Source organism: Corythoichthys intestinalis, chromosome 11, assembly GCF_030265065.1.
Source record: "Corythoichthys intestinalis isolate RoL2023-P3 chromosome 11, ASM3026506v1, whole genome shotgun sequence".
Taxonomy (NCBI): Eukaryota; Metazoa; Chordata; class Actinopteri; order Syngnathiformes; family Syngnathidae; genus Corythoichthys; species Corythoichthys intestinalis.
The window spans coordinates 29,109,370-29,233,027 of NC_080405.1; the positions used below are offsets into that span (position 1 = coordinate 29,109,370).

Sequence of the window (123,658 nt, forward strand, 5' to 3'; positions counted from 1 at the left end):
ACGTAGCCGTAACAGGTTAACACTATGTTTTGACGGACAATTGGGCGGTACCATTCAGGAGAGCGGAGTTGTGACGTCACGTGGGTAGGGTCTATAAATGGACTAGACGTCTGACGCCGACAATGGCAGCCAATGAGTTAACCACAACACAGACACCACATTTCTGTGCAATTAGCTGTATCTGCATGCATTGTAATGATTCTACAGTGTAACCTGTATGATTGTGATCTTCATTTTATTTACATGGAATGCTGTAGTATTGTACAAGTTTTTCCACCACAATCAATTTGCACTGGAACAATAGTTGAGTTGACAGCAAAAAAAATATATATACTTTTTTTATTTTTTACATATATTCTGCCCTCACTATGCTTCAGAGGCCACGCTGTCTTCACGGCTCCTCGATGGCAGCTTGGTGTTGGTTTGCACAAAGTGTTTCAGGCCTTTATAGCCTTGCGAGAAGAGATACTCCAAGTACCTGTCCCACACATTGGTGCCCTACAAAACACGATAGCCGTCCTATTATATGACCACATAGATACACAGTGGCAACCTACTAGAATTGCAATTCTATGTACCTTGATGGAATGGAGATCCAGGTCTCTCCTACTAGGCCAATGCTGATAATGAATAGGTAGCAGTTATCGGGAATTCCATATATGAAAGAAATGCAAACTGTTTAATTATTTAATCCATTTCATGAGCACTTAAATGCCACAGGCTTAAAAGTGTTACAAAAGAAACTAAAAAGTATATACTGTATATTATCAACTGCGTCTGGTTATGTGTTTGAAAACGTAATGGTAACATTTTATGGTCAATATGTGAACAAAACCCATCCCAGCTCTCTGCCATTACATTGAATTGTATTTTATTTTTATTTATTAGTTAAAACTTTCAATATTGTGCCTATTTGTAAGACTATGTATAAGTATCATGAATAAATGGCTTATAATAACCCATAAGTCATAAGGCAAAGTTTCTGTCTACGGTGGGGGCAGAATTTTCTTTTATCTCAGACCAAAAACAAATATTATGCATTACAGTAATTGGGAACAAGTTAAATAGGCGTCCGTTAACGTAACATAATTTAACTAAAGAGGTCCCCGAAATCACGCCCGATCAGATTTTCAAAATGTATTATATATTTCTAGAAGTGGACTTTTAAGAACTTCAGTTTTACTTCCACTATGTAATATTGATTTATTGACCTTTTAAGATCATTTGTTGTTACTGAAATAGTGGGGTTTCCGATATGTATATCTTTTTTAATAAATTGATTCATGCAAGATTGAATATTCAGACGTTATTTGTTTTCAACATTATTTTGTGTTTCAGAATTGACTCGTGTGTCCTACTAGAGCAGGCATGTCCAAAATGCGGCCCGGGGGCCAAATGCGGCTCGTGGTCAAATTTCATCCGGCCCCCAGCCTGTGTCATAAAATCAATAACCTAATAAATTGGTCAGCAGTACTGCTACCAGCATATGAAGTAGCTTACACACTAAATGCTGCTCCTCATTTACCCACTAAAAGGCAGCAGCACTCTAAGCAACATTACCCCACGTGACCCTTTACTCCCAATTTTCTAAAATGGCGACAATCAACAACAAAAAAAAAAAAAAGAAAGTTGACTGTGACGGCCGACGCTTCAAGGATAGGTGGAAATTGGACTATTTCTTCACTAAAATACGCAAAAACTGTCTGCCTCATTTGCAAAGAGACAGTCACTGTTTTTAAAAAGTTCGATGTGAGGCGATATTACTAAACAAGACAAGCTGACATGTACGACAAGATTACAGGGAAGATATGTAGCGAGAAACTGAAGCAATTTAAAGCTAGTTTAATTTTACAGCAGCAGTATTTCGCAAGAGCCCAAGAGATAAAAGAGAACGCCACAAAGGCTATTTGCAAGATTTTGTGGAAATTATTCATTTAAATAAATAAATAAATAAATAAAGCAAATGTGACACACAGAATGGCTCGCTAAAATTTGCATAAATATATTGTTCTACGTAAAGGATGTCAGCCAAGGTCGGCCCCCCACATTTTTACCACACCGATTCTGGCCCCCTTTGCAAAAAGTTTGGACACCCCTGTACTAGGGCGTTCTAATGTCATACAGTAGAAGGCAATACTGGAAAAACATAATTGCTAAGAAAGTTGTTCTCGTCATGCGCTGTAGTGAAGACAAAGCGCGTACCAGTAAAAAGAGAATTCAGTGCACTCTCAGGATATAGACTAAGTGCTCAAACGACTCGCCGGCTCACAGCGGGACATTGGCGCTGCGACAGAATCAAAAAAGACTTGTGTGTATTATTAAACATGATGAAAATCATGTCTCATGCTGCAGTTTTAATAAATAATATAACACTCACTTAGGTATTAATGTATGTTGTATGAAAGATACATTAATGCCACATGTGGCTTGTTCCTATTGAGTAGTGTGGCATTTCTCGGGGAAAGTAGTAAAAAAAAAAATCTAAAAAGGTCATTGAGAACCTCAGCGTGTCCCTGCAGGCAACAACCTTCCAGTGTTTGAGAAACTACAGTACTCATAATAGATAGGTGACTGTAGTCATATGACTAGTGAGAAAATCGGCTCTACTTCGAACTGTGTTTTGCGTGTTTATATTTAAAAATTAGCAATTTCAAGGAACTCACAAAAATGTCAAAGTTCCGTACTAGCAGTGAATTTTTGTTTTGGTGCCATTGATGGCGATAGGCGTTCAATTAAAAAAAAGCATGTGATTAAAACAGCCTAACGGTCAATTCCTCTCAAGAATAATTATTTGTGGCAGCATTTGATATTTTTCTGTGATTTAGCACGATATAAACAAACCTGAAGGAATGTAGCAACATGACTTTCAGAAAAATGAAAGTGCTCTCGCGATGTATGCGCTCTCTCACCTTGCGATGAAAGTCGACCGCGTAGCCCATGAAGGCCGGGTGATGGACGAGGTCAAAACTTTTGGCGCAATCAGGGACTTTGCTACTTCCAAACAACTTTTCATTCAGCTGCAGATTGACACTCAGGAACATCTTGCCATTCCATAGGTAGTTGACCATGTCAACTTGGTAGTGGTTGAAATCGATGACGGTCTGACGACTGCTGGGCAAAGACTGTCGAAGGAAGAGGAGGTTGTTTATTTACCACGTCTGTCTGTTGCGTTGATTTATTCCCACAACACGTATGGGCTGACTTCTTCATTTAAGAAGCCGTTGGCATTTTTCAGATAAAAAATAAGGCTGACTGACACGGACTTTCAAACTTCAAAGCCTTCGGTTGAGCTTGAATATAAACAACTTCTGTTCACCTGCCGTGGAATACAAAGGTCACATAACTTCGACAGAAAAGCAAATGAAATGTAGAACTGCAAGATATTTTGATAGACAACAACAAACATTTTGAGTGACTGTGTGTTTTGATAGACAACAAACATTGACTGTGTGTCTAATCGATTGAGTACATTAAAACACAAAACACTTTGCATTTTTAAAAAAATCATGATAATTTTTTGGGTCATATAGCCCAGCACCTACTACAGAGTTCTATTCTACTTTTTTCATCGGTCTGAAGATTATCATTTAAGAATGGAGTGTGTGTATAATCCTTTCTTCAATCCCAGCAAGTATATCAGCTTTGTTTAATTTAACAGTGAGTAAATTTGCTCGTTATATTATACTGTGAGGCGGGATTTTACAACTGTAAAACAGGTACCACTGCTCAACAAAGGTTGGAAAACAGTGTGTGCTGTACATTTAGTGTGATCAACTTGCATACCTTTATGATCTTCTCCTGACTTTTGTAAAATGCCAGGTTCACTTTGTATCTGCCCAAAACAAGAAAAAAAAAGGCCAAGTTAATAGCATATGGTGTAGAAAAGAGCAATTTGTTTTTAGCATTTTGATAATACTGTATTGAGCAATTACTTCTAATTTGTTTCCCTGTTTTTGCTCCGACAAAACTATTACACAACCTTGGCTGAAGTTAATTGGCAGGTAATTTCAGCTGTAAAAGCTTTCAAAAATTGCAAGCAACAACATAAAACGGAAGGCAGCGTCTGGATATTTCGCCTCCGAGTCACTCATTATCATAAATTATACATTAGTATATAAGTGCAAAGGGGCCATTCTGTCCCATCACCCAGTAGTAACGCGGCACTACATTAAGGCTGGCGGCTCGTACTTGTACATGATGTAGGCCAGGCGGTCCACACTGACGGGGTCAGTGGCGAGCAGCGCCGGGTAGAAAACGCCAGGCGGCGGAATCACAATGAGCGGGAGCCCATACTGCAGAAACATGTCACACACCTGGAAAACAGTCATGAATTACACTAATACATTTTCGCATAAGTACTCTCCATGACCTCCGAGGAACTGGCAGTCAATCAGGCTTTTAACACTGAATGCCTTGCGGTGGCTTTTTGTAAAAGTCATTTAAAATTGGTAAAAATGATGTGTTCTATTGCTGTGGCCAATTCTTTCCTAACAGTCGTAGTCAGTTTATCATTAAATGTTTTAGTTAAGGACCATAGGTTTAGGTGATATAGTGACTTATGACACCTCTTTTTGATAAAAGAAAGTTATGGTGATAGTATGTTTTTTATTGTCATATTGCTAAGCACTTCGATCAAAGAGTTAAAATGTAAATAAAGTGGAAGGCAATTAATCAATTATTTCGCTTTACCGTCTCGTAAAACTCCAGGACAAAGTTGAGCAGGAGCGTGTGGCAGCTTTCCACCTGCAGCCCTACGGTGGCCAGGTGACCCACAAATTGCACCAGCTGGAACACTGAATCCTTAAATCCTGACAGAGTAATGTGTCTGGAAATAGTTTGGAAAGTAGTAAAACAGTGACCAAAAGAGTTCAAAATCAAGGACCACAACATTTACATTGAGGTATGGCTGTTTATGCTGATGTCCATATCATCTTCCAGAGCGTAGACAGAGTGCCAGGTCAGCCATTTTCGCAGCATGTTGTTTAGACATTCCAACAGCCCACACTGAGGAGATTAAACCATCTTAAACCACATAAGATTTTGGTTCTGGCTGTACGAGCAAAAAACAAAGCGGTGAAGAACACTTACCTTGAAAAACAGGGAGGAAGTGAAGTAGAGTTGCTTAAGCGGCTCAAACAAAAGCGTTCCCATCTCTGAAGGGGAAGTAAGTGGATTATACTTACTGCATATGGAAAAGATGCACACAGTATGTAATAGATTATACCAAACGTACTGTGGCTTGGGACCACGTAAATGTTGCTCAGCAGGCCGAGAATCTGTGGTCGCATGAGGAACCCGTCCCAAACAGTGAGGAATTTGTAAAGAAATGCTTCAGAACTAGAAAACCCCTCCTGGAAGAAAAATTGTGACGACATTGAATAAACTATTTATTTTTTATTTTAAATGAAGATTTAAAGGAAGATAAGAAGCACAGTTGCTCACTTGGAGAAATTGGTTTGCCATCAGCAGCCTGCTTAAAAAGTGAAGCGCCTTGTCGGAATTCTGGCTCGTGCCTCCATCTTGGCAAAACAAAAAGTCTGAGAGAGGAATGTGAAAGGTTTTAAATTAAAAAGGGCACCGCATTTCACATTCACCACGTGTTCGTTCCCGAATTCCCCCCGAACTGCTTTGAAAGCTCATGCTGAAAGATGGCCACTAGAGTCAGAGTTCAGCTGAGGGTTAGCGCCGATTTGAGTCTCAGAGGCGTAAGACATGAATGACATCTACGTCTTACCTTCTTGGAGCACATAGCCCAACCAGAGGTTGAGGCGAAGGAGGGCCGACTCATCCTGCACACAGTCCAGGTAGTGCAGAGCCACACTGGTGGACAGCAGAGAGCCCATTTGAGCTGGCAGCTGGTGGTGGGGGTAAAAAAAAAAAAAAAAAGCTAATAGAATGTGTGACAAATCATGATTTGTGAAGTGAAAATGACAATTGTATACATAAAATAAGGATTTCGCTTAGTGCTTTATAAGCCTGGCAGGTTGCCAGGCTTATCCTGCCCCCACCCCGTCAGGATATAACAGTGCTGCAAAAGGAAGCGTAAATATTTTAAACACATTTTTAGCCGCGTGTATTTACACATTTGAAAGTGCACTGGCGACATCCTATGGTCGATACACAATTTTTTTTTTTTTTTTTTAATTAAAAAAAAAAAAAAAAAACTTTCCTAGCCCTCAACCATTGCACTGAATTACATTGCATTTTTGTTTGCTAAAACTATTTCAAAACCGTACCTTTTGTAAAATGATCTTTAAATATTGTTAATAAATGGCTCATAAATTTTTTCAAAATTTCAGTTAACATTTTAGATTTTTACTTATTTATTCCCCCCAAGTCCCAAAAAAACCATGGTGGCTTTTGAACCACCAGGCTTTTGAAGCTTTCTGGGGGATACCCTGCAAAATGAACACTAATGCTGCTGTAGTTAAATAATATACCCCAAATCGACAAAGGCTGTCGATTAGTCATCTTCTATTTGCATAAAGGCGGACAGATTAAAAATGAAAAAAATCACCCAGTCAACCTTCTTTAATGCTTTTTGCAGAGCTCCAATAATTTTTCAGTAGCCTGTAATCCTAATAACTCAAGCCCTGGGAGATTTTACACAATCACTTTTAATGTATGGCCAGCTGCTCCCTTCCCTCCCATTAAAGGCAATTTTGTCAGAGTAATAAGCAAAATGATAAAGAGAGGAAAAGAACAGTTAAGCACCACTGATGACGAATAGATTGATTGAATACAGTTGGACACACAGGTGATGGTCCTACTGACCGGTCAGGATCGCAAAATTGCCGACTGAATTTTTTTCCTTATGATAGTGCGAGAGCCATAAGAAATAATATACATTATTAGGACTTTATAAGCAGCTTTGGTTTGCAGATTTTTACAATTTATTCTTATTGGTTTTCTTCGTTTTTATCACTCGTATAAAAATAAACAACAAAGTAGAAAAGAGATTATGAGGGGATGGGAGGGGACACTAGTTAAATAGTTTGTGGAGTGGCGTTCGGCAGATTACAAAAATTGTGATACAGCGCCATCATGTGGGGTGGAAAATGTATTATACTTCTATAAAGTGGTCCCCAACCATTTTTGTTTCAATTTTGAAGGCTTCTAGGTCATAGCCTCGTCTGCTAGCTTGTTGCAATTACCTGTTGGTGGTTATTGTGCTGGCACGTAAAAATAACACAAAGGTAACAGTAAGTAGGATTTTAGTTAGCATGTTAGTAGACAAACGTAAACAGAACAATCGTGACAATGAATGAATGAAATATTTATTGTCATCATCATCGGTATCATAGAAAATCATTGACAATTACAAAATGTGTAGGGTCCCCTCCCCTCATATTCTCTTTTCTACTGGGGCGTGGCTCAGTGGTAGAGTAGTTGTCCCCCAACACAGAGGTTGTAGGTTCAATTCTCAGCCCTGATGAACTCTCCTAAGTGTCCTTGAGCAAGATACTGAACACCACGTTGCTCCTGGTGCTGCGTCACCAGTAGGTGGATGGTGAGATAGTGTAAAGTGCTTTAAGCGCCTTGAAAGGTGGAAAAGCGCTATATAAGTATAACACCACCATTTACCATATGATTTGCCCGTAGGAAGAAAGAACCGAAGAAGAAGACAAAGGCAGACGGGAGGAAGCATATGCTTATCAGTTTCCCGTCACCCCCATACAGCTAAAGACGCACAATCAGACGTGGTACAGTTACATACATCCCATGGCCACAAACTGTACAATAACACAATCAACAGTCTGGGTTTACAATAACTCGGCATCCAATCAAGCAGCTCCATTGCAGTTGTTGACACAGCAGTCTCGTGCAGTGATCTGAGTTTCAGGGCGTACAAGGTTATGGCTTTGTCATTGTCCCTGACATTCTAGCATCTATTTGTTGTGGGAACATTTTGTTGTGGCTATGTGTGTGGCAAAAGTGTTATGTCTTATCACAGCTGGTGTGAGTAGCGACTCAAAATGCTTTTCTTATAAGTCTCTTTAAAGGGTACATTCCTAAGGTGTACATGGTGGCAACAATTGCCGCACTCAAAGATCACTGTAACAGTTTCATCAGACATGAATGTATGAGGAAAATCAAAAATGTTGTACATATTTTATCATATTTTATAATGTCTCCACAACAAAAGACATGCTTATTATTCTTTTTAAACAGTATCTCTTCCATATACTCAGTAAGCTGGACATTTGAATCAGGAGCTCGGTAGAAGCCCATTTCATTTGTGCCATGTTATATCCGTGCAAATTAAAGTCAGAGCCTTTGTTATCTTTAGTAGATAATCCTTAATGTGTTCAAAATTCTTGTGCAGACTCATGCCGTTCATAAGTTTCAGTTTACCGTCCACATCCACAGAGTCCTTATACTGGTCCGCTGTGTAGTATTTATAGTTACCCAAAATGCTATTGTATAAGTTGTGGTCCGGAAGTGTGGTTTCAGATGTCATCATTAATTTTCGAGTGGGGTCAGCTTGTCGAGACTCCTAATAGCTTTAATCTTCATAGCTTGCATCTTGATAAGGATCCTGCAATCCGAGACCCAGGTGTTGGTTATTTTCCCAGCTTTCTTGAGTTGATGTGCTTTTCTTGCAATTTCGGCGAGTCAAGTTGTCATTCAAAAGAATCTTCGACCCTTTCAGGTTGCGGCTCTGGTTAAGCAGGGCAGTCTTGGTCTTGTGGTCTGCCAGCTTCATGAGCACCGTCGCCGGTCCTCTGCCTCCAGATGGGAGCAGAAAGCAGCGACGGATGTCCAGCGGTTCCATGTTTATGTTTATTCCATACTCTTTCAGCTTCGCGATTGCCAGTTGCGCCGCTGTATCACCTGGGCTAGGCGTCAGTTATAATCCCGAAATGATTAGCTCATTTGCGCGTCGGCACTGGTCGAGATCGTCAGCCAAAATTTCCAGCCTTTTGATGCGAACATCTCTCTCCTCGACCGCCTGCTTGAGTTTCTCGTTTTCAGCACGCATTAACTGGAGCTCTCTGACGATTTCTTGATTTCTCCTTCGATTTTCTTGACTCTGGCTTTCAATCAAGACAGTCAACGAGACCTTCAATTTCTGTATGGAGGATTTTATTTCATCCAAGTCTCCAGATTTCGAATTTTTTGGAGCCATACTGGGAGTCTAGCTTGCTGACCCTGAGTTGGCCCTGAGCGCTTATAAGTTGAGAAGTTGCTCGAGGGAGCTCGGAGGAGTGCGTCTGCACACAGCTTGAGCTGAATCAAGAATTACGTGACAATGACGTGCACGACTATCAAAGTGCTCCGTGAAATAAATCAACCATTAAAAGCGAATGATACAACCACTCAGGAAAAAAATGTATGATTACATATGGAAATGACGTTAAGAAGTTAAACTGGTATTTGCTGAAAATATATGACGACTCTGTAAAATTGTACAAATAGAAGATCAAAATTGCAACTGTGTGTCAAAAAATGAATGAGATTTCAAATTATTGACCAAATTTTTTTTTAAAAATTAAAAAGTCACACAACAGAAAATGAAAAAATAAATAAATAAATAAAATTGGGTAGGGGGCAGTTAACCAGTAGAACATTCTTTATGTGCAGCCTGGTATGAAATGCCTCGCGGACCAATACCGTGGTTTGGGACATATTGGATCTAACCAGGCATTTTAGATTTTTCATACCTACTGTACATCTATGGCAACGTCATAACTGGCCAGGACACATTTAAGTATGTTTGTGTCTCGCCATTTGTACCTCTATACGATGCATGTTCTCCAACAGCTCGGCAAAGGTCCGTAGCTGCGCCAGAGGGACTAATTTTGTGCTGGAGGAAGACTCAGTCTGAGACTCCTTATTAAGCGCACAACTCAGCTTTACCAGTTCCAAGCGGCAGTGTTTCTAGAAGAAAGCACAACAGAGGTTGGACAATTAAACATTTATTGGTAAGGATTTTAGGAAGTGTTTCAATAATGGATTACAATGGCATCTATGAAAAGAATTTTCTAAAATGTGGCTTTGTGAATGTAGAAGCAAAGACCAGTGCAATGTTAGTTATTAAGTTGAGGCATAGACTTCACTATCAGATGATGGTGAAGTCTATGGTTGAGGTTAAAAACCTTCATACCCTTTTCCTTGACTTGCTCTGATCTTTAACCGTGAGGGTCACACCGGCATTGGGGTCAAGTAAAACTCCATTCTTCTTCTGGACTAATGCTAATGCACATTTCCAGGGTGAGTTGTGATTCCTGAACCCACTCTATCATGACATACAACAAAAGGTCAGAAATCATTTTTGGGTTCAATCCATTTGAACACCGAGGACTGGCAGTGAATGATCATATAGAAACGTGTACTAACCCTCATTCTGGACGGAACAGAGAGTGTCACTAGTTCAGGACAAAATACTTTATAAAGAGACAGTAGGTGCAAAAGGAAGGGCTGTCTTCCCTGAGAAAACATCACATACAAATTCAACACATAATTAACATTTCTTATTACCTCTGCTAGTCGGTGAAACCTACGGAAGGTGGAGGTTATGTATTCAGTTGCATATGTCTGTCTTTATGTTTTCAAGGTAACTCAAAAACGGCTAAAATGAGTATTGTCAAACTTGCAGAATACGTTTGTAATATGAAATGGAAGAGTTGATTAAATTTTGGAGTCATGAGGTCAAACGTTACTTAGGTCAGAAAAGACATTACATGAGGAAAAAAGGTAGCGTGCCCAACTTAACCCCCTATGCTTTGAATTTGGCTGCTACTTCAAAAGTCTCTGTCAGAGTGCTCTTCTAGTGTATGTATATACACATGCCCACAATTTGACCACTTCTTTTTTGCTGCTTTGTACCTAAAATATTAGATAATAAATAACTTAATTATTAGTCCAATTGACAGCAATAGCAGTCCAATTCATTTAAATTGGGTGGACTGGCTCTTAGTGCTTATGTACAAGTGCTAAAAAAGGCGCTAGATGTGTAATCCACTTGAAATGGACCTCTAGTGCTGTCAATGGCAGCAAGTGAGTTAAGGAAAAATAAATAAGTGAATATTTACTATAAAAAGCTCAAACAATTATCAACTTACAAAATAGTTGGTGATTAATTTGATTATCAAATACTTTAGTTGGTGATTAGTCAATTCATTGTGACAGCCCTAATTTGGAGCTAATGCGACTTCAGCAACAACTGGACTATTGACAAACAAACAGTCACTGTTTTTAATCATTTTTATGCATTGTATTTCAGTTTTTTAAAAATATTCACAGAATATATATATTTTTAAAAGAACAAAAAATGATGACTGCACCTACCAGTTTGGTTTGCAGTTCGAGTAGCTTTCGGACCCGAAATACTTGAACTGCCAAACAATTTATGAGTGATAAGAAACAGTCAAGAACTCAATTCGAAATCAAATGTCGCGTTGACTTACCGTTTTGCTTTGTGGTCAGAAGATATAACAGGTGGCAGATGTAGGGACACTGAAAAAGTGTGACAGTGCAAAGTGAGTGAGGTTTGTGAGTGTTTCATTAACATACAAGTAGTTGTTGGATACATACCAGGTTTTCATCTCTCACATAGCTGAAAATGAAGCCATATATGGCTCTTAGTTTATCTTTTGCATCAATCATGTCAAAAACAGTGAGCACCCACTTAATGAAAAGAACCTGCAAATGGTATGGAATAGTGTTCAAATAAATTGAGGACAGAAATTACGTTTTTATATGGCATTATGTTGACTCACTTGTGTACTTGTAGGAATTTTAGAGACACCCAGCCAACCTACAGCTCGAACCACAGCCTCTTGAGGCACCACTGTAGCAGGGATCAGACACTTGAGCACTCTGGCACATAAGCTTGTTCCTTAACATGGGGGTGGAAATCAAGTGGATGAACAAATATGTCTTCAGTAGTGTACAAAAAATAACCAGGGTTTACCCCAGAAATATCAAGACAGCCTGGTGGTAGAGAAGCCCACCAGCCATGCTACTACAGTTAAATTATATTCATATTGCAACTTTTCTTCACCCATATTTTTTTGTTCCAATGCAAATTTACATATAAAACATAAAGCCCACGGTAATAATAATCATTTATAGATGGGCTGATTATTTCACTCATTGCAAAAATAATCAGTAATAAATAGACTCTCAAAATAATCGTTTGTGGTGGCCCTAGTGGGGTGCTTCCCGCATTGGTCTCTTCCAGTCACCCCAAATACAAAACTCCAGTTTACAAGGGAAATATCGAACCTACCCATACGAAGGCTCATGGCAAACTCCAGCATCACAGAGATGGCTTCAGGTGGAAGTCCTTTACTGTGCGCCACCGCCTCCACCACAACCAGGTTCCTCTCAACGACATCATTGCCAATCACTGGAGTACCTGCCTTAACTGAATAAACAACAGAAACGAAAATTAGATCTAACCACTTAAGTAATGTCTAAATACTTTTTATAATGGTGGGCAGGTGAAGACTTAAAAGAGTACAATACAAAGACCTCTGCTGTACAGTATGTAATTATTGTATTCTCGTTTATTACATAACTAATATGATTATTAGCCTTTATAGAGGAAATGATCAGGTTTTTAGCAGTACAGTATCTCTTCAGTGTGCAGTCGTTTATCTCACATAAACGCAAACTACATTAGAAGCTATGAAATTTTGTTTATTTTAGGATGTACACTAAGACACTCTTTATATGTTATGTTAAACGAGGGTCTGCAAGTGTGGTCCTCGAGAGCCGCTATTCAGCTTGTTTTCCATGTCTCCCTGAGGAGGATCGAATAATCAGGATCGTTATCAGGCTCCTGCAGAGCTTGGTGATGAGCTGATCATTTGATTCAAGTGTGTTAAAGAAGGGGGTCATGGAAAACAAGCTGGATGGCGGCTCTCGAGGATTGGACTTGCAGACCCCTGTGTTAAACTCGAACCAATGTTAGTCACCTTGCAGTAGCAAACTAGAAAACAAACAATATGGTGACGTCACCCGCCAACGTCGTGCTCGTGTTTGGTCAAGTTCCGTTCACACAGAACAATTCATGCAAAAATTTTAACAAAATCATGCAAATTGTGATATTTCCCGAAAACTAACATCACTGAGTGGAGAAAAAAAGTCCTACCGTCAGAGAAATACTTTACGGCCAGAACAAACGGGTCCTTGGCCTCTTTTTTCCGTCTCTCTTTTTCAGCGACTCTCAGACTTCTGTTAGAGCTCCGGTCAGACAAAGATTGGTCGCTTGAAGATGATTTGTTCAAATCCAACGAGTCCGACAAGTATGAGGCCGCTGCCATGTCAAAAAATCGTGTTGAGCCGTCGATTTCTTGCGTTCCGCATTTAAATTAAATTTCTTCGCGCGGCCGTTTGTCCTGCGCTTGCGCAGTTGGGTATATTTGCCGAGGTGCATTGTGGGTCATGTAGTGTGTTGCAATTCCCGGAAGTAGTGCTGCTGCGTGAGGCCAGAACAAAATGAAATATTTCAAGTTTTTATTTCTTGTAATTCGGATGATAATGCCCTGAAACGTCTTTTTTTTTTTTTTTAAACTAAAATATAACTCATCGGGAAAATTAAATCACTGATTTAAAAAATATATATATGTTGATAACGTTGCAAAATACGTTTAAAAGTGACCAAGAATTTTTAAAAAAGTGAGTCCAAAATCCCCCGCAATCAGAATTGCGCAAATTCAACAGCAGGTGAACCGGAATTGGCCGAACATCAACATCAACAACACTCATGGTAATACATGTTCCCATTCTTTTTTTTTCTTCTTTTTTTAATACTGATGCCTTTTTTTTTTCTTAATTCAAACCATACCAATTTAACTCCACTTTACATTTTCAAAGATTCAACTATTTGGGGGGGGGGGGGGGGGGGGGGGGTTTCAATGACAGACGTTTTCCACATTCTATTGGTGTTCCCAGATCTCTACAGTAACAAAAGATGCCAGTAAAATCAGTCAATGTGCATGTAAAATATTTGTATATTTAAGATAAGATACACTGAAACATTCACAGCATTAAAGTAAACATGATACAAACTGAGGTATTTTCCATTAATTTGTTTCGAAAAGATTGAATAGCAATGATTTTCAATTATAAAGTGACATGTAAAAAGTATTAAGTTGTTCTACTTTTTTTTTTTTTTTTTTTAAAGAACTGAAAGGCATAATAAGACTGGAGTGTCTTGGTGTGGATTAAACCTCAGTTGTTATAAAGATAATACATTAAATTCTTGATGAAGGGTATTGTTCTTTTCACCACCAAAGCACAACGGTACAGAGATAAAAGGTTTTCACAAGAGGTGACTGGACTATACAAATTGAATTGAATTGAATTGAATTGAATTGTACGGTACTGCTCTGGAGATAATTAATAGTTAAGATTGTAGTAGTAACAAAGAAATATTAAGACATAAGCAACTGAGAACAGACAAGCATCGATTTAACATTCCGGTTATGAAATAATAATTTGCATACTGTGCTTCTTGGACATCAACTTGATAGAATAATGCATTATTGAAAACAGCAACTCTGTGGTAGTGTAAACAAATTACATTAAGTGAACCGCTTAGTCCGGGGTTGTAAGTACTATTGACGATTATAATTATAAATAACAGAAATATTCTGTAAAGGTTACGTGTGTAGTTACTTAAAGTTCATTTCCTCAACTTAGATCATATTTTACGATAGTGTATTGCTATCACACCAGTATTTAAAAAATGTAACATGTTACAACAGAATCTTAAAGCACATTAAATAATAGTGAAGATAGAAAATATAAAAATTTTACTTTACAACAAAGTTTTAAAAAAATGAAATCATAACATGAAACCGTAGTAAAAACCTTCAAGCTATAACATAAAACATCACTTTAGTTCTTGTATTACAATTTATCACGATACACTATAAGATATATTGCGTCAAAACGTGAAATCATCACGTTTTAATCACCAGTCATCATCATCAGTTATGAGAAAAAGATCAGGTTAAAACATAACCATCACATCATGAAGTGAGACTTAACTTTGCTCTTTGTTGCAGGATAACTTATAACAAAATATGAAAATAATTGCATTATTCCATTTCCACTTTTTTCCGAAATGATAGCAACACTCCTGTAACATCGGTTTCCCAGATTAAGGCATTAATTCCAATGTGTCAGGAACAGAAAAGTTCATTTCCACAGTTCCACATTGTCCATATAGTCCTCCAAAGTCCCACTCTCATCCATTTCCCACCAGTCTGGAAGCAGCCCGTCAGAATTTGCACTATCGGCTTCTTTGTCCTCTTCCTGGGACAAAGTTACAAAATTATTTTCCATTAGAGTGGGGGCTTGAGTGGGTTTCTGCTGGCGTCCTTGCATTGCAGCTAGCCTCCCTCGGAGCCGCCGCCTCTCCTGCTGCCGCCTCTCTCTGGCCTGCCGCCGCTCCTGCTGACGTGCAAACTGGAAACGCTGCAGGAAGAGATCTCGCGCGTAATCATAGAGTTCCACATCCCAGCGGTTGAGCTGGCGGATACGCCGCTGCGTGTCGGCTGGGACTTCCACGCCTGACGCGCGCGTGCCGTTGAGTTGAGTGAAGGGAGTAATAAAAGCCAAGTGGAAGGTGCGTTCGAAAAGGTACTGGGTTTTACGCTGGTACTCAGTGAGGCCATAAAAGGCCATGCCGCGCAGGTTCCGCTTGGCGCTCTCCAGGAGCACGGCCCAGCGCTCGTCTTCGCTCATGGCCGACACGTTGTAGCAGCCCACGAGGCTCAGGTCGGCCAGCATGCGTGTTTGCCGATTGTTGGCCAGATTGTAAGGGCAGTCGGTGAACTCCTGCAGAGAGCAGCCCGACCAGTCGTCACCCGGGTAGCAGCTGGGAAGCTCGGATGACGTCGGAGAGCGGCCGTCGCACACATGCAGTGACGCTTTCCAGGTTGCACCTCGCTGTACGTGGCGCCACTCGCTCAGATATCGCGATACCGGATCTCTCAGGATAGTTATGTAGTAGTAGTTCCGACTGGAGTAGAAAGAAGGTGAAGTTCAGTAACCAGCGGGGGTTTTCCACAAACGATAATTTTCATTGTCGACTGCAGTAATTAACGATTATTTTGAACATTAGTTGGCTAATGCGCTATTCATGCTATGAACTGTTTTTATTACTGTGGGGTTAATATTTTAGCTATAAATGGCATTTGGAAACAACATGAATGAAATTTTACCTTTTTTTCTATTATTTCAAAAATAAATAAAACAAAAATATTTAGACAGTCTTTAGGTCACCAATGTCGACGATTGATCAACTAGCAAAAAAATTGTCGATTAATTTGATAATCACTTTGTCAATTAGTCGATTCATCATAGCAGCCCTACTATTCCATTTCAACTCTTTGGCTGCCATTAAGAGCGATCAACGTCCATGACGGAAGACAGGAAAGATTATGGAATGACAGGGCAGGATGTGTGTAACATTTGAACCCATTGGCTGCCATTGAAGACGATAGAAGTCCAATCAATTTCGACTTCATTCGCTGTCAACCTTCTAAGTAAAAATGGATAGGAAATCAATGCAGTTTTAAAATGGCTTACCTCTGCATGCTCTTAGGGGCTTCCCGCGAATCCATCTGTGACGGCACGCAGCGGGTCAGCTCGGTCCAGTCGGCGTGGAGTCCGCAGCTCCAACCGGTGGAGAACCGGGAGAAGAGCCACGTTTCCTTCTTGCCCGGCCTGAGGCAGGTGCACTTCTTCTGGCCGGCGTGGCACTCGCACGGCCTCTCCAGCTGGATATTCCGCACCAAGTGTCGCCCGAATGTGGTGCCACCAGTCTTCTGGATGTGCAGAAAAACGATGACATCATCTCCCTTGATGTTGAAGTCCACAACACGACTCAGGTCCGCCTTGGTGAAGTTAAAGCGCGGGATAAAGCGCATCAAAGCGCCATCTTCTGCGATGTACGGATCCCGTTTCTCTTGGACTTCACCGTCACTGTTTTGCGAACCCGTAGCCATATGAAACCAGGAGCCTAGCTGATGAAGCATCTGGCACTCAGTTCTGCTTGGACATACGTACTGGATCATGATGACGCTGAAGATCAACGCCATGAGCAGGACCACCAGAAGTCTGTGGTGGCTGCTGGACTTGTCATCCATTTTTGCAGAGACCAGCAGAATAACATCACTTGCCAGAACTATGTGACCTCCAAAATTGGATTTAATCTATTTAAAGGATATTGTTTCCACTACCTAGATTTTTAGATTTAATCTATTTTCCATTCGTCCTGATTTCGACGTTGCATCCATTTACACTTAACTTCTAAGCTGTTAAATGAGTACAAAGTGTTTCGTGGGGCTGGAAATATTTCGCAGTTATTTTAAAGAGAAGATGCTACACATTGAACCTATCAAGTTCTTCATAAAGACTCGTGCAAGCACGGCCGCCACAAAACAATAACAGGTAGCCGATAGCGTGCTGGGTTGCTAACACTTGCTAAATCGCTCAAATAAAACAAGACATAATGGCATTTCTCGTAGTATTGTACCCAAGAAAACATGCAAATACCACAGTATCATCGTAATTCATCTTGTGGCGTTTGTTAAATCCTATATGCCAAAAACGCCCGACTTTTTGTTAGCCGTTAATCAAAGGACTTCCACTGGCCAGACACCGATTCTTGACCTTTCTTCCCGGCAGCCTTTGCGCTGAGTTTGGCGAGAAAATGACGTCATCGCTGAGTGAACAAACATCTTGTAGGCTACAGGAAAGTGAATACAAGATGGCCTAACAAAAACGTCTGCGTGTTCAGACAAATTCATCTTCCGTACTTTGGGAAACGTTTCCGTGGGGACGTCTACAAATACAACGCCCGCACCCCTGCGACACCATCGGCCGAAATAGCTCAGTTGGGAGAGCGTTAGACTGAAGATCTAAAGGTCCCTGGTTCGATCCCGGGTTTCGGCATTTTGGTACAGCCAGATGTGCATATTAGTGACTTGTGTTTTTGTATTGCTTGTATTCCTTATTACATAATTACGTATTTAATTTTGCATTATGCAAATCTGAGAAATTTTTAACGAACTCCAAGCGCTGACAGATTGTTTTTAAGCTTCCCACTAAATTATTACCAAACAGAATCTCAATTTAAAGGTGTATGTATATGTACCAGTGCTTGTGTGCATAATTCTGCTAACTGTGACAAATGTATAACAGCGTACCCGTCTACGAAATCAATTTAAATGATGGAGCTGTATTTAAATCTGTCATTTAAATGAAATGATGACGTTGGTGTGTAGACGTCATTGCTGGAGGGAATGGCATCAAAGATCGTTTGTATTGAGGATGTGACGCTCCATTCCAAGAAGAGAAAATATAGGTCAAATTTTCACATACATTTATGTAGTTCGGCTTTATTGTAGTAACTTTGTACAGCGGTCTCTTCTGACCAAAATATGAGAAAAAAATAATTAATTCCTGCTTTTGATTAACAATTGAGCTTACTATACATTATTGTTTGTCGTGATGGTGGTATTTGGGGAGCTAAGTATTTTTCAAAGGTGATACTTGTAAGAAAGTTTGAAGAAGAATATTATTTTATAATCGTGAAACGTGCCTGTAGTATTAAATCGGCTAAATTCACTGGGAGGAAATTGCTCTATATATAGCAAAAGTGGAACTGGAAACTAGCAGAGAGTGAGAAGTCTGTCGTTTTACACTTTGCACGTTGTAGTTGTGTAATGACAGTTTTGAGTTGAGCTCACGTCGTCAGTTGGGTTCCGCCCTTGTTCGGAATCGGAAACTATCCAAATCTTCCGAAAGCGAACGGAGAGATGTGCACGATGTGTTGACGTTTTAAAGCCTGCATTTCGCTTTTCAACTCACCTTTTCCCCAACCCGGACATGGAGCTGGACCGGCGGCTGTTGATGGCTCACTGTGCCGCTCACGCCCTCTCCATGGCGGCGGGATTGCTGGTGGTCGTCCCCATGGCTCTCAATGGGTCGGCGTTTAAAGGCCGCTGTGCGCTTTTCTCCGGCGGTTACTGGACTAAAGAAGGACCGGGTGAGGGGGACGCCGGAGGCGTCGTGGCTCGTCTAGTGGTGCAGGAGTGGGGGCCGCCGGCGGCCTGCCAGTTCGCCACTTTCGTCGGCATTTTCACAGTGCTGTATGGAGCTGCACAGGGCTGGAGGTGCCTCTTCTACCTCCACGGTCGACATGACGAGTAAGTGTTTAACGTGTTGCAAAATAAGCTGACATGGTTTTAGATTTTTTTTTTCCCGTGGCTGTTTTTTGACCCAAAAATGCCATTTTTTTCTGTATTAATTATTTTTTAAATATTCTTAAATTGGTGGTATTTTATATATATTTGTCATATATCTTCTTCACCCAAAGCCAATTTAATATTTTAGTTCTTTGCATTGCTATATGCATTTTTGTGAGTGGTTGTCAACAACAGTCTGTCACAATTTCTCATATTGGAGCACTTTGGCAGCAGTGCAATATAGCACATGTCCCTATTATTGGTTTCATGTGTGTAGTTGTCTAAAGCAGTGTTTTTCAACATTTTTTGAGCAACGGCACACTTTAGTCATAAAAAATATCTCAAGGCACGCCACCAGCAAAAAAAAAAAAAAAAAGATTAATTTCTGTGGACTATAGTCACATTAAAAAGTCGTGTCTTGTTAGTTCGAATAATCGAGTAATCGGATAAAGAACATAAAAAAAATTGAAAATACCTGAGCTAAGCCTCAAACTGTATAAAAAATTAATAAATTAGAATCTAAGTGCAACAAAAGAACAATTGGCTATCTTACATAGCAAAAGTCCGCTAGCTAAATGATATCTTTTTTTTTTAGAATGCTCTTAACAAGTGATTCAAACACATATTCCACTAAAAAGGGCTAAATATACCTATTAAAACTTAGCTTATGTTGGTTAACAGGGAGCAGCTGGATTCAGCCATGTGAAATGAGTTATGTCAAATTCACTGTTGGCACTAGAAAGCAGTGTATCCACCCAAATCAATAAAACTAAATGCAAACACTTTCAAAACAAACCATTACAACGCCACTTTATTTAAACGAATACTCAAAGCAGCAGAATTTAGTTTGAATCTTTTTTTCTAATCAAATTACTCGAGTTAATCGATTAATCGTTGCAGCCCTTCTTTTTACTTACTCAGCGTGACACCTGAGCTTCTGTATTGGAGTTGGTATCAGTGCATGCCCTTTGAAAGTTAATCCTGCTATGTTCAGTTCTTCTTTACATTTTAGCACAAATCCCATTGAAAGATAGTTTGCTTATATTTTTACACAAGAAAACAACTGGTATTTGCTTCCTTTTAATCACATTGCAATGAATTTTGTCCATTTGTGATTTAGCCACGCTCCTATATAAAAACCTTTACCATCACTATCACAGTTATAATTTTGCTAGCTAGCCGCAGGTCGCTTGCCCCTATGCCACTCTTACCTCTTACGCATCACTAAACAAGGTAATTATCTATGTATTCACACCTACTGATATGGAAGAGTATTGCATGATTACCGACCAATGGACAGTACACTCAGCAACAGCATATTTGCGGATTCAATGAATGATGAATGAATTTCCAAAAACATTTTTAAAATCAATTAGGTGGAAGTGCATGATTTTCCACGGCATACCAGCTAATACGCCACGGCACAGTGGTTGAAAAACACTGTTCTAAAGCATGGCACAATAGGGAGTATTTTTGATACATTTTGTTGCTTTTGAGCAATTCTTTAAGTGCCAGCTATGTACCCACTTTGTTTCATTAAAATATCACTTTACAATAATTTTGCATTGCACAAAAATGGAAATTAAGATACAAAAAAACAAAAGCAAACAAAAAAAATAGATTTTACAAGAACAAAAAATAAGGTCAGATTTGGATTCACCAACCCAAAATTACACAATAATAAGTGTTTGCATCATTGCAACATTATTATTTTTTTGTCGACAATTGTTTTCAAATTAATTGACAACTACAGTGGGGTGCAAAAGTTTGGCCACCCCTGGTAATATTTAAGATTTTCCTCAATCACTGATTGTTTGGAACAAAAATTTCGGTTAAAATATTATATAACAGATGATGAACACAGTAATATTTGATAAGTGAAATGAAGTCAATAGATTAACAAAGTGCCTAATAATTATTTAAACAAAAATAGGCCAGTCCATAAATTTGGACACCATTGTGTTTTTATTGATCAGGAAATCTTTAGTACTAAGTTTTGGAACTCAAAATTTCCTGTCAACTGTCAAATGATCTGAAAGAAAAGATAATTCAACATTATAGTGTAGGGGAAGGATACAAAAAGCTGTCACACAAATTTCAGCTGTCAGTTTTCACTTTGAGGAACATAGTAAGGAAATGGAAGACCACAGACACAGTTTAAGTTAAGGTCCGGAATGGCAGGCCAAGTAAAATCTCGCATAAGCAGAGGCAAAAGATGGTGAGAAGAGTCTAATTGAACCTACAGACAGCCCATTTGGATAAACCAGCTTCATTTTTGAATAAGGTTCTGCGGACTGATGAAACAAAATTGAGTTATTGGGGTGTAACAAGGAGCAGTATGCATGGCATATGAAGAAGACACCATTCCAAGACAAACAATTCCTACCCACAGTAAAATTTGGTGGTGGCTCCATCATTTTATGGAGCCATGTGTCCAGCGCAAGCACTGGCAATCTTGTTAAAGTTGAAAGTCGCATTAATTCCAGTCAAAACTAACAGATTCTTGCAAACAATATTCCAGAGGCATTGACAAAGTATAAGTTGCGCAGGGGCTGGATATTTCAACTGCGGCCCTTGAGGACCGATTTGCCCACCTCTGCCCTAAACACTGCTCCAAATCTATTAAGGCATTTATGTAGAGGAACAAGTACACCATTCTGGAATGATCATCTCAGTCCCCAGACCTGAATATTATTGAAAATCTGTGGTCTGATTTGAAGCGGGCTGTCCATGCTTGGCAGCCATCAAACCTGACTGAGCTGGAGATGTTTTGTAAAGAAGAATTGTCAAAAATACCTTCAATCTGTATCCAGACTCTCATTGGAAACTATAGGAAGCGTTTAGAGGCTGTTATATCTGAAAATGGAGGCTCCACTAAATATTGATCATGTTTTTCTGTAGGGGTGCCTAAATTTATTCAATGGCCTGTTTTTGTTTAAATAGGTATTACGCACTTTCTGTTTATCCTATTATCTTCATTTCACTTCACAAATATTACTGTGTTCATCTGCTATATGATATGTTTAACTTTTTTTTTTCTCCAAACAATCAGTGATTTACAAAAAAAAATCTGATAAATTATCAAGGGTCAATGTTTGCGGACATTGTTGACCTAAAACCTGTCAAAATCCTCTCCATCAAACCTGACTGAGCAGGAGATGTTTGTAAAGAAGAATGGTCTAAAACACCTTCAACCTATATCCAGAACCTCATTGGAAGATATAGGAAGCGTTTAGAGGCTGTTATTTCTGAAAATGGAGGCTCTTCTAAATATTGATCATGTTTTTCTGTAGGGGTGACAAAATGTATGCACTGGCCTATTTTTGTTTAAATAGGTATTACGCACTTTCTGTTTATCCTATTAACTTCATTTCACTTCACAAATATTGCTGTGTTCATCTGCTATATATTTAACATTTTTTTCTCTCTAAACAATCAGTGATTTACAGAGAAAAATCAGATAAATTATCAGGGGTGCCCAAACTTTTGCAGACCACTGTATTTTGATAGTCGATTTCCGCTAAGTGTTTTCAGACATTGTTGACCTAAAACCTGTCAAAACTCTATTCTCTTTTGTTATTAATTTTTATGTAATTATGTTAACTTGAATTTTTAAAAAAGAGGGAGAAAAAAGCAGAATCTTTTGTACTTATCTTTTAAAGGCATCGTTTAATCACAAAAATAATTAATATCATATCAAAACAATTGCTTGTTGCTCCAAATTGTATGTTTTTTTTGTTTTTTTTTTGCATAGCACTTTGTTTTCGTCCTTCCTGACGGTGCTGCTGAGCGTGTGTATGCTCTTCCTGTCGGGCGGCGCCAGCGTCATCTTGTCTTTGGGTCTAGCCTCCTGGTGCGACACAGTGACCGACAACAATACACAATCATTCAGGTGATTCTAACACTTGCTGTTTCTTATCTATGTAAATGTCTTAATAGATTAACAAATGTTGTCTTTCTTTTTGTTGTTTTCCAGCTGTGCCGCGTCACAGTCAGTTCCGCTTTATTTGGATGTGGACACCTCATCCTTCTACACAGAACTTAGTCTGGCGCAGGTGAGCAGCCAAACACAAGTCATACTGGTGTGTTCATGGCCAGTTTACAACCACAAAAGCACTTCATTTTTAAAACCAGGGTGCTACAATTACAAATAAGAAAAAATAAATCAATTTTTTCTTGATACCCAAGCTTGCAGCAGATGGAATCCTCTGAACTTTGTTCTGGGCTGGTCTTGGCATAGCAGCTTTGTAGATGCCGGTTCTTATAAAATCTGTCATACCATCCATGATTAGCCTTGAATTGTTCTTCTGTGTTGATGAAAAGCATCAGACAGAATGTTCTTTGGCGATAAAACCCCCATAGTCCCTCGAGATCGTAAATAGCAATAAACTAGCATAGCATCTTCACCGAAGCAAACTGTGGCTTTTTTTTTTTTTTTTTTTTTCTCCCTCAAACCACCCGGCTGAGCCGTAAATGGTTCATCTGTAGTAGTACAAAGGCACTTGTAGTCATTGTCTATGTTTTGTTTTGTGTATTTTGGTTTGGTTCCTTTATGTCTTGTTTCTGTCTTCTGCCTCATGTTTCAACTATCCGTTTCTCGTCATCTTGTTTCCCAAAACTAGACATGTGCTGATTACCGGTTTTAAGGTATACCGTAGTATGAAAACGTCAAGGTTTCAAAACCGCAAAAATTTCCTGTTATACCGTCCCTAAGGTATTAGCTATTTTTTATGTCCCAAAATGCATGGAGAAATCCCTCACTTGTAAGGCTCAGCCATCCCCCACAGGTTGTTGCTCAGTGTCAGTGAGTCAGCTGTACTAAACGATGGCTGGAGGAAGTGAAACCCCTGAACTCCCCCCCCCCCCCCCCCCTTCCCAATCGAAGAAAACGAAATAGCTGGTATGGGAATACTTCGGCTACAGAAAAGTTACAGACGGCCGTGGCTTAGGGGAGGAGGGCCAACCGACATGTAAAACATGTTTGCTGAGAGTCTGTCTGTATAATGTAAACACGATACCGGTCATACACACGTGCTTTTTATGAAAAATAATTTACATGTAAGGCAGAGACTTGAATGGAACAACACTTCTTTATTCAGTGTGCTTCTCAGCATATATGTCACGGAGACATAACAGATTCCTTTTTATACTGTAATACCACACCCACAGGAAGTGCACACTATGGCAACAGCAGTGTGACATAGATATGTCACATCTTAATTATTTTTGTTCTGATGGTAATAATGTTGAGCTGTGGCTGTGGTGTTAGGGTCACCTAAAGGACTGCATTTATTCTTATTTTATTTAGAATTTTTTTTCTCCAATTTATTTTAACTTAATTTACTTACCCATGTTCCAATTTGCTAATATGTTTTGAAAAATAAAAATCCTGTCCAATGGGGAAAAAAGTTGTTTTTTTAAAACTAAAGTATCACATTTTAGAGCTGTAAGTGCAATACAGAGATATTTTGGTTTAAGGTTATCATACCATTAGAATACATATCGGCACATGCCTTTTCAGTCTTTGTCAGGTCCTCCTTGATGTCACGTTGCTCAAGTGTTTCCACTGCTGCGTCTTTGCCCTGTTTGGATACCTAGATTTTGTTTGCTATATTGTTTTTTGGCGTTAAGACGTTTTTTTGTAAAAGGAAAATTTTGTTAAAAAATACTTTGAATGTTCCACGTGACCCGTTTTGGCCCCGTTTACCTATGGATAGTGGGACATTGGTAGATAAAGACTGAACGTGCCCAAAATGGCAACATCATGTTACGGGACGCTAAGTAAATTTAATAAACAACTACAGTAAACATATTGCGAGTTTGCCTGTAAAAATCCATAAATTAGTCCCTTTGTATCTTAAACCCCAGGGTTTAAAAGAGAGAAAAAAATCGGGTTTTATAGTCTGAAAAGTACAATGCATCGAAATAAATATTCCTTACCCAGGTATTAATTGGAATTAGGTCATTTGGGGTCTAAATTCTGTCCCAGATTTTCTCATAGTGGCCTACTTTTAATTTGTTAATCCATAGATGACTTCTAGTGGATTAGCCCAGATTTGATTGCTTCTTGTCTCTATGCGCAGGCGTCTCTGTGGTTTGTGACGCTCTTGTGGTTGCTCCAATCCATGCTGGCCTTCATGCGCCTCTACCACTCGCACAACGCGCCGTGCCTCTTGCGGGAAAAGGAGCTTCTTCTGAGGGACGCTCTGTCTGAAGGCTCCGCATCCACCCCGCCATTTTCAGAAACTCCAACTATAATGGTCTAATCATTCAAACAAGATGTTTTTTTGTATTATCTTTTTTTTTCTTTTTAAACATGTAATTATCTTCTTTACAAAATGTACCTGATGATGACCACTTGTTGAAACCCAGTTTTTTTCAGTAAATAATAATTACTTTATTTGTTGTTATATCAATATTAAGATGTAGCTATGCATGTATTCACAGAATCCTTTGATGAGCATTGTAGCATCAAAATTAAGTCAAATGCGGATTTTATGTTGAAAAAAAATATTGGGGCACCCACCTCTTAGTAGTTAAGTATTGACCACAGTATGGTTTTATGGTTTGATACACAGTACTTTTGTTTATTTAAAGCTTTACAATGCATAAAACATTTGTAAGTGGTCATTATACTGTGTGTGATGCATTTATACAAACACAAGTGTGGGGGAAAAAAAACACCATCTTCTGAATAAGGTGGCACTGTGCTAACTGCTCAAATGTGGTTGCCACAAATTGGAATTATCTTTTGTATTCAGGTCATAATCAACATTTGTATTCAACAAAAAGTGTCACTGTGTGATTAGAAAAAAACATTTCTCCATGTGTGTTTAACCAAACTGACCGTGTCACCGCTAATGAAGATTTTCGAAAGATGATGCTCTCCGTGCAGACGCGACTGAGCCGGCAAGATGAGTTGATGGCGGCAATGACTTTGCTGAAGTTCAAGAAACAAATTATGCCAAGTCAAACTTGTTGTAATGACACACAGATAGCGGAATGAGAAATCTGAAGGCAAAAGATTCATGGACACTGTCACTTTTTGGATTTTGTTACTTGCGAAATGAAAACCAACGATTTGTGCTTTTTACCTCTTGTGTTCTGTAATATTCAATTCAATTAACTTTATTTATCCCTTGGGAGAGTTCCCTCATTCCTGTTTTTGCACCGTTTTATCTTTTTCAAAAGGAAATGTGTCATTGATCAACTAAATAAAAATAAAAGCATGGAGCTACACTTCAACAGTTTGTTTCTTTACAGCTTTGCTGTTAATAATGTATAAAAATAGTTTGGTTAGTTTGAAAGAAAAATGTTGCCAAGTCTGCCAAATGTAGCTCAAATTTCTCTGCTGATTTTTTGGTCAAAGGTTTACACTTTACAGGAACACATACTTCCATGTCAGATATATTATTAGTTTGCCATTCAAAAATAATCCACAGTTAGGAGTGTAAACACCATTTTATGTAAATGAGTTAATTGGAGTGATGATCACTGGTAGTTCTTTCTAACACTGCCTCCTAAAGTGTCTTTGCACTCCAACTGCATTTTCATGCTTCCAGTAGAATTTTACCATGAATTTCCTTTCTTCAAAAGTTAAGTCTGGCTGTCATCAATAATTCCATTGGGTTTAATCTGTAAAGAAAAAACAAATAATTGAGCTCTCAAGTGTGAATATTTTTTTGGAACACCCTATACTAGTGCTGGACAATATGTAGAATAAATCTACCATGATTTGGGCCATTTTATAATTATCTACTCGTACTTGTGAGTGGTTTAAACTTTTAAGACTATTAAGCATAATATTCATTTCAAATTGCTTTGAATGCAACACTTCTCAAAATATAATATTACGATGTTATTCTCGTGGGTCTATTTTTTTTTCCTTCCTACTTTGTGTGGCCCTAATACTCCTCATTACCGGTCCTTCTCAAAAAATTAGCATATTGTGATAAAGTTCATTATTTTCTGTGATGTACTGATAAACTTTCGACTTTCATATATTTTGGATTCATTACCGACAGCTGAAGTAGTTCAAGCCTTTCATTGTTTTAATATTGATGATTTTGGCAAAAAAAAAGTCAAGAAAAAACAAAAATCCCTATCTCAAAAAATTAGTATATCATTAAAAGGTACTAAGGACGCTACTAACCTAATCATCTGAATCAACAATTTAACTCAAAACCCCCGCGAAAGATTCCTGAGGCTAATAAAAACTCCCAGCCTGGTTCATTACTCAAAATATATGACTCAAATAGGCTGTTCCCAGAGTGGTGTATCAAGGCACCTCAGTGGGAGGTCTTTGGGAAGGAAAAAGTGTGGCGGGAAACACTGCACAACCAGAAGAGGTGACCGCACCCTGAGAAAGATTGTGGAGAAGGGCCGATTCCAGACCTTGGGGGACCTGGAGAAACAGTGGACTGAGTCTGGAGTAGAAACATCCAGAGCCACCGTGCACAGGCGTGTGCTGGAAATGGGCTACAGGTGCCGCATTCCCCAGGTCAAGACACTTTTGAACCTGAAACAGCGGCAGAAGCGCCTGACCTGGGCTACAGAGAAGCAGCACTGGACTGTTGCTCAGTGGTCCAAAGTACTTTTTTCAGATGAAAGCAAATTTTGCATGTCATTCGGAAATCAAGGTGCCAGAGTTTGGAGGAAGACTGGGGAGAAGGAAATGCCAAAATGCCTGAAGTCCAGTGTCAAGTACCCACAGTCAGTGATGGTCTGGGGCGCCATGTCAGCTGCTGGTGTTGGTCTACTGTGTTTTCTCAAGGGCAGGGTCAATGCAGCTATTAGGAGATTTTGGAGCACTTCATGCTTCCATCTGCTGAAAAGCTTTATGGAGATGAAGATTTCATTTTTCAGCACAACCTGGCACCTGCTCAAAGTGCCAAAACCACTGGTAAATGATTTACTGACCATGGCATTACTGTGCTCAAGTGGCCTACCAACTCTGTCTGACCTGAACCCCATAGAGAATCTGTGGGATATTGTGAAGAGAAAGTTGAGAGACACCAGACCCAACACTGTGGATGAGCTTAAGGCCGCTATCGAAGCATCCTGGGCCTCCATAACACCTCAGCAGTGCCAAAGGCTGATTGCCTCCATGCCACGCCGCATTGAAGCAGTCATTTCTGCAATAGGATTCCCGACCAAGTATTGAGTGCATAGCTGATATAATTAATTGAAGGTTGACTTTTTTTGCATTAACAAACACTTTTTTGTATTGGTCGGGTGAAATATGCTAATTTTTTGAGATACGGATTTTTGTTTTTTCTTGACTTTTGCCAAAATCATCAACAATAAAAGGCTTGAACTACTTCAGTTGTAATGAATCCAAAATATATGAAAGTCTAATGTTTATCAGTACATTACAGAAAATAATGAACTTTATCACAATATGCAAATTTTTTGAGAAGCACCAGTATGTGGTGCCTTATCAACACTTGTTTTTGTTACAGAGACATCTAGTGGCCGTTTCTCAATATTGCTGTTTGAAGTCCCAACTATTCAGTGTAGTGTAGTCAGCATACAAAGCCCATGCACAATAAATGACGATTTATCATATCACCAAGCACTACCCTATACTTGTAATTTAAAAACTATCTCTCGAAATACCCCAAACAATGGATAAAACATATGTGCTACAAAACAAGGCAAAATTGCATTTGTAGTAGAAGCTTGTTTGTTAAAATTAAACAAAAAGGACTGAACGATTAGAAAAAATGTCCCAAAATTGCATTTATTTAACAACAAAAACAAACCTTGTCATGCTGACTTCTGCCAAAGAAGAACAGCAGCAAACATAAGCTGTTCAATTAAATAAAATAAATACAACATGACCGCCGGTGTGGGAGCAAATTGCTAGTAACAGTAACAACCAGAAAGGCCCGAGCTAATGCTACGCAACACTTCAGTCAGACCACACATTTGACAGCAAATTCTTCATGTTATTTCATTTGCATTTTTTTAAGCACACCATCAGTCGCTACGTCTCCTGTACTTTTGACCGACTCCGAATCATTAGTATAATGGAACAAAATACAAAAATGTCAGTAGTTTTTCCACAAAGCTGCCTTCATTTCAGTCCTTCTGAGTACAATCAATGCCTTCACTGAAGTCAGGTCAGTATAAGAGAAAAAAAAATGAAAAAATGAAAGTCATAGGAATGGACGGATGTCAGTTGGGTTGAGAATGCTTTTGGATCATTCGGGCAATGTGAGAAAGAGAGAAAAAAAAAAAAAGGAAAAAAAAAACCAGCCAAAATGATATGGCACTAGATTTTTCAATTAGCTCATTGGCTGCCATCAACAGCAATAAATGTCCAATCCATTTTGACCGAGAGGGGCTGACAGCGAATGATCGCTGCCACCTTCCCAGGCAAAATGGATTAAACGTATATTGACATCAGTAGCAACCAGTGAGCTGGAAGCCTACAAAGTAGTGGTGATTGTCCACAAATCAACATTATGAGATTAAAATGCAAAATAACACTGGTGTACAGGTATTTCCAAAATTTTGAAACTATTTTACAAATTGAAAGTAAGAAAAAATATGTTGTTTTTTTTTCTTTTTCTTTTTCATAACGAAATTGGCCATCAAAAAGGGGGTAATGACCTCTATGTATATACTTGGTGTATACTAGAATGTGAGTTGGGAAAAAAAACATTACAATAATACATTTTTCTTTTGCAATTTCCCATCCCGGCTTCATTGTATTATGGCAGTTATTCAAAATTATTCAACCCCCGACTGCTGCGTAGTATTGTAGTATTACATTTATTTATTTATTTTAAAATCTTATTAATAACTATGCCAGGAGGTGAAATCCTCGGAAGCTGAAGGTTATGTATTGGGTTCCATACATCTGTTTTTCTCTGTCTTCAAGATAACTCAAGAACAAATAAAGAGATTATTATCAAACTTGCATGATATGTTTGTAATATGACACAGAAGAGATTATTAAAAGTTGTGGGCAATGAGGTCAAAGATCACGGATATCAGAAGAGGAATTCTGTGATAACTTGACGCATTAGCCTGCTTAACTCAGATTTGTAGGGTAGTTGAAAAGAGAAATAGTCAAAGGTCACAGACGTACGAAATATGGCAATTCTTTGAATTTGGCTGCTTTGGCGGAAGTCTACATTCCCAGAGTGTTCTGCTAGTTCATAATCAGATAAATTGAGACTTGTATTATTGACAAATGCATTTGTCTATTTTACACATCAGTTCTTATTTGATCCGTTTATGAATGAGATAAAAAAGCAAATAAATGTCAGACTTGCTACAACACTGTACAACAATGGAGTCTGAATAATTTTGAGCACAACTGTAGGGACGTGGACTGGAGTAAAAAGTTAAAAACACTTCACATACAACCAAATTACACTAAAAAGCGCATTAAACATATATCATGTAGGCCTTCAGGTAATCTTTTCATAGTTTTCACAGCAATTCAATTTGTTGATGGCAGTTTGGTTCCTAACACTTAAATATCACAACAGATGTAACGTTACATTTCGGACAAAAACTTCATCCGCTTTATGTCAGTTCAATGTGAAGCATTTCGGTATAAAACAAAAAGTATTGCACGGCTTCGGAGTGACTACTATAAATAACAACTAGGACCAAATAAGACCGTCAATAATGACACTAATAACCATAATAAAAATGGGTGCGACTCCCCCCTGCCCTCGACTCTGCTGGTTTACCACTGCTGCCAGCTGAAGTCATCGTTGGAGCCAAAGACGATGAAAAAGCCCAGAATGGTCCCGAAGATGACGATGTTACCCGTGGAGACGAGTGCACACGAACCCCAAGCAATCTGGAAACAAAACTGCGCTGTAAAGAGCACCACTTCAATTGTTTCGCACAATTTGGCCCACTTACGACTTGGGCTCGCGCAAAGACTATGGGCAGGCCGAAGGCCGAGATGACAATGCCAGTGGTGAGGAAGATGGCGAGCTCTCTGCAGGCATTGCTGGAGCTGTCGCTTTCGTCCACCACCCGCCGCGAGATGCAGTACGGGATGGGCGCGAGGATGTAGAAGAACAGGAGGAACAGCGGCCAGTACTTGCTGCACACACACCCAGCGGCATTGCATTAGGTCCCCCAAAAAGTTTAAATTCCACTTTTCCCGTTTTTAGTAATCGGCAGTAGAGAAGTCACCAACAATTATTTTGACAGCACGAATGCTATTTTTAGACCGTGACGTTGCATCGTAAAGCGGAAGTGGGACATTATAGACACGCCCTCGCATAAAAACCATTTTATTTCTGCTAGTTTTCTCCGGTAATCTTTCAAAAATAAACATGCCGATCAAACACTGCTACTGCAACTTGTAGAAACGACTCTAGACATTACGACTGTCCACATATGAAAGATGTTTTCCTCATACGTGTCCCGAAAACAAAGACTCAAAGGAAAAAATGTGAACAAGGGATCAGCTTGTGCGGACGTCTGAAAGACCAGTTTAACGCCAGCAAGGTGATTGGTTGAGGGTCATAGTCCTACAAATGACAATCCCAACCCATTGCCTGCCACAGCGTCCCCGGAAGAGGTAAGCAATTTTTGATATTTTTACTTATTTTTTAGCGTTGCGTTTTGCCGTGCTGCTTCTGTCTGACAATGAATGACCTGAAAAAAATTAAAGTGGTATCTGACTGCCACCGTTGTTACCTTTTCTGTTGTAAAGAAACAACTTTAGTAAGGGGTAAGTGTAAATAAATTATTAGAATTAAGATTTGTTATTAATAAAAAAGTTAAAAGTGTTCGTTCGCTGTCACTGAGTAGCAATTGCGATTGCTACACAAAACTAACAACATAAATTACCCCAGAGAATGGTCAGAGACGTAAGACAACCAGATGATATAATAGATAAGAAAGACGGGGGGCATATGGGGGTAAATGATAGCTTGTTGAAACAAGAATGTCATGGTCTTTTTCAGCCCTCGACACTCAAGCCATCTCTTTAACTGAACATTTGTATGTTCTTCCACATCTTTACTAGTTAATTTGGCACCAGGGACATCTTTTTCGGACAGAATTGTTAGGTTTAGCTCTGTAAAAATCTCCTTCGTACACTATTTCCATTCATTTACTATTGGGACAAACGGTAGCGTGTCCCCCCCTTAGCAACAGTTGCTAACGTTATGAATATTAATGAGCGGAAGTGACGTGTAGCTTGCGGTACATCATTAGTCGATTTATCAGTTCATATCGACGGCGACGCCTTAAAATATTCGCCAAGTCTTTTTTTTCCAGCTTTTTCAAGAATTTGTAATATTTACTCACAATTTTAACCATATTTGGAAAAAAAAATGCATTGACGGTAAATAAAATAATTTGGATATTATAGGTTTAACAGGCCAATTACTTAAGAGTACAATACCGTAGACTTAACTCATTTGCTGCCATTAAGGTGATAGACACTGAGTGATGGATTTCTATCCCCCGACTCTTAATTCCGAATTCATTTATTTTATTCATGGGGGTTAAAGTTTCTTAATGTCATGTAACAATAAAAACAGTTTCCTTACTCATACACAGGGAGGGCACATCCCAGCATGAGGAACATGAGACCAATTGCCCCTCCGAAGGACAACGTGATGAGAGCTAGAACACAAAAAGACATTGAAAAACACCAGAAACTAAACACATTTTAGTTAAACAGAGGACTCCCAAGGTGCTTGCTTGCATGGTTAAAATTAACTAAAAAACAAAAAATGTATTACAATAATTTTAATGATTCTAGTGGTAGCACTAAATATTGAGTGAATTTATTTATTTTTTTGGGCACTTAAAATGCAAATTGATGGTCTTGAAACAGGAAAGTTCTTGGTGCAGTGAAAAAAAAAATCAAAATGTTATATTTATTTTTTGGCACTTAAAATGCAAATTGATGGTCTTGAAACAGGAAAGTTCTTGAAGCAGTGAAAAAAAAAATCGACTAAATTTTATGTTATTAACTCTGTATACTACTATGCAATAATTTTAGTCTTTTCTCAATAGTTAATTTCTCTTTATGAGCTAATCCAGCAACTTAGTCCTGTGGAAATGTGAAATGTCAGTATTTACTGCAGTAAAGTGTACCTATTATTTTGTCCATAATGTCTCCCGGCTTAAGAGAGCCCCAAACTATACACCATGTGACGAATCAGCTGATTTCACATTTGACAATAAACCAAACAAAATTGCCAAGGACTTTTAATAAACAAAACGCGTCTATTTTTTTACCTCTACATATTACCATCACCTAATTAAATTTATGCTTTGGTTAGCCTTAGCCTATTAGCGATGGCTACAACGTTACAACAAAAAGGCGACCACGTCACTTGAGGTCCTCTTTTGTTTATAGAATTATTACAATATCCGAGTCCTTGATTGCAAAACAGACAACGTCAACCAACACTTTGTTGGTTTATTTTAATCTAACGCCTATTATTAGCTCAGTGGCTGCACTTCTGCGTTAGCGAGCTTTAAATGCGTGCGTGAGGCTTACACGCATTGCGTCAAACTAACGAGATGGACGCCGGTTTCTATTTCTACATCTGTTCTGTAGATTTAAAATCTAACAACAACAAAAAAAAAAACATTCAATGGCCGCACCTTTAATCCCAGCCATTTCCCCTGGACAAAGGGTCGTCACTCCAAAGCCGGGCCTGATGACAACAGCTCCCCCTTGCATCCGTTTAGGACTGCATCCGAACCTGAAACAGTAGAAGCGAACCGGTTGCTTTCAAAGACCCACACGAGTATCGGAATTATGACAAATTCGTCTAAAACAATTTATCATGATGTCACATATGTAATAACGGTCTTTGAAAAGGCATTAGAAATCACAATTATGTGTATAATATGATGTATCATATCTAATATTGATCTCTGGAGGGGATTTTAAAGTTTTGTTTAACTCCCATCTCGGGAAACATCGCTGCTTCAATTTGGATGGGTTTTTTTTGTTTGTTTGCTTTTTTTCTCCCTTATTTTTTTATTGAACACGTCACATCTGTTATACATGCAAACTTATGATCGTGGGAAGAATGCAACTGTGAACTAATCATATTATTAACGACACTACGGTGAATAAAACTTCATCCTAAACCGAGGACTCCTGTGCCTGATACTACATATATGAGGATAGATGTCTAGTGAGCGCTATGAGCCAACGGAGCCAGGCATCGTCTCTTGTCGCCCATTTTGCGTCGGGGCCACTCGATAAACAACAGCGTTCACTTTGACATCGCGGTAAAACTGCATAATGCTCAAGGCATGGCAAGGCAAGGAAAGGCAAATTTATTTACATAGCACAATTCAACACAAGGCAATTCAAAGTGCTTTACATCACATGAAGATCATAAAAATCACATTAAAATCAATAGAACGTAAAAAAAATAAAATAAAAAAAAAGACAATCGAAATAGGAAATAAAATTATACATAAAAATTGCATTTAATCACGAATAAAATAAAAATAGATAAATAAAAAACTAAAACAAAAACTACTACTACTGCAATGGAGATAAGAATAGAAAGCAAATAGAATGAAATATATAGACAGTTATGGATATGCAGTGTTAAACAAAAGCGTTTTTAGTCGTGATTTAAAGGAGCTAACAGTTTGAGCATACTTCAGATCTTCAGGTAACTTGTTCCAGAGGTGAGGAGCATAATAACTAAATGCTGCGTCACCCTGCTTGGTTCTTGTTCTTGGAACATACAGGAGACCGGTTCCAGTTGACCTTAGGGGTCTAGATGTTCATAGGAATCTATCAAATCAAGCATGTATTTTGGTCCAAGGCCATTAAGTGTTTTGTAGATGAGCAGTAGTATTTTATAGTCTATCCTTTGACTCACTGGAAGCCAGTGTAACGATTTCAAAACCGTTGTAGTGTGGTCCAGTTTCCTTGTATTTGTGAGGACTCTGGCTGCAGCACTCTGTACTAGCTGCAGCTTCCTGACTAATTTTTTTTTTTTAGCAAGACCTGGAAATATACCTGTAAATATCAACTAATTTTAAACGGCTTCGTTTTTAATACTCACTGCATAATTATAAACAATTGTTTTTCTCTAAAATTCAGCCAGGCAGATAGTCACGTCAATGCGTTTTGATATAAACCGTTTGTAAATCCGTCAAGAAACCAGCGAGTTTTAGTTTGTGTACTAAACTCCGCAGAAGCTCACCGATGCAATATGGCCGCGGGTCGCTTACGCCGCCGGCACCACATTTGATAACTAGCCTTATATTTATGATATCTATGACAGCAACGCGTTAGCAAAAAAAAATAGCATAATGCGATATATAATTTTAATATTTTAACGTTAAAGTAGACATTTTTAAATCCAGAAGTACAAATAGCACGAGTGAATATACAATTAAATATTTTGGTTAAAGTTTAACATTAAATGTGAATCGGAAGTACACATTTCCACTTCCACTCTCGTATTCCACACTCATCAAAAATGGCGAGCGGCGGTCTGTCCACGGCGTCGCTGTGGACCGAAGTCAACCGCTGCGGACAGAATGGAGACTACACAAGAGCCTTAAAAGCTCTAACAAAAAGTTTGTTTCCCTCCCGCAGCCTAAATCGGACATGAAGTCGGCTTGTGGGTTGAGTGTATGATAACTTGTGGCTGCAGTCAGCGGTGTTCCGTAGCTATGCTACATTTAACTCTCCTGGTTATGGGCCGTCTGTCAGCCTAATGTCAATTTTTCTTCTTCCTTGTTTTGTCAAAATATGTGATAACAGTACTACTACAGTAGGGTAGTTGCAATTTATGTTAAATTCTGAAACGTCGTAGTGTTATATTGCATCGCCTTCTCATAGTGTGACGTGTCTTTCATAACTGGGATCAGTTTACAGGTCTAATGTATTTTCACTTAAATCTTGTGGAGAGTGTGGGTGTCGCTTGTTTTTATGGAAGATATGTGAGCATTTGTTTATGTGAGAATTTGTTGCAGGTTTGCAAGGGTTGTGCTTTAATTTTCTTCTTTTGTCACAGTTTTGCAAGAAAACAGGGAGGATGTCACAGCCCTTCACTGTAAAATAGTGTGCCTTATCCAGAATGGCACCTTCAAGGAGGCTTTAAATGTCATGAACACGCATGCCAAGGTACTCGGCAGGTAAGACTATCACATTTGCACTAGCACTGGCAGATATAAATATTTTTTAGTCGAACTGCTAAAGATTTAAACTTCCCTTTCTTTTTCTAGTGAGCTTGTGTTTGAGAAAGCGTACTGTGAGTACCGTCTGAATAGAGTGGAGAGTTCTCTGAAGACCATCGAAAGCGCTCCACAGCAGACAGATAAGCTGAAAGAGCTCTACGGTCAAGTGGTGAGAATTTTTAGGGGGGTATGGTGGTAGTTATGGAAGCTTATTTGGATAAATTTGGACAGAAGGGCTGTCACAATCAGTTGAATCATAAAATTGATTGAGAACTATTTTGATAGTCTATTAATCTTTTAGAGACATCGTTGACACTAGGTTGTCCAAATCCTCTTTTTTTGAGACACTTAATCATAAATATTGTCTTTGTTTGAGATCTTATGTTGTGTTCACATATTTCATATCAATTCAAAATAATTTAAAAAAAGGACAAAAGTGAGGTTATTTTACTGTCATTGAAACAGGCACAAGCAGTGCATATTTAAAATGGTACTGTACTGCAGCGCAAGACGGTAAATTGATCATAAAAAAATGTAAAATCAAATTAAAATACTTTGAATATTATCTTTTTCATAAAAAAATCTTTAAAAAATACAATTATATATTATAGTATTGTTATTAAGATTAATATTTCTAATTTTCAATAAAAATATTAATAATAAATATTTATCAGATATTAATCAGATTTTTTTCATTTTCTTGTGATGTCCAAATTCTAATTTTTTAAATAAATATTTTCTTTTTATATATTTTATTGTTTACATCTGTAAAAAATAAAACAAAAAAGGGAATATTTATTCCAAAATAATTATTTTAAAATGTTTCAAATAACGAAACGGTGTAATCATCTTTTTTACTTAATTTAAAAAAATGTATAGTTTCATTTATTTGTTTTTAAATGTTTTTAATTGAAAAAAAAACTAGAAAAAGGGTGGTCTCTATTTATTTATTTATTAAAAAATGGGTGGGGAGGACAGTAAATATGATCTGATTTCTATATTCCTCAATGAAAGCAGATGATTTGCTTTGTAAGAATCCAAATGAGTTGTTTGCAAACGTCTGCTTTTGCTTTGCAAAACATTGATAACCCTGTTCAAGTTTATATCCCCAAATCAAACTGCTTCACAAATACTTATATATCCTACTGTGCCCTTATGCAGTTATACAGACTGGAGCGCTATGATGAGTGCAAGTCCATCTACACGGATCTGATCAGGAACTCTCAGGATGAATACGAGGAGGAGCGCAAGACCAACCTTGCGGCTGTCATGGCTGCCATGAGCCAATGGGAGAAAGCACCGTTGGTAAGCGTCTCGCCGATGAACAAAAAAACTCAGTCAACGGGAAGGTCAACATGCAGAGCGTGGTGTAGAAATGCAAAGCAAAGTCACTTTGCCTTTTTGCAGGAAGATTTAGGCCTTCCTGAGTCTACGTACGAGTTGTGCTACAACGCCGCCTGCATGCTGATCGGCCGGGGTCGGCTGAAAGCTGCACTTGATAAGCTTCAACAAGCTGAAGGTCAGGCTCGCTCTCATCCCAGGCCACCTTTAAAAAAAAAAAAAAAAAATTCTAAAACAGTGTTTCCTAACATTTTTAGATAATTCTCACCGCACACCACTGTCACTCAATATTTGACATGAAAATCAGTGAATGGTCTTTTTTTTTTTTTTTTTTTAATAATTCTAATTCTGTGAATATTCTCAGATTTCTGTAGAACTTAACGAAAGTAGGATGTAATGAATCAAAATCAGTTTGAAAAAACCTGCATTTGTAAAAAACCTGCATTTGTCTTGGAAAAATATAGTTACACATTTACATATTCATAGTACAACATTTCTCAGCCATAGACTTCAAAATCTATATTATGAAGTCTGTCTCAGCACATCCAATGCACATTTCCAGCAAAAATATAAAGTCGCTAGTATTGTAACAGTAACACGTGATTTATATATTAGCTGATGAGTCAACTGATTGCATTTTTTTTAAATGATTGACTGAAAAATAATGATACAATAATTTTGTTGCAGCCTTAATACACAGGTTAATATTACTTTCTGCCACCTTGTCGATTATGTTGTTCAAATTGGATAATTTCTCTTGGTACATCTTTCATTAAACACTGTCTTGATGGTTTGGAATCACTTTTTTAAAAATTATGTATTTTCTTGTGTTTCAGAGCTTTGCAGGTTGTCATTGGCTGATGATTCTGTAAGTTTGTCTCCCGTCTGCACAGTTTTCTCACTGTGCTCTCACCCAGTTCTTCCTGATGATGTCGTCTCCCGCAGGACATGACAGAGGAGGATATCGAGTCGGAGCTAGCCGTCATCCATTCTCAAATGGCGTACGTGATGCAGTTGCAAGGTCGGACGGACGAAGCGCTCCAGCTCTACAATCAGGTCATCAAGCTCAAGTAAGCTGAATCTTATTTCACGTATATCAGGCGTCTCAAACTCAATTTATTGTAGGTGGGTGTTGGAAATAGTCTGAGTATGTCTGAGCTGCATTAACACTTTCAGTGCCATTTATGCTATAGACGTCTAATCCATTTTGACTGGGAGAGGCTGGGAGTGAATATTTGCTACCAGCTTTTCCCATTCAAAACGGATTGGACGTCTATAGCCGGCAACGGTGGCGTAGGAGTTGAACTTGAAGTGAATGTTTCTAAGGTGAGAGTTTGTTCATGAAACTTTTATAAAATAACGTCTCCCATTGTCAGTGGCAGTCAATGAGTTAATGACTCCCCCAAAAGGGACAAATGTTGCTAATTCACTTTGGCTAACTTGTTGGTAAAAACACCAGAAAATATTATCTGAAGTTTGAGCTATGTTAGACCTTGAAATTTAAAAAGTGTGTGTGTGTGTGGGGGGGGGTGTCTCTATTAGTCATTCTTTTAAAACATATTTTTATTTATCTTAATTGATTTATAGTTATATTCTTACTTAGAAAATATATTTTGAAAAACATGTACCTATTCTTTTTATTTATTTTTATTCAGGAAAAATACACTCATGCCATACTAGTAGTACCATTTCATGTCAAACAGGAAAATAATGTCCCGCAGGACGCAAGTTTGGGACTTACCTAACATATATGGATAGAGTGAAACAATTCTGCGGTTTCATGCAGTTATTTACTCATATTCATCCATAAAATGCTCTGATTGTCTTGTTGTGTTTTTTGTGCTTGTTGTAGGCCGTCTGATGTGGGCCTGCTTGCTGTGACTGCCAACAATATCATTACAATAAACAAGGTGGGCTGACACTACTGTTATTGGGTATTTTTTGCACATTTTTTAAAAGAACTTTAGAACTAATGAACATGTTTTTTCCTCATGTATAGGACCAAAACGTGTTTGATTCAAAGAAGAAAGTGAAACTGACAAACGCTGAAGGGATCGAGTATAAGCTGGCCAAAAAGCAGATTCAGGCCATCGAGTTCAACAAGGCCCTGCTGGCTATGTACACTAACCAGGTGAGTTCAGAGCACACCCTGTCATACATTTGTGTATTTTATACACATTTCACGATTATTATTTGCTGTCAAACAGGCCGAACAGTGCAGAAAGCTGTCTTCTGCACTAAAGTCTCAGAACCCGGGTCACCCACGACCTGTCCTGATCCAGGTGGCCCAACTTTGCAGAGAGAAGCAACACGGAAAAGCGATTGAGCTGCTTCAGGTAGTCTTTCATGTCACGTGTGACACTCGTGTGCTCATTTGTGTGTGTCTGATTTTTTTTGTTTCTTTCCTTTTCAACTCCAGCACTTTTCAGACCAGCATCCAGAAAGTGCATCGGGTATCAAATTGACAATGGCACAACTCAATTTAATTCAAGGTAAAGGATTTTTTTACCATGTCATTTTGACCAATTGACTCAGGAAGGGTAAACTTTGGAGCGCCATTGTCCGCTAATCAGGTCTTCCAGTTGTAGTGTTAACACTAGAACCACCAAGGGTGGATCAGTTGAAACAAATCCCTTATGTATCCAGAGAAGGGTCATCTGACCCTAATCAGCATATCTTTGTGAGCATTGAGGTCCTCATTAATCATTCCCATTCACACTAGCAAAACCACAGGGTTTGATTGCTCCAATTATCATTTGAGTGTTTGTTGTGGAGGGCTGACTTGGCTTTGTTGGACAGTGGACCGCTCAGGCAGGCAATCGGGCGGACAACCTTTACATATTCCAAAAGCTGCAGTTTGCCTACAGCAGGGGTCCCCAACCTTTTTTGCACCACGGACCGGTATTATTTGGGTCTTTTTTTTCACGGACCGGTGTTCTGACAAATTTTGCAACCCATCAAAAATTGCAACTATGCGGTTCTGCGCATGCGCGTAACGTTGAAAATGGCCACGAATGCAGCGATTCAAAAGTAAACACGACAAACTTTCTTAAAAGAAAGGAATATTAACTTACTCATGGATGGACATGTAAAAAAGTTCTCAGACACATCCTGCCATGTTAACTGAACACAACAACTGCACACCGCGCTCTCACCGTTAACGACTTTGCCATGTTGTTAAGCATTAATTAAGAAGCCCGCTTCACAAAGATATGATGTTGGAAATTGTAGCAAGGTTTTCAGTGCTCTCGTAGCGACGTCAAGATATTCCGGAATGATGTTAATCCAGAACCTCGGTAGAGTTGTTGTCTCAAATGTACGTTTAAGGTTGGCGTTATTTACGATCTCTACAAGCTGATCCTCCTGTTGTACAGACTTGCACGAATCACCTTATTTATTCACAAACGGGTCACGAATCCACTCCTTCACAGTTCGTGGGTCTTTGAGGTTGTAGGCTATCTTCTGGCTCGTCAGGTGCCGTTTTCGCCGTATAAAATCTCTCCAAAGACGTCTGTTTTCCAGTCATCTTCGCTCGTATGGGCGCTAATTATTTCCGGGAACAAATGTGCTGCGCCTGCGGCTTAGTCATAAGTTATTATCGAGGACAAGCGCACATAGATATATTATATATACAAAACAAGATGTACTGTTAGCAGTCCAATCAATGGATTTCTATGACGACATTCTAATATCCTGTAGTATTATATCTTGAGTAGACAGGGATATTGGTGTGTTAAGCAAGGGCACAGGATTATTCGGCCAGAATGCGGTCATTAATAAATGATTATTTCTGTGCGGCCCTGTAGCAAGTGCGCCACGGACCGGTCCGCGGCCCGGCAGATGGGGACCCCTGGCCTACAGTACAAGGGATGGTGTAATAAAAAACAAAACAAAATATTTTTTTAATGTGGTGACATATGACACGTCACCCTTTTCCCGGGGCTAAGGTGTTTGAGGTTGTTGCCGAAGCAATTTTTCATTCCGCGCTTTATTTGCACCCACATGAGAGTGAACCAATTCCTTTGCAAGACCCACCAAGAAGTCCACCTGTCTCTTATATTCAAGATGCTAATTTTAGCTATCCAGAGTGAAACCCCCCCTTTACACCTAGGCAGTGACTCCACAGGAGTGTTAAGGTGGGTGGCCTGCTTGATTAGTTCTTTGAGTGGTTTATTGTTTGGCAAAGACCAGTAGTCAGTTTGGTATCGGGGTCATTTGACGCCTTTCTGGTCTAGCCAAAAAAAAAACAGGAGGCCAGTGTTAACTCATTGGCTGCCATTGATGGCGATACATGTCCAATCTGTTGAAGTGGAGGGTGGCAGCCAGTTCAAATGCCACCCTCCACTTCAATGTACTAGCAGGCATGAAAATCTCTCACCTTTCGGTGAAATTCGCCGTTTGAAGTCAAAAGGGCGACCTACGTGAATTGCGTAGATCCGAGGAGAAATTCTTTGTGGGGGAGGGGGGGGGTGTTCGGGAGATTTTATTTAATTATTATTATTATCATGTGATTAACTTAGTACGTAAACTCAGCACTTCAGAAATCGGTCCTTTAAAAAAGTGACACTTGGACAGTCAGCAAATCCTTCCAGATGCTTTGCTGACGAGAACCAATCATTGGCGCAAACTGCGTTCTATTTTTCCAATCGCGCGCACTCCTTACGTGTACATGGAGTGCTTGGAGAGCCTTTGGTTGCATTGCAAAGCTGCGAAAAAGCAGGCATTATCCACACCGGGGCAGACCAGAGCGCAGCATACACACTTGCCTGTATTTGCCAGCAGATTGAATTTGGTGAGTAATGGTTTCAATCGTTTTCATATTTTGCGATATAATAAAGTTACTGCCATTTGTTGCAGCTTGCGTTGAACACTGCCAGAGCTAGCCAGATCTCCCGTGAAAAAATAGCTCCCGTTAAATTCGCGTCAAGCTTGTGTATTTAGCGGTAATATAAACGAAGAAACACACTGTTGAGTCAAATTAAGCGGCATGCTGTCGGATGGAGGGGGGCACATCGCATCGCTCCTGTCGTCCGCCTGAGACGCGTTATTTTCGGCAGGGACTTGAGCTGATGGCCAGTGTCGGCACAACACCGGCCCGACGAGTGGCGGGAATGATTCCTGCTGCTTAAAGCTTTTCAGAAATACAGTGATCCCTCGTTTTTCGCGGTTAATGGGGACCAGAATCCGCCGTAATAAGTGAAAACCGCGAAGTAGCCCCCCCCCCCCCCCATTTTTTTTGTGCGTGTTCAATGTATTTATTCAGATTTTACATTGGAAAAAAGATACATATATTTATTAGACATGTTTTTTCACCCCCCCCCCCCCCCCAAAGTATCATTTATAAATGGTTTTTAAGCACTTCAAAATGTAAGAATTATGATAAGTTTTAAACATGTTACTGCCCCACTGAATTATTTTTAAACAAGAATAAAGTAGTAAGAAAATGCTTGGCTTTATTAAATGCTTCATAGTGAGTCTACTCAAACATTTTCAAGCTGCTCACTTTGTTAAACGATGATAGACGCATGCGCAAACTTATTCTATGATTGAATTTTTTTTTTAAATGAATTTTTTTTTTTTTTTTAATTGTTTTGTTTGAAGCAACTTATTTTTTGATTGGATAATAAAGACACCAATGTCTTAGCCAAAATGTGGCCCAAACGCAAAAAACATTACTTCAATGGAAAAAGTTGTTTCAATCAAGAAAAATAGTTTTCAAATGCTTTTTTTGTCTCAAATTTATTTATGCAATCAAAAACATTTTTTTTTTAAATTTAACTGACTTTTTTTGGGATTAAAAATATATATTTTGATTTGAAGCAACTTTTTGATCGAAGCAACTTTGTTTTTTGATTGAATAATAAAGACACAAATCTACCTCCATCATTATTGAGAGAGACGGAAATTAAGAAAGCTTTAAAAGTAAAAGCCACCGGGGAGTCTTGATTTTTTTTTTCTCTCTTTAGTAAGATTTCTATTTCATTATATAGACATGCCTCGTAAGGGAAAGGAGATTGAAGGATAAAAAAAAAAAAGGAGTTGGATAAGGCTGCTAAAGGCAGTGGATACCTCATTAGCTGGGTGAATAGCACACGTGGTAAGATTAAGTTTGCAAGGATATTCGGGTATAAAATACAATTATAAACACAATTACAATTTTATTTTTCTATAAGATTTTATGTCATTGCTTTATTAATTATTAAGTGCTAGAGTTGTTAAGTATGGATAATAATGAAATAATGGTTTTGAGAAAACTGTTCTGTTGGTGGCTCAGTGACCATCTGATGTGGTTTGTTCTCAGATGAACAAGTTGAGAAAGGAAGTTTTGATGCAGAGGTTGAAGGAAGAAAAGAGGCAGACTGACTCAGTCACAGCCAGAAAGTGTTGATGACAGTGTTGATTTCTATTGACTGTTGCCCCCTCCCAATAAAAGTATGTCACAGTCGCAGCCAATTATTATCTAAAGCTGGTTAAAATTGAAGTTATGTTGTTTTAAGGTGCATTAAATACTTGTTAATGTGCCCCTTTTGATCTACGAGCACCCGCCCCTCCACCAGTCTCTGCACGGCCCTGCTGAAACACAGTGTGGGTCGACAGAGCTCAATATTTTGTTGGGTTGTACAGTGTACCGGACATATTTCCTCCACACCCTTCTCACCTTTTTAACCCCTGACCCATTTTCATGCCTGTACTTGTCTTTATACTAGGGATACTCTTTTAAATTCACAGCAGAAGTATGACAATTGCCTCATGATTGCACATCTGTCAATTGCTAACAACTGATTTTGGGTGTTCAGGTCACGTCACAAAAGCCTGCGATGTCCTGAAGTCTATTGAAGAGTTCAAGCACAAAGCGGGCATGGTAAGATGGATGACGTCTTTTCTTTTGTACTCTGTCGTTATTGGCTGCCATTGACGGCGCTAGACGTCTAAACCAATTTGACCAGCCATCTATGTCAAAATGGATTTGTCAATGGCAGTGAAACATGATCTTAACGCCAGCCATTCCAGTTCAAATGAAATTTATGTCCATCACTGTCAATGCTAGTTAATGAGTAAACATTTTTAACAGTGACGTCTCAACTTAACTGGGCTTTTGACTCTAGGTGTCGGCTCTGGTGTCGATGTACTCACACGAAGAAGACATTGACGCTGCTATTGATGTTTTTCGGCAAGCTATTCAGAAGTACCAGTCGGAAAAGGTTTGTTTCTTTTCTATTTTCATCTGTCAGCTTTGGAAAAAGACACTTGATTGGTTTACTGCGTCCTTCATAGCCGGGATCAACGGCACACTTGGCTCTGGTACGAGAAGCTGCAAATTTCAAACTGAAGTATGGGCGGAAAAAAGAAGCTATAAGTGACTTGGAGCAACTGTGGAAGTGAGTTCACCTTGAGAACGGAAACACGGAAAATGACAGAAAATTAACTTTTTTTTTTTTTTTTTAACAGACAAAACCCAAAAGATATTCATACACTGGCGCAACTCATCTCCGCCTACTCTCTGGTTGATACGGACAAAGCCAAATCGTATCCTTCCATATCCAAATTTCACTTTGAGTTTAGCCAAACTGCCCTCCATTTTTTTCCTGAGCATCCCCCTCCAGCCTGAGTAAGCACCTCCCTTCAGCGGACACCATGTCCCTCAAGGTAGATGTGGATGAACTGGAGAACTCTCACGGTGCCACATACGTCAGGAAGAAAGCCGCCAAAGTCGCTGGAGAAAACTTACCCAAAGAAGACGGGTAACAAGATGCTAATTTTTGGCTTGATTTTGTCTGTGTGCAAATACATGTGTTAATTGATGGGTGCACTTCTTTTTAGGCGTGGGGATACAAAGAAGAAGAAGAAAAAAAAGAAAGGTACCTCGTAAAGTATATTGGTCATTAAAAAAAAAAAAAAAATCTTAACCCCGTAAAGATCACATTTTGGGTGTTATATATACCACAATGTTAACATTTGGTATACAAGTGTGGTCTACAGGACCCAGAATATGATGTTCAAATATATGGATGCCATGTCTAAATTTTTTTATTGATTTTTCTAAATAGGTCACAGGGCAAATTTTAATTAGACTATGTGTTCAAAACAACTCAAGAACGAGTAAAAGGATATAATCAAACTTGCAGGATATGTTTGTCATCTGAAAAAAGGAATACATTAAATTCTGGATTACCGTAATTTCCCGAATATAACGCACACTCCCCCCCCCCCCCCCCCCCCCCCCCCCCCCAAAATCAACTTGTAAAATCAGGGTGCGCATTATAAACGGGTACAGGGATGGAGACAGAAATATATATATATTTATATATATATATATATATATATATATATTTATTTATTTATACCGATTTTTTTCTATTGACACGGCCACGTTGTGTTGAAGAAACTAGGGCTGTCCCAAACGACTAATTTCCTCCCGATTAGTCAGCCGACTATTTTTACGATTAGTCGACTAATCTATTTATTTATTTTTTTCACTTCTTTAATAATGAAATTTTTGTTGAAGCTTATTAATTCACAAAAAACATTTTGGAACACCCAAATTCTTTATTAATGTGTAAATAAATAACAAATATCAATAATAAATCACAAACAATGAGTTCAAATGCTGCTGACATTAACTAGTGCGAAACAAATGTAAATGGAAACACTGAGACCCTCTTTAACCTCTTTAACAGGAGTCAAAACAATTCTTACTCTTTTTGTGGTATGTCATTGTCTATATTGTTCTAAATGTTAAAATGAATTGCAATGTCCCAGACAACCATTTTCAGAATACTTTGTGTGAGTTCAGATGCCTTTTCTGGTGTGCATTCCGCATTTTTGGGGAAGGGCAAAAACGGTTCAACTTTTGTTTGTTTTAACCTAAAAATAGATAAAGTAGAGGGCACACTGAAATATTACCATAATTATTTTGAATGAGAGGCACACATACTCACAGTAACAAAAAATAAATATATAGTATTAATTTATTTATTTAAATATAATATACTAGTATATGTATATAAACAATGATACTTTATAATATAAAGTAACTAACATTAGTTAAGTCATGGATTACAGTAAGCAGGCCAGTGCTGTTTCCATATATATTTTTATTATGTATATACAGGATATATGTATATATTTTCCCCAAGTGGGAGCTTCCATGATCCTAATAAATTTAATAATAATTTAAAAATATAAAATTATATATTAATTATTTTATTTAATAAAAATGCACGTTGATACGACGCACATAAAGGTAACTTCCATTTTTTAAAAAAAATCTTTAGAAAGTTGTATGGACTTACAATCCGCTAGCTTGTTGTTTCCTGTTGTCTTCGAAAATTATACTTGGGTGACGGCGCTTCAAATGTTCGTACATAGCCGACGTGCTACTGTGGTATGCGAGCTCAGCTTAGCAAAGAGTACACACAGTGGCACCCTCCATATTTTCCTTGAAATAATTCTAGGCTTTGGCTATTCTGGTCCGCTTTTTTGGCTTTATGCCACTTTGACGTGTCACCAATTCTGCCCTTTTTGGGAATTGAGGTGTTTTCAACTCCTCACCGTAGTGAAGAGTAAACCGGCGATTCACTTGGCTCGTTGTCGTCGGTTCGTCCGAGGAATGGCTGAAGATCCCTCTTTCTGTCTTTTCCCATCTTGTGAAACATAGGAGAAGATTAGGTGCTGTTTTGTTGGCAAAAGGGGGTTGTACAAAGTATTAACACCAGGGGTGCTAATAATTGTGACACACATTATTTGATGTCAAATAATTATTTCTTTATGTGGGATTTTTTTCCCCACTGAATAAATGCACTTGTATTGAAGGTTGGATTTTCTCTTTTTTTCCCATTAAGGTCCCATATTATTTAGAAAAAAAAATAAATGATTAGAAGCTAAAAAACACATAATTATTATAAAGCCAATAATTATGGAGGGCACTGTACCTTACATTTTGTGTAAAGTGATGGATGATGGTCACGTTGATGTGAAATCAGTTTGGAGTTGTTGCCTGCACGTTGGCTGACCATCCTCCGCTAAGCCGCAGCCATCTGTTCCTTTTCATTAGCCGAAGTACTCCCATGCTCGCGTCTTTTGTCTATTTTTGAGGGGAGAAAAAATCTGAGGTGTAGTGTCACTGACAGACACAGGACAGAGCGACAACTGGAAGGGGATGGGTGAGCACTGTCGCTCTAAGCCACGGATTTCTCACTACATTTTTGGGACCTCAAAAATACTTAATACTGTAACCTCGGTATGATGGAAAATTTTAGTGGTTTCCATACCATGGTAAACCTTGAAACCGGTAAGCGGCACATGCCTACAGCGATCATTTGCAAAGTATCACTGCCAGCCCTCGCAGCGCTGTCAGTGGCTGGCCAATAATAAGTGTCCTATAAAGAGTTATAGTAGCCTCCTGTTCGTCCCTACAGGGAAGCTTCCAAAGAACTGCGACCCGAAAGCAACCCCCGACCCTGAGAGGTGGCTGCCCATGAGGGAGCGCTCTTACTACAGAGGCAAGAAGAAGGGCAAGAAGAAGGAGCAGATTGGAAAAGGCACACAGGGGGCCACATCAGGTGCCTCTTCAGAGCTGTGAGTAATTATATTGATGAGAAATTAAAAACCTCAGTTTTGTCTGGATCATTCTGCATTTATGATTGTTGCCCAAGGGATTATTTTGATAGCCGATTAATCACCAATATTTTTGCGATTAGTCAACTTATTTTTTTAGGTCAACAATGTCTTTCTCCCTCTGCCAGGGATGCCAGCAAGACCGCCAGCAGCCCCCCGACTTCCCCCCGACCGGGGTCAGCGTCGGGCTCGGCCCCCTCCAATGTGGTCCCACCGAGACAACAAAAACCCGCGTCCTCCGGGGCCACGCGTAAGAAGGCACCGCAGAAGAAGAAAAAGGGTGGCAAAGGAGGCTGGTAGCCTGGGAAGGAAAGAAGGACCATTCAAGTCCAAAATTTCTGTTTTATTCATAGGTCCGACTTTTTTTTTTAAACTGAGAAAAGCTGCAACTTCCCTCCATTTTTTGTCTTATTTTGACCGAACGGGGAAACAGCACAAAAAGAACTCTGAGGCGGTTTGAATGAAATGAAGGTCAACGCGCTCCCTTTTGTCTTTTGACATTCTGTTGTCACCACATGACAAAATCATGTCAAGTGCTGAAAAGAAATGAAACACATTTGGATTGAAAATTTGAATTTCTGAAATCCTGTGACTTCAAGTACTTGAAAGTGTCTCTCTTGTTTTTGAAGTCATTTACATTTCTGAAACCATCAAATTAATAAGAGTGATAGAAATAATCATCAGTTTAACCATACTTACAAATTGTTAAATTATATAGAATATATGATTAAATTTGGACTAGCCGGCTTTTGCGTAAGATGATACCCAATTCAACATTTAAATTTTCAGTTTATCGGCTGCCATTGTCTGCGAAATACATCTAATACATTATAACTGCCTGGGCCTGTCGGTAAATGATTGCTGCCAGTGAATAAGTTAATAGAAAACATTCAATCATATAAAAAAGTATATAAAATATAAATATAACTACACCTTTAACGTGGATTGGATGTATTCTGAATGGCAGTAAATGACCATAGAAAGTTTTTTGTTGTTGTTTTTGTTTAAAAATAAAAAATGTTAAAAAGTCATACAATAACTGGGCCTTCAAAGGGAAAGGCACCTAGTACAATCTATCTCCATGTGAAAGACAGTTGCTCTAAGTATTTAAGTGCAAATTGTAAATTTTTAGAATGAATGGAGAAAGTGTTCCCCCAAAAATTACACTGCTTATGGGCGCAGCCATTTTTTCGTGTCAGCCATACCTCACGCACATACCGACTGAGGCATCGAGCACAGTGCATGTGGGGATCTTGTGGTATTAATGATAGAATGTATCACATTGAATGGTAGCCAATACACTTAAACAAGATTAAAAATATATGCCAACTTTTTTCAACTAGGCAAGAAGCCCATTTCCAACGTTTTCTTTTTAAAATTATTATTAACTGGCTAGGGTGAAAAACAACTCGTTTCTGGCATTGTTTAATTATTTTTAACTGGATGTAAATTGGTCTAGTACAGGGGGTCGGCAACCGGTGTTTTGAGAGCCGCATGCGGCTCTTTGGCGCTGCCCTAGTGGCTCCCTGGAGCATTTTCAAAAATGTTTGAAAATGGAAAAAGATGGTGGAGGGAAACATCTTTTTTGTTTTGATATGGTTTCTGTAGGAGGAGAAAAATGACACAGACATTCTTAATGTTTTCCAATGCTATAAAAATGTGTAGAATAAATTTATTCAACATTTCTGTCAACGAAGATTTGCGTCATAGCATGCAACACACGTGTCTATCAGCAGGGAGGGATGCCAGGCAGGTGGCTATTTTAAACCAACCGGCGGCTCTGTGATGCAATGGATCCAAAAGGGGAAAAAAGAAAAATAACTTACAACATAGGATTCAACATTTGATCGAATCATTTGCATTCATTGCCAATGCGGAAGCATTGCCTGAACGTTAACTCTGTGGCGAGAAGTTTTCAAATAACAAAAACAGCAATGTGGAAAGATGGAAAGGGAAGGCATGCTACATTTGAAGCAGAGTACCCAGTTGGGAGTAGAAAAAAAGTGTGATTGCATTACTTCTGAAGAACTTGGAGGAGCGCAAAAATAGAAGTGGATTGCATCGCCAAACTCCACTACTGCAGCAAGTTTCATTGCAACCCGAAGTTAATAAAGCGTGGAAAACCGTTCACAAATGGTGAGTACATGAGGGAGACATTCATCAATATATCAGAACACCCACTTGCAGACTTCAAAAACAAAACCGAGATAATAGAAAATCAAGGACATGCCCAGATAAGGGGCGTGTCATGCACGTTCCATTTGTTTTTCGAAACCTCAAAATAAAAATGACATCAAAAATCGGATTCCATTTTTGCATTTATTTAATTTCATAACAATGAAACAATTCATTAATATTGTAATAAATTTGAGGTGGTATCATACAACTGAGTAGTCAAGTGGTGCGTTGGCTGCACTGCAGGGAAAATAAACATTAAATCAATAGGGCGCATTCTGTATTTTTAGCCAACTTGCGTCATTTTGATATTCGGCTAATTAAGCTAATAGGGATACATATAGCATGTGTTGCCGTCTTATTGTTAATAGGCTTATTTTAGGCTTTTAATTTTTTGCGGCTCCAGACTTTTTTTTTTTTTTTTTTAATCCAATATGGCTCTTTCAACATTTTGGGTTGCCGACCCCTGGTCTAGTCAATGTCAGTGAATGATTTAATAGAAAATATTCTTTTTTCTTTATATACGTTATTTTGACTAAATTCTTGTGATTTTGTCAAAAGTATGACTTTTCCTTTGAAGTGTGATAACTAAGACATTTCTGAATATTGTTTCCCTTTCAAACACTCAAAATGTTTAGTGGCATCAGACCTATCTACACAGTTTTTTTTAATGCCACCTATGGACATTAATACAAGTATTATTCTAATAGCAAAACTAACTATGCTGTATATATATATATATATATATATATATATATTTTTTAAAATAAATTTATTAGGATCATGGAAGCTTCCACTTGGGGAAAATATATACATACAGTATATCCTGTATATACATAATTTAATAAAAAAATTATTAGGATCATGGAAGCTTCCACTTGGGGAAAATATATACATACAGTATATCCTGTATATACATAATATAATAAAAATATACAGTACTGTATATATATATATATATATATATATATATATATATATATATATATATATAATAAAAGTCTAATTTGAATATTTAATATGACATAGTCACCCCTCTCGACATAGTTAGAGGCTTGAATAAGTCCATAAGTCATGACAACAGAATTTCTTCGCAAGCAAACTTGTGTATTGGCCTATGGCGCCCCCTAGTGACTTTTGGGTGTTAAGACTCTCAACACACAAATTCCTCTAGTTCCATGTTTTTGACTGGCCAAAGAAGCCATTGCATGGAATCATGGAAAATGCATTATAACACACCAAGTTTACAGCATGTCAAAAATTATGATTTATTATATTGGGAGTCAATGCGCCAGAACGTGGCATTGTTACAAGAATTTAGTACGAATCTCCCCAACCTGTTTGCAATAAGTTAGAAATTGCAGCATGGTGCCATTTTGATGTTTACATGTTTTTACTATCCTGGGGGAAATATATTAGCTCCCTAGTGTAATTAATTGTAACTTTTTCTTTGAAACACAGACAAAAAACTAAAAAAAATATATATTTTTTTTAAAAAGCCAGAGTATGGACAAATAACACCGACGGGTTAATAAAAAAAAAAAATAAAAAAAAAAAACACGTTAAATGTGTTCCATTTGTCCTAATTGGGCCACGCCCACTTTGTGAATGATTTAAATCTCGCGTCACTTGACTTGAACAAACACCTTGACAAAATTGGACCCAAGATGCCTCGCATACCACCCACGTACGCCGACACCTTCTACGAGCCTCTGACCGAGGACGTGGAGGCTCTCCTCTGCCGTTTCCAGAACGCCGACTCGATCCGCGTGGAGTGCTTCACGGCCCTTTGGAGGGAAGCCCGCTTTCAGGACGTCTTCTTGGGCATCCCTAGCATGAGCGAGATGAAGAAGTTCTGCCGGGTGACCATGGCCACAGCGGTCAAGTATTTTCTACCACCCTACTGTTACCAGATTCGGGTCGGTGGGCTGTATTTTATGTACGCCTTCTACAACACGCAGCTCGCCGTCCCTCCGGTGCGGATCCGCCTGACCCTCCAGAACTGGGACAACGTGCAAGATTTCTTGCGGGACTCTGTCCTTAACGGCCACTTGGACGTGATTTATGTATATCGGAAGCTGGTCTCCGCTAGGGCGTTGGAATATACTGCCATGCCGCATTTCCTCGTCTTCCATCGGGCTAAAAAGGCCAAGGGCCAGAAGGTGTGCGCCGGAATGTTGGCCAGAGCCACCGCGGTGAAGGAGCTGCTTTCTGAGGACTACTTGGAGGAGGTCGCCAACGTCCAGAACCACTACTACGAGATGAAGAACGAACTGATCGAGGTCCGTATTACGACTACAACAAATATTACAACGGTAGCCAAAAAAGTATAGCAATAAGATCGGTATCACTATTAGAGTTCTTGGACTGTAGATGGACTATACAAATATAAATTAAGATATTTATTAAATTAATTAATTCAATTATAAAATAGTTCATTAAAATGTTTAACATTAAAATGAATAAAAACAAAAATACTCTAGTAATGGCCCCCAATATCACTTTAAAGTTATTCTTTTCTAAAATGTCAGTATGTTTCACATCATTGCCTGACAATAGATGTCCAATTGAGTTATACTGGGAGGACTGTTTCTCAATGCTGTTCTTTCAGTAGCGCTAGACATCCTGTCCATTTTTTTTTTTTTTAACAAGTCTTTCAACATGCCTCGTTTATTAGTAGAAAGCAGCGAACAGGAAGGAGGTATTGGGGGGATAGAAGAGAAGTACAAACAACAAGAAAAACATTGAATGTCTACACGAACTATGAATATGTTGGTGCTATCGTCAGCCAGCTGTATTTCCAGTTGACCCCATGTAGGGGGCCTGATGACGAAGGAAAAAAAAGGGGGGGGGGCAAAAAGATGAGTGATTAGGAAGGGTGGAGTGTAGTGGTGGGAATCTTTGGGCACCTAACGATTCGATTACGATTCAGAGGCTCAGATTCAATTTATAAATCGATTATTGATGCACCCCCATTTAATGTTGTGAATCAACCGTTAAAGTTGTTAAAATTGCTCCCGTATTCCATAATTTCCCTTCGGTCTACTTTCGACATGTCCCTTTTAAAACTGTTTCATCATTTAAAGATAGATTCAAGTCAAGATTTTGCCAAATGGTTTATTAGGTTTGCTACAACAGAGCTGGTCTATTGCTTTAAGATGGCAGCTGTTTACTAACGCTGGCAAGTCTGTCATTTCACATCTAGTGTTCTAATACATGTTCTAACACCGCCGTCGTCTGTCATTTCCCATCTAGTTCTACATATATGTGATATATACCGTGGCCGTATGTTTGTAGCAACTAGCAACTGGGCCTTGTGTGTAGCGGCTGTTGGCCGCAGCCAGGTATGATTGTTTTTTTTTATCTAGCGGCATGAGTTGAACATGATATTTACTCTCGGTCCGTTCCTCATTGCGTCCCGAAGACCGCGCTGACTGTGTTTTAGTTCCGCCTTACCTGGTATAATTCAATAATCGGGATTTGGATGTTTGTGAATCGTTCTCAAACCTTCCACGGCTGAATCGCGAATAATCTAAGAAACGCAAATTTTGCACGCTTCTGGTGGAGTGTACACAAATCAGCCATGTGAAGTGTAGAACCCAGTATTTGTGTGATGCTGGCATCCTATTCTATGGTATCTGATTGCTAATCCTGACAGAGTTTTACTACTTGAGTGTGTCTAATTGCACCTAGTCATGCATGAATCCCAGACATATGATAGTCCTGCAGACGAGTGGAAATGCTGGCAAGAGCCGCGCCATGCTGGGGTGGGCTGCGCTGGCTCACTGCTGGACTCCTTCCGCAGTCCAGCAAGGAAGCCAGACATCCAGTCCATTTTAACTGGGAGGGATGGCAGCTATCATTTTGATTGGATTGTTGTTAAACCGATTGAGGTGTTGTTACCCCCCTAATATGTACATCTAATTGTTCCATTAGACATTCTCACTGTTGAGTCAGGAATTCCATTTTTTTCCCCAAAAATAATGAATTAACACACTTTAAAATGCTGTGCTTTTCTAATTTTGCTTTCCCATCATAGGTCCGTCTGCAGGCCAACATGACCCATGCCGACTTTGACTGCCGCCTCAAAGACTCTTTGAATGAGTTCCTCACATGGCAGCAGAAGACTTTTAACCAAGCAAACATCACCAATGAAAATGAGGATAAACCCACCGTGGAGGAGGACTGCCGTAGCCGGGCCGCCATGCTGGCCTCCATCAAAAAGAGGAGCTACGGGCAAGGGACCTCCAAGTCTAGGGGACCCTGCCAGGAAGTGGCGGCGGAGTCGTCCAGCTCGGGTCGCAACAAGAATGGCAGACCCCTGTCGCTAAGAGCCCGCACTTGGAACACTCTTGGGAAGAACAATGAAAAATCAGACATGCAGCTGGGGCATTTGAGTGGGCACGACCAGAAACAGGTGTCATTGCAACAAAAGAAGCGGCTTCAGTGCTACAAGCAATAGATTGTCCATATGCACTTAGCTGTTGGATTATATTTTTTGTTTTTTGTTGATAAAATGTGTAAATACCCCTATTTCTATTAAATTTTGATGCTAAAAATGCTCAGTATGTTGTCAATTTATCAATGCCAGAAATTATTTCAAGTAAAAATTGAATGAAAATTTTGTATTGCTCGGGGTTTTATCATCCAAAATGTGTTCAAGTTAAATGAGAGCAAAATGGTCTGCGCTATTGGACAATAAAATTAGATTTAAAAGAATCCTCCTATCCACTTTTAACTTCTGTTAATTTATATACTTGACATATAATTTATATTGTTTGGGGCATTCCACGCCTTTTTGTTATTTTTTTATTTTTAATATTCTTTTCAATCGGGGGTTCAGGTCCATGTTTATCCCTTTCCGTCCCCTTTCGGGTTGCCCGAATACTTACATCAACAAAGAGCTCCAGACCGGAAGTATGGGGAAGAAGCTACTTTCGTGCTTCCGGTCTAGTAATCCACTTGTTGATGGAGAGTGAGACGATTGTTCATTTAAAGTGTAACGGAGCTGTTTATTAAAACAGTTCAAGCAGTTTATTGAACCAGCAGCTAGTTTGTTGTAGCGCAAGGGCCATGTTTGGATTGAAGGAAGCCAGTTTCCTCGGCTTCTCCGTGGCTCTGGCTGGGGGACTGGCCTATGTCGTGTGGAACTACGCGTTCGTCACTCGGGAGTCCGGTGAACGTCGCCCAGAAGATGACAATGCAGAGGGCCGAAAGAGGCTTAGTCCTGGAGAACAAAAGTCGAAGAAAGAGGAAAGCGGGGATAACGTCGAGCAAAGTATCGTCGTTGACCGCGTTGCGCCTGCTTGCACAAGCGAGAGAGAGCAGAAAGTACCCGAGGTAGGCGTCAATAGAGGCGGGTGCACTTTAGTAGACACCCCGGTGATATATTAAAAGAACCAGAGTTGCGCCGTTACTTTTGACGATGTTATTACATTCAACCATTATTATGTTTTTTTCCATTATAAGTTTCTTGTGCACTTTCCAAGCATTTTGTACACAGTTTAAAAAGAACAAAACTCCGAGCCTATGTAGTAGGAGTGGGAACCTCCTGGTTCCTCAAGATACGATACAATTTGTGATACAAAGCTCACGATAACGATGATCTCATGATTTAGCGATACAACAATTATTGATTCGTGTCAGGAAATCGTTCTACAAAAATAAATGTGAAAAACTAGCTATTTTCACCCTTCTGCTCTGAGTTTATCACTGGGAGACGTCCGATCCATTTGAAGTGGGAGGATGAACGACTTCATTCACTGCCATCCCTTCCACTTCAAACAGATTGCACGTCTGTGGTGGTTAATGGTCACCAATGAGTTTAATTTTGGGGCATTTGGGGTCATTTACTGTAGATTTTTGGGCATTTACGGGTCACTTCCTGTTGATTTTGTGTGACAGAACAGGAATTGACCTGGGAATCTTCCCAGATGAATAGGCACTGATTGTGTGACAGAACAGGAATTGACCTGGGAATCTTCCCAGATGAATAGGCACTGACTCAAACTCAACAGGAAGTGACCTGTATATGCCCTAAAATGACCAAAAGTGACCAAGAAACAGCCCAAAAATTGGATAAACTAGCTGTGAATGCTCTGGTTTCAAATTAACGAATGATCATTCACTTCTGCTAGTCTAAATGGATTGGGCGTCTAGTTCCGTCAATGGCAGGCAGAGTTAACAGAGACACTATTTTGGTGGCAACTTGTTGCTTCCTTTTTTATTGTTATTATTATTTATTGTCAATGTTTTGTTTTTGTTTTTTTAAACATTGACACCTTTTTAAAACGATATATCGATTCTTGGCAGGAGCATATCGATAACCTTTTGGAATACAAAGTATCACGATATATCACCATTTCAATATTTTGTCACACCCCTAATATGTAGCCAGACAAAAATGAAACACTAGTGTTTAATGGTACTACAAACGTCACTTCTAACCAGAAAAATGTCTGGAACAACCCTCATTTAGTCAAAATCTTGTTTCGGACCCATTGGAAGAAAACGTTTTATTGAGTAATTTATTTGAGGGGATGTTTTCTCCCCTTTAAAATAATAGAATGTGTAATAAAATTGTTTTTCTATATATTTTTTATTTAAATGTAATTCCCTGTTTTTCTGTAGTGTATATTACTTTGCCTACTTTTTATTTCTGAGTATTTTTTATTTTCAGAGTATTTATCAGCACCAAGTGAATTCAATGTGTTTACATATAGATCAGCAAATACTCTATTTAGTCCTGAACAAATCAATTTTTAAACTGTTGCGTAATTGTGTGTGCAGCAATCAAAGTCGGTGAAGCCAGAGGGGACCCAAGTGCTGGTTCTGGGTCTGGAGGGAGCAGGCAAATCCAGTCTGCTGTACTCTATGGCTATCGGCAGTCTGGACACTGCCATGGAGCCCACGGCAGGCTTGAACGCCGTCTCTATTAACAGAGAAGACCTGCGCATTGAGTTCCTTGAGAGTAAGCCTCACCCCTCACTCTTTTTTTTTTTTTTCTCTGCTGTTAAATGCCTTTTCTCCTGTTCGTCGTCAGTTGGCGGCAGTGTGGCGCTGAGGCCTTACTGGTCCAAGTACATTTCCAGGGCTCTGCTGCTGGTCTTTGTGGTGGACTCTGCAGCGCCACAGCTTTTCACTGAAGCCAAAGCACAATTGCACTCACTGCTTGAATCTTACCCCTGCCTGCCTTTAATGGTACTGGCCAACAAGCAGGTGAGAATGGTTGAAATACTACAAAAAAAAATATATATATATATTAGGCCTGAACGATATTGGAAAAAACTATTGTTGCGATTTTTTTTAGGTGTGCAATATATTGCGATATTATATTGCGATAGTAAAAAAAAAATAAATAAATAATTTTAAAGAAATATTCACTAGATGACTTGAATAGCTGTTTGGAAATACTTTGCATGACACACCGTGACCACAGTGTATTCATATAATACGGTTTCATTTGTGAATGATTAAGATTGCTGTATTATTATGAAGGGATCCAGGAAGCCATGTCTGCACAAAATAGATAATTTCTTGAACACAATATTTGACACTTCAACAGCAGCAAATACATTAAATGACAAATAAAAGAGCAGGTGCATTCGTCCCCTGAGTTTTTGACAAAATATAACAATAAATAACAACTTCGGTAAAATAACAACAAAGTTGTAAACATATTTGAACAAAAATATTAAATATGACAAATAAGAGTTGTTCACAAACTATAACAATAAATAAGAACCTCAGTAAAACAATAAAGTTGTCAACATATTTGAACTTAAATATTAAATCTGTCAAATAAAAGTGCAAGTGCATTAGTCCCCTGAGTTGTTTACACAAAATATAACAATATAGAACTGCAAAACTGCAACAAAGTTGTAAAAATATTTAAAAAATATTAAGTATCAAAACTTTATGTGCAGCTGTACTATAGTTATTTGAAAAATACGATTTACAGTTAATTTAAATATAAAAGAAACAGAAACTCAATTGAACTTGTAAATAATTGAACTGAATAACAGCAAATAACTGATGAATAACAGAACCATTTTAACTCCCAAATTTATGTATTTGTCTGCATATCGTCCACCTTCCTTGCTCAGCAATTCTCAACTGGGTCTCATAGGTTTTTGGCCAAGACTACTAGTTTATCCACCATTGCAGGCTTGAGACAACAACGTTGGCACGTAACAATGTTCCCACCTGTACTAAAAAGCCTCTGATGGGAAGCTCGTAGCAGGAATGCATAGATACCTGCGTTTTAAAAGGTCCCACATGTTCGACGGATTACTTCTTGTTGAGGCAACCATGGCGAGGCACTGTCAACAGGGCTGTTTTTTGTTCCTTATATTCTTGTCGATAGCCAAAATACTTCCAAAACTCCTTTTGGAGACAGTCTTCCCTATTCAACGTGTTGCTTGCTTTCACTTTGAAAACGGCCCCTCCTCCCTCCGCTCTGCTGTTCGGCCCCTCCTCCCTCCCTCCACTCCGCTCTAGCAGGGGAGGGGGAGGAGCCGATGACTGCGAGCTGGAGAGAATGAGAGACTGCACTCTCTTTCTCGCTCCTTGCTCAAAACAAACGTTTGTGGATTTAAAAAAATGAAATGAAAAAACTATCGCACGTCCTTGCGATGGGACTATTGCGCATGCGCACATCGCGATGGCGATGTTTAAACGATATATCGTTCAGGCCTAATATATATGTTAATATATTATGTATTATTATTTTGTTATGTATTTTAATTAACTTTCTTAAATTCATTTAGCATTTACTTGACATCGAAAACATAAGTAAAAGATGCTTAAACCTTCATTTTTTTATATTGGCGTCAAGCTGAGCTGCATTCCAATTAATGTAAGCAAATAAAAATTCTCTCTTTCTCAGACTATAAGGTGCACCAGATTATAATTGCACTGCTAATGAGCGAGTGAATTTTAATAAATAAGGCACATCTGATAAGTATTGTAATACAGTTATGCTCCAACAACTTGGTTTGAAGTCATTAAGCACACGCAGAATCTGCACCTAAATGTTATTGTTGTAAGTAGAGGTACCACTGTATATATATGTATATTGTGACATCACGAAAGGTAGGCCTAGACAGGACGTAATTATTTTTTCCCGACGTATTAGGGCAGGATCCTCGGTTTAAAAAAAAAAAAAAAAACCTGCGAGGTGTAGACATGGCCTTAATCTGATCCTCTATTATCCACTCCCCCAGGCTGGCTGCAATCAAGTGGCTTAAGCAGCCACACCTGGGGGATATGCACAGCATGCTGGAAAATGTAGTGTCTGGGCTGGCGGCCATTTTGATAGGATTCCTCTTCTCCTGCCAAGGAATATAGCACCACTTCACTACTTGCCCCCGTGTGATGTCACAATATATACTAGTATATTAAGGATGCAACAATACTCGGTTTTATATTGAACCGTTCGATACGCCCGCTTCGATTCAATACGGAAAAACGTTCGATCCAAATGAAAAGCTCCCAAAATATATTTTCCGAACTTTTTTTTTTGTCCACCGCGCAGGCCAAGCTGTCCACTTTGCCTTGAAAAAAAGAAAGAGCGAGCTCCTCCCCGCTAGCCCTCCCCTCCTCCTGCTGCTTTTGTTTATGGCACACGAGGATCATTGCTATCGAGGAAATACAAAAGCTTAAGGAGGCGGCTTCAACGTCGTACAGATCCGCTGTACAATGAGTGGCAAATTAAGAGCGGTGTACTTCAAACTCTTCCTGTTTATGAAAGTTGATTGTCATATGCTGGTGTTGTGCAGTAATGAGCAGACGTGACTTGTGTGTGTGGGGCGTTTGTTAACTGTTTTAATGCTCCGACAACCCTCGCGCACACACTAGATATCATCAAATAGCAACCTAGATGTGCTTAGTTAGATCCCATGCCATTGGCTGCGTAAGCCCAGAGGGATCATTGGACCCGTAGTCCATACACTACATTGATGAATTAAAAACCACCCTGAATGAATGGAAGCTAAGCAGGCCAAATCAATCTATACCAGTGACTATAGATAATGCTGCAAATAATGTTAATTCAGTACACATACACATGACACAGATGAACTCGGACCACAGATAGGATATTTTTCTCATGTGGTAAACCTAGCTGCTAAGAGCTGTAGCAATCAACAGTGTGCTCCGCCTCACTTTACAAACAGTAAAGATTGTTCTCAGCACTTTTATATAAAAAAAAAAATCAGTAAGAAGTAAGCACATAAATAGTATGCACTAAAATGCATGTTAATATGATGGAATTGTTATTTTTGCTTGTTAACAAAATAAAAAAAAAACATGTATTTTTTGTTTCAGAGCATTAAATGTTCGAATCGCAAATCGTGTCTCGTATCAAAAATTGTACTGAACCGTGACTTAACTGTATCGGTGCATCCCTAATATTAATATACCGTATTGGCCCGAATATAAGACGACCCCGATTATAAGACGACCCCCTCTTTTTCAAGACTCAAGTTTGAAAAAAGACTTTTTGAACACCAAATTAATTTTTATACAGAAACGACCACGGAAAGCTTTTCTCTGACTGTGAGCATTTTTTAGGCGATCTTTTTGAGCTCTCCATCTCCGTACATTACACTCTGTGACACCATATTTCACAGCCGCTTTGCAGTTGTTTGAAGACACCGCCTCATTTATCACCATCAACTTGAAGTTTGCGTCATAACTTCTCCTCAGCTGCCGGTGTTCTGCCAAAATGTCCTACATCGGCGAAACGTCCTACATTAGTCGAATTTGACACCTAAATTACTACCGTGCGCTCTAAACTTGTTTTGTTTAGATGCATACAGGAATAACGTACTAAAGAAATGCCTGCAGAAAATACTTAAATGTAGTTATGTCAGATAAGGACGGTTTAAATATGCTACGTGACTAATGTGGTCAACTGCTTCAAAGCTAACACAAAAAAACACAATGGTTAAAAGTATGAGAGGGTAATACATGCAAAAAGTATCTTTGAGGCTGTGAAAAGGTTCTAAATAACTAAATAAAAACAAAAATAGTGAGTACTCGCCGCTTCCAACCGATGTGCGCATGCGTGTGAATGCATATGCAAGCGCCCTGAGCATTGTGTAGGACGTTTCGCCGCGTAGTAAGGAATGGCCAAACACCGGTTAACCTGGCCAATCTTCGACCCACTTTTCTCCAAATTGTCGCGAAGTTTCTCCATTTTCGGTTATCTCTTCTATTACCGGTATTTTCTTCTCTTTTCCTTCTTACCACTTTCTTCTTCGTGTCAGGGGTTCGCTTTGGCCGCCCGAGTCGCGTTCAGCATTCGATTCATTGATGACTGGCGCCATCAAGCGTCGTGAATGGGTACATGTCTAGGCCGCAGTTTTTTTTTTTTTTTTTTTTTTTTAGGCCGCAGTTATAAGACGACCTCCTCTTTTTCAATCTTATTTCAGTGCAAAAAACATCGTCTTATATTCGGGCCAATACGGTATATATATATGTACATGTATATATTTTTAATTGTTTCTTAGTGTTGTTTAGAATTATAGAGTTTATATACAGTAAGTTTAGATTCTATGATTAATTTTATTGACTTGAGCGTCCATCTTTAATTACCTTTATCTGAAAACATTGATTTTTTTTTTTTTCCCAAACGTGGCTTTTAAAATAATCCAATCACAGCTTTTAGCAACGGCGTCAACCACACCTCCTACCAAGATTGGAATTTCTGTCCATTCATTACTCAACAGTTCAGTGAGAATGTTCTGGAATCACTACTAACTTTTAGGTTCCATGCCTGCCATTGAAAACGATAAGGCCATTGAAAACGATAAGCAGTCAATTAATTTAAACTGGGAGGACTGGCTGTGAATGCTCATCTTTCAATGCCTTTGATGGCAATAGACGTCCAATCCATTTTGACTGGGAGGGTTGAATTCTCCCTTTTCAGTCAAAATGGCTTGGACATCTAGCGCTGCCATTAGTCCAGCGAGTTAAGTAGGAATACAGGCCCAGATGGGCACCAACAAGTGTGGTCTTTCAGGACCTTCCGGGCGCATGCGGCATCACCGATCTGCACGATGCGCTGGCGCTTTCCGAATTGGGCGCCCGAAAGTTGTTCCTCATCGGTACGTGCGTTAAGAAGGGCGAAGCTGAACTGAGCGCCGGTGTGATGGATGCTCGAGAACTCATCGTGCAGATGGCAGGCGCCAAGTAAACAGCGGTAACTGGTTTTTATTTGATTGTTCTCGTGTTCGCTTTGCACCTTTTCCAAACCAACAGACTGGAACAAAATTGAAATGTAACCAAAGAGGATTTCTCCCCCCCGTTTTTCTTTTGGAATAGAGCAGTATATTTTACTTCTGGAGGTGCGTTTAACTGTTACACCTGTCACTATACAGCAACGGCACAGATGTATAATTTTTGTATTTTGTAGTTGAGAAAAGATGTTTGGACCAATGAATGTGAAATTGGAGAATTTCACATAGCAGTTAGGAATCAATAGTCATTACTTTATTCAATCAATGTCGGTGTTTTTTTTGTTTTTTTTCCCATTAAGCCTTTTGTATTTTTATTTTTTAAAGATTATTATTTTATTATTTTGGAGAATTTATTCTTATATTTGATAGTTCAAAATACAGGGGATGTGCCTGTTGTTTCCTAATAAGACGATATATTTTTCTAGTAAATAAATCATTTTTTGAGAGGATATTTTTAGGGGAAATCTTTCAGAAACTTTTGGTTCAACCTTCCCTGATTCTCGTGTGGATTTGGGTCACTACTCTATTACCAGTAGGCGTCGCCAAAGTTCATGAGAAAGACTTGTAAGGGAAAGACGGAATTAAACTTGAAACTTTTTAACGACATCGTGAAATGAGGGAGACAATACTGCGGGATTTTTTTTTTAGGGAGTTGCGAGGGGGGTTATTAATAAACAAAAATTTACGTGATAAATATCAATATTGTTTACTTAAAATATCTACACAGTTGCTGTAGTGTCCAAGTTTTCAATGAATAAAAAAAAGGGGTAAAAATTCAACATTGTAACATGTAGTCATATTTTTTAGATTTAGAATGTAACGTTAGGGGAGTAAACTTGTATGTTTTGTGTAGTGATGGATTGCAAATTCAAATGCAAGATATTTTCAAAGGAAAAAAAGAAATTTTTCAGATTTGGTTAGAAAAAAAGTTTTGAGGCTAAATTCTAAATTTATAAGCATAACATGATGTATGTTAAAGTAATAGAATTTCAAGATAAAGGTAGAAAGGATTTTTGAGCTTTAAATTTTTCTGGATTAAAGTTTTTAATTTTTTACTGACTGATTTGTTACTGATTTTTACTTTTAAGACTGAAGAATTGTATAAAATAGAGGTGGAATTGGTTTTCCAAAACAAAAAAAAATTGGAAAATTTGGATATCAAATTCATATATTTTGAGATGACCTTTCTTCTGAAAAAAAAAATCCATCTTTCATGTTGTCTTTTCTGCATTGGCCTGATATACCTTTGTTTTTTCCTCCTACGGGTGTTTGGATGACTTAAACAAGTCCACTCTTTTGTAATATCCTCAAAAAACATTTACTCAAGCCACCTTTGTTTTCTTGATGTTTTTTGGGAGGATTTTGAATTAAAGAGGATTGTTGACTTCCTTTGTTGCCTTTCATTTTGTGCTTTTAGAGTTTCCATCCATTAGCGTCCTTCTCAATTGGATCAATGACTCTTAAAAGGACACACAGGGTAAATTTCTGTTTCAGTGCTCATTTACTGTGACGAGCTGACATTTTAGCGAAGGTTAACAAACACGGCGTGTAGCGGGACGCTGGTGGAATGACTCCACTGCTCCCATTAGACCAAGACATCATAAAATGTTGTCACATTCCCTTTGCAATTACAATCACAAACATAAAGTTTAACTAACCCTCCTTTCTTTCATTAATCAAGAAAAAAGATAACCACAAATTTTGCCTCTTTAATTTACATCATGATATAATGCGAGCACCTGAATTAAGAGCTAACTCCATTTTTTAGCTTTTAAATTGCTCATCACGTACTCCCTCCTGTCAATCTGTCACATTAAAAGCACACATTGCAATCGGATCAGCAACCCACAAAGGAAGTGCGGCTTCCGGGACCGGCTTTCCTCACTGTAATCAAACGCGACGTGATGTTATTTATTAGCAATTTAGCCGATGGCAACACGACTGGAAGAAATAATTCACTTACTGTAGAGCTTATTCACGCTAATGTCCAATAAACTTATGCTTGACAGGGTGAGTGATTTGATTTTGTGTTTTAGTCTTTGTTTGACAAAACTAGCTCACATAACAAGAAAAGTTTGACGCTATAACATGATCAAGTTTATCTTATGTCAATTTTATGCTTTTGTGCTTAAGTTCACACTGTATCTTGATAAGTTTTGCAGTTAAGAGAGAATAAAGCCCTAAAGGGATACGTTTTACACTATAACATGATAAAAGTTTTACGTCTGAATGTGATAATTTTTACGCATTAAGGTAGTAAGTTTTGTGCTATAACACAAAATTGAAACTTCATCGGTATAGGTTTTACAATTTAGCGGGATAAATTTTAAGCCCTGATGATTTTTCGCTTTAACATGTGTACAGGTTTACTGTATTACATAGCAAGTTCACTGCCCTAATGTTATCAAATTTGCACTGTGTCGCTTTCATGGCACTATCTTAATAAGTTTTACACATTCATGTGATAAGTGGTATGCTATAACGTTATAAATTTTACACATTAAATCATTGCCTGCCATTGACAACGACATCCAATTCATTTAAACTGGGAGAACCGACTGTGAATGGTCATGTTTCAGTGCCAGTGACGGCGGTAGGTGTCCAATTCATTTTGAGTTGGAGGGGGATTGGACGTCTAGCGCTGTCAATGGCAGTGAAGTGAGTTAACATGGTAGGTTTTATATGCGATGTTTCACCCATCGTGGTTTTACCCTTTAACAAGATAAATTTAATATTTTAAAGAAATATGATTTATGTTTTCACGTGATACATTTCACGCTATGTAATGCTCAAAATGAAAAATTTAATTTCATTTTTAATTTAATTTAATTTAATTTTTTAATGTGAAAGTTACCCGTTATGGCATGCTTAATTTCACACGATTTTTCTACATTTCATGTTGTAATATAATAATTATGTCTTCTGCACAAGTTTTGAGAGGTTCGATAGATTCCTGTGAAATCATCATTGCTAAACCATAACTGTGGCAGTTCACATTATGTGTTATTACTTCATCATACTTGATTGACACCAATTTACTACTGTCCTGTTTGACAATAGGTTGGCAAATCTGGAGATTACTGTCATCAAATTAGATCATATTGGATTAGTTTTTCGTTTTATGTAAAAACAGACGTGGTCAAAAGTCAAGGGTAAAAATAAAACAAACGACATGGCTTCCAAGTGAAAAATTCCTCACAACTCTGCCTGCTCCTCTTAGCAACAAACAAAAACAAGGCGCCATTTGCATTCCGTTTGCATTTTGTTTCCTGGAACATCACAACACACTCACAAGCTCTGGACATTTGTTAAGCATCTTCATGTGGTTGACTTACACAAGATACTCCTGCCAATACCAAATACACAACGAAAGGTGTGTGTAAAGGAAAAAGTAATAATTTGTCGTTTAAATAATAAGCTTCACTTATAGATTTTCAAAACTTCAAAACAATTTTGCGATGCATAGTACGTTCACAATGATGTTCTTTGGTTGAAATTACAGCTCCAACCCTTCATTGGTGCACCTTTTCCTAACAATGTCCTTCTACTCAATATTCTTTGTAATAATTTTTTTCTACATGCGCAATTAAACTTCACATCACATAAACATTTTACTTCCTGTTTCTTATTTTGAGTTTCCTTCCCCTTTGTCTCATTGATGGCTAAATTACATTGGTGCAACGCACCAATGTAGTCAGAACAGGAAAAGCAGCTGTCCAAGACATTGAAGCGTGCTCATTGTTGTACAGTTTGTTTATCAGCATCAACAGTACAGGCCAAAACTAGCGAACAGTGATGAGGTCACATCCTTTTTACAGACAGTTGCACAATAGAATTATATCACCTGTCGTTTGTTTGTCCCGTGATGCCAATCGCCGCATTCAGCTCATGTTCCTGCCCACCTAACACTCGGAGGAACTTTAAAAGCAACAAATGGCAAAAGTACACACACTTGGTGCTTGAGTAAAAGCACTGATATACACTGCTGGCCAAAAGTATTGGTATCCCTGCAATTCTGTCAGATAATGCTCAAATTCTCCCGGAAAATAATTTGCAGTTACAAATGCTTTGGTAGTAATATCTTCATTTATTTTGCTTGCAATGAAAACACAAAAGACAATGAAAAAAAATTGAAGCATTATCATTTTACACAAAACTCCAAAAAAGGCCCGGACAAAAGTATTGGCACCTTCAGCCTAATACTTGGTAGCACACCCTGTAGACAAAATAACTGCAAACAACTGCTTCCGGTATCCATCAATGAGTTTCTTACAATGCTCTGCAGGAATTTGAGACCATTCTTCTTTGGCCAACTGTTCCAGGTCTCTGAGATTTGAAGGGTGCCTTCTTCAAACTGCCATTTTCAATCTCTCCACATGTGTTCTATGGGATTCAGGTCCGGACTCATTGCTGGGCACTTTAGAAGTCCCCAATGTTTTCTCTAAAACCATTTTCTAGTGCTTTTTGAAGTGTCATTGTCCTGCTGGAAGACCCATGACCTCTGAGGGAGACCTAGCTTTCTCACACAGTGTCCTACATTGTGCTGCAAAATTTGTTGGTAGTCTTCAGACTTTATAATGCCATTGCCATGCACACGGTCAAGCACTCCAGTGCCAGAGGCAGCAAAGCAACCCCAAAACATCAGGGAATCTCTGCCATGTTTGACTGTGGGGACCGTGTTTTCTTTGAAGGCCTCGTTTTTTCCCTATAAACTCTATAGTGATGCCTTTTCCCAAAATGCTCTACTTTTGTCTGATCTGACCAGAGAACATTCTTCCAAAACGTTTTTGGCTTTCTCAGATAAGTTTTGGCAAACTCCAGCCTGGCTTTTTATGTCTCTGGTTCAGAAGTGGGGTCTTCCTGGTAATCCTACAATAGAGTCCCTTTTCATTCAGACGCCGACGGATAGTACGGGTTGACACTGTTGTACACTCGGACTGCAGGATAGCTTGAACTTGTTATGTTATATATGTATTATATATGATGTTAGTCGAGGTTCTTTATCCACCATCTCCACAATCTTTCGTTGAAATCTCTAATCAATTTTTCTTTTCCGCCCACTTCAAGGGAGATTAGCCACATTGCCATGGGCTTTACACTTATTGATGACACTGCGCACTGTAGACACAGGAACATTCAGGTCTTTGGAGATGGACTGTAGCCTTGAGATTGCCCATGCTTCCTGACAATTTTGCTTCTCAAGTCCTCAGACAGTTCTTTGGTCTTCTTTCTTTTCTCCATGCCCAATATGGTACACACAAGGACTCAGTACAGAGGTTGAGTCAACTTTAATCCATTTTAACTGGCTGCAAGTTTGATTTAGTTATTGCCTCCACCTTTTGTGTGCCACAGGTAAATAACAGGTGCTTTTAATTAAAGAAGCATCACATGATTTTTCAAAGGATGCCAATACTTTTGTCCGGCCCATTTTTGGAGTTTTGTGTAAAATGTAGGGTTGTCAAAATTATCGCGTTAACGCGCGGTAATTAATTTTTTAAATTAATCACGTTAAAATATTTGACGCAATTAACGCACATGTCCCGCTCAGACAGTATTCTGCCTTTTGGTAAGTTTTACAGCAAGGCTTTTTGTGCTGTCTAACAGCGAACTCTTGTGGTCGCTTTGCGACATGGTTTATTGTTTTCTTGCCAATTCAATATGGCTGCACGACGTCTCGGGCTGACGCCTACGTTGTAATGTTGTGCTTATATGATCGTTGGACAAGATTTGTCCGTAAGTATGGTTGTTGTAAAGAATGTACATATTATGTTAGTAAGTGAAATGTTATATTTTTTGTATGAGACGCTTTTTGTTTATGTTTAGTGAACTTGTATAGCGTGCTAAGCTAACGTTGTTGCTAATGCAATGCTTGTGTACTTTTTTTTGTAGTTTTACGACGGTCTAAAGAGGACAATGGTTTGTGGCCATTTTATGAATAAATCAGATGAAAAAGGAAGGAGTCTGATTATTAAGGCGTTGTTCACTAGCTGTCTAGCTTTGGAAAAAGTAGACGCTTCGGAGTGAGGACAGCATAGACAGATTTAAATGACAGTAGAGTGAAATGCCCACTACAGTCCTTATGTACCGTATGTTGAATGTATATATCCATCTTGTCTTTCCATTCCAACAATTTATTTTACAGAATATATATATAATTTACAGAAAAATATGGCATATTTTATAGATGATTTGAATTGCGATTAATTGCGATTAATTACAATTTTTAAGCTGTAATTAACTCGATTAAAAATTTTAATCGTTTGACAGCCCTAGTAAAATGATAATGATTTAAATTTTTTCCCATTCTCTTTTGTATTTTTTCATTGGAAGGAAAATAAATGAAGATATTACTACCAAAGCATTTGTAATTGCAATCATTTTCTGGGAGAAATTGAGCATTATCTGACAGAATTGCAGGGGTGCCAATAGTTTTGGCCAGCAGTGTAAGCGTTATTTAAAAAAGGTTGTGGTCAAAAGCAGTGATAAGTTATCAAAAATAAATAAATATACGCTGGTTTATGAAAGATTTAATTATCTAAGTACAAACAAGTCCAGGATTTCCCTTAGAAACCTTGCATGTATTCATCTTAGTATTTGTGCCAGGGTTTCTTCCCAGGAGTTGTGAGGGTTTAACTATCACTTTTACTGGCACTAAACAACTCCAAAGAAGATGGTGGGGACCCTGCCACACAAAAAACTTCAAATGTGCTGCCTGCTTTACAGCATACCCTTTTCCCCATACGTTACACTGTCAGATGATATTGTTTAGCCACAATTAGATTAATTACTTCATCACCATTCATCCTTCACACAGCCATTGGAAACACAAATGTAGGAAGGTCAGTACTTTTTGACACTTGCGCGTGTTCTCACGGAAAATGAGCAGGTCCTCATGGGAAATGTGGTCTGCCATTGGGCAAAACACTACCACTTCTGTCCAATGGCGTCGCCAAAATCACCAAAAACAAAGTTAAGTGAAGCGTTGCTTTAAGTTGACTGGAATATTTGAGTTCTGACTATTGTATTATTATAAGCCATTTAATAAAAATACTTAAACTTAGGCTACGCTCATACTGCAGGTCTTAATGCACGAATCCGATTTTTTCTTGTTTTTCCGACTCGAGTGAGACATTAACTTGACGGTCTGAACGGGAGAAGTCGCATAGAAGTGGACCATTTCAAATCCGATCTGGGTCACTTTCGTATGTGGTTTAAATCCGATCTGGGCCACATTTTTCCAGAACATCGTGGCGGTCTGAACTGGCAAGTCTCCCAAATCAGAATTCATGCAGCAATTGCGTCATCAAAGAGCGAGAGAGACTGCGCGCTACGGTAGTGGTGAAGCTGTCCGTTAGCGCCTAGCTTGCCTGAACACGGCTTTTGGGGAAGGGTCGGGCTTGGCAACAGTCATAAAAAAACAAAAACGGGTTGAGGATAAGCCTGAGAATGATCGGTTTTCTCTCTGCTCTTTATGTGCAATATGTCAAGATTGCTTACAAGGCCAAGAGTCGGGGCAAACTGCCCGCATGTGTGTGTGGCATGCACGGACAGTGCGTGCATGCTATCGATCTGCAGAAACTTTGAATAAAAGCCCAAATGGGGATTATTTATGTCTGTTATTGTGTCCTCTTTTTGGAAATCAAAATATGATCGCCCTGGAATGACGGACGACAGCCAGCATGTGTAATCATTTGTTTTGATGCTTCTGCGCATGCGGGTCTTCTTGCCCAGCGCGTGTCGGACTGCAAATTAGCGCGCATGCGTAATATTTGAACGGTCTCAATGTACAAAGGCAGTCTGAATGGGCACGCCAAAAAAACATATGACAAAAAAATCTGATTTGTGCAATAAGATCTGCAGTATGAACGTAGCCTTAGATTCTTACAAAAAGGCACAGTCTTGAAATAGGCTTTTAACAAATGTAACCCCTTTTTCCTTGCTGCAGTTTGGACCTTCAAACTCATGGACTCTGCATTGTGCTGTGTTTTAAAATATACAGTACGTGCTCAATGACGACACAAATAATACTGGCTAATGCGCAGAATAAACAACAATTATACCTGCGTAACACATGCACACGATGCAAGCTGGTCAGTCTCGCGGGCCTCACCATAACATGCTAAAGACTAAATAAAATGGTTAGCTGTGTAGCTATGAACTAATATCAATTTAGCAATGCTATCCAACTCACTTCACTGATGACAAATAATACTAGCGACACCAACGATGCACCCAACTATTTATTGTCACCGCAGGAGTTGGGGGGTGGAATCGCACAAATCCAAAATAACTTACCCGAACAAACAAAAAAACAATGCCATTCATTGCAATAGCAGAGCTACGGCAAGTTTGACCACACATAACGACAGCATTGCACTTTCAAACACATCAGCAAATGCGGTTTAAAGTATGTATTTATACTATCTTTTGAAGTGTGTGTGTGTAGTGTGTTTTAGGTCGGTAGGAAGCCAGAGACCTGGCAGCCCGCCAGGCTTTTAAAGCACTGGGGGAAACCGTGAGGATGGTCCTTGTGACTGTACTATTTTGTCGGTATTTGTTTACTTTTGGCCTGCCCATAAAATGTGGAGGTAGTTAGCTTAAACTAGCGTACAGATGTCTGGCATACTGCTCAAAAACCTCGCATGCCATTTACAACCGTAGACATCAAATTGGTTTTAACTGAGATGGCTGGCACTGAATGATTGTTTCAGCAAATGATCGCTACCAGCCTCACCAGTTCAAATGGATTAGACGTCCATTACTGTCAACAGCACCCAATTAGTTTAATTTTATTCATAAATTAGAGTCGAAACAGTAGGAAGGTAATTTTTAGAGCAGCTCTGGTTCACTGTCAATAGCAGTAAATACTGTATGTTTAAAAGCCTCCCAAACACACAAAAACAGGTAGGTTTTCATATTAACTCTTTATTAACAATAATCTAAAGACGTCGGTTATATAGTCAACAGCACACAAGCACCTTCACATTCCGTAAGTTAGAATAGCTTCATTTACAAAATAGAACATTTGGAGGCAGGACAAAGAGTACGTTGGCTCGGGGAGGGGGGTGATGGTCTCAGTCCAGCACAGAACCCAGTTCAGCTGGAAGACCCTCGGCCTGGCGCCACTTGGAGTTGCGCTGCTTGAACCATTGCTGGAGTGGGGGGAACACAACATTAGGAACCTCATTCAAAAGCAATGACCAGCTCAAACGGATTGGACGTTTATCCCCGTCAATGAGTTGATAATGAACTTTTGTGTCCTTTTTTTCTAGAGTAGTTTTGATTGGCTGCTCTTGTTGTTACATAACGGAGTTGAATGTGCTCTGACAGTGTCTACTCAAAACAAACAAGGGGCTCCCACACACGCCGTGGAACATTGTAAATGCCGTTCATGTAAAACATGAGTGGCGCAGTTATGTGAACCTTCCCCAATGAGGGCTTTGTTAACAATCCAAAAACACCACAGAGGAAATGAAGTCAAGTCTTTTGATTCGGCACCACATGTGAAACTTGCACCCCGCCCTCTCGCATACAATGAATAGAAGCACTTGTAAACACCTGAACATGCTACGCTGTCCAACGAGAATAACTGGTTTGTTGGGTTCAAGTGCATGAAAAATATGTTGAAACGATGAGGGTTTGTCCATCAAGCACAACTTTGTTTTGATGTAAATATGATTATTTACATAAGATTAGGAGAGTTTATACTACACGAGGCTTGAAATACCTCATTAACTGCTATTGACAGCGATAGACATCCAATACATTTGAAGTGGGAGGATTCAAAATACAACAAATGTTGTACTGTGTAGGATATGTAAACTCAAATACATGAACAAATATATGAATACATGTTTTTATATAATTCAAATGTGTAATTTATTCAAATAATGATGAAAAATATATGGGATATTTAATTATGACAACTAAATGTGTCAAATTAGTATGTCTTATTGTATTATGTATGAAATATAGAAAATTTATATTAAGAATATTTAAAAATGCCTAAACTAATACTTCTATTACTGAATGTTAGTGTAAATAACACTAATATACACATGTTTAAAGTTCTTTTCATTTTAATAGCTTAATTGTACACATAAAAACTGACATCAACAAATGCCGAAATATATTAGTGAAATTGACCTTAGTCACATATATTAAATATGTTTAAAGTGGAAAAAAATCAAAACGGTGTTCAAAGTAGAATATATATGTAAGTACAGTATTATTTTTAAAATGTACCTCTTTACATATACCTATATGCGTATATATATTTATATATATATATATCGAATATATATTCATACGGTTGAGGTGTGCCAAAAATATTAAAACATGTTCAATTTTTCATTACTCAAATGCCTAAATTTATATAAAACATTCTTTATCTGAACTGCTTATCCTCACAAGAGGATAAGTATGATATAAAATATAAATATAAAATATGAAATATGAAATAAATTTGAAAAATAAAATTTGAATTTATTCATAATCGACAAGTGATAACCACAAGCAATTGTGTAGTAAAATTATATTCATATAATTGATCATCCCAAACGGATTAAAAAAAAAAATCCGAAATTTTGTTACGTGCACAAATATGGCGATCCATGGCAAAATAACGGGAGGGCTCACCTCCGTCTCCACTTCAGAGAGTCCAGTTTCAGCGGCAATTAACATGAGTGACACCTGGTCGGGACACCGATGCTTTTTATAACTTTCCTCCAAAACTTTGGTCTGGTGCTCGGTCAACCTCATGCACTCCATCACTTCGGCTGAACTCGGAATGAAGGTGGTCAAAAAGAAAAGGTTCGCTTGTGGAGCCCGAACGTGGCGGCTTGCACTCAAAACGAATCCTCACCGGAATGTGAGGGCTCTCCACCGGCGTCCGTTTAGTGAAGTCCCGCAGGTCAGAGCACTCCTCCGGTGGAGGCGGAGCTCTTACGTCAACGACTACATGACACTCGCTCATTGATGTCACCATTTCAGTGACAGTTTGGAGTGCGGTCGCAATGCAGTGACGTAATTGAACTGGAAATTACTAACATGTAATGAGTCAATTTTATTTTTTATAACAGTTGCAACTTTTGTTACTCGTTTAGTTAGAGGTTACTCTGTCATTGGTTTATTACAGGCCAATTATTACATGCAGCAACATTGATTCGTCTGATTTATTTAGCCATCCATCAGTGTTGCTGTTTGTGATAAAGTTGCAACAAATAAATGTCGCTTTCCGTTGTGAATGACATGCAATTAATAATGTTACTCTTTATATTAAAACATGACTAAGTTGTATTCATGTTACTATGACAACACATTGTTTATTGGCATAACCAGTAAAAGTAAATAGCCATTCTATTGTGGCTCACGCGATAGTCAAACAAACTACTAGTCTATGTATAGCAACACAAGAGACAGGTGCTGATAAGATGTCACTTTATGATAGACAAACATCACATGAAAATATATTTTTTAAGATTTAACCTTTTTTTTTTTTTTTAAATAGTTGAACAGGTTAAAAATGTTTTTAAATAGAAATGGGAAAAATAACATCAATATGTAAAAATACTTGAGTAAATCTATACAAATTAAAAGTGCTAAGTTTAAGAAAATTGAAAGTAATTGAAAACAAAAGCCAATTTAAAAATTAAACTGAATGAAACATGGAATAATGGGCAAATTAAGTGAATATCAAAAAACTACAATCAATCTAAAAATAATTAAAATTGTGATTTTTAGATTAATTAAAGCGACCTAATTAGAAGAAATTTTGATTAGTAAAAAAATTAGTATGTGTGAATCAAGTGAAAAATCAAAGGGGAAAATAATACAAATAAAATAAACGACGACATAACATTTTATAAGGGGGAAAAAAAAATCTGAAAATCAAAATGGCAAAAAAAAAAAAAAAATCCCAACATCTCAAAAAGGCAAAACTGAAATTAAAAAAGGCACAAAATACTATAATCAAAAAATGAAACAAACCGCTACACCATTAAAAAATCATTTAAAATGTACTGAAGACTGCACCTAAATATCAAAATTGAAAACTATAGAAATATAATAAAATGAAATAGCATCAGTGATCATAAAAACAGACTTGACATAATTTTTTAATTCCAATTCACGAATCATTTCATATGATCAACACCAGGTAGTGTGTCGCATAATCTCTCCTGAATATATATTAATAATGATAATAAAAAATTAAAAAAAACATTTGTTTGTTTTTGCATCACACATTTAGATTAGACTATTGGCGACCAGTCAGTACGTTGATGAACACCGAGCTGGACATAACAGAAGACAAAGAACAGCGTTCACAATAGAACGTGCGCATGACACGAGTAAAAATAGCCCTTCAGGTTGTGACCCTTTACTTCCTGCTCATTGCTGTCACTTCATTTGGAAAAAAACAACTACACAGGCTGTATCGTTTTGGGGAGAAATTCCCTCAAGGAATGTGGGAAAATAAACATCTTCATTCGTTTTGGACTGGGAAAGAACAACATACTGTATGTTGCATGGTTAATGTCAAGACACAACATTTAAGATCTACTTATTTGACCAAAACCAATCTATTTTTCTTTTTTTTTTCATCAAAAGCACTGCAAATCTGTTCACACGTAAAAAAAAATAAAAAATAAAGACATATTAGTCACTTTTCTCACATCTTGTCTTTCGATATTGAAAACTTGGGGCAAATTGTTACGTGTCCTGTCAGTTACGCTGTCAAGATAAGCCAACTCTATTCCGAGCAGCACTCATTAGACAGATACAAAACCGAGCGTGCATTCAACCTGCTGTACTTCTAAAGTAGTTCATCTTTCACATTCCAACTTGTTCAGTTCGTTTAGAACATTTCAGGTTTTTCTACATTCCAATAATGATCACATTTACCAACAGACAATTCTCAAATTAAGATTATACAGATTGACATCCTTGATCCATGCTTTTTTCCCCTACCAATTCAAAGTGGTCAAGATGTAATAGAACACATAATGTCCAAAAAGCTCACAATATGTTTCCCAAATGACATTCGTAATGCCTCCTTATGCATATCTGATTTTGAGTGATTCAAACCATTCCACCTTTAACCCACTGGCTGCCATTGAGACCACTATAGAAGTCCAATTCATTTTGATTGGGAGTCATCATTTGTTGTTTATCGTACAAAAACAAGAGCTCATTGCGCTCGTTTAGATTTGTTTAAAATAAATTAATTCCAGAACTGAATATCAACATTTTGTCCGATAGCTATTCATTAGCTGAAACGCAGTGTTGTTTTTATCAACAATGATGATCTAGAGGTGTGCAAAATTTCCGATTCTTAGATTATTCGCGATTCGGCCGTGGAAGATTCGAGAACGATTCACAAACATCCAAATTCCGATGATTGAAATATGCCAAGTAAAGCGAAAGTACAACACACTCAGCGCGCCGCGCGGTCTTCGGCACAATGAAGAACGGAGCGAGGGTAGCTAAACATAATGCTTCTCATTACCCGGCCCCTCGGGTAATGCCAATGCTCAACTCACGGCTCTAGCTCAACTCATGCCACGAGATAAAAAACACAACAACATACCTGACTGCTGCCGAAAAGCTGCTACAAAGTACATCCACATAATGTTACGGTAGATACCATTTATATAGGACTAGATGCATTATAGATTCGATAGCGTTAGCAGCACATCTACAAAAAGCTAGATGCGGGCGTTAGTAAACGGCCGCCATCTTAAAGCATTACACTTCCCCGCAAGGCTGTTGTAGCGAACCTTCCAAGCGAACCTAATTAACTTTTTATCTAAAATACTCCCAAATCGGTAAAATATTGACTTGAATCCATCTTTTAAATAGTTTTAAAACTTTCACATGTCGAAAGTAGACAAAAGAGAAATTGATTTTTTTTGGGATTGATTTTTATTTCGAGCAATAACAACCAAAAACAACAAGTATGGAAAAATTTATGGAATAACAGGAGCAATTTTAACAACTTTAATGGTTGATTCACAACATTAAATTAATTGAATGTAGTTTAAAGCTGCTGATACAAAATGGGGACTGGAGTTTTTTACTTAATGTTATTTTTGGATATTTGTTTACTGCTATATGTTAACTTGATACTGAAATAGTAGTGTGGTTTAGCCTGAGAGTATTTTTGAACAATTTTGGAACTAATGTACAAAACATTTAAAAAAAAAAAAAAAAAAAAAAGGAGGGGGGTGCATCAATAATCGTTTTATAATCGAATCGGAGCCTCTGAATCGTAATCGTAATCGAATCGTTAGGTGCCCAAAGATTCCCAGCTCTATGACGATCACGAAAATATTTCGTCGATGAACAATTTTTTCATGATGATAACGAGCTAAAAACGTAGCTTGGGAGACTACAACATAACAAGATGAATGCCAGTTTTCTTATGACGTGACGAAAATTCGACGTTTCTTTCATATGTTCACAATGCGTGACATTTTCATATTGTGCATGGAGTACGTCAGCTTGCATCGTGGAAGTGTTTGGGTCGTTTCACTCATGTGAGATGTGCTCTGCCTCTCCCTCCTCATTGCTCCATCTTGCTTGTTTGGAAACATGGTAAGATTTGTTTTCTTATCTTGGCAAGAGAGAATATGCAATGTTACTTTAGCCTTTAAAGTGCGAATGATACCAAAAAGCATGTTTATTTCATTTTTCACGCAGTGTTTTATGCTCCTGAATGAAATGGACCGCTTGGATGTGTGTGGAAGCGATCGTTTTATATATTAAAATTTTGAATCCCGCGCCATGTAAATGAGTAACTTCCGGCTCCAGTCTCGGTTTTAGGATGAATGCAAATGTGACGTCACCCAGGTCAGCATCTCACAATACAGCATTGCTTTATTACGTGCAAATGGACTGCGAATTCATCTGATTCTGCGGATTAATTCTTTTTTTTTTTTTTCGCATCACGCCAGCCAAATGTGCTGCAGAAAATTGTTGCTGCAACAGGGAGAGGCGTGTAAGCCTTTTTAGGTTTCAAAAGGTTCCCATTCACCGTGGATATTGACCAAAACAAACCTTCTACTGTGGGACCATTGGACTTACGAGGAAGTGAGTAAACATCGTATTTTGTAATATGTCAAATACTGGGATCACGGCACACGTTTTAATACGGAAGTGGATTGCATTTTATGGCTTATTGTCCGCCAACGTGCCCGCCGGGATAGCACTATACTCAGTTGATGGCCCTCTTCATGTGCCCGGTGTTCTGTCAAATTTTCATCTCCATCCGAAATTGCAACTTTGTGTTCAAAATGGCAGCGAATACAGCGATTACAAAGTAAACACTACAAGCTTTCTTTAAATAAAGGACTATTTAATTACGTTTCATCATGGACGGACATGTAGAAAAGTTCTCCTCAGACACATCCTGCCATGTTAGCTGCACAACAACTGCACGCCGCTCTCTCACTATTTACGTCTTCGCCGTTTAGTAAAGCATTATTTTACTCAATATTCGAGTTGACCATGTGGCAGCTACGCGCTCCTCCGACGCAAATGCCCACTTGCCAAGCTGTGGGACTTACAAGCCTCAATTTCAGATAATATCCATGGTATAAATGTTATGACAACAATTTTCAATTATTTAGGCTATACTCTGCACTAGAGGTGGGAATCTTCGGGCACCTAACGATTCGATTACGATTACGATTCAGAGGCTCCGATTCGATTATAAAAGGATTATTGATGCACCCCCCTCCTTTTTAAAAAAATTAATTACCCTAATTTTTGGACTATAAGCCGCTACTTTTTTCCCTCATTTTGAATCCTGTGGCTTATAGTCCAGTGCGGCTTATTTGTTGATTTATTTGGGTTAATAGGTAACACTTTATTTTACAGCGGCATCATAAGACTGTCATAAGAACATCATAATTATGACATGACACTATCATGGGCATTACTGAATGCGTATGACAGATGTCAATATGTGTCATGTGGCATATTATTTCACTAACTCCATTTATGTCCAGCTCAGATTTTTTACGGCCATTCAAAAGTGAGATAATTTGCTAGATGACCCTAACCGACCTCTATTATAAGCATTCATTAATGCTTATGACATTGTCATGTAATAATTATGACTGTCATATGACAGTATTATGGCACCACTATCCAAGAAAATGTTACTAAATACCATAACTAGCAATTAGTGAAACAACTGGAACAGTAACTGAAGAAATAATTAGCACAGAACATGACTGTTATTTACATCTGTAGCGCCACAATGCATGCTAGGAGGAATGTTGGATGATAACAGTGTTGAAAGCAGGTGGCAGCAGAGGTTGACTGTTTCCCCCAAGGGAGCAGTGGCGGCCAAATGAAGCTTTTAGAAACAATAAGGCTTTGCACCCAATTGGTTCAAAGCTTAATGGTGGTTCATTTGGTCTCATGACAGTCTTATGATGCCATTGTCAAATGAAGTGTTACCAGTTAATATCTTTTTGTGTGAATATCCCATAATACAATGAGGACAACTGCGGCTTATAGTCCTGTGCGGCTTATCTATGAACAAATGCCGTTTTCGTGTCAAATTTGGTGGGTGGCGGCTCATAGTCAGGTGCGCCTTATAGTCCAGAAATTACGGTAATTAATTCATTTATTTATTTTTTAAATGTTTTGTACATTAGTTCCAAAATTGTTCAAAAATCCTCTCAGGCTAAACCAAACTACTATTTCAGTATCAAGTTAACATATAACAGTAAACAAATATACAAAAATAACTAAATAAAATACTCCAGTCCCCATTCTTTATCAGCAGCTTTAAACTACATTCAATTAATTTATTGTTGTGAATCAACCGTTACAGTTGTTAAAATTGCTCCCATTATTCCATAATTTCCCTCTGTCTACTTTTGACATGTCAACGTTTTAAAACTGTTTCATCATTTAAAGATAGATTCAAGACAAGATTTTGCCGATTTAGGAGTATTTTAGATAAAAAGTTAATTAGAGTCGCTACAACAGAGCCTTCTAGACAAGTCTACTGCTTTAAGATGGCGGCGGTTTACTAACGCCGGCAAGTCCGTCATTTCGCATCTCTGTTCAATAATACATGTTCTTACACCGCTGTCGTCTGTCATCTTGCATCTAGTGCTACATATATATGATTATCTACTGTAGCCGTTTGTTTGTAGCAACTAGCAACAGGACGTTGTTTGTAGCTGCTGTCGGTCGCAGTCAGGTATGATTGTTTTTTTAATCTAGCGGCATGAGTTGAACATGATATTTACTCTCGGCCCGTTCCTCATTGTGTCCCAAAGACCGCGCTGACTGTGTTTTACTTCCGCTTTACCTGGTATAATTCAATAATCGGAATTTGAAAGTTTGTGAATCATTCTCGAATCTTCCACGGCCGAATCACGAAGAATCAAAGAATCGGAAATTTCACACACTTCTACTCTGCACAGCAAAGGCAATTGCCCACATAACCACAGGGGGGGCTTACAGTACACGGTCAGAAATTAGTTTCAGGTCTAACTTGTAAAACATAAAAAAAACCTGAGAGTACAATGAATAACACAAACCCATTCTATGACGATCCCCCCCCCCCCTTCTCTGGCCCCAAAGTTCCCAGTGCCTTACAAATTGTGCAGCCCAAATCCGAATTTCCCATAAGGGTACTGGCCTATTTCTCCGGCTGTTGGTGGTCCACCTGGCCAACTGCCGGCGCTGTAGCTGGCCCCCACTCCGCGTGGTGCTGAACCTGACCAGCTGCTGCTATGGTAGCAACTTCCTGCCTCAGCTTGGCAGGCTATCCGTGAACCTAGCTAGCTGCTGTGGCGCTAGCCTTCTGATGCACCCGGTCCGTCCCGTTAGCATGATCGCTGCAGCTGCCCTCATCGTCGGTTGTTGCTTTTCTGACTCGTTTTGAACCATCTTCCTTCTTTTTGAAAAAAGACAGTAAATGCAACTGTCTTTTTGGCATTTTGAAATACCTTTTGATCCTGGCTGCTTGCTCCCCAGATGCCGCAAATTTCCAGTTTTTTTTTTTTTTTTTTTTTTAAATTTATATGTCAGGGGCGTGATTTGTTGGCCCAGCTTTTCATTGCATCAACAAATCACCGACTCTTTCAAATGACGTTAAATTTTTCTAAACAACATGCAATTCTTGGGATTTGTTCTGTGAATGCATATTATTATTTTATTTACTAATTAAAAAAAAAACATTTATATATCATTATTAGGGCTGTCAAAATTATCGCGTTAACGCGCGGTAATTAATTTTTTAAATTAATCACGTTAAAATATTTGACGCAATTAACGCACATGTCCCGCTCAGAAAGTATTCTGCCTTTTGGTAAGTTTTACAGCAAGGCTTTTTGTGCTGTCCAACAGCGAACTCTTGTGGTCGCTTTGCGACATGGTTTATTGTTTTCTTGCCAGTTCATTATGGCTGCACGACGTCTCGGGCTGATAATGTTGTGCTTATATGATCCTTGGACAAGATTTGTCCGTAAATATGGTTGTTGTAAAGAATGTACATGTTATGTTAGTAAGCGAAATGTTATATTTTTTGAATGAGACGCTTTTTGTTTATGTTTAGTGAACCTGTATAGCGTGCTAAGCTAACGTTGTTGCTAATGCAATGCTTGTGTACTTTTATTTTGTAGTTTTACGACTGTCTAAAGAGGACAATGGTTTGAGGCCATTTAATTAATAAATCAGATGAAAAAGGAAGAAGTCTAATTATTAAGGCGTCGTTCACTAGCTGTCTAGCTTTGGAGAAAATAGACGCTTCGGAGTGAGGACAGCATAGACAGATTTAAATGACAGTAGAGTGAAATGCCCACTACAGTCCTTATGTACCGTATGTTGAATGTATATATCCATCTTGTGTCTTATCTTTCCATTCCAACAATTTATTTTACAGAATATATATATATAATTTACAGAACAATATGGCATATTTTATAGATGGTTTGAATTGCGATTAATTGCGATTAATTACGATTAATTAATTTTTAAGCTGTAATTAACTCGATTAAAAATTTTAATCGTTTGACAGCCCTAATTATTATTATTATTTTCTATACACGAGAGGTGCCGGATCTGCGCAAATAAGTTCCGGAACACAGGGAGGCCAAAATGATGAGGTGCCACATCTTGTTCCGGCAGGATCCGGTACAAATTAACCCCTCCTTCTACCTCTAAATGATGTGATACTATACGGTAAGTAGATTTCTTTTTGTGATATTGCGCAAAACCACCCTCTGGTGGTCGAGTAATAGTAGTGTGACAAGAAACCCACGTGACAACCAATCCTGTTCTCCCGGACTCTTAATTTCCACACAAGTAGACAAACAGTAGAACAAGGCAGCTTCCGCCCATTGCAATAAATTTGTTTCACCAACACGCACTGATGTTCAACAGCCAAAAAGGAAATGGCTCCTTCATCCCCAAAATAGTAGTGGCTGTGCTCATTGAGGAAGATTTACCTTCCTAATGAATCTGATATGAGCGGTCTTGTGCAGTATGTGGGAAATCGGGGAAGCCGCCCCCTCCTTCGTTCCTCACCCTGGTGACTCATTATGTTCCAAGGAGTGCAGCACATGGACATTACATAATCCCTAAATCCCGGTCCTCCCTTGTCTCCGTTCCAGGTCGCCCACCTTCTCGTTCGTTCACTCCCTTCTCGCCAAAAAAAAAAAAAAATCTGGGAGTGAAGAAACGGCAATTTATGTATGTGTCCTGACAGTCGTGCCTAAAAAACAGGTAGTTAGCATTTATTTTATGTAAATATGTTGAAGAATGATGCTCGTCTGTTAGTCAATGCGGCGGCGGCCATGTGTAAACAGAGCTTTTCTGTTGAAAATTCTTGTGAATAAATACTTAAATCCCCGAGTTCTTTATAGATATGAACGTAAAACAGTCTTGATTCTTTGTTAAAAGAGCAAAAGACCAGGCAGTTATGCATTTATTTTACATAAATATGTCGACGTACAAGGCGAGTCTGTTAGTCAATGCTGCGGCCACCATTTGTAAACAGAGCTTTTTCCGTTGAAAATTCTTGTGAATAAATGCTTAAATCCCCGAATTCTTTATAGATATGAACGTAAAACAGTCTTGATTCTTTGTTAAAAGAGCAAAAGACCAGGCAGATACGCATTTATTTTATGTAAATATGTCAAGTACGATGCTAGTCTGTTAGTCAATGCGGCAGCTGCCATTTGTAAACAGAGCTTTTTTCTGTTGAAAATTCATGTGAATAAATGCTTAAGTCCCCGAATTTCTTATAGATATGAATTTAAAACAGTCTCGATTCTTTGTTAAATGAGAAAAAAAAAAGGGTAGTTATGCATCTATTTTACGTAAATATGTCAAAGAATGATGCCAATGCCGTCGTGGTTCCCGTTCTCCCATTGATTTTTTTCGCAACATTTCGAAATGCATGCATGGCACGAAAATTAGAATAATTACCTTGAATCCTCGAACAAATCACTCCAAAGAAAATCCTTACTGTTTGTATGCGGTACAGCTTTGATACTTTTTAAATCCAGCGTGTTAAAATCCTGCATGTTTTTACACGGCGACCGACTGGGAATAACTGAAGCGGACTTCAGTGTGGCCCTCTCCTTTAAGGCGTTGCGCGGTGAAGGTCGATTCTGACCAGTCAATCATAATGAAGTCTGTGATAGGAGTTAATGGAACCATTTTCACGCATGAATAAGACCATTTAAAATGTATGTACGGAGTTTTTGTTGAATTCTGGTGGAATTTTACATTCTCCCCAAAAACTTTTGTGCACCTGGATTTTATAAATGTTTTCATGTGTGAATTATGTGAATGACAAAGACTGTAGAACAAGTAGCATTTTGAACATTTAAACTATTTTTGCCATCGGAAATGAATAAGGCTTTTTTTTTTGGTCAAAAAAATGGTTTTGGCGAAACGGTGAATGTTAGCGGCGAAATCCAAAGAGACCCTGAGTCGCTTGAATATTTGGAACATTTCAAATTAGGAATTTTGTGAATTGGTCAAATCATGCGGGCTGTGTGGCACACCCAAAAAAGTGGACAGGAAAAAAAATATATATGCGGGGAGCTTTGCTTTGCAAAATATCCCCACAAAAAGAAAAAGTGTGAGGTAACTTCTGCAGGCCTAGTTTCAACACTTGTTTGGAGTGGCTGGAAATTGTGTGACCACATTGTCTTTGGGGACTATTCTTCCTTTTTTTTTTAATCTCCACCATGTTTTGATTGCTCTACCCCCCATCATGTCCCACAATGCACAACATTCCTTTCACTATTTTTGTAAAACAGCCTCATAGAAAGCCACACAAGCATTATTCCAGACTCAAACTCAGAATCTGTCAAGAGCTGTGACATACCAACTGTTTGTTTGTAGTATGCTGCAAATAAAGTGATGAGTTTTTGTAGGCCAAATTGTTTCATTTTGAGAAACAAGAAGAAATTCAATATACGAGCGTGTTTCGGACTTCACACTTAAATGGCGCCAACAAACTTCCCTTTGGGTCCCTACAGATTTCATTACGTGAAATTTAAGACTTTTAAAGACATTTAAGAGGACTTAGAACAGAATTAAATGTCAATTCTGGGGAAAATTTCTCTGCCAACCTCCCCCTAAAATTAGTACAGTGGTACCTCTACTTACAGTGCCTTGCAAAAGTATTCGGCCCCCTTGAATCTTGCAACCTTTTGCCACATTTCAGGCTTCAAACATAAAGATATGAAATTTAATTTTTTTGTCAAGAATCAACAACAAGTGGGACACAATCGTGAAGTGGAACAACATTTATTGGATAATTTAAACTTTTTTAACAAATAAAAAACTGAAAAGTGGGGCGTACAATATTATTCGGCCCCTTTACTTTCAGTGCAGCAAACTCACTCCAGAAGTTCAGTGAGGATCCCTGAATGATCCAATGTTGTCCTAAATGACCGATGATGATAAATAGAATCCACCTGTGTGTAATCAAGTCTCCGTATATATGCACCTGCTCTGTGATAGTCTCAGGGTTCTGTTTAAAGTGCAGAGAGCATTATGAAAACCAAGGAACACACCAGGCAGGTCCGAGATACTGTTGTGGAGAATTTTAAAGCCGGATTTGGATACAAAAAGATTTCCCAAGCTTTAAACATCTCAAGGAGCACTGTGCAAGCCATCATATTGAAATGGAAGGAGCATCAGACAACTGCAAATCTACCAAGACCCGGCCGTCCTTCCAAACTTTCTTCTCAAACAAGGAGAAAACCGATCAGAGATGCAGCCAAGAGGCCCATGATCACTCTGGATGAACTGCAGAGATCTACAGCTGAGGTGGGAGAGTCTGTCCATAGGACAACAATCAGTCGTACACTGCACAAATCTGGCCTTTATGGAAGAGTGGCAAGAAGAAAGCCATTTCTCAAAGATATCCATAAAAAGTCTCGTTTAAAGTTTGCCACAAGCCACCTGGGAGACACACCAAACATGTGGAAGAAGGTGCTCTGGTCAGATGAAACCAAAATTGAACTTTTTGGCCACAATGCAAAACGATATGTTTGGCGTAAAAGCAACACAGCTCATCACCCTGAGCACACCACCCCCACTGTCAAACATGGTGGTGGCAGCAACTTGGTTTGGGCCTGCTTTTCTTCAGCAGGGACAGGGAAGATGGTTAAAATTGACGGGAAGATGGATGCAGCCAAATACAGGAACATTCTGGAAGAAAACCTGTTGGTATCTGCACAAGACCTGAGACTGGGACGGAGATTTATCTTCCAACAGGACAATGATCCAAAACATAAAGCCAAATCTACAATGGAATGGTTAAAAAATAAACGTATCCAGGTGTTAGAATGGCCAAGTCAAAGTCCAGACCTGAATCCAATCGAGAATCTGTGGAAAGAGCTGAAGACTGCTGTTCACAAACACTCTCCATCCAACCTCACTGAGCTCGAGCTGTTTTGCAAGGAAGAATGGGCAAGAATGTCAGTCTCTCGATGTGCAAAACTGATAGAAACATACCCCAAGCGACTTGCAGCTGTAATTGGAGCAAAAGGTGGCGCTACAAAGTATTAAGGCAAGGGGGCCGAATAATATTGCACGCCCCACTTTTCAGTTTTTTATTTGTTAAAAAAGTTTAAATTATCCAATAAATTTTGTTCCACTTCACGATTGTGTCCCACTTGTTGTTGATTCTTAACAAAAAATTAAAATTTTATATCTTTATGTTTGAAGCCTGAAATGTGGCGAAAGGTTGCAAGGTTCAAGGGGGCCGAATACTTTTGCAAGGCACTGTACGAACGTCTCAACAAACAGAATTTTCAGGTTACGACACGCCTCAACTGGAAAATGTTGCCTCTTGTTACGAAAGAAACTTCAGGATACAAAATGCTGAAATACAGTATGGGCTGCGACTCGAAGCTCCCAGGGTTTACTAAATACAACATAATTAAAATAGGGCTGTCAAACGATTAAATTTTTTAATCGAGTTAATCACACCTTCAAAATTAATGAATCGCAATTCAAACCATCTATAAAATATGCCATATTTTTCTGTAAATTATTGTTGGAAAGATGAGACACAAGACGGATGTATACATTCAACATACTGTACATAAGTACTGTATTTGTTTATTATAACAATAAATCAACAAGATGGCATTAACATTATTAACATTCTGTTAAAGCGATCCATGGATAGAAAGACTTGTAGTTCTTAAAAGATAAATGTTAGTACAAGTTATAGAAATTTTATATTAAAACCCCTCTTAATGTTTTCGTTTTAATAAAATTTGTAAAATTTTCAAACAAAAAATAAACTAGTAGCTCGCCATTGTTGATGTCAATAAATACACAATGCTCATGGATGGTGCTGAAACACATAAAATCAGTCGCACCCAAGCGCCAGCATAAGGGCGACAAAACACAAAAAAAAAAACCCACAAGTAACAAATGGACATGACACTGTCATTTTAATCTGTTTGAGCGGGGCATGTGCGTCAATTGCGTCAAATATTTTAATGTGATTAATTAAAAAAATTAATTACCGCCTGTTAAAGCGATAATTTTGACAGCCTTAAATTAAAGCTGATCTCCCATTGGCTATCATCTAGCATCTTTCTGGCATCCGATTGGCTAAGAGAGACCTCTACTGTATGTGTATGTGTGTATCCCAGCATCAGTTTCATTCGCCCCTCGTGTTCCGATAGCTTTACATGAAGGCATTAACTTTTATTCATGATCTTTTACGCTCTCATTTCATGTTTATTGTGAAATAATCTAATTGTAACATGTATTTGTTACATGTTTTGATGTGTTCTTATGCTTCATAAAAGATTTATGTCTGAATTTGGGGGGTTTGGAACAGGTTAAAGCATTTCGTTGGAAAACACATCACTACTTACTGAATTTTCAGTTCACGAAACTACTTCCAGAACCAAAACATTTCGTAAGTAGAAGAACCATTGTAACTCCTAGAATGTCAGAAGATGTCTCAGACACAATTTCATTCAAGGCAACAAAATTTTTAAAAATTGGGAAAGATATATCAGTTGAAATTCAATGCTATTTAAAGCACTTTTAAAATTTAAGACTTTTTAAGACCTCGCTAAAACCTTGTTCACGATATTTAGTCATCAAACACCATCGTTTAATTTGATAGACATCACGAAACAACAAAAAATGACTTTTTTCCTCAAATATTAAAAAAAATTTTTTTGGATGCATTTTTTTCCTTCAGTTTATTTCTATACTTTTTAATAGTTTAGAGTTGTTTTTATTTTTAATTTATTCATTTAAAAATGTTCAAATCATTTTTCAAATGAAAGTGATTTAAGATTTTTCTCTTGAATTTTGTTTCATCTTTTTTTGTTTTATATATATTTAAAAATATGCTGTATATGTCGTGATAAACTTTTAGCACGAAACAAGAAGAACTTGAAAGTCAACCACGGTGTTCTGCAGTAAAACCCAAGGGCCTGTTTTTAGTTTGGCATGCTTCTCAACTGGTGATTTAGTTGGCGGAACGCTTTCTGCTGGAAGCCCGAGCAGATGAGAGGGAAAAGCGGCAAGGAAAACCTCCATTGGGGGTTCTGAGGTCCCCACCATCGGCGCCACGCTTGCCATTCCTTCTTGTGAAGTGGTTCCTGCGTGCGGTCGCTTTCGAGAGAAAAGCTCAGCCTGACGAACCCCAGCCGAGGTTCCTCCCGACAGGGAAGGGGCGGGGTCGGTGTCAGGCCGCGGGGAAGCTGAACAAACAGCGGTGATAAGTAGCAGTGACGAAAAACACGGGCGTAATTATGAAAGAGACAATGATGTTGTGGTGAAATCTCAAGACAAAACACTGGGGCGCATTTAGAAAGCCAAATGGATAAAAACAAGGCACGCAGCTGCTTATCTTTACCTTCCAAAAGATGTTTCTTCCATGTTTAGAGCGCTGCTTGTTTTCTTGAACCCTTTATTCCCTTTAGTGAGCAAGTGACTATTTTTGGTGAGTTAAAAAATAAACAAACAAAAAAAAAAAATCAACTTAACCTCGGATGTCCACAAAACTGGGCGCCAGGTCTACATTATAATTACATACTTTTTACTTATAAAAATGTATTTAAAATTAATTAATAATGATTAATAAGCCAATAAAATGTTTAAAAACTTTTGTTTTTGGTTTTAATTCATAAAATTTGGTTAAAAAAATATAATGATCTCATTAGGTGCTGTTGACAGTGATAGACCTTCAATCTATTTTGAATGGAATTTTTAATTTTTTAAAAAAAAATTGCAATTAAATTAAAACTCATTAGCCGTCATTTACGGTGGTTGATGTCTATTTTCAGTTGACTTTTTACAATTTTTCTCTTCAATTTTCAATTCAATGTAATAAAAAAAAAAAAAAAACATATATTTTTTAAATTAACAATTTCACTGGAACAGCACCAAACAAAAGTTCCAGCATCATCAACTTGTCCAATGCAGATTCTTGACTCTTGACAAGAAGTCAAGAGGCAAGACTCCTGACTGCATTGGAGTCAAGAATCCAATGCAGATTCTTGACTCTTGACAAGGTGATGATGCTGGAACTTTTGTTTGGTGCTGTTCCAGTGAGATTTACAAAGATGACTGGCTGAAGAAGACATCAGAATTCCCTCATTCCTTGATGATAGGGAGCTGCATGTCAGGCAAAGGTGGTTAAATGTTCAATAAATGCACAAATTTACATTGAAATTTTAGACAGCTTTCTTATCCCTTCAATTAATAATATGTTTGTCATTTTCCAAGATGACAATGCATCATGCCACTGAGCTAAAACTTTTAAAGCATTCCATGGAGAAAGACTCATCCAGTCAATGTCATGGCCTGCAAATAGCCCAGATCTCAACCCTATTGATAACATGTGGTGGAAATTGAAAAAAATGGTCCACAGCAAGGCTCCGATCAGCAAGGATGATCTGTCAACTGCAATCAAAGAGAGTTGGCACCAAATTGATGAAGAATACTCATCAAGTCCATGCCTCAGAGACTGCAAGCTGTCATAAAAGCCAGAGGTGGTGCTACTAATACTAGAGATGTGTTTTGATTGTTTTTCTTTGTTTCTCATGATTCCATATTTTTTCCTCAGAATGGAGTGATTCCATATATATATTTCCCTGCACTTGCTCTACAAAATTAACATTTACTGACGACCACAATGTTTTTTATTCATTTCTTTTAGTGTTTCTGGATGCTAAAGTGTTGCACTTTTGAACTAATTCATTATTTTTTCTAGCTTTTTATCTGAGTTAGTTCTACTTGATAAAATGTCTGAGTGAGTGCTCGTCCGAGACTGGTGATTCCATACTTTTTGCTAGGGGTTGTAATACATTTATTTAACTCACTGGCTTCTGTTGAAGGTGATAGACATCTGTTCCATTTTGAATGGAATATATATATACAGCGAGGAGCAGAAGTATTTGCAACCCTTGTGATTTTGCAATTTCACCCACTTAGAAAATAGGTAGAGGTCTGAAATTTCCGATACATTTCCACTTATCGAGACATAATCTAAAAAAGTAAATCCGGAACTCACATTGTATGATTTTCAATCATTTATTTTTAATTTACTGGGGTTCATAAGTATTTGTACCCCTGAGAAAATCAGTAATAATATTTTGTGCAGAAGCTTTTGTTTGCAATTAGAGCGGTCTGACACTCTCTGTAGTTCTTCACCAGGTTTTCACACATGAAAACAGGCATTTTGGCCCATTCCTCAACACAAATCTTTCAGGTTTCGGGGCTGTTGTTGAGAAACGCAAAGTTTCAGCTCCATCCAAAGATTTTCTATTGGATTGAGGTCTGGAGACTGGCAAGCCACTCCTGAACCTTGATATGCTTTTTATGCAGCCACTCCTTGGTCAACTTGGCTGTGTGCTTTGGATCATTGTCATGTTGGAAGATCCAACTATGACTCATCTTCAAGTCTCTGACTGAGGAAGGGAGGTTGTGGCTCAAAATCTAACAATACATTTCACCCTTGGTCCTCTGCTTGAAACAGTAGTCGTCCTGTCCCCTTTGCCGAAAAGCAGCCCCAAGGCATGAGGTTTCCACCCCCATACTTCGCAGTGGGGATGGTGTTCTTGTTTAGGATTGTACTCACCCTTCTTTTTCCACCACACACGACAAGTAAAGTTTGCACCAAAAAAGTTCTACTTTGGTCTCATCTGACCTCATGACTTTCTCCCATGACCCATTACATGAAGCCCAAGTCCGTGGTAGATTATCAGTCATGTTTAGCCTTTTCCATTTTCTAACAATTGCTGCAACTGTTGATTTATTCTCACCAAGCTGCTTTTCAATTGTCCCATAGCCTTTTCCAGCTTTGTGGAGCTAAACAATTTTTTTCTCTGGTGTTTTTCGAAAGCTCTCTGGTCTTACCCCTGGTAGCAGTTAGATTATGACTGACTGTGGGGTGCACAGGTGACAATAAAGAGCTCAAACGGGTGGTGGGTTGGTGGTTACTCATGAGTAAAGGTGGACTTTTTTAAGGTTGACTGATAACTGTTTGAGTGTCATGATTATTGTGGTGCGTTTGATCGTGATTTTCTCAGGGGTACACATACTTACAAACCCCAGTTAATTTCAAATAAATTGGACACATAGCACCATTAATAGCAGTTAATGAGTAAACCGAGTACCCTATAAAAGGTTAAAAACAAAGTAAAAGCTCCCAAAATGGTGCCAAAAGTACTGTTCTAAAGTAATCAAGTACGATTTGCGCAACTCTTTCCTAGCCGACCCATGGATTTCAACATAATCTCTCTGTATTTCACGTGAACACGGCAGTCTTGAGCGTAAACCTGATGAACAATATGGAGGGTGAGCACATAAGTTCCTCCTGTTCTCAATTTAGACTCTGTGTTACGCAAGCTTAATCTTAAAGAAACAAGCGACGTGCGCCAAACTCAACACTGTTCTGCTTCAATCGCATTTTTTCCTTTGTTTTGCTTCATCGTTTGCCACGAATTACCCTGTCCGAATGTCTTTGAGCATTATTGAAAATATTAGCGTTAGGAGAAATAATATTTTGTGGAAATTGGACAGCGTTATCGTCCAGTCTAGAGTATTTTACAATTTTTTCTTAACCTTAATCTTAGCCAAAATTTACATTTAACAAAAGTACCAAAAGAATTGGTAGGAAAAAAATACTAATACAGAAAACTAAATTAAAAAATACAGCTAGAAATGCGAAAATCCTAAAATATATATTTTTAAAAAATATATATTTAAAAAAAAAACTTTCAAAAATAAAGATCAATTTTTTTTAATGTTGTAATTTTAATAATTCTTTTTTTTTTTTTTTTTTTTTTTTTTTTTTTTGTCTTGAAGGTATGATATACAAATTTACGAAACCTGGTCGTAGAGATATCCACCTCGGAGGCCCACTATGTTTTTGGAAAAATAAATTTTAAAAATCCAGTTTTCAATCCTTTTGCTGGGAATTTAAAATTAGTTTGTCACTAATTGATGTTCCAATCCATTTGATTATGGGAGGGTAGCAACAAATAAACATCTCGCTTACAGGTCTCCCACTTCAAATTGATAGGGCGTCTATCGCCGTCATCAGCAGCCAATGAGTTAAGTTGACAGGACTCATGTTATAAATCCTATGTGTTATTATTATAATTTTTAAAATACTGTATGACAATAATTAGTCTTACAAATGCCACTGTCTTGAAAAACAGTTTTAACAAACAAAAATACAGTGGTAAGTTTTCATACAAAGTTAATTCGTTCCAGGACCTTGTTTGTTAGTCGAAATGGTCGTACGTTGAGCAGGATTTTCCCATGAGAATACATCATAATTCCATTAATTTGTTCCACAGCCTGAAAACCTTCACTAAATCCTTAATAAATACTGCTGGTACTTTTATACATGGTAATTACAAAAGGCAAAACAAATAAAATATAAATACAAATCGGAATAATAAAACAGAGAGAGAAAGGTGCGGTAGAGATTTTACTTTCTCTTTTAATGTTTTGTTGTTTGCGTCAACTGCGGCGGACAGTAGGTGTGTTGTGTTGCACAAGTTCTGAAAGATGGTGATTTCTTTCGCGATGTTACCACAATAATAATTGTCACCTGAACTTATAAAGACTGGCGAACGGAAGTCTGATGAGGACCGTCGAGCTCGTAGACGTTCTACAGCCGTATTGTCGAGCCAGTTCACGAATGCGCACACCACGCTCATATTTTTCAATCATTTCCATCTTCATTTCAATGGTAAGCGTCACCTTTTTTTCACCACCTGCACTAACCTTCTTGGAACCCGTGTTGTTTTCTCACACAAGAAAATCCACCGCGTGTCCGTCTGCGGTGCTGTCACAAATCATCGCATTTCAAGCATGTCGCCGGATGTAGAAACAAATGGCGGGTCGAATTTTACGTCGGATGTCGAAGTGATCGTATGTCGAGGTAACACTGTACTCAGTATCAATATCGCTACCCGTTATGGCTGTTTTTGGAGAATTGGACAGTATCGGTTTTGGTCACAAGATCCGATCCGATCCAGTAGTTGTGTGCTTTCAGTACAATCGTGCTTTTCGGCTGCTGTAAATCCATCCTTACGGCTCAGAAAGCACTCCTGCAATGTATACTCGTATTCTGTTACCGGGTTTTCAGCAACAAAGGAATGGGAAGTATGATTTGTATTTTACGAAACAGTAGGCCAGTGTGTCATTTTCTTTGTTATGCAGGCTTGGGTTTAGACATCATCTTAACTTGGAGTGTCATAAACAGCAAGAAAAACATTATTGTTGGACTATTTTTGAGTCTTTTTACTATCCACCAAACTAGACAGGATGAATTTCCACCATGCTTGATCGATTAAATATGTCACCTACGATCTCCGTCATAAAATCATCCACACCTACGTTATGGATGTTTAACTGTAAAAGATACATACACATACTTCAAACATCATTTCCTGGCATGTGTAGGACAGGACGTTAAATATGGTTGACAGCTCCGTGGGCTGCAAACAATAATACTGCCGGCGAAAACCAGAACAAATCAGATTTGGAGGTGAGAAGCACGCAAAGTAGAGGCCAGGTTGGAGATTTACACCAATTTTCCGACGCATTTCCAGATGGAGTTGCACACCCTTTTTTCTGTCATTTTGTATTATTTTAAAATGGTTGGCAGCTCTTAAAACCATGAGTTCATAGTACAAAACTACATATTTTCTCCAGGCCGTGGACGAGTCACGCTTGTTAGCAAATAGAACATGATACAACATAGCAACATAGAAAACCGAAGTGAAGACTTTTTGTTCAGTTTTGTCAAAATTGGTTGGACTATTATTGCCGTCAATGGCAGCCAATGACTTCAATTTGCTTAACTGGTCACTGAATTCTAATAAGATTTGTTGATATCGTGGATTATAACGTTCTTTTTTTTTTTTTTTTTTTTTTTTTTTTTACATAAATGAGCAATTGTTGTAATAATTTATGTCCCCGTGATGCTTGCATTTACATTTAACATGTATACATCAAAAAGCATTGGGGTAATACCAATGTATATGAAGAAAAAAACATTATTTTTTGAGGATTTTCACATTTTAGATGCATTTTTTAAATGTAATTTTCTATACGTATATATTTTAACTCAATACTACTTCTTTTGAATCCCTCCAATGTTTTATGTATATTTATGAACTCTTTGGCTGCAATTGACGTCGACAGACATCCGATCTATTTAAAGTGTGATGGTTGGTAGCGAATTAACAAAGTTCATATTTGAATGAATGGTGAAAAACAGTAAATAGTCACCGATTTTTTGACCACAAAAATTTAACATAAATTTTATTTTAGCGAAAAACAAACAGTATGTTATTGACTTCCGCGGGCCACACACAACTGATGCGATGGGCCGGATCTGGCCCCCAGGCCACCAGTTTGTCACCCCTGATTCAAATCATATTATATGTTGCTTTTGCTAAGGCCTGATTTCAGTAGATTTCAAAATAGAAATGCTAGAATATACATATACTAGTATAGATATTTAAGTTTGGCAGATCTCTCTTCACTGCAAACAGAGGTGTTTTCCATCAAGTGGAACATTCCATTAAATTGACTCAGGAAAAATGAGGTAATGGCGACCATTCGTAATGTAATGCCAGCTCTCCGTAGTCGAAAATGACCGTAATTAAGAGTCTGTCAGTGTTGGGTTTGTTCTTTTTATTTAATAAGATGTTTCATAAATTATCGCTCATAAAAGATTCTTTTCAGTAGTTACAAAGAGGATGGTACATTTAGTGCCGCGGAAGCAAAAAAAAAAAAAAAAAAAATTGGTCAATGAGGAATCTTCAACGTCCCATCAGTTCATCTTGAAAGCAACATAATTCCTCAAAATGTACGCCAGTGAAATGCTTCCCCATATTCAGTGTTTTCAAGGAGTAAAATCTTTTAAGAAAAAAAAAAATAGGACAGCGCTACGACCAAAGTGGCATCATAGTGGCTCAAGTTTCCCTTCTAGTCCCATTTCAAGGAGAAGCTACCAGGGCGGCGGGAGGGCTTCCTTCATGATATTTCATTCTGTCCCCCTTCTGTATATGCCTGCTACTAGGATACCTGCTGCTGGATGTGCCGCAAAAACTCATTGTAGGAGGACCCCGACTCTGAATGATCTTCCACCAAGTGCTGGAAGAAAGCCACGTTACTCGAGGCGTCGTCCCTAAGGATGGAGAAACAAAGTCACGAATTGAGAATACAACTGGATCCAGGATTCAACTGATCATGGCCATGTGTGGGGCGACAACTCTGCTGAGTGAGAAAACAATGGTGCTCAGGAAGTAGAATGAGGCGGCCCCAAACAATACAGTGGACTCCTTGAGGAAGCGACCATCCGTCACAGAGAAACAATTCCGCAAGAGGTCACTGAGATTGTGATATACATATAACAAAAATATGTGCTGGGTGTAGTATTTATATTAGGGCTGCCACGATTAATCGGCAGCTCATCAATTATCAAATTAATTGAAATAGTGATTTCATTCATTCATTGACCGAGCCACTTATCTTCACGAGGCTCATGGGGGAGCTGGAGCCAATCCCAGCTAACTATGGGCAGTAGGCGGGGTACACTCTGAATTGGTTGCCAGCCAATCACAGGGCTCGGAAATAGTAAATATTTCTAAAATAAATATCTTTCCATGATTTATTTATTTATTTATTTTACTCATTTATTTAATTTTTTTAAGTAAAAAGGAAAAAACAGTATTAAAAAAAAAATATATATATATATATATTTCAATAAATAAACCATATCTTAACAAAGAAAAAGAAAAAAAACTAGAAAAAAAATATTTTCTTGATTAAAAAATATATTTTAATTAAAAAAAGGGAAAAAATTGTGGTATTCTGTTATTTATTTTTTAATTCATTTTGTTGATTTAAAAATATATATTTTAAATAAAAAAAAAGTTGACAGCCTCTTTTTTATTTTAAATTTATTTTGTTAGTTTAAAAATATTTTTTAATTAAAGGGGAAAAAAACTATTATGATTCTATTTAGATTTCATTGCTTAAAGAAAAATTATTAATAAAAAAGGAAAAATACATTTAAAAAATATTTTTGAAAAAATAGCAGTAACCATTCTATGCTTTCATGAGTTCTCTGTGAAAATAAAAAATATTTGTTATTAATTAAAATCACATTTGCAAATATATACTTTTACTTTGGAAAAATATGATAATTTTATAATACTCATTATCTAACATTTCTCAGCGAATCATTTTGGTCCCAAATGTTATACCTAGAGTAATAGAACAGTAAATAAACTTCAGATATTAGCTAAATTTGTGGCAACCCTTGCATACGTCAACATTTTTCATCACAATAAAATCCCTTTTTTTTTTGCGCTTACTTGATGACGTGCATGATGGAGCGGAAAGCTCTGTTGTCCTGCAGCCAGTCGAGGAACGCTCGCACCCTCTCCGACAGCAGCGTCTGCAGCTCAGGAATGCAACTCTGCCACAAACAGCAATAAAAATCAACAACAACAACAAAACCACTCTTTTCGCTGCTCCCAGTGGCATTCAAGTGCACAATGTGGCGCCTAGAAAAAAAGCCAGTTTGGAATGTTTGGCATGTAGGTGGTTCTGGGAGGCATCAAAAGAGGAGATAAACATGCTGACGGCCACTGTTGGCTGGAACGTTCTAGAGGGGAAAAAGCAGCAACAGCAGGTCTGATTTGCTGCACGTTGCTTTTTTTTTTTTTTTTTTTTTAAATACTAAAAAGCACCTTCTAGTGAAACTACCCCAATCTGTGATATGCCTCTTTACTGACCATGTTAGGGGGGATAGAAGCAAAGTTGGGGTAGTCCAGAACATCTCTGATGAACATCTCATCGCAGCGTTTGCCAATCCAAAGATAAAACACCTGCACAAATGCAAGGAAATTACAGTCAATTGTAGAAATGATGTAGATTACGAAAATAGGATGTCCTCTAGTTTTTTATGAGCCTGGTGGACCACCAGGCTTTTCTTGCCCACATATTTTGACCGCGTCTGGTGATAAGGCTGAAAGCGCAATGGCGACATTGATCTCGTTCAGCTCTCTGCCATTACACTGAAACACCCGTGTATATTACTTATAAGTATTGCAAGACTTTGAAGTTTTGTAAGACTGTAGGTTTAAGTATTGACAATGAATTGCTTATGCTGACACATAATAGTCATACTTTCAAAATCCCTATCGACTTAACATTTTTACAGTGCTGGCCAAAAGCATTGGCTCAGTTTCTCCCAGAAAATGATTGCAATTACAAATGCTTATGTAGTAATAGCTTCATTTATTTTGTTTGCAATGAAAACACAAAAAAGAGAATGGAAAAAAAGAATCATTATCATTCTACACACAACTCCCAAAATGGCCTGCACAAAAGTATTGGCACCCTTGGAAAAATCATGTGATGCTTCTTTAATTTGTGTAATTAACAGCACCTCTTACTTACCTGTGGCACATAACAGGCGGTGGCAATAACTAAATCACACTTGAAGCCAGTTAAAATGGATTAAATTTGACTCAACCTGTGTCCTTGTGTGTACCACATTGAGCAAGGAGAAAAGCAGACCAAAGAACTGTCTGAGGACTTCAGAAGCAAAATTGTGAGGAAATATGGGCAATTTCAAGGCTACAAGTCCTTCTCCAAAGGCCTGAATGTTCCTGTGTCTACCGTGTGCAGCGTCATCAATAAGAGTAAAGCCCATGGCACTGTGGCTAACCTCCCTTGATGTGGACGGAAAAGAAAAATTGATGAGTGATTTTAACGAAACATCGTGCAGATGGTGGATAAAGAACCTTGACTAACATCATATATAATACATATATATCATAACAAGTTCAAGCTATGCTGCAGGCTGAGGGTACAACAGTGTCAACCCGTACTATCTGTCGGCGTCTAAATGAAAAGGGACTCTATGGTACGATACCCAGGAAGACCCCACTTCTGACCCAGAGACATAAAAAGGCCAGGCTAGAGTTTGCCAAAACTTACCTGAGAAAGCCAAAAACGTTTTGGAAGAATGTTCTCTGGTCAGATGAGACAAAAGTAGAGTTTATTGGGAGTTTACAGGACAAAAAAGGTATCCTTCAAAGAAAAGAACACGGTCCCCACAGTCAAACATGGCGGCGGTTCCCTGATGTTTTGGGGTTGCTTTGCTTCCTCTGGCACTGGACTGCCTTACCGTGTGCATGGCATTATGAAGTCTGAAGACTACCAACAAATTTTGCAGCTTAATGTAGGGCCCAGTGTCAGAAAGCTGGGTCTCCCTCAGAGGTCATCGGTCTTCCAGCAGGACAATGACCCAAAACACACTTTAAAAAGCACTAGAAAATGGTTAGATAGAAAGCACTGGAGACTTCTAAAGTGGCCAGCGAGTTTTGTGTAAAATGATGATGATTGAATTTTTTGCCCCCATTCTCTTCTGTTTTTTCATTGCAAGCAAAATAAATGAAGAAATTACTACCAAAGCATTTGTAATTGCAATCATTTTCTGGGAGAAATTGAGCATTATCTGAAAGAATTGCAGGGGTGCCAATACTTTTGGCCAGTAATGTATTTCTACGAATTTTTTTTTCCTCAAAAACTGATAGGCTGTTGGTGGACTGCTCTACCACCAGGCTTTCCAAGTTTTCTGGGGCAAACCCTGAAATATTGTACTCAAGCAGTTGACTTTTTTGGACTAATATACGATGGTAAACTCCACGGTATAAAAACTACCAGTTTTATGTGTATAGCCCTTTAAGACATGGGTTGGTTAAGGTGCCTTTCTTTCTATATTTATTTATGTTTTTAGAATATCTTTACAAAAAAAACACAGTACCAAAGAATTTTTTTTCTGCCGAAAACACGCTCCAGTAGTAGTACCGGTAGGTTGTGCAACAAGATTTTGGACGAGGCTCTAATACGACAGAATTTCAATGTCTTTTACTTTCTACGTTCAAGTCTGTCAACTCATGGGCTGCCGTTGATGATGATGGGGCATTCGATCGCTGCCAGCCAACCCAGTCTAAATGGATCGGACGTCTATTGTCGTCAATGGAAAAGGAAGAAAAGATGAAGACGTACATTGCCGCAATCCATAAGGAACGCGCCGTTTAGACTCAACCTCTCTGCAGACAGGTGGAGGAGCGGAGGCTGCGGTACCAGTGTGTCGTTGAGGTGGAGCGCCCCCTAAAGGTCGAACCCAGTCAATGCGATTAGACGATAACCTTACATTGTTTCTCTTCCTTTTTTGTCGCTTTAACTGACTTGGTCCGACATGTTATCCAGGCGGTAGAGATCAGGGTGAGCCATACGCATTAGCTGCTGCAGCGGCTGCGTTTTGAACTCACACATGGCGAAAACACGCTCGTCCAGTCGGATATCCGTTCCTGTGCAAAATGCTTTCTAAGAAACAGAAGGCAACTTTTTAATACAGTTAGTAGTAGATGAATAGTAGGTTGTTAGCATAAAAGGCAGCCATACCTGTTTGAGTAGAGCGAGGATGTAAAGGAGAAAAAGGCGCATGGAAGCAGGAACCACGAGACCAGACTGCTGCAGGTTGGACACGCTTCTCTTGTAAGCGCTCACAAAGTCCACAGCCGCATTTATCAAGGCGTCCCTCGCATCAGATAGGCTGGATGAAATGGAGCGGTCGATGGCTTTTGCAAAAACAACAGCAAAAAGAAAAAAAGATTAGCCAGTGAAGGCGCCAAGAAGTGGAACTACAAATTTTGCCGAATTACCCATGTTGGCCAGCAAGCAAGTAATAGCCTGAACGTCAGCACCGGCGTACACGTCGCTCAGCTGGTTGACCACAGGCAGACAAAGAGTGTGGACACGGATACGCCTCTTCCCTGTAGCGTAACGAAGACACACCGCTATCGGTTAGAACATAGTAGGGCTGCTAGGTTTCAAAATTACTTTTTAGGAGGTATGAAAGATTAAAACAAATACATAAACTGCTTTTCAGGGTTAAAAAAGACACCCTGCACTGTAATTGTTTCCAATTTCCCTGGCCCCCTTGGCTACTGGACAAGCATTGAGAGTAACAAGACTACATGTAGAAGTCCCGCTCAAGCTTTGTAGATAGAACCTGTGGCAGCGTATAAAGAAAATAAACCTGTGTTTACTGTGCTAGTTCCTATTTAAAATTGCTTCCCAAGGAGTTTGTGCGTGAATATTCATTATTTTAAGAGTTAACCCTTCGGCTGCTGGACACCTGTAAACAATTCCTTATCTCCAGGCCAGCCATTTTTCTAAAACATGTTTAATGGAGTGGATTTAGCCATCAGAATTAGACATATGCCGATTACCGGTTTCAAGGTATACCGTGGTTTGAAAACGTGAAGGTTTCAAAACCGCAAAAAAATTCAGTCATACCGTCTCTATGGTATCAGCTATATTTTATGTCCCAAAAATGCTCAACCCTCCTCCACCGGTTGTTCCTCAGTGTCAGTCAGCTGTGCTACACGATGGCTGGAGGAGGTGAAACTCCTGAACTTTTCCCCCATCGAAGAAAACGAAATCGTTCGTATGGGAATACTTCGGCCACAGAAAAGTTACAGACGGCCGCGGCTTAGAGGAGGAGGGCCAATCGACATGTAAAACATGTTTGTGGAGGGTGGCTGCCGAGGAGGCAATACCTCCAATATGATTTCGCGTTTATACAAAATTAAAGGTTAGTAAATGCTAGGCCGGAACGATATTGAAAAAAACTATTGGTGAGATTTTTGGGGGGTTTGCGATATATTGTGATATTATATTGCGATATTAAAAAACAAAAATATATATTTTTTAAAAAGACATTTTTACTAGATGACTTGAATAGCTGTTTGGAAAGACTTTGGATGACTCATCATGACCACAGTGTACAGTATTCCATCATTTTTCGCGGTTAATAGGGACCAGAACCCGCCGCGATAAGTGAAAAACCGCAAAGTAGCGCAAGGTTTATCAAATCAAATCAAAGGTTTGTGGACTGGAAAAAAAACAACAACTATCGCACGTCCTTGCGATGGGACTATTGCGCATGCGCACATCGCGATGGCGATGTTTAAACCATATATCGTTCAGGCTTCGTAAATACTGTCATGAACATTTCCCTCCCGCTACGAAAGTCAACTCCAGCGTGTTTAGTGTGCCTAGCGGTGGTAAAACGTGTTTTTTCTCTCTGGCAACTGTCTGTGTTGAGAAAGAAAGTGTGTGTATCATGTAAACATGATACGAGTCATACACACATACTTTTTATGGAAAATATATACATTTTAAAAATTTTATTAATTATGATTTTTGTTCTGATGGTAATAATGTTGACCTGTGGGTTTCGGCCTCATCTAAAGGTCTGCATTTATTTAAATTGAGAATGTTTTGTTATTTTTTAAAATTTGTTTTTACTTGATATTATACTGATGGTCCATTTGCTAAAATGTTTTGAAAAATAAAAATCCTGTTCAATGGAAAAGAAGTTGTTTTTTGAAACCCAGATATCTCAAAGTAACACATTTTAGAGCTGTAATTGCAATACCGTGATACTGTGCAATTTTGGCTTAAGGTTATTATACCATCTGAATCTTATACTCGCACATGCCAAATCAATATAAAAATATGCTAAAGTAATCACAAGCTCTTAGGTCTCTTGGTTGATTAGATGTTTACCGAGCTGGAGGTCATAGTTCAATTTGTTGTATATAGACACGTTTGCTGTTCTTTGCCCTCCCTAACCTACAATATGATCTCTTTTCATATTCATTCAGGTAGTAAAGTAAAACAAGTCACATGACAAACATGTGGTTATGGAATTTCCTCCACACAGGGTTAAGAGGATGATGCAATGATGTTAACTGCCGTTTTCCACTGTATATTACCATAAAGTTAACAGGTTTATCAACAAGTTTTTCAGTGCCATCAACGATGATAAACGTCCAATAATGTGTCTATTCTCATCCTTCTGCCGTGAATTTAAATGAGTTTGTCACTAGAAGGCAGTATTTCCACAATATTTGATCAATTAAAAATGTCATGGCTAATTACTGAACTCAACCAATTTTTTCCCCCTTACCTTTACTGGACGTGTAGAGCAGAGCTGCCTGAAAGCATGCCAGAGAAGAGTCGACTAGCGAGTCGTCGATGGACATCTGTACGGCGAATGCAGAGTCCGGGTTGACGTTAGCGAGGGACAGCAGGTCAGTGGAGCGCACAAAGAAGTTACCGTGGAAAGTGTGAATGGATAAACCTACAAAAATAAAAAAGTTGGTCGGAATACTGAAACCGCACGGCGGGCGTCATGTTTGGGGAAACAAACCTTTAGTGCATCGTATTCTCATGACCGCCTCGAAGCCCAGCTTCCTGCTGAGGTAGCGTTCAAGATCCTTCTGGAATTTTTCCAGCTGGGTCGGGTTGTGGATGTGATGAAAGGAGGGGTAGTAGAAGATGCTGCCAGCGGAGTACTTGGAGATACACGCTGGTAATCAAAACGGAAGGACAACAACACTGAATACATTTCCTAGTTTCGCAGAAAGCTGAAAGTTGAGAGCCATACCTAGTGATGCGAGGTCAGCATACTGAGAGCTGAGAAGAAAAAGATCCACACCAATCTGTTGTCCTGAGCAATCCAGTGCAAATTTTTTGTAGAAGTCTGTTGCAGGTCCTAGATGCTGCACTCCCTACAAAAATGTGAGGAAATAAAAGACTTTACAATGCAGTAGAATGTAGAAAAGTTGTGATACTATAAATATTCCTTACCTTGGCACTGGAGCGCTGACTGGGATCCTCCCTGGAGTGCAGCAAACCGGCACCCAGCGTGGGCCGCTGACTCTGAAACACGCTGACGCGCCCTCCAGTGGGCGACATGAGCTTAAAGGCAGCCTGCAGGGCGGGCCCCAAAGCGCTGTGCGTCTCCCTGCTCTGGTTGAACGTGGCAGGGAGCGAAGTCAGTAGGTCCTTGATCAGCTACATCGAGATGGGAAGGAGGAAATAACATAAACCCACCCTGAAAATATCACTTACAAATTTCACCGACCTACCTCTTTACTCTCCTTCCAGTTCACCATTAGACTATCGTGAGATGGTATGAAGACATCTGCAGTATAAAAAGTTAGAATACAGCGACACTGATGAAAATGTGCCTTGCAATTGTTTGCTGAATAGTTTAGTCTATGGAGTGGCTGCTACAATGGATTGCTTAATTGACAAGTAATATTCACTGATTGTTATATTCTTTGATGAAAGCAGATGATTATCTTTGTAATGAATTCAAATGAGGTATTTGCGCACATCTTGCTTTAGAAAACAACGTTTATGGTAGACCTACTAACTACAAAGGTGTAAGATCACATGTGTAAACAACTTGAAAATGAATACCGTCAATATCCGTCACCACCAGCATTTGTGGGCGCGAAAGTCCCTCCTGGAGATTGTAAAAGTGCACGTTGCTGTCGAAAGTGAGAAATCCCACCTTGGTGCGAGAGTCTCCAGGCAACCTGAGGAACACCGTGATCACTCTTTTGCTCACTCACTGCCATTGACGACGGTAGATGTCCAAATCCATTTGAATTGAGAGGGCGATGGCTGCCATCCCTCACACTTCAAATGGATTGGCACATTTATCTCCGTCAATGGCACTTAAATACGATCATTACGTACTTATCCAAGTTCTCCAAGAGCAACTGGCAGAAATATTTCAGGTACCCGCTTTCCACGGCATTGTGGGAAACGTCCAATACGAATAGGTAGACGGCAGGCTGAGGGGGCCGCAACTGTTGACACAAATTCGTTGTTAGAATACTTAAATCACAAATTAAGAATAACCGAAACAAATCTCTATGACCATTAAATACAAGAGCGATTTCAAAAAGATAAGTTTACTAATTGCACATGAAATAAGATGTTTGAAATAATTTACGTTTATTCGAGAGGTTATCTTATTTTTATTTTAGGGATGCCAGAAAGGAATATTTTGATAGCTTTATATATATATGTATATACAGTGCTGCTCAAAAGTTTGTGAACCCCCTCAACATTTTGGAATTTTCTATTATTTCAACCTGATTTCCTAATCAATCAATTCAGTAGTTTTTTTTTTTTGTTTTTTTAACAGTTGTGTTGTCGAGACTAAATTAAAAAGAGTTTTCATCAACTGATGTAGGTGCAAAATTGAACTGTTTGGTCACAACCAAAACCGCCATGTCTGGAGAAAAGTCAACACTGCATACCACCAAAAGAACCTTCTCCCAACAGTGAAGCATGGAGGTGGGAATGTCAAGATCTAGGCTTGCTTTTCATCCTCAGGACCTGGACAACTCCACATAGTCCAGGGAATCATGAATTCTGAGGAATATTGTCAAATCCTAGAACATAACCTGGCGCCATCTGTTTTGAAGTTAAAGCTTGGCAGAAGGTGGATCATGCAACATGATAATGATCCAAAGCATTCCAGCAATACAACCAAGGAATGGCTGAAAAAGAAGAAGATTCGTGTTCTGGACTGGCCCAGTCAAAGTCCTGACCTAAATCCCATTGAAATGCTGTGGCGGGACCTGAAGCGAGCAGTTCATGCCAGACGCCCATCAAACCTCTCTCAACTGACTGCGTTCTGCAAGGAAGAATGGGCAAAAATCCCCCAAAGTAGATGTGAGAGGCTGATTAGTCACTACAGAAACCGTTTGGTTGAGGTAATCTCTGCAAAAGGAGGCGCAATATCCTATTAACTGAAGGGGTTCACATACTTTTGCACACATGATATCTGAGTTTTTCTTAAATCAACCACTTTTGTTAAATAAAGAATGACAATATAACAATTCTTTTGTTTCAGTCCATTATTTGGAATGTCAGTATTGTGGATTTGGGTATAACTTAACATTTAATAAGGTTATTTTAGTTTTTTTTACAAAAAATCTGACCATCGCTGTGGGGTTCACAAACTTTCGAGCAGCACTGTATATAAATCACATGCTATTAAACGTGGCGTGTTCAGTATGCTGGTATGTTTGTTACAAGATAACTCAAAAATGACTAAAGGCAAAAAAAAAATAAAAATAAATGACTAAAGGGATTATTATCAAATATGCAGGATGTTTGTAATATGAAGCGGAAGCGGTGATTAAATCCTGGGTGATGAGGTCAAAGGCCACAGAGATCAGAAAAACAGTTTTGCGATACTCATGAACGAATAATGAGATTATTATAAAACTTGCATAATGTGTTTCTAATATAAACTAGAAGAGGGCATTGAGGTCAAAGGTCACAGAGGTCAGAAAAGGAATTTCACGCCAACTTGTTTCACACTTAAAGGGAGTTCACACCAACAAATATGGAGATGCTTTGAATTTGGTTGCTCGGGCAGAAGGCGTGCTCTGAGTGCTCTTCTCGTTTTAAATGTAAAAAAAAAAAAGTAAATAAATAAATAAGAAAAAAAAAAAACATTCAAAAATATGAGAATTTTTACTAATAAGGGGCTCTAAAGGAGGATTGGACAGTTTTCTAATAATCTTCAATCAATTGACAAGCTATCAATACCCGTCAGTTAATTTGATCATAGATTAACCAATTCATTGTGGCAGCCCTATTTCATACACATCTTAAATATAATTTTCCACAATCTACACCAATACAGGTAGCTCCCCAAAAAGTTAAATATCAGAGAATCATCAATCGGTTAACTACAGTCAATGTGTAAAAATGCACGACTACAATGCTTATTTAACTTATTTTGACAAAGTTATGTTCAAATTTTCGAATCAGCATGCTAATCAGCATGTTTTGATCAGCACTGAAATCTAACTCGCAAATTTTGTTTTCAAATTCGTCCACAGTATTATCATTAAAAAATACAAACCAAGACTGCCACCTACAGGACTAATGCACTCAACGCTGCAAAATTGTCCTCACCATGTAATCGGAGGACGCGATAAATTCTACAGTGGCATTTTGGACCTCTGGCCTCTTGTGGGGTTCGCCGTACGACCTCGTTACTGGGTTGTACATGAACTCATCTGGTACTGAAAGAAAAGGGAAAAAAACAAAACAGAAAAGATCAACAGATGCCGGAAATTTGCGACTAGGTCAATTTCGTCGCGGTTTTCGTACCATCGTTGACCCGATAGCAGAGGTTACATTTCCAGCGCCGTTGGTCCAGGAAGGTAACAAATGGGTTAATGTAGGTGCGGCAGTGGCGACAGCGGACAATAGTGTTGGACGTGATGACTGGCAATTGCTGCGGAAAGACGTTTTTATTTACATACTGTATGAATTCATTGGCTGCCAGTGATTAACCCATTGGTTGCTGTCAATGGCACTGAAAGATTAGCATTCCCAGCCAAGCCTTTCAGTTTGAATGAATTGGACAGCTATCGTTGACATGGCAGGCAATGAGTTAATCACAAATTATTTTTGTAAATAGCTGACTATTTGTCTTGTATATTTAGTTATTTGGTGGTATATTAGTCTGGGCTTTACATTTTATTTGAATAAATATTTATATTTTAAAAAAGTATAAATCAATGAATACGAATATTTAAAATATATTTCCAGGCTCAATAAAGAAGATTAGCACAATTTTTAGGTCAACAATGTCTCGAATAATCAGGTATAGAATTAGTTGTTGATTATTTATCATATTGTTTGATCACGATTCTTTTCATAGTTTCACTTGGTTTTTCCATTATTATTTTTAAACTGGTAGTCTTTGTACAATAGCGTCTGCCAGTGTACATTAGCATTAAGCTTGGAGTCGCTTGAAAAATGAAATGTATTCGGTATATTCGTGCACAATATAGACCTGTGTTAATACAAAATTTTGCTGGGCGATAAATTGTCTTATAATTTATCGCTGATATGTGATATTATTGTAAAAAAAAAAAGTATATATATGTATATATATTAGGGCTGTCAAACGATTAAAATTTTTAATCGAGTTAATTACAGCTTAAAAATTAATTAATCGTAATTAATCGCAATTCAAACCTTCTATAAAATATGCCATATTTTTCTGTAAATTATATATATATATTCTGTAAAATAAATTGTTGGAATGGAAAGATAAGACACAAGATGGATATATACATTCAACATACGGTACATAAGGACTGTAGTGGGCATTTCACTCTACTGTCATTTAAATCTGTCTATGCTGTCCTCACTCCGAAGCGTCTACTTTTTCCAAAGCTAGACAGCTAGTGAACGACGCCTTAATAATCAGACTTCTTCCTTTTTCATCTGATTTATTAATAAAATGGCCTCAAACCATTGTCCTCTTTAGACCGTTGTATAACTACAAAAAAAAAGTACACAAGCATTGCATTAGCAACAACGTTAGCTTCGCACGCTATACAGGTTCACTAAACATAAACAAAAAGCATCTCATACAAAAAATATAACATTTCGCTTACTAACATAATATGTACATTCTTTACAACAACCATACTTACGGAAAAATCTTGTCCAAGGATCATATAAGCACAACATTACAACGTAGGCGTCAGCCCGAGACGTCGTGCAGCCATAATGAACTGGCAAGAAAGCAATAAACCATGTCGCAAAGCGACCACAAGAGTTCGCTGTTAGACAGCACAAAAAACCTTGCTGTAAAACTTACCAAAAGGCAGAATACTGTCTCAGCGGGACCTGTGCGGTAATTGCGTCAAATATTTTAACGTGATTAATTTAAAAAATTAATTACCGCGCGGTAAAGCGATAATTTTGACAGCCCTAATAATAATAATAATAATAATATATATATATATATATATATATATATATATATATATATATATATATATATATATATATATATATATATATATATATATATATGTATGTATATATATTTTAATATGGCAAGTGCACACGATCATATCCATTTAAAAAAAAAAAAAAAAATTATTATTAAAAATTATTTAAACAAAAAAATCACACAGCCCTAGCTTGAATTCCAAATTGCGAGTGTGTACATGTATGAGTCACATCCCACCTGTAGATCTCTGAAAGGGTGAAGAAGAAGGCCAAGAGGCAGTCTGGCCCTGTTAAGTAGCACCTGCGTTTGAGGGATGCTGGTCAGGGTACACCGGAATGTCCTGTACGAGGGAAAAAACAGGAAACTTATTTGCATCCTTTTTTTTTTTTTCTTCTACCGGTAGTGGTGAAAAGGCTTTACATACTGTGGGCTGCAGTTAACCTTCCTCAGTTCCTGACTAAGGTTGGGTTCAGGGGCTTCCAGGGGTCTCGGGGGGAGCAGGTTCCTCTCCTGCAGCAGGTTGAGAGGCCTGAGAGCTTCCACCTCCAGCTCCGGGACACCGCTCAACCCTCCCAGCGCGGCCGAGAGCTGGGAAAGGCTAGGGAATGGCTGAACACAAACCAGGAAGTCAGGGCAATTTTTACAAGTTAAATCAGCAACTTTACTCAAGGGCGGGACCCCAACTTGGGAGTACTGCTGGTAGCTCGTCGGTCCAAGCGCGTCCTGAGAAACCAGCGGGTCTGTGAGTAAGGTTTGGCGTGGCGTGACGGGGTAACCGTAGGGTGGCGCTGGACTAGTCAGATTGGCAGGAGGTGGCATTGTTTCTGCACAAGGCCATAAATTAATCTTAATAGTCGCAAAAAAAATTTAAAAGTATGTTTGTGAGGTTATATGTACCTGGAAAATGACCTCCTTCAAGGGAATCATAACTGTTGGGCAATGGTGACGCACTGCCAGTAGTGGAAGATGATGTGTCACCGCCTGAAACAGAAGCGTGGACATGGAATTTCAAAGAGGAGAAAAAAGATTCAAAAGGTTTCCAAAATGTTCTCACTATTTTGATAGTCGACTAATATGTTAGACCAGGGGTTTCATTATTTTTTTTAAAGGACAAAAAAAGGCTTAATTATGTTTTGTTGTGCAACACTACTGCTGAGGTTTGTAGGTGGCCTCAAAAAACAATGTGGAAAAAAAAGGCTCGGGGACCTTAAAGTCCGTATGACACCAAAAAGCATGTTTATTTCATATTTCACGCTATGTTTTATGCTCCTGAATGAAATGGACCGCTTGGATGTGTGTGGAACCGATCGTTTTATATATCCAATATTTGGATATATAATATATAATTTAATATAAAAGATATATAATTTCTCGTCATTTGCGCTATGCCAAATTGTTGTATATAATCGAATAGTCTCAAAATATGATTGTAATTCACATAATACTGCTATTTACGACTTTTTTTATCCTGTTGTAGGCACTTTAACTGACCATTAAAATATTCATTTGTAGCAACTCCAAAGTAAACACACCATTTTCAAATGCAAGAGAGAAAAAAAACCAGACCTGCTTCTTCATCCTCATCGTCGTCATCGTCCTCCTCCTCCGAGCTTGACGACGAGGGTTCTGCGTTTGGACCGGAAGCAGAGCTATTGGTAATGTAGCCGTACTGTTTGCCTGTTGTAAACAGGCAAAGGAGGAAGACGAGCATTAGTGATCGGGAACATTTCTCGTCATTTTTGTTATTTACCTTGATGATGGCCCGGTGAGGAATGCACGGAGGTCGCGGGAGTTCCTGAGTGCACTCGCTCTCCGTTCACACCGCCGCTGCCATAGGAGTTATATGGAGGACAGGCTGGATGGTTGTAGTGATTGTGGGTTTGGTTTTCCACTGCAAACGTGACAAAAAGAAAGGGGTCCTTTAAAAATCATTAGTCGAAAATTAAGAAGGGAGACTAAATCACTCCTCTTTCATCAATAAACGCTTTATACAACAGAGACGATGTCGGAGTTTGACTGATTTTGATTAAATTTGGAAGCACAATTATTTACTGTATTTTTTTGAGTATCAATATGTAAAGTTATTTTAACTGTTAAAATTAATTGAATGTTATTTTAGAATATTTGAAAAAAAAAAAACATTTTAAACAAACTACTCATATTTTCGTGACAATGAGGAAAAATACTGTTTGTTCAATCACATTTATTCTAAATAATTGGCTGCCCATTGACAGTGCTAGAGGTCCAATCCGTTTTGACTAGGAGGGGCGAATGAATGAATTTGCCCCTCCCAGTCAAAAAGGAATTGGCACCGAAAGATGAGCATTCACAGCCAGTCCTCCCAGTTTAAATGAATTGGATGTTTATCATTGTCAATGGCAGTGAATGAGTTTGCATGACCTTGAAAATTGACTGAATAAATATTACACTGATTCAAAACCAAAAGAGCTAAGAAAAAGCCCAAACCTGAGCTTTCTTGGCCATTAACAGCTGGCGCCATCGGACTGGGCTCGGCCATGCTGTACCCGGGATGCACGGCTGCTACTGCTGTTGGTGTCATAGCGCTTGGCTGATTGCTGTACTGTGTCGCTCTAAGCGCGGCAGCAGTCTGGCTGGACACGAGCGTGCCGTACTGGCTCGTACCTGCCGCAGACGGGTAGGAAACGATAGGATACAGAGGGGTCTCCGGACCGCTAGGTGGTGCAGGCAGCAAAGTGGGCTGCTGCTGCTGGCATTGAGCAGCGGGAGGATGGTATAAAGTCTGTCCATAAAACGCTCCCGCAGTGGCAGTGGGCGGATGTTGCTGTTGCTGAAATTGGGCATAAGGGGTGCTTGGAAGTGGTGCTGTGGAAGGTGCGGCAGGAGTGCGTTGCTGGGGAGGTGGTGCTGAGCCTAAGGGTGCTACTTGACAGTGATTCTGATAGTAGTTATTCACATGGTGGGCACTGTTCATGACAGGGGCTTTGTGTGATGGGGTGGTGGAGTAGTTTTGTAGCCGAGGTTGGGTTTCATAATAACCTATTGCAGGATATCCGGAGGTATATGTCTGAACTGGACCTGTAAAGTAAAAAGGAAAATTATTTCAATTAGAGTTGAACAATTTGACAAAAAATGTATTTGCCATTTTTTTTCTGGCTGGTTTTGCAATTTCAAGTTGGATTCACAATTTTCTGGGAATCAAGATTCAGTTAAATGTTTATGTGGCGTTGTTTACAACCATAACATAAAATTACAAGGGTGCACAAATCACAATTTTCCAGCCAATAACATATTTTTGAAAAGCCCGACCAGCCGATCTAGATTTTTGCCGATCCTGATCCCCCCCCCCCCATGAATAACAATATACACCCTTAATATTCCAATCAATATTGTTTTATTGTAAAACATTGAACATTACTTATGAAACAAAGCCGTTTTTACTAATTAATTATTATTGTTTTTAATTTAAACACAGCTACTTGTTATTAGTGGAATACTGTTAAATGATTCTATTCCAAATTTGTAAATGTGTTATTTAGCTCCACAACGAAAGACAAATATTGGATTATCTCAAAACAAAAATTTCACTGTGAAATTTACACTTTTTGGGTTCATCCAAAATGGAAAAATCAAAGCAGATTTTTAATGTTAATGATCTTAGTTCCAAACAGGCTTCATTAGCAGCTGTTGGCTCAGCAGGACAGACCACTGTTAATACAAACATGACAGCATCAACATGAAACATGTTACGACACAGTAATGATCAGAACAGAACATTCTATTACTGATAAATTGTTCAATAAAGCATTTATTAATGTGGCGCAAAGTTCCCCATCACCAGTTCGCCCATCGATGCTAGGCTAATGTTAGCATCATCCTTGGACAAGTTCACATTCAAACGATGCGTCTGGATGTTTTATATATTGAAGTACAACATGCTAAAAATGGAAGTTACCTTCTAATTGTCGTTATTATTTTGATGGTAGGCGTATGATAACATGAATGTTGGAACTGAAGCGCATGACATATTAGCATGAGCATTCTAAAGCTCAGAGAGCTGGCTAATCGCATCATACGGCCTGCTTTACCTTTAAAACGGGGGGGAGCAGCTCCACCGTTCGGCGTTGGTGCTTGACCCGGGCCGAAGTAGCCGTTCACCGGCGCCGACATCACTACGGCGGTCCTCTCAGAAACGCAACCGGATTATCAATATCTCTAATGTTTTTTTCCAAATAAATCACATGAGTGTCACCCGGTGCAGAGCTTTATGTATAGAGAATTTAATTTGTTCCCCTGGTGGAGAGGCCGCAGATGGCCAAAGGAGACCCGGCGGGTTCGAGCTGGGTCAGCGGCCGAGCTGAGAGTGCAGGTTTCGGGGACAGGATGTTGACGAGCTTCCACCTTCCCCCGCTGGTCCTTTCGGTGCGTTTGGATTAAATCGGAATTTAAAGCTTCCATTGGGAGAACGGGCCACCGGGCCACCCCCTGAAACTGGAAATCCGACTGAGAACACCACATTATTCGCCAAAATATAACTCTTACCTCCCAGATATAATTAGAAATAACACTTTTTATTGTGGTTTTGTGGGCTCGAGGAAAAAATAGAAAGTACTAGTAGAAACCTCGTAAACGGTACTCAGAAACGGTAAGTGAATGCAACACCAATGTCCAAGATGGCACCTGTAAAAAGTGAGCATTCCAACAAATTTAAATTTCACACTTTTATTGAAGCAACTTCGTCTCCTTCTATGCGTGGGGGTGCAATATTCTTCATGTTGGTGAATCGTCAGATATTATAAATTAGTGACGATAACAGACGTCGTGTGTCCTATAACAAGTAACAAAAAAACGTGTGTGGTCATCTCATAATTAAAAAAAAAAAAAAAAGTATATATATATATTTTTTTTTTTACAAAAGTCACTAACTAGTCTATAAATCAATGACGTGACATTACCGTTAAACCACAATAGTCAGTTAGATGTGTCAATACTGCCATCCTCTGAACAGTGATTCGCATTACAACTCGCCCATTTGTTGCTACTGTGTTGCTACAAATACTCATTCTTTTAAATACAGATCTTCCAATACTTTGATCCCTTTTTTTTTTTAAACATACTAAATTATTTTACTGTATTTTATTGTGACGGAGATCATTTTTTTATTTACATTACTTACGATAAATGAATTACATATCGTGATATCAGGACCTGATAAACGTGTGAACATTGACTAAACTAGTGACATCTGCCGGTCAATTTGAGCAGTGATTTGACACAATTCTACAGTATGTTCAGTACAGTAATACAATGGAATACTACTGATATCACAAATACTATCTCACGACATTTCGTGACACTCCGGGACATTTTGTTGTTGTCCAGTAAAACCAACATTGCACTTTTTGTCAGGAAACGCCGACTAAAACAGCTGAAGTTGGGGTAACCGTAGAGACTTAATGCAGGTGTGTACTAACTCCCATTTAACATATATTTAAATGTAATTTGTTTATTCTGAACACAGCCATCAGTTAAGAAAGAGGATGCAAACTTGTGCAACCAGATTATCTCATTTACCGTATTGGCCCGAATATAAGACGGCCCTGATTATAAGACCACCCCCTCTTTTTCAAGACTCAAGTTTGAAAAAAGACTTTTTGAACACCAAATTAATTTTTATACAGAAAATAATCACAGTACATCTGAAACAAATGAATATAACAGTATATTTGAGAGAAAAAGCATGTTATTTTGCCTCATTCAAATCTTAATACCTGAACGTTTAAATATGTAAACTTAAGTGCAATCACATTCATAAATGAATGGCTTCTGGGTTTTGAAATGTAAATAAACCAATCTATAGTGATAAAACAACAAAATTGCAATAATTGCATTAACCATCAAAGTGAAGTCTAACTGTGACTGTAGTCTTGAAACAAATCTGAATAAGGAAAAACATTGCATTAAAATAATGCAAACTGGTTAAACTTGAGAGTAGCTGAGATCTGTCATGACAGAACATCGCGTCAATGATATCTGGCGCCATCTAGTGTCGTGAATGGGTATAACGTCTAGACCGCGAATATAAGACGACCCCCACTTTTTCAGTCTTATTTCAATTCAAAGAAACACCGTTTTATATTCGGGCCAGTACGGTATTAAACATAATCACTCAGATAGCAGACCGACGTTGAATAAATGTTGATTTTCCATCAAAATCATCAGTATGGTTGACATTGAAATTTTCCACAATAAACAATGTTGAATCAATATTGCAAATACCGATGACACCTGACATTTACGTTGAAACAACATTGCTCTATGGTGTGTCAGACGATGGTTAGGTTAACATTGTTTTATAGTTGAAAAAATAATGTTGACAAATAATTGATTTTTGATTGACCGGGAAATATGATTGAAAAGTCATCGAATTATGGAAGAGCGGGAGTTATGGTCAAACAATAGTTGTGTTCGTGGTTGAGCGAGAAGACGGCATATCACCTCAAACAAACTCCCCTCGAAACGCCTTATTTAAGGATAGCCATATTTAAAGGTAAGCCTGTTGCTTTTCTTCAGAGCCTTTATCAGCAATGATGTCCTACGGTAGACTAAACCGCGTTTGTCATCAAAGTTGTACATAAATCGGTTTGCCTGACACAATGTGACAAAGTTGCCAAAATTGTAAGAAACCGAACATTTGCTGTGATTGGCATACAAGCGAAGACCTGGATGTTAGCTAAGTAGAACATAGTTCAGGCAAAAGTAATTCTTTTTCCGATTACAGCAATAAAATCACTAGATATGACACAATCAAGCTTGTCTAAATTAATTTGTGAAGACAAAGACAGTGCGGTCATTTTTTCATCGTAGCTAGCTAACTAGCTAGCTCCGTTTCCATATGTTGCCCTAATTTGGTTTGGGATTGGTTGAGAAACTCACTTCAATAGAAAATACTGAAGTATGTTAAACTAACCCATGACACCTGCTTGAATTCCTTTATATGAATTAACTGTGAATGCTGTTTTGTTTGAATTTTTCAGATTCACCGAAAAGGCCGATAGGGATGGTCGCGTCATGCATTTGCTGCTGTTGTGCAGAAGTGGCTACGTTACGTCCCAGACTGCGTTGGTGGCAAAGTTCGCAGCAAAGCTCGTCAGACTGAGGAGGAGAGTTAAGTTTGAAATAACTTTACTGAGAGTTAATGAAGTTGTGTATTGTTGTGATTCAATTATCGTTCATGTACCATATTTTATTAGTCAGCATTGCCGTTTCTTCTGTCTGTACATAAAGCAGGACCTCTAAATATGGGCAGATTTGAAAGCATTAATAGCATCATGGTTGATAATGAGGGAAATCATAACATTGAGCATAACATTCAGCGTTGTTCCAATAATATTAATAATCGAAATGACGTTTAGGTTTTCTAAGGATTTCAACATTGGAACAACATTAATTGAGGGTGCAAAAGTGATGACAAATCAACGTTGGGTGTCAACGTTCATTCAACGATATAAGATTGACAGCGTAATGTTGATTCAACATCATTTCAACATCTTTCTGCTATCGGGGCAATTATGTTTGACTTTATGTGTCACGTCACAAGTATCAAAAAATATGCTATTTGAACAGGGGCATGTATACTTTTTATATCAGAAATCTTGCTAATTGGGTACCAGTAGAGAATCACATGATTATAACTTGGAAAAAACTTGAATTATATGGAACAAGACCATTAAATAACTGACCTGAGGCAGTTTTTTTTTCAAACACGTTGCAGCAAAACGCCCCATAATTAATATATAAAAACAAAGAAAGCTGCATGACATATAAAAAACAGAACCCCGCAACGCATGGCAGCTCAGAGACCCGCTGCAGGAGCACTAAAGGGCATCGCAGTTAATGACCGTCCCTGTGGGGTGTTCGCGCGTGACCTCACCTCCCATTCCAACACTTTCAAATGTGCGTGAATTACTGCCAACTAAGTCCTATACAATGTGTTGAAATTCTTGTCGAACTCGCGCCAAGACCATTGTAAATGTTTAAGACTAACAACAGTGGAGACTGGCAGGGTATCGTTGACCGCTGCACTGCTTGAGGCTATCATAAAAAACAAAAAACAAAACAGTTTATATGCGGGGGAGTTCGGAAAAGGGCAACATGTTAAGCTTAGTGTGTAAAACACGGTGAGCTCATGACTATAACATTAATGTTAAGTGCTTATAAAATGTCTCTTTACTCTAACTTCACCTCACAACCACACATTCGCAGCTAAGCATTCATTATGTGGCCTTCTGAGTTAGTTACAACCTCCTTATGTATCTGTGTCAAGCTGATCTTTGTTGCGGGCCACATTATAAATATGGTTTCCTTCAGAGGGTCATTAACTCGTTGGCTGCCACTGATGGCGCAAGAAGTCCAATCCATTTAGAGGGCTGGCAGCAATCTATTGATCTTATGATGGCGGCCAGCCCCTTCCAGTTAAAATGGATTAGATGTCTAGCGCTGTCATTGCACTCTATCTAGGGCTTCCACAATTAATCGACTAATAGACAACTAATCAATTACACTGGTCTACAAGCAAAATGCTCACTGGATAAAAGTGGTGAGACTTTGCTAAATTTTACCCCCCAAAAATGAGGTCAAAAGTGTCAATTGGCTCTATTTTTTGAAATACATCCATAGACTCCGTCATCAGTTGACAAAGCAACTCCCACAGACTTTGCGCCTTCCCGTAGGGGGCCGACCCGTAGAGCGTTGAGGCGGCTATCACTATTCAGTGTGGTAAACTCAAACACACGCTGCGTTCTAACGCCTGATTTAGGTGGAAATAGGTTTTACTGCATACAAGCAGGCAGGTGTGTCTCAAGAGTGAATTGGTCGAGGAGTCAAGGTAATCATTATATTAATCGCACCATGCATGCTCTTTGAAATGTTGTGAATACAGTAAAATTAATTGAAAAAATTAGCCTACCTTTAGCTTGAAATATTTACGTAAAATGAATGATCACTGCCCATTTTTTTGCTTTTAACCAAGAGTCTAGACTGTTTTACATTCATAACTACAGAAATTCCGCGATTTAAGCATTTATTTGCAAGAATTTTCAACTTAAAAAGCTCTTTGTTCCTTGATGGCTGCCATGTTGGATTAAACAATACCGTAACGTTGGCTTGAAATATTTACGTAAAATGAATCATAACTGCCTGTTTTTCGCGTTTAACCAAGAGTCTAGACTGTTTTACGTTCATATCTATAGAAATTCCGCAATTTAAGCATTCATTTACAAGAATTTTTAACTTAAAAAGCTCTTTGTTTGGTCACGGGCGCCATGTTGGATTAAATACCGTAACTTTGGCTTGAAATATTTACGTAAAATGGACAACTACTGCCCGTTTTTTTGGTTTTAACCAAGAATCTAGACTGTTTCACGTTCATATCTATAGAAATTCCGCGATTTAAGCATTTATTTGCAAGAATTTTTTTTTTACTTAAGAAGCTCTTTGTTTTGTGACAGCCGCTATGTTGGATTTTGTATCTCTCACAATACCGGAATTCAACCTAAATAAGTGATATTTGTAAATAGAAAAATGAAAATTTTGCATTTGTTGAGTACAGTTAAGATGATTCTGTATGCTTTCCTCAAGTATTACGTTTCTAATGTGAAAATTGAGTGTTTTATTAGCTGTTGAAAATTTGCACTAAATCAAAAAAAAAAATCTAAGTTGTTATTTCGGGCAAAAACTTATATGGTATGTTAGATATTGCTATTGATCCTGAAAATATAGGCGATTATCTCGGCATTTGGTGATTTTTGTGCATCTAGCGTAACATTTGAGAATTTTATGGCAATTTTAAGTTTTGTTATACTTGTATAAAAAATTAATCAGGATTTTATCAGGGAACAACTTTTAATTCTTTTATGTTGCCGTTCACAGAGACTCATACACGCCTATGGCAGGTGTCTGTTTTGGTTTTAGGTCGCTAACAGCTTTGGTTTTGACTTTTTTTTTAATTTTAATTTTTTGAAAATAGGCCCCCTACGGATCGGCCTCGAGCCTCATGTGCCGTCAACTGATAGTGAAGTCTATGATACATATTTGGCCGAAATGTTAAATTCCATATAATTTAGGTGAAATGTAGAGTTGTCCGATACTATCGGATAGCCCATAGTATCGGGCAATAAAAGCATTTTAAAATGATATCGGATAATATTGACCTTGGTTTTTCATTATCGATTCTGAATCAATATGCATGTTGACTTCAAAATGAATGTAGAAGCCTTCTGCCTTTGTACAAGGGCTCGTCACAGCTTAGCACATCAGGTATGCTTAATGACCATTAGATGTCTCCAATTTAAGATGCTTGGGATTTGTTACGTGAGCAGACCACTTCCATTCATAGTGAAAAAATTAACAATGAATGATTAAAGAATAATGAATTATAAACTCATTACATATTGTTAAGTCCATGACCATATACTGTATTTCGGTATTTGTTTGATATCGGTATAGGATTTTTGGAGTTGGAAAATATGGAGATATCAGTTAAAAAGTAATTATCTAGCAAAATGTATTTAAAGAATCCTTGTGTTTTGAAAGTGCAAAAAGCATTCATGTAGACACATTTAATTAGCGGTGGCACATACTAATACTATATATATCCATCTCATGTCAAATGTAGTAACTTGGAAAACTGATGTTATATAATTACAGCAATGTATCTTTGTAATAACTAACATGAAATATCTGGAATACTTTAACTAACCAGCACTAAAATCTTTTGTATTCCAATCCATGTCAGCACACCAAGTACCATTTAGATTTTTTAAAAAAAATCTCTGAAGCAGATATTTTTTCAAAATTTTGTAGACCAGTGTTATCAGATGAATCACCAACCATTTTGATATACCAGTAGTCTCTGAAACGTTGAGACATTTTTGCAAAATCTCATAATAATCCAAATTGTCTTTTTGAGCTTTTTAACAGTAAATTATATTATTATTTGTTATTAATTTATTATTATTTTAAATTTATAATTTAAGTTTATAATTATATAATATTTTATAAATTTATTATTATTATTAATTTTTATTGATTATTAGTTAACTATTAATATTTTCCCTTTTTATTTTTATTTATTTACAATTTTTAATAAAATGAAACTAAAAAAGGGGGAACCCCCCCCCCCCACTAATTTTTAATTAAAAAATATATAAAATAAAAAGGAAAAAAGAAATTATTCTGTATTTATAAAATTTAAAAATGTTTATCAATTCAATAATTTAAACTGGGGTTCTTAAACTTGTGGCCCTGGGACCAATTATAAATTTTATTTTAATCACTAAAGAGCAAGCCAGCCTAGCTCAGGGTAATGTCACTTTTCAGCGATGTTTGTCAGTCTGTTAGCCAAACTGTTTTTTTTTTTTTTAGCCAAAGTCAAATTGTTTAGTGACCTAAAAATGCTCCAAATCCCCCTTTTTTGAGCTTCAAAATCGCAATTATTTTCTTATTCGCTTTTATTTTAATTTGTAAAAACAATTAAAAAATAAATAAATAAAATAAAATAAACAATAGCAAAGTAGTATTACAGTCCAGTAAATATTATCTTTTTTATATTTCAATTTTATCATTTTGTTTTCATAAACACAAAAAAGGAAAAGAGCTGAAAATATTCTTTATTTTTTAAATTAAAAAATACATATATTTATTTAACTTTTAAAAAAAAAAAGGGGGGGGAATCAGTAAATATTCTCTTATTTTTCTTATCATTAATTTCATTTATCTAAAAATTTGTTTTAATGCGAAACATGAAGTCGATAGACATGATTTACTTTCACAGAACACACAAAAGGAAATGGCAGGCTGGTTCTGTCCGTCGGGCCTTAATATGGCAATTCGAATCTTGCCCCCAGGGTGCAAGTTTGACACCTGTGCTCTACATCAACATATATTGCTGATAAAATTTGATATGATCCAAAAACATATAGAGAAATATCAAACAGGGGGAATAGCAGATTGGAAAAAATATTTCAGCTTCAATGGGAAGGCTATTAGTCATCCAGACATCACTAAACATTAAATCTTTCCTCGGGAGAGGCGGATGGAAGCGCCATCACTCTTCAAAACATTTTCCTCTACAAATGTTATGACAACCATGTCATTTTTCAGCTTGTTTTTAATACCACAAAGTCTTAAATATTTTTTTCTTGAAGGGGAAAAGTCTGTCTGTGAAGTTTTTACCATGTCTCCGATCACTTTCCTCCCACAAATACCTGCTATACCTCCGTTTTCCGTTTACACTCCCCAGACATGACGTTGGGAACACCTTCAAAAAGTTCTGAGGAGGCATTTTTTCAGTGACATTCAGCAATATCAAGGGGAAATTGTAATAAATTGAAAAGGAGTGTTAGAGATATGGGTTGCAGGTCATTTCTTTTTCACTACATTGTTGTATGTTAACATAGTGGTTTTAGGATAGAACCTTGAGGCACACCTTTTGAACTGTATCTCGTTTATCCAGCCAGTAATTTTCGATAGTTTCACAGGAAAATTAGTTAAATAGGGCTTAGCAATTTTAGGATCGAAGATTGAAAAAGAAAAAAAAAAAAAGAGGTCAACCATAGTGATCAACTGTGACATAATTAAGCATACATATAGAGGCCACTGTTTATGCAGATGCAAACTGATGAGTTTAGGACGATTTGAGCAGTCCCTCAGAGTTAAAAAAAAAAAAGCTAGTTTCGAAGCAGTTTATTCCACTTTCAGGTGAAGTAAACTGGAAAAGCTAAACACATATTTAAAAAAATGACACATATTGTGCACTAAAATACAAAATAACATTAGTTTTTCGAACATTCGTTAGCTTGATGCTAAAATAAAATGTAAAACACCTTTCACTAGCTTACAAAAATTAACATGACTTCCAATGGCTAGTCACACACAAAGAATAATAAGAAAACAACGGAATCTCCTGGGACTCTCAACACTCAAATGCGAGCGTCCCCGTGTGATTGGTGTAACGTTAGCCCCCCGCGACCTCCCTGAGCACTTAACAGGGGAAATGACCACCACACTCTGGTTAATTTGCACCAGTTAGCCGCCATGGTGACTGCTGATGTCGTCCTATCGGGTGTCCTTTAATCAGGCTGCAGGCATGCTCTCAGGTAATGCGGGGAAACATGAGGAGGTGTGCGCATGCATGCGAAGTATTGGAAATTACCGTTTGCATTCCTGTGATTCATTTTAACATGACCTCACTGAAGAAGACTGAAAAAGTAGGATTCCGCGTTACACTAACAAAAATGAGATTCAGGTAGAAACCAAACCGGAAAATACAAAGCAAATTATTAGGTGTTAGATCAAATAATCTGAAGTAAATATTCATAAATATAGACATTTGGTGAGAAAGTTGTGTCAGAGGGTGCAGATTTGTTTACAATGTTGATAGAAATGCTAACAGTGCATGGGGCAGTTTCTCTAAAGCCAATGTTTTGTTTAGCTTTTAGAAGGATAAATGCTGTTTTTGCTCAGTCCTTCTGGATCGTGGTTAGTGTGTGATAAACAGATATAACACAAAACCTTTTGAATACACTTTGCAACTCCTTATGAAGGAATCCGACCTTCGAGCCAGGCCGCCGGAACCATGCCAGCCAAACCGTCAGACCCGCGCTGGCGCAGATCCAACGAGCCAGGCCAGCGGGTCTCCGGCAATCCGGCCAGAAGGCCAAACTCCGCGCGTTCACCTTAGTCTTAACCCTATGTACTGACTCCATTTTGAAAGGTTTATAGAAGGGTCCCCGAGAACAAGTTGACAATTTATTTGAGTCGACAGCGATCAAACAGAAAGGCGAAACAGACACAGACGAGGATGCAAACTCGTTCCAAAGTCACCATATCAGAAGTCAACAAAAGGTTCCAGAGAAAAATGATAACGTTTAGTTAAACATTCAGTCTTTTGAAGGCTCTTGCCATGGGCAGGAAGAAGGGTGTGTTTGGGCGTTTTTTAAGATTATTGTCTGTTTGTGGATTGGACAGGAGGATTCAGGAGTTACTGTTGTCAGGGAAACGAGGGCTGTGGATTTTGCCATCTCAGCGTCAAAGGTTATCAGTTGGATATCGGGCGTTTGTTTTCCTTGTGTTGGGACAGAGCGTCCCGCCATTTGTTCTGTACTGTCTGGGAGGACTGATTACAGAGGTGGGCTTGTCAGCATCAATCTTGCTCAGTCACCTGCATGACGCACACGTTGGGCTTCCGTGGTAAGAAGGCGTTGTTTATCGCTTATGCCCTACATTTTGCTTGTTTTTCTTCAACTATGGTATAAGTGCTATTTATTTTATATTGGGTGTGTTAGAGTAATACAAACAGTCCATTGGCAAATACGAGAAAAGATACTATTCCCTGATTGATTATATTAAATGTGTTAGAATAATGCAAGCAGTTAGACGGTGCCTACGAGAAAAGGTACTTTCTCCTTCACTTAATAAGTTGGTTTGATGATTATGCAATGTTTCAAGTATTTCCATTTTAGGGTTTTGCTCTACCAAGGGCGTCATTTGTTTTCATAACCCTTCAAGCAACAGATATTTGAACAATAAGGGAGAATCACACGTGTAGATATTCATACTGTATATGTACTTTCTGGAAAAAGTTACTCTTACTACTGCTTACTGATTTAGTTGTATAACTTAATATTTGTGTTTAATTAGACAGACAGACAGACAGACAGACACAAAATATTTTTAAAATGTTTATTTATTTACACTGATTCACTATAGTGACCCCTGAAGGGAAAAGCCAAAAGTTCAATATTATAGAAAGCTATTTTTCTTTTTAAAAATAGTAATGGATTAGCTCATTGGCTGCAATTGATGGGGATAGACTTTCGATCCATTTGGACTGGTAAGGCTGGAAGCCATTATTAGCTGACTGTGTATATTCTTTATCCTCTGGAAAAAATGACTCTTACAGCTGCTTACTGAATCAGTTGTGCAATTTATATGTGTCTGTGTGTTTCATAAAATATTATTTTTTAAATTTTAATTCATTTAAAATGTTAGTTTTTTTAATGAAAAAATATAATTTCTTCTTTACATACAATCTATATACGTATATATATTTTTTAATTATTTTTTTTCTTTAATAATCTTTATACAATCTTTGACAATCTTTATATTCGCTTTATTTACATTTTTATTGTTCAATATTAAATAATGCTGTTTGTCTTAAAAAAAAAAAAAAATCTAATTGATTATCTCATTGGCTGCTATGGATAGCAATAGAGGTCCGATCTATTTGAACTGGAAGAGGCTGGCAGTGATTATTTACTAACTGCGTATTTTCTTTGTCCTCTGGAATGAATGACTCTTACTGCTGCCTACCAAGTCCATCAATGACTTAAGCAAGCAGACAATTGAAACGGTGACAGTTTCAAAAGTGTGAATTATGCTACAAAACATGTCAGCCAGAACACTTGGTTATCATTTTTTCTGACTCGTTTTGAACTGAAGTCAAGGAAAAACCTACTTTTGCTGGCCACATAAAATCACACTTTCCATCAAATGGTTGAAATCTTTTTGTGTTAATCACCAGAAGAAATGTGTCAGCTTTTAAAAACATGATTAACTTTCCCTTTGAGTCCATTCTAATCCGGATCGAGGCAAGACAAAAGTTCCCTCTCGCCCAAAAATTGTCCGACGCAAATCATCCAAATGCTCCAACTGAAAACTTCTTGGTGTGGCTTTTTGCTGCTGGCTCTCCCGATCTGTCATTATTTTTCAAAAACACATTCACATGCCACAGGAAGCAACCGCTTTATAGGGAAACATGGTCTCAATTTTGCAAAACCCAAATGCTGCAAGTTCTATGACAGTATGTGTGGCCGACTCGAAACCCATTGTTCTGACACAGTAAAAGCCTCTTGTGCGGTTTGTACCTGGACGCGCGCCGACGAAAAATCCCCATCCTCGGGGGGGAAAGAATGAGTAATGCTCTCACTTCTCTTAGCATTGTTACGATATTAAGATGTACATGTTTACTTCAGCGAATAATCGCTCAGTCGCTGCTAATTTGACAGCTCGGCTTAATAGCCGTTCGCTGCCTTTGCTTCACGTTGGAGACAGTGACAGCTAAAGAGAAGCTGGAAAGAACCGTGGAACACATACTTTGGACCCGGCTCGTCTGGACCAATGATATTTTTTCTGGG

At 38.3% G+C, this 123,658-nt stretch overlaps 9 protein-coding genes and 1 non-coding gene across 11 annotated transcripts; 5 read left to right on the forward strand and 5 right to left on the reverse strand.

Annotated features, from left to right (window-relative positions):
• Positions 1-208: 208 nt before the first annotated feature.
• On the reverse strand, positions 209-13,807 carry cenpi (centromere protein I). Its single transcript, XM_057849391.1, has 20 exons — positions 13,103-13,807; positions 12,236-12,373; positions 11,724-11,842; positions 11,539-11,646; positions 11,412-11,460; positions 11,293-11,339; positions 10,342-10,431; positions 10,109-10,240; positions 9,739-9,882; positions 5,735-5,855; positions 5,443-5,537; positions 5,234-5,351; positions 5,089-5,153; positions 4,895-5,004; positions 4,690-4,825; positions 4,189-4,313; positions 3,784-3,832; positions 2,910-3,122; positions 579-620; positions 209-498 (listed from the first exon to the last, which is right to left on the reverse strand). Exons 1-20 carry the CDS (start codon positions 13,272-13,274, stop codon positions 367-369), a joined length of 2,205 nt encoding a protein of 734 aa, XP_057705374.1. The 5' UTR covers positions 13,275-13,807; the 3' UTR covers positions 209-366.
• Positions 13,808-13,867: 60 nt separating this feature from the next.
• Positions 13,868-18,777, reverse strand: hs6st2 (heparan sulfate 6-O-sulfotransferase 2). Its single transcript, XM_057850716.1, has 2 exons — positions 16,552-18,777; positions 13,868-15,982 (listed from the first exon to the last, which is right to left on the reverse strand). Exons 1-2 carry the CDS (start codon positions 17,109-17,111, stop codon positions 15,157-15,159), a joined length of 1,386 nt encoding a protein of 461 aa, XP_057706699.1. The 5' UTR covers positions 17,112-18,777; the 3' UTR covers positions 13,868-15,156.
• Positions 17,847-17,919, forward strand: trnaf-gaa (transfer RNA phenylalanine (anticodon GAA)). Its single transcript has one exon. It is a non-coding gene; the product is annotated as a tRNA-Phe (tRNA).
• On the forward strand, positions 18,286-26,450 carry zgc:153018 (Transmembrane protein 179-like). Its single transcript, XM_057850717.1, has 4 exons — positions 18,286-19,175; positions 22,969-23,106; positions 23,191-23,269; positions 25,298-26,450. Exons 1-4 carry the CDS (start codon positions 18,856-18,858, stop codon positions 25,478-25,480), a joined length of 720 nt encoding a protein of 239 aa, XP_057706700.1. The 5' UTR covers positions 18,286-18,855; the 3' UTR covers positions 25,481-26,450.
• A 2,486-nt stretch (positions 26,451-28,936) lies between these two features.
• LOC130924273 (leptin receptor overlapping transcript-like 1) lies at positions 28,937-33,960 on the reverse strand. The gene is made up of 4 exons (XM_057850718.1): positions 33,822-33,960; positions 32,753-32,828; positions 31,104-31,290; positions 28,937-31,038 (listed from the first exon to the last, which is right to left on the reverse strand). The coding sequence occupies exons 1-4, from the start codon at positions 33,898-33,900 to the stop codon at positions 30,922-30,924; spliced, it is 459 nt and encodes a 152-aa protein (XP_057706701.1). The 5' UTR covers positions 33,901-33,960; the 3' UTR covers positions 28,937-30,921.
• A 1,652-nt stretch (positions 33,961-35,612) lies between these two features.
• On the forward strand, positions 35,613-48,910 carry srp72 (signal recognition particle 72). The gene is made up of 19 exons (XM_057851073.1): positions 35,613-35,774; positions 36,215-36,335; positions 36,426-36,546; positions 37,539-37,682; positions 37,785-37,896; positions 38,555-38,586; positions 38,664-38,788; positions 39,571-39,628; positions 39,718-39,849; positions 39,926-40,054; positions 40,138-40,210; positions 44,516-44,580; positions 44,825-44,920; positions 44,994-45,097; positions 45,168-45,245; positions 45,323-45,460; positions 45,540-45,577; positions 48,137-48,296; positions 48,464-48,910. Exons 1-19 carry the CDS (start codon positions 35,675-35,677, stop codon positions 48,633-48,635), a joined length of 1,998 nt encoding a protein of 665 aa, XP_057707056.1. The 5' UTR covers positions 35,613-35,674; the 3' UTR covers positions 48,636-48,910.
• Positions 48,911-52,123: 3,213 nt separating this feature from the next.
• On the forward strand, positions 52,124-55,182 carry LOC130924202 (snRNA-activating protein complex subunit 1-like). The gene is made up of 2 exons (XM_057850611.1): positions 52,124-52,792; positions 54,550-55,182. The coding sequence occupies exons 1-2, from the start codon at positions 52,178-52,180 to the stop codon at positions 54,970-54,972; spliced, it is 1,038 nt and encodes a 345-aa protein (XP_057706594.1). The 5' UTR covers positions 52,124-52,177; the 3' UTR covers positions 54,973-55,182.
• Positions 55,183-55,406: 224 nt separating this feature from the next.
• On the forward strand, positions 55,407-64,141 carry arl9 (ADP-ribosylation factor-like 9). 2 transcript variants are annotated; one of them, XM_057850614.1, is made up of 4 exons: positions 55,407-55,850; positions 57,300-57,480; positions 57,553-57,728; positions 60,046-62,687. In XM_057850614.1, exons 1-4 carry the CDS (start codon positions 55,584-55,586, stop codon positions 60,067-60,069), a joined length of 648 nt encoding a protein of 215 aa, XP_057706597.1. In that variant the 5' UTR covers positions 55,407-55,583; the 3' UTR covers positions 60,070-62,687. The 2 variants fall into 2 exon arrangements, with proteins under 2 accessions (XP_057706597.1, XP_057706596.1); XM_057850613.1 differs by having other exon boundaries at positions 55,408-55,850; positions 62,536-64,141.
• A 6,838-nt stretch (positions 64,142-70,979) lies between these two features.
• hopx (HOP homeobox) lies at positions 70,980-73,667 on the reverse strand. The gene is made up of 2 exons (XM_057850615.1): positions 73,391-73,667; positions 70,980-71,904 (listed from the first exon to the last, which is right to left on the reverse strand). Exons 1-2 carry the CDS (start codon positions 73,520-73,522, stop codon positions 71,827-71,829), a joined length of 210 nt encoding a protein of 69 aa, XP_057706598.1. The 5' UTR covers positions 73,523-73,667; the 3' UTR covers positions 70,980-71,826.
• Positions 73,668-91,652: 17,985 nt separating this feature from the next.
• Positions 91,653-111,868, reverse strand: sec24b (SEC24 homolog B, COPII coat complex component). The gene is made up of 24 exons (XM_057851060.1): positions 111,551-111,868; positions 109,950-110,540; positions 109,234-109,374; positions 109,050-109,160; positions 108,381-108,464; positions 108,168-108,307; positions 107,908-108,092; positions 107,721-107,823; positions 105,839-105,965; positions 105,641-105,750; positions 103,397-103,509; positions 103,115-103,233; positions 102,778-102,833; positions 102,497-102,703; positions 102,294-102,417; positions 102,057-102,215; positions 101,814-101,987; positions 99,499-99,609; positions 99,239-99,414; positions 99,023-99,160; positions 98,840-98,944; positions 96,556-96,648; positions 96,133-96,236; positions 91,653-94,940 (listed from the first exon to the last, which is right to left on the reverse strand). The coding sequence occupies exons 1-24, from the start codon at positions 111,630-111,632 to the stop codon at positions 94,829-94,831; spliced, it is 3,465 nt and encodes a 1,154-aa protein (XP_057707043.1). The 5' UTR covers positions 111,633-111,868; the 3' UTR covers positions 91,653-94,828.
• Between the last annotated feature and the right edge of the window lie 11,790 nt (positions 111,869-123,658).

Excerpts from the sequence above, each read along its gene's own strand:
- cenpi (XM_057849391.1), bottom strand. The coding sequence starts at position 13,274 with ATGGCAGCGGCCTCATACTTGTCGGACTCGTTGGATTTGAACAAATCA. Across the intron at positions 5,538-5,734 it reads GGGCTATGTGCTCCAAGAAG|ACTTTTTGTTTTGCCAAGAT; the intron begins GTAAGACGTAGA and ends TTCCTCTCTCAG. Across the intron at positions 4,314-4,689 it reads TCCTGGAGTTTTACGAGACG|GTGTGTGACATGTTTCTGCA; the intron begins GTAAAGCGAAAT and ends ACTGTTTTCCAG.
- hs6st2 (XM_057850716.1), bottom strand. The coding sequence starts at position 17,111 with ATGGATGACAAGTCCAGCAGCCACCACAGACTTCTGGTGGTCCTGCTC. Across the intron at positions 15,983-16,551 it reads GCCCCTAAGAGCATGCAGAG|TCGGAACTACTACTACATAA; the intron begins GTAAGCCATTTT and ends TTTCTACTCCAG.
- zgc:153018 (XM_057850717.1), top strand. The coding sequence starts at position 18,856 with ATGGAGCTGGACCGGCGGCTGTTGATGGCTCACTGTGCCGCTCACGCC. Across the intron at positions 19,176-22,968 it reads CTCCACGGTCGACATGACGA|CACTTTGTTTTCGTCCTTCC; the intron begins GTAAGTGTTTAA and ends TTTTTTGCATAG. Across the intron at positions 23,107-23,190 it reads AACAATACACAATCATTCAG|CTGTGCCGCGTCACAGTCAG; the intron begins GTGATTCTAACA and ends GTTGTTTTCCAG.
- LOC130924273 (XM_057850718.1), bottom strand. The coding sequence starts at position 33,900 with ATGCAAGGGGGAGCTGTTGTCATCAGGCCCGGCTTTGGAGTGACGACC. Across the intron at positions 32,829-33,821 it reads GGAAATGGCTGGGATTAAAG|CTCTCATCACGTTGTCCTTC; the intron begins GTGCGGCCATTG and ends TTTGTGTTCTAG. Across the intron at positions 31,291-32,752 it reads TGTGCCCTCCCTGTGTATGA|CAAGTACTGGCCGCTGTTCC; the intron begins GTAAGGAAACTG and ends GTGTGTGTGCAG.
- srp72 (XM_057851073.1), top strand. The coding sequence starts at position 35,675 with ATGGCGAGCGGCGGTCTGTCCACGGCGTCGCTGTGGACCGAAGTCAAC. Across the intron at positions 45,461-45,539 it reads AACTTACCCAAAGAAGACGG|GCGTGGGGATACAAAGAAGA; the intron begins GTAACAAGATGC and ends ACTTCTTTTTAG. Across the intron at positions 48,297-48,463 it reads TCAGGTGCCTCTTCAGAGCT|GGATGCCAGCAAGACCGCCA; the intron begins GTGAGTAATTAT and ends TCCCTCTGCCAG.
- LOC130924202 (XM_057850611.1), top strand. The coding sequence starts at position 52,178 with ATGCCTCGCATACCACCCACGTACGCCGACACCTTCTACGAGCCTCTG. Across the intron at positions 52,793-54,549 it reads TGAAGAACGAACTGATCGAG|GTCCGTCTGCAGGCCAACAT; the intron begins GTCCGTATTACG and ends TTCCCATCATAG.
- arl9 (XM_057850613.1), top strand. The coding sequence starts at position 55,584 with ATGTTTGGATTGAAGGAAGCCAGTTTCCTCGGCTTCTCCGTGGCTCTG. Across the intron at positions 55,851-57,299 it reads GAGAGCAGAAAGTACCCGAG|CAATCAAAGTCGGTGAAGCC; the intron begins GTAGGCGTCAAT and ends TTGTGTGTGCAG. Across the intron at positions 57,481-57,552 it reads GCGCATTGAGTTCCTTGAGA|TTGGCGGCAGTGTGGCGCTG; the intron begins GTAAGCCTCACC and ends GTTCGTCGTCAG.
- hopx (XM_057850615.1), bottom strand. The coding sequence starts at position 73,522 with ATGGAGTGCATGAGGTTGACCGAGCACCAGACCAAAGTTTTGGAGGAA. Across the intron at positions 71,905-73,390 it reads TCTCTGAAGTGGAGACGGAG|CAATGGTTCAAGCAGCGCAA; the intron begins GTGAGCCCTCCC and ends CCCCCACTCCAG.
- sec24b (XM_057851060.1), bottom strand. The coding sequence starts at position 111,632 with ATGTCGGCGCCGGTGAACGGCTACTTCGGCCCGGGTCAAGCACCAACG. Across the intron at positions 103,510-105,640 it reads TCGCGTCCTCCGATTACATG|TTGCGGCCCCCTCAGCCTGC; the intron begins GTGAGGACAATT and ends TTGTGTCAACAG. Across the intron at positions 102,704-102,777 it reads ACTGGAAGGAGAGTAAAGAG|CTGATCAAGGACCTACTGAC; the intron begins GTAGGTCGGTGA and ends ATCTCGATGTAG.